The 140,427-nt window shown below is 51.2% G+C and overlaps 3 protein-coding genes, 2 long non-coding RNA genes and 1 pseudogene across 14 annotated transcripts in view; 4 read left to right on the plus strand and 2 right to left on the minus strand.

Moving 5' to 3' along the window:
* Positions 1-4,723, plus strand: part of LOC125163007 (uncharacterized) — a 58,987-nt gene extending 54,264 nt beyond the window's left edge. Inside the window, exons 3-4 of the long non-coding RNA XR_007151231.1 lie at positions 2,502-2,583; positions 3,759-4,723. This is a non-coding gene — a long non-coding RNA (uncharacterized LOC125163007). The remainder of the gene's footprint in view (positions 1-2,501; positions 2,584-3,758) is intronic.
* A 2,736-nt stretch (positions 4,724-7,459) lies between these two features.
* On the plus strand, positions 7,460-20,436 carry LOC125163057 (uncharacterized). The gene is made up of 3 exons (XR_007151263.1): positions 7,460-7,625; positions 14,131-14,257; positions 19,215-20,436. It is a non-coding gene; the product is annotated as an uncharacterized LOC125163057 (long non-coding RNA).
* On the minus strand, positions 18,057-18,841 carry LOC125163056 (28S ribosomal protein S15, mitochondrial-like; annotated as a pseudogene).
* Positions 20,437-26,048: 5,612 nt separating the features above from the next.
* Positions 26,049-26,512, minus strand: LOC125162124 (ubiquitin-like protein FUBI). The gene is given in 1 exon segment (XM_047852723.1): positions 26,049-26,512. A coding segment is annotated over 1 exon segment (435 nt). The 5' UTR covers positions 26,484-26,512.
* Positions 26,513-56,975: 30,463 nt separating this feature from the next.
* ELMO2 (engulfment and cell motility 2) lies at positions 56,976-96,220 on the plus strand. Its single transcript, XM_047853034.1, has 21 exons — positions 56,976-57,058; positions 68,534-68,661; positions 68,955-68,995; positions 69,393-69,465; positions 69,804-69,854; positions 73,337-73,518; positions 75,046-75,145; positions 76,209-76,360; positions 78,844-78,922; positions 82,030-82,080; positions 86,371-86,493; positions 86,850-86,984; positions 87,570-87,674; positions 87,752-87,860; positions 88,298-88,434; positions 89,734-89,897; positions 89,984-90,096; positions 90,259-90,366; positions 91,124-91,206; positions 93,011-93,088; positions 94,648-96,220. Exons 2-21 carry the CDS (start codon positions 68,584-68,586, stop codon positions 94,846-94,848), a joined length of 2,163 nt encoding a protein of 720 aa, XP_047708990.1. The 5' UTR covers positions 56,976-57,058; positions 68,534-68,583; the 3' UTR covers positions 94,849-96,220.
* A 1,934-nt stretch (positions 96,221-98,154) lies between these two features.
* On the plus strand, positions 98,155-111,617 carry SLC35C2 (solute carrier family 35 member C2). Of its 10 annotated transcripts, none has more exons than XM_047852927.1 (11): positions 98,156-98,300; positions 102,678-102,828; positions 103,258-103,630; positions 104,211-104,361; positions 105,175-105,238; positions 105,946-106,018; positions 106,508-106,676; positions 106,761-106,844; positions 109,247-109,422; positions 110,549-110,678; positions 111,043-111,617. In XM_047852927.1, the coding sequence occupies exons 3-11, from the start codon at positions 103,511-103,513 to the stop codon at positions 111,174-111,176; spliced, it is 1,101 nt and encodes a 366-aa protein (XP_047708883.1). In that variant the 5' UTR covers positions 98,156-98,300; positions 102,678-102,828; positions 103,258-103,510; the 3' UTR covers positions 111,177-111,617. The 10 variants fall into 10 exon arrangements, with proteins under 10 accessions (XP_047708888.1, XP_047708883.1, XP_047708890.1 ...); XM_047852929.1 differs by lacking the exon at positions 98,156-98,300 and adding an exon at positions 99,128-99,152; XM_047852928.1 differs by lacking the exon at positions 98,156-98,300 and adding an exon at positions 99,687-101,554.
* The last annotated feature ends 28,810 nt before the right edge of the window (positions 111,618-140,427 follow it).

A 140,427-nucleotide genomic window follows, 5' to 3' on the forward strand; every position in this document is an offset into this window, starting at 1 on the left:
TCTTTTATATTTTCTCAAGGTACTTGGTGGCTTCCTGTTAAAATGTCAAATTAAGAGTCGATACAAAATGTATGTCTTATAATGTGTCTGTACTAGAGACATAAGCTTGTCTTCTCCTCCCACTGCCCCTAGTTTCCTAACATGATTTCTTGACTGCCTCATTTGTCCCCTCCTCCCACAGTGCCCGACTTGGAAATTCTACCTGCTCTCAATTCTTATGAGCTCTTGGGTACCTGCTCTTCTAAGAAGCCAGAGGCAACCGTTTGACTATCACATTTATATCATACATATACGTCTGATAGGAAATACTACAATTTTTCTCAAGTCTTGGCTTTTTTCCCAGGGCTTTTTTGTTTGTTTGTTCCAGATGAAATTTAGATGTGTTCTGTTAAGTACAATAACAAAGAAAGAACAAAACAATGGAAGGAAGGAAGGAAGGAAGGAAGGAAGGAAGGAAGGAAGGAAAGAAAGGGAAAGAAAGAAAGAAAGAAAGAAAGAAAGAAAGAAAGAAAGAAAGAAAGAAAGAAAAGGAAAACTGCATCACTCAAGTTATTGAGATTTTGACTGGACTTTTATCAAAGAATGTTGAGCTTTCCCATCTAGGAAAACAATATGTGTCTTTACAATACAATATGTGTCACATCGTTAATGTCACATGGTAGAAGGTAATAGTTTCTTTTGTGTAATTCTGCCAAATTCTTGGGGTTTTTTTATTTGAGTATAGTTGACACACAATGCTATATTAGTTTGAAGTGTACAACATAGTGATTCCACAGGTTAGCACATTATGCTATGCTAACCACAAGTGTAGCTAAATTCTTATTAACCTAGTGCTAGATACTGAATGCCTCTGTCAATGGATCTCACTTCCTATTACTATCATTGGCATAAGAGATACAATTGATATAAGAGTATATTGACCTTCACACCATCTTAATCATGGGATCAAAGGTGATATTACCAAAACTGGAACAAACTAACATCATGTACATGAAACTGATCTGATGTGACTTACCAGGAACATAACATCCCTTATGTAGAATTTCTGCCAAGAAATGTATAACCTGAATCTAATTGTGAGGAAACAAACCCAAATGAAGGCATATTCTTCAAAACAACTGGTCTGTCTGCTTGAAAACTGACAGTGCCATGAAAGACCGAGGAAGACTGAGGAACTGCCCAGGAGTCTGGGCAGTGTGACAAATGGATCTAATGAATGATTCTGAATTGGATCCTGGATCAGGAAAAAAAAATGTTAGGCGATTATTGAGACAGTGGGTAACATGTGAATATGGTCTACATATTAGGTAACATTTCAGTGTTCAATTCCTTGGATTTGATCTTTGGTATTACATAAACGAATGCCCTTGTTCTTAGGAAATATAGGCTAAAGTTTTAGGGGTGACAGTTCACGTTTGCAACTTACTCTCAAATAGTGAGGAGGATGAGAACAGAGAAATTGAAAGTACAAATGTCAACAATTGGTGAATCTAAGTAAATGGTTTCTAGGTGTTCATGCAGAATGAATCACTCCTGCAATCTTCCTGTAAGTTTGAAATTTTTCCAAATAAAAAGGTTAAAAGGGCCAGAAAATTATTAACCGCACGTTTAATGAAAAGATCAAACTACCACATTGAACTCTTAGGGTCCTGTTTTAGCAAAGGTATCGCCTAACATGGTCGTCTCTGGGAAGGGAGATTATGAGGGCTGTCCTTGATCAAATCTTCCTTTGACTTTTAGTGTATCTGCCGTTTTATCTAAAATTTTAGTGCATTTTGAAATCTCTTTTTTAATTTTCTTAATGTTTATCTACCTTTGAGAGAGAGAGAGAGACAGAGGGAGAGAGGGAGCACAAGCGGCGGGGGGGGGGGGGGGGGGGGGGAGGGAGACACAGAATCCAAAACAAGCTCCAGGCTCTGAGCTGTCAGCACAGAGCCCGACGCGGGGCTGGAACCCATGAACCATGAGATCATGACCTGAGCCGAAGTCAGACGTTTAACCAACTGAGCCACCCAGGCGCCCCTGAAATCTCATTTTGAGCGGAGGTGGTGTTGCATTCCTGGGGGGGGAGGGGGGGGGAAGACTTGCTGGTGGTGGGCATCAATCTTTTGCTATATTGCTGGGCTTTATTTTCTAGAACTTTAGTTAAATTCTTGTTTTCATGTGTGCAGTTGACATACTCAAGGTACATTTCTCAAGGTAACTTTGAGTCTAAGGGGACCCTGGTTGTAGGCGGAGCCGGGTTCAGATGCCTAATCCAGGGGGTTATGGAGGAACCAGGGCTCTAAACAAGAGTAAAGATGATTTTGGACAAATAACCCAACTCACCCAATAGGCAAGGGCACTTCTGACATTCCCTGAGGGGGCGCAGAGACTTATGGGAAACGGCGTCCCGAATTTGATGGATGACCGGGAGCAGAGCCCAGGGAAAGGAGTCCCTCGCAGCTCCTTCTGCGCATGTGCAGCTCTTCCTCCTTGTTGGCCCGCTCTCTCGTCTCCAGGTTCGCAGCGCAGGTAATCGACAAGCCTCCCGGTCGACGCGCTGGTCCGTGACCGAGTCCTGCGGGAGAATGCGCACCCCAGGTGAGAACCTAGTTTGGAGGGTTGCTTTGCCGGGTGTGGGATAGGTCTGTGCCCACTCGTGGTGGAAGCGAAAACTTGGGCGAATCCCACGCGGCCCGAGACCCTAACGAAAACCAGAGACAAAGTAGTTTGGCTGCAGACCCGCAGGTTCCACGACAAGGATAAGGGCGCGGGTTTCTTGGTCAGAATGAAGTGCTCTGAGAAAAGGCATCTGAATGTTAAAGAGCTGTTTCCAGAAGCTCTTTGAATTTGCCCGTGCCCTGGTCACGTATTCATTAGCGGGTCAAATCCAGGACAGCAGCGGGGATGAAAGTGAATTCTTGTATTTATTATATGCCTGCAAGCTAAGGGCAGGTGGCGGGTCTGCATTATAGCAGACTGATACAGGAGCCTCAGTTTGAACTCAGACGAGTTTAAATTCTAGCTCGGCCACTGAGTCTCCGTGGGCAACATGATGAGCCTCTAAGACTCAGTTTCCCCATCCTAAAATGAACTCATTCCTAAAACCTGCCTCAATGTTGCTCTGTGTATTGAATAAGAGAGCACCTGTAAAGCACTCATCATGGGTCCTCACTGAGTAACTGGGAAATGTTAATTACCTTTATCACCGTTCTTTTCATTAAGAATATTATTTATTTCCAAAGACCCCCTGTAAATTTGGTATTAATCCCATTTTAACCGAGAAGAAAACCAAGGCTCTGGAGGTGAAGCCTCATGGACAGTAACTGAGGGAGTTGGGATGCACATCTCAGTTTTATTTCTAAATCCCATGCCGGGGTTCATCCAGCAGCACATCCTTTACAGCACTTAGCAGAGTGGCAAGCCCCCAAGCACCACGAGGAACAACCTGGAGTGGATGGACCAGGCTGACGTCTCTAGAGTTCTTGGAGATTTCTTGGCATCTGTTCAGAACCCTCGGGTTACCGTGTAATGGAGGCTTCTAGACGTCAAGGGGCTTCAAGCCCCTTGAGGGCTTGTTAAAACCCAAGAGCTGTCTGGGCCCCACCTCCAGCGTCTCTGGTTCAGAAGGGCCCCCAAATCGGCATTTCTATCAAGTTCCCCAGTGATGCTAATACTGCTGGCCTGGGAGCCACGAAAGTTGTACGGGGGTGGTGAAGGCCAAGAGAGAGTTGGGACCTGGGCTGGAGATTATTATTTGAATTTACCCCCTCCAGCCAGGTTCCTATTTCCTTGGATCACACAGCTCTTGTGAGGAAAGAAGGTGGGGCCACCAGGAGCAGGACTCCCACCTGGGAGGGGAGATCCCCATCCTACCCGGATACAGCTCACCTCCGATGCGGGGGCACAGATCCCAGGAACAAGCACGTTCTATCTTGACTTCCTCTGGGGCAATTCCTGATCCTTCCGCCCTGAAGAGCATCACCACACCAGACGTTGTCGAGAGCCATCAATCGGTGAAGATGTGAGCCGACTTTCAAAAGAGAGAGGTCAGCTGAGCTGAGGGTGCTGGGCAAGAGGCAGGCTCCCTGGGATGAGGAAATCCTGTGGATGGTTGGTGAGGGTGTGGTCTGGGAGGAAGGCGGGGGAGACACTCTCTCCACTCCTCCCAGAGACTCCTCCCCGCAATTTTTATTCTCCAGTCCCTCTTCTGGGATCTACACAGCCCACAGACCCCGGCCATCACCTCATCTGGAATTTAGAGATATGCTACCCACCCCTCATTCCTGCCTTTGTAGGAGTACAGAAAGGGGGTCTTCAGGAGTTCTATAATCCTGCCTTATTTTAGAAGTGAACAGTATGAACTCTGAGCGAGTCATTAGCATAGGGTTAAGTTCAAGGTTTCTGGAGACTACCAGGGTTCAAAGCGTGGCTCTACCCTGTTACTTTCACTTCTTTCCCTCAATTTCCTCATCTGTAAACTGGGAGTAATAACACTACCTACATTCTGCTTTATTTTAAGGAATAAATGAGGTAATATATGTGAAGGACTTAGAATAGTGCCTGTTACACAGGAAGAACTACCCAAGTATTTTCAGTATCATCAATATTATTATAATCTCAGTTTACATGATTTGTTAGTCCCAGCACCTAAAGGAGCATTGGGGCCCCCTGACTCCCAAGTCCCATCCTGTCGACTGTGTCTCAGTTAAAGCAAAATTAGTTTCTTAACAAAAAATCCTTTGGAGGGGCACCTGGGTGGCTCAGTCAGTTGAGCGTCCAACTCTTGATTTAGGCTCAAGTCGTGAACTCACGGTTGTGGGATCCAGCCCCATGTGCCGCTGAGCATGGAACCTGCTTGGGATTCTCTCCCTCTCGGCCCCTCCCCACCCACGTGCATGCTCTCTCTCTCTCATTAAATAAATACACATTAAAAAAAAATCCTTTGGAGACACTGAAACCAAAGGAGAATAAATCCCTTTTAGAAAAAATGGGCCCCCTTGAAGCACACCTGTCCCTCTTGTCAGAGGTTCCTATTAATTCTTTAACTTGAAGGAGTTGAAAATACAAGTAGGAGAGTAAATGAGCAGATCTCTGTCAGGTTTTTGTTGTTTGCTGCGTCCTTTTTTACACTTTTTCTGGTGGAAATATTCAAGACATACGGAAAAAAAGTGTAATGACTCCCATATATTTGTCACAGCTTCAGCCATTATCAACATATGATCATTCTGTTTCATCTGTCCCTGCCCCAGTCACATACATGTACGTGTTCTCCCTTCCACTTTCTGTGACCAGATTACTGTAAAGAGGGTCCCAGACAGCAAAGACTTCAGAATGTACCATGTTTAATAATGGCCAGAGACACGGCTGTCATCCTTGCTAAGATTTGTTTAACCCGGTCTTTGTCTGGTTTTATATTTGTCTGTTATAAATCAAAGAAAGCTGTAAGAAACCAATTGTAAGAAACCAATAAGATAAAAATATTTACTGTCCCCGGTGAAAAGTATGCTTCTCTTGCCTCCCCGCGGTTACACCAGGGTCACGAGAGTCCCCTCGGCACACCTGCCCCTCTGAAGGGTCAGAGACTTTCTCCCACCACGTGGCTGTTTGCCAGCTACGACGTGTGGATTTCTAGGCAAGTGCTATGAGGACTGTCAGGACCGACCGCTTTTCTCGTGATTTCTCTGCTGCTTCCGCTTCCTCCAGCTCTGCCCCCACACTTCTTGAAACTTTTCCTGGAGCAGGAGAAAATGAACACATCCCAGGTGAGTCGTTTACTTATTACTCAAAATTTTCAAAGAAATCTAAGAATTAATTTTACATGTTTAGTAACCGTGCTTTCTTTCTTTTTTAATGGGGTTTTGAGAGAGAGATCATGCGAGCGAGTTGGGGAGGGGCAGAGAGACAGAAGAGAGAGAATCCCAAGCACGCTCCACACTGTCGGCACAGAGCCTGATGCAGGACTCAATCCTACAACCATGAGATCATGACCCGAGCCAAAATCAAGAGTTGGATGCTTAACCAACTGAGCCACCCAGGCGCCCCAATAATTATTGCAATTCTAGTATACGTTTTCTTGTTATTTTTGTGGTCCCAAGTTTGAAGATAAAGAGATGAAGTTATAATAGTTATAATGTTATCTGTAATTTAGGATGGCTTATAATATTCCAGTCACTGTTGGGGCATCAGGGTGGCTCAGTCAGTTGAGCATCCAACTCTCGGTTTCAGCTCAGGTCATGATCTCACAGGTTCATAGTTTCAAGCCCCACATCGGGCTCTGTACTGACAGTGTGGAGCCTGCTTAGGTTTTTCTCTCTCTCCCTCTCTCTCTGCCCCTCCCAGGCTCACACATTCTCTCTTTCAGAATAAATAAATAAACATGAAAAAAAATTAATAAAAAAAATATTCCAGTCTCTATTAAATTCCTTACCTGGCTTGGCTCTTGGAATTACAACAACAACATTAAAAGGTAGGTACTTTTATTATGCCCTTTTTACTGAAAGTATAAATAAAAGATTTAAGTGCCTGTAGCTGGTATGGTTCTAAGGATACATCATTAGAAATTTGGCCAGATAGGGGGCAGCTGGCTGACTCAGTTGGTGGAAGATGCACCTCTTGATCTCAGGGTCGTGAGTTCAAGCCCCACATTGGGTGTAGCGATTACTAAAAATAAAAGGAATTTGGCTAGATAGATCAAATTTGTCCTAGAGCCCAAATCCACAAGGTTTCCACCCATTCTGGGGAGGAAGATGCACCTCTTGATCTCAGGGTCGTGAGTTCAAGCCCCACATTGGGTGTAGCGATGACTAAAAATAAATAAAAGGAATTTGGCTAGATAGATCAAGTTTATCCTAGAGCCCAAATCCACAAGCTTTCCACCCATTCCGGGGAGGAAGGTACCATCTGTTTCCATCCCACCCTGTCCAAAAACTTGGAATGGGACATGTCTTAGGCGTGGCATTGCCAGATAAGACACGGGGCACGTAAAGGGACACACTTATACTAAAGTAAAGTATGCATGGGATATACTTATACTAAAAATCTATTTGGTGTTTAACTGGGTGCCCTGTGTTTTTATTTACTAAATCTGGGAACGATACTTCGGTAGAAAGAGGGTGTGACGTACCCTTTGCTGACCCTTAGCTCTGACAGTCCTAGCCCATCCAGAGGACCAGTCAGTCTCTATTTTCAGTGGCTGATTTTATCACCATATTCCAGGTGGCCTGTTGCTGGACGGGACCAGCCTGCCTCAGTTTCTCCGTCAATCACTGTGGCTGTCCCTCTCCCAAAGTTTCAAGAATTCTTGGGCTTCACACCCACAATGTGTAGCCTTGTCCAAAGATGAAAATTTTGCCTACTTACACTTTATAGATATTTTTTAAAGTTTCTTTTTGAGTATCTTTTTTAAAAAAAAAAATTTTTTTTTAACATGTATTTTTCAGAGAGAGAGACAGTGTGAGTGAGGGAGGCACAGAATCCGAAGCAGGCTCCAGGCTCTGAGCTGTCAGCACAGAGGCTGACGCGAGGCTCGAACCCATGAACCATGAGATCAAGACCCGAGCCGAAGTCGGTCGATTAACTGACTGAGCCACCCGGGAACCCCTCCTTTTGGGTAATCACCTGCCTCTTCCCTTGCACAGTCGGTAAGTCTCCCTCACTTCGCTGGCTTCATCAGGAAGCGGTTCTTCCTGCCTGTTCTTCTGTCTGTTCACCACACTGTCCCAGTAGTTGTCTTCCTTCTCCGACTGCTGAGTCCTCATGGAAGGCTCTGGAGTGTTTTGCACATCGGCTGTGTGGTGATACGCCTGCTGAGTCTGAATATGCGAAAGTACCTTTATTCTGCCCTGTTACATGAGTGACCGGCTACAGAACCGGGGTTCGGACTCCCTTCTCCTTCAGGGTGTTCTGGGAAAGCAGGGTCTCCCTTACCTCCCAGCGTCTGGACAGGCTGAGAAGTCATGTACCAGTTTGGTCCTCACTCCCGTGCAGGCGACCCATTCTGTTCTTTCTTGCAAGTTTTTCTTTCTCTGGGGGGGGGGGGGGGGTTTGAATTCTTTCACCAGGATGCCCACTTGCCGGCCGGATGGTTCCTGCCCGTGAAGACCCGCGTGCACCCGGACACTTTCAGTGGTTTGGGGGTTATTTCCCTCCCTTCCTCCTCTTCGCTCTCGCCACCCAGACCTCCTGCGAGGCTGTGGGCGCCTCTCCCCTGCGGTCCATCTGGGCTCCTTTACTTTTCTGTCACCTTTTCCATTTTCCTGGGCTTTTGTTCTGTGCGTTGAAAGATCAGCTCATTTTTGTCACCCGTGCCATTTTGTTTTCAAGCCTTCTTTAGAGAGTTTTAGGGTTGGCTTCCCCCCGCCCCAAGTGGACACCAAAATACTTACTATCTGGGGAGGCGCCTGGGTGGCTCAGTCGGTTCAGTAAGTGTCTGACTCTTGGTTTCAGCCCAGGTCATGATCTCAAGGTTTCATGAGTTCGAGCCCTGTGTGGAGCTCTGTGCTGACCGTGCAGAGCCTACTTGGGATTCTCTCTATCTCTCTCTCTCTCTCTCTCTCTCTTTCTCTCTCTCTCTCTCTCTGCTCCTCCCCTGTTCATGCTGTCTCTGTCTAAATAAATAAATCTTAAAAAAAGATATATTCACTATCTGGGTCCCCCCCCCCCTTTTTTTTTGCCCATAGTCCACTTTTCTCCTTTTTTTTAAATTTAAATTCAAGTTGGTTAACATATAGTGTAATAATAATTTCAGAAATAGAATTTAGCGATTCCTTACTTACATAGTGCTCATCCCAGCAAATGGCCTCCTTAAAGCCCCTCATCCATTTAGCCCACCCCCCATCTCCCCTCCAGCAACCCTAAGTTTGTTCTCAGTATTTAAGAGTCTCTTATGGTTTGTCTCCCTCTCTGTTTTTATACAATTTTTGCTTCCCTTCTCCTATGTTCATCTGTTTTGTATCTTAAATTCCACCTATGAGCGAAGTCATATAATGTTTGTCTATCTGACTGACTTATTTCACTTAGCATGATACACTCTAGTTCCATCCACGTTGTTGCAAATGGCAAGATTTCATTCTTTTTGATTGCTGAGTAATATTCCATTGTATATATACACCACTTCTTCCTTATCCCTTCACCAGTCGGTGGACATTTGGGCTCTTTCCATACTCTGGCTATTGCCAATAGTGCTTCTATAAACATTGGGGTGCACGTGCCCCTTCAAAACAGCACTCCTGTATCCTTAGGATAAACACCTAGTAGCAATTGCTGGGTCATAAGGTTGATCTATTTTTGGTTTTTTGATGAACCTCCATACTGTTTTCCAGAGGGGCTGCACCAGTTTGCATCCCTACTGGCGTACAAAAGGGCTCCTCTTTCTTCCCATCCTCGCCAATGCCTATTGTTGCCTGGGTTGTTAATTTTAGCCATTCTGACAGGTGTGAGGTGGTATCTCATTGTGGTTTTGATTTGTATTTCCCTGATGATGAGTGATGTTGAGCATTTTTTCATGTGTCGGTTGGCCATCTGGATGTCTTCTTTGGAGAAGTGTCTATTCATGTCTTTGGCCCATTTATTCACTGGATTATTTGTTTTTTGGGTGTTGAGTTTGATAAGTTCTTTATAGATTTTGGATCCTAACCCTTTATCTGATATGTCGTTTGCAAATATCTTCTCCCATTCTGTCGGTTGCCTTTTAGTTTTGCTGATTGTTTCCTTCGTTGTGCAGAAGCTTTTTATTTTGATGAGGTCCCGGTAGTTCATTTTTGCTTTTGTTTCCCTTGCCTCCGGAGACATGTTGAGTAAGAAGTTGCTGGGGCTGAGGTCAAAGAGGTTTTTGCCTGCTTTCTTCTCTGTGATTTTGATGGCTTCCTGTCTCATGTTTAGGTCTTTCATCCATTTTGAGTTTATTTTTGTGTATGGTGTAAGAAAGTGGTCCAGGTTCATTTTTCTGCAGTTTCTATCCAGTTTTCCCAGCACCATTTGCTGAAGAGACCGTCTTTATTCCATTGGATATTCTTTCCTTCTTTGTCAAAGATTAGTTGGCCATACGTTTGTGGGTCCATTTCTGGGTTCTCTATTCTGTTCCATTGATCTGAGTGTCTGTTTTGTGCCAATACCATACTGTCTTGATGATTACAGCTTTGTAGTATAGCTTGAAGTCCGGAATTGTGATGCCTCCCGCTTTGGTTTTCTTTTCCAAGATTCCTTTGGCTATTAGGGGTCTTTTCTGGTTCCATACAAAGTTTAGGATTGTTTGTTCTAGCTCTGTGAAGAATGCTGCTGTTATTTTGATGGGATTGCATTGAATATGTAGATGGCTTTGGGCAGTATCGACATTTTAACAATATTTGTTCTTCCTATCCATGAGCATGGAATGTTTTTTTCCGCCTTTTTGGGCCTTCTCCAATTTCTTTCATAAGCTTTCTATCATTTTCAGTGTATAGATTTTTTCACCGGTTTGGTTAGGTTTATTCCTAGGTATTCCTTGGAATACCTTTCTGCTGCTCGATTATTGGTGTATAGAAATGCAAGCAATCAACTTTTCTCATTTTATGGAAGTAAGACTCTTACATCAATCCAGGGATACCAATTTGAAGTCTTAAAAATATTTGTCTTCAATATCTAAATTGATTTTGTTTCCCTACACTTCAATCTATTCATCTTGGTGCTTATTTTTTAAGATGTTGGTTTCTATTTACAGAAAATAAATAATTTGTTAAGCAGTTTTACTTGTGAATGCTTATTTTTCCAATGGTTGTTTTTACTCCCGCATCTGGGCCCTTTTTAGTTTTCTGTGTAAATGGAAAGGCAAAAACTTCATTAGATCCAGGCAGCTGATGTGTGTTCACTCGGCAACACAGGAGTCTGTGTCTTTGGCGAGCTTTTCCCTTGAATGAAAGGGCAGACTTGGGGGCCTTTCATGTGGATTGTTGGGAGATGTGTACAGACAGGCCTCTCTGTAGGCTCAATAGAGGGGGACAGAGCTCGAGGGGACCCTCCCTTCCCCTGCCAAAGCCGGTAGTGCCTTACCTGATGGCAGACCACGTTGGTCTGTTTCCCTAGAGTTGCCTTAAAAGAAAGGCTGTGGCCAGCTCAGGGCCCTCCGCATAGTACTTGCTTCCCTCTTGGTTTCAAAGTTCATGCAGACTCCTGGAGGTGGTTCTCCTACCTTTTACAGGAAACACAATCCTGAGCGTCAACCCTTAGGCAACCCCTCGGGGTGTAAGAACAACCCAGAAGTGTGGCTGCCTTTTCTCAAAGCCCCGACTCACTCTCCTGGTTCTTCAGCCCGGAGCCCACGTCCTGCTGTGGCCGGTTCTGAGTTGGGAGATCCCGCCTGGCTCTGGACAGAACCGAAGACTCTTGCACATTCCGTGTTTGTATTAGGGGGTTGAGCACACCGCCTCCAGTACGTGCCTCCTACTCTGTATCTTACAGAAGCCAGTCAGAATTTGTCACTTGCCGACAGCCCCCTTCCCTGTACTCCTCTGCTCTGATAATGTATTGGTGTTTTTATGTCTCTCCCTGCTATGGTTTTGGAGGCAGAAGAGAGAAATCTGGAGATGAATCCAGCCCATCTTGTGGTGTTGAAAGCATCACTTATTCTTGAAATTGTCACCGCCGGTGGCTTCATTCATTTGATGGCTGTTTAGTGAGCACCACTGTGGACCTCCTCTGCTCTAGATGCTGCAGATACTGGGCACCTGGGGGGCTCAGTTGGTGAAGCGTCTGACTCTTGATTCCTTTGGCTCGGGTCATGATCTCACGTTTTGTGGGTTCGAGCCCCGCGTCGGGCTCCATGCTGGCAGTGTGGAGTCTACTTCAACTGCCAACCCGACCTCTCCACCCGTATGTGTCACAGACGCCTTACACAGAACATGTCCAAGATCTACCCCTCTCTCTGTCTCTCTCCTGAGTGGTTAGTTTCTTTTTTTTTTTTTTCTTCTTTTTTTTTTTTCTTTTTTTTTTTAATTTTTTTCAACGTTTATTTATTTTTGGGACAGAGAGAGACAGAGCATGAACGGGGGAGGGGCAGAGAGAGAGGGAGACACAGAATCGGAAACAGGCTCCAGGCTCTGAGCCATCAGCCCAGAGCCTGACGCGGGGCTCGAACTCCCGGACCGCGAGATCGTGACCTGGCTGAAGTCGGACGCTTAACCGACTGTGCCACCCAGGCGCCCCTGAGTGGTTAGTTTCGTATATGCCACCAGCATTGACCCAGCTGCTCTTGGATATAACCTCGGAGTAAGTAGTGTTCCATTTCCCTGCTTTCCCTAACCAATCGCTGATCAATTCCATTTAGAATCTGCTGTACTTGTTTTTTATTATTAATTTTTTTTCACTTTTATTTATTTTTGAGAGACAGAGACCGAGCATGAGTGGGGGAGGAGCAGAAAGAGAGGGAGGCACAGAAGGAGAAGCAGGCTCCAGGCTCCACGCTGTCAGCACGGAGCCCCACGTGGGGCTCAAACTCACGTGCAGTGAGATCATAACCTGAGCTGAAGTTGGACACTTAACAGACTGAGCCACCCAGGTGCCCCTCCACTGCACTTTTTTTCCCATATCTTTTTTTTCATTTTTCTAATCTTTATTTTTGAGAGAGAGAGAGAGAGACAGAGTGCAAGTGGGGGAGGGGCAGAGAGAGAGGGAGACACAGAATCCAAAGCAGACTCCAGGCTCTGAGTAGTCAGCACAGCACAGAGCCTGACGTAGGGCTTGAACCCCACAAACTTCGAGTTCATGACCTGGGCCGAAGCTAGACGCTTAACCCGCTGAGCCACCCAGGCACCCCAGAATCTGCTGCACTTGTAAATGCCCCTGTTACTACATTAAAATCTTCTCTTATACTAGTTATTACTTGGCTCTCTGACTTCCCTTTAAAATAAGCTTTCTCAACCTCAACGCTATCGGTATTTGGGGCCAGATAATCCTTTGTTGTAGAGGCTGTCCTGGGCATCACAGAACATTCCACAGCATCCCTGGACTCCCCCCACTATATACCAGAAGCACCTTTTCCTCAGCTGGGACAATGACAAGTGTCTCCAGACATTGCCAGGTGCCCCCCCAGCAGGCAAAATCATGTCGGTTGAGAAACCGCTGCTTTCACACACTCCCCCGCTCTGCTCCTAGGGCGTTGCTTTCCAAATATGAATCTGATCATGTTACTTATATATATATATATATATATATATATATATATATATATATATATCCCCATTGTCCACGGAAGTCATCCCCAAAGCCAGGTGTCCACTCCGGAAAACTGCATGAGACAATCAAGTAGTGTATGGTATGCAAAGAAAGTATTAGAATACCCTTTTGTGTGTCTTTCGTGTCTACAAAAATTAAGAAAGGAAGCTTTCCCTTTGGTGGGTAGCTGGAGAGTCATAGAGGTACATCATTTATAAGTTAATGCACCGAGGGAGGCTTAGGAACTCTTACTGGCGGGGTTGATAAATACCTGGAGGCCAGCGGTCTCCAGGAGAAAGCCCAAAATTTCTCTGTGTCTGACCACTAAGTACCTCTACTGCTCTGAGTCTCATCAAAGCCCCCAGCCTTATCCTGTCACACTGCACTGCTTACAGCTCTCTTAATTTAATGTTTTTAACGTTTCTACACCTTTGCTTAGCTGTTGCCCATATCCACATGAAACTCACATTGATTGGTGTGCAACCAAATATTGATCTCCTTGATGAACATAACCTGAGAAAACAAGGAGATTGAACACCCCTCCCTTTGTGATTTCACTCCACCTTATATACACATTTTTTCGCGGCCCCCATAATTTATTATTGTGCATGTATGTGTTTTGTAGAAAGTCTCCTCGATGGTCTTTAAAAGGGACTTTAAAAGGGACCAGTGTCTCCTTTGCCTTACCATCCTCTACAACTAGAACAGTTCTAGGCATATAAAGGGACTCCCATTTTTATCATTTTATGAATTAATAAGTAAGTGGAGAGACAGAGTATTTCTATTATGATGTCTTTCTCCCACAAAGCATAACATGAAGGAAGGTTAATGGCTGACATCCTTTGTAATGTTTTATGGTAAATTCTTAACATTGAACACAGTAGGGATTCATTCCCACGCGTATTTCCCACATTGTCTGGTCTTGAGCACTTCACAGAGAGCAGGATTGGTCTGTTACAGGGATCAGTGTTGTTCGAAGATGTATCTGTGGACTTCACCAGGAAGGAGTGGCGGCTGCTGGACCCGGCCCAAAGGCTCCTGTGCAGGGATGTGATGCTGGAGAACTACGAGCACCTGGTGTCCCTGGGTAAGCGCAGCTCCCCGCTCAACTACCAACGGCATCCATTTCCTATCTTAGGAACCAAATCATTGTAGGATGTAGCGAGTATCAGACTTGAGATGTGGGATTTAAAGACCCTTTTCGGGACTTGAAAGTATGTTGTATCCTCGCCTCCCTGGTGCAGAGGTCTCCTTTGATGAAGGCTCTGTCATCATACAGCTTCTAAAGCTTCTCTCTTCTGATTCTTCAAAGGGCCTGAACCTTAAGCAACTTTGCCAAGCCCCATGTCATTTCCCACAACAGGGCGCTGTGTCACCAAAGCTGAGCTGATATTCAAGTTGGAGCAAGGAGAAGAGCCATGGGTACCAAGGAGGGAACTCCCAAGTCAGAGCCCCCCAGGCGAGTTAACGAAGGTAGACAGAAGGCAGCTGGTGGACATTGGATCCCAAATGGCCAGTTCAGGGTATTTTTCAAAGTGTTTTAGAAATCTCTTTTATTTTTTTTAAGTTTATATGTTTCTTTTGAGAGAGAGAGCAAGTGGGGTAGGGGCAGAGAGGGGAGAGAGAGAATCCCAAGCAGGCTCCACACTGTCAGCACAGAGCCCAATGTGGGGCTCAAACCTGCCAACCGTGAGATCATGACCTGAGCTGAAATCAAGAGTTGGACACTTAGCCAACTGAACTACCCAGGTGCCCCAGAAATTTCTTTTATAGGCTTCTAGAAGTGACTAAAGGCAGATGATCACCATGCCTTAGATATCAAACCTCCAAATAGCACTCTCATGAGTAAATGCTCTTCATGTCCTGTTTTACTTTTACATACAGAGAGATTGGCTGGGTTTTCGTAGAACCCAATTGCTGCCTTCCTCACCCAAGACCTTCATTTCCCTGTCTTTCTGTTCAGCAATGGCCATTCACCTTCCCTTCTGTGCCAAACACTCTGTAAATATACAGTTGTTGGTGCACTCTTATGTTCAACAGATATTCATTTTTTTTCATGTTTATTTATTTATTCTGAGGCTGGGAGAGAGAGGGAATCCCAAGCAGGCTCCACACTGTCAGCACACAGCCCAATGCGGGGCTTGATCTCATGAACCATGAGATCATGACCTGAGCCAAAATCAAGAGTCAGATGCTTAACCGACTGAGCCACCCAGGCGCCCCTCAACAAATATTTATTAAGCACCTGTTGTGCACCAGTCACACTCCAAGCAGAGGGGGTACAAAGTCTCTACTCCTATCAGTAGACCCAATTAGCAAATTGGCAAATTTAGCAAAAACTTGGCAATTAGCAAAAAATATATATATATATACATATACACACATATATATGCATATATGTGTATGTGTATATACATATACATATATATGTATATATATGTGTGTATATATATGCATATATATGTATATGTATACCAAAAATTGGCAATTAGCAAAAAATATATATATACATATATATGTATATATAGGCATATATATGTGTATATATATATGCATATATATGTATATATATTTTTTTTGCTAATTGCCAATTTTTGGTGTATATATACACATATATATATACATACATATGTGTATATATACATATATGGGTATATATGTGTATATATATATGTATATATATATACAAAAAATTGGCAATTAGCAAAAATTGTATATATTACAATTAGCAAAAATGTATATTGCTAAAAATATTAGCAAAAAATTTTATATTGTATATTGTATTGTAATTGTATATATTACAATTAGCAAAAATGTGTATTGCTAAAAAATTAGCAAAAAATGTATATATGTATATATACACACATATATGTATATATACATATTTACATGTATACATATATACATTTATATGTATATATATATCTATATATATATATGTCTGGTAGTGATCAGCAGTATGAAAAACTGCAATCAGATGAAGGGCATTGGGACTGACATGGAGTGCTGTTCTGGAAAGGAAGTCGGGGAAGGCCTCTTTGCAAAGGTGGACATTGGTCAGGAACAGTAGAATACAGTTTCAAACAGGATGGAGTAAGCCACAGGTTATCTGAGAGATTTCCAGATTGAGGGAGCAGCAGGTACAAAAGCCTCTGAGATGCGAGTCTCCTGGGTGTAATCAGGGAACAGCAAGCAGTCAGTGGGACCAGAGCGGGGTCAGAAGAAAGTCTCAGCTCATGTCAGAGAGTCAGCAGGAGCAAAGCTTTCTGGTCCTCATAAGACTGACTTGTACTCCGAGTGAGACATTAGAGAGGGGGTCAAGGACTGCACCTGTAAGCACTACGTTTGGAGGTCAGGAAGGCACGCGGCTCTAGCAAGGGAGACTGAGAAGCACCCAGTATGGAGGGAAGAGAACCGAGAAGACAGTGGTGTCCCAGAAGCCACATGAACAAAGGGTTTTGAGAAGGAAGGAGTGAGTTCCAGCATTGCAGGTGGATGCGTGAAGTCAGAATCGCCTCCTCTTTTCCTGCAAGTTATTCAAAGGCCACAAGGAAAATAAGAGCAACGTGTCAGCCCCATTTTTGTTAGTGGTTGGAGGCGGCTGAAATCCCAAAGTGAAAGCAACGGAAATCAGGCTTGGTCACGGAAGTAGAAGTCGAAAAGAACACCATACAAACCAGCCGTGGAAAATAGTGTCAGAACACATTGTGCAGATAGTACTTACTTGCAAACCTTGCCGTAAATGGAACTTGAAGTGATGAGATTCTTGTTTAAAAAAGCAATTGGATGGTAGCATTGCCCTGAAGGATGTATAGGTTCTGAGTAGAGCGAAGGATAGACCGTGTGCTACCCGAGTAAGAACACGAGAGTGGGTTTGTATCTAGAGATTTCCAGTTCACAGAATTAAATGCCCTGGTCCGATATGATCTGACAGGACTGGGCTGGTCACTCAAAATTGTATTGTGATTTTGGGTATAAGAACCTAGCGTAAACTCTAGGTATAAAAATCCAATATCAAATTTTCCTTGCTCACGTATTGGCTTCTATTTGTTTTATCTGCTACGGAAAAGTCATATATTTTTAGGCATACCGTGGATTTTATTGCATAAAATGATAATAGCAGAGGATAATAATAATCACCCATAGCTAAAAAAAATTTTTAAGACAAAGATTAATAAAGGTCCTTGGACCGAGTTGGATAGCCAGCTGCTTGAGTTTTCACAGAAAAGAGAAATCAGAGAGGAAGAAAACATGATATAAAGTGGAATTAAAAATTAGTATTGTGACAGGACACAATGGGTTGGCAGAGTAAATCAGCAGATCGAAAGAGGGAAAAGTAGAGGTGTCAGTCAGGACAGATAACTGGTGACCAATTCTGATAGAATCAAATGAAGCCCCACCAACCAGAATGCAGAGGTGAATGGCTGGTTCTCGCCTATATTTTAACACTCTCTTTGGACGTTGTTTCACCATATCACAGCTCTGTGAAGAGATGGGGATGAACTATAAGACTGACCTTTAGACCCAAGGAACTTAGTAATTTCATAGGTTTAATTGGGAGTTGGTGTACAGAATGGGAAAGAGGAGGAAGAGATTGGGAACATGGAGAATGGAGTAAGGATTCCACTGCAGGTGTTAAAATATGGGCGCGGGGAGGATATGGCTCTAGTCTCTGACCTGCTGTAAACCTGATCTGGGCTCTGGTACTCCTTCTTACCACCCCCCCCAGTCTCTTTTGTCTCCCTCCTCACTGTTCCTTGTCTTTGCCCGTTCTCTGAATATCCTCCCTCCTTGTTTTCCTGACCATCCTTTTTGCTCAGTTCACCATTCCTTATGTCTTATTTCAAGCCCTCTAGCCATTCTTTTTGACAGAACTCTAATATGATTTATTGGTTTTCTTTGATTGCCTCTGGTCCAGCTTTGGAAGGGCTTTCTGGGCTCTTCTGGCCTTCTGGGCTGCCGCTGCTGCAGGTTTTAAGGCCCTTTTTTGCTTCTTCAGCCTTTGTACTTCCCGGAAATCCCGAATGCACAGAGGCTTCTTGGTCACCCAGCGGTGGTGGGCTTCCCAGTGGAACGGAGGGGGAAAGGTATATTCCGTCCCCAGGTCCTTGCATACCTTCTCAAAGGCACATGGCTGGTCTTATGGAGGTCGGTCTTGTGAGTATCTTGCTCCTCTGGTGGATGCTCATCAGCAGACAGCGCTTGTGCGTCTCGTCCTTTCGGTGGCTCCGCGTGTGTGCTTCGTAATTGCAGATCTTGACGGTCAAGGCGACAATTCGAGCCTCCAGGAAGCTGCTACTCTCAGGGTTTGCCACAATCTTCTTCATCAACTGATCTTGCTTGACTTTTAGTTTCTCCTTCTGGTTGGCCATTTCCAAAGACAAGAGTCTTCTGACAACATCATCAAACTTCTCAGTTCCAGGAATGTTCTGGTAGTCTTTGAGCAGTTGTGGAAGGGGGTGGGTGGGTCATCTTCTTGGCTGGGCTGGACTGGTTTCTGGGTGGCATATCCACAAGCAGCCAGGAGGGTGACACCCCCAGGAGGGGAGGGAAGGCCCCACTGGTGGCGGGGAGGCCTGGTGCACCCACCGCCCGGCAGCCCACGGACTGGAGCCTGGGCTGCTGCCTGGGTCTGAAGCGACCTCAGCGCGCTCCACACCGTTCTCAGCATGCTAACCTGTGACCCCGAGGGGCCAGCACCACAGCCACCTTCCCTTTTGCGGCACAGATTGTGTTACAAGGACGTCGCCATGCTGGCTCAGCCTGTCCATTCTGACAGCATATTCGTAACAAACCAAAGTCACTTGTATTAATTTTCAGCTTTCTCTCCTCTTTCTACTTTTCCTACCACAATGTGTTTTTGTCTTTGTTATCATGCTACCAAACCAAAAGAGTAGAATAAATATTTGCTCAGGATTTCTTTCATCCCAGAAGACTATGTCTAAAAACTTAAGAATCAACTGTACATAGTCCACTTGTGCACATGCCGTATCTCAAGAAATGTGTGAAGATTTATAATGTGTATCAATTTTTCATATTTCTAGAACGCCAGAAAGCCAACAACATGAAAGAAAGAAGCCAAGAAAAGGTAGGTAAATACTTGAGGCAAGCTTTATTCTTCAACAGCAGAATATTGACTATGGAGAGAGGCAAGATGTTGAGAGAAGCATTTAATATGTCCACAAATCCAGTGCCCTCAAGAAAAATATCCCATAAATGTGACTCCTCTGGAACAAGCTTGAAAAGTGTTTCAGGATTAATTATTATTAATAGAAACCAGATAAGAAAAAAGCCTAATGATCTCAATGGATGTGGATTCCTTGATATGGTACATGAGAAGACTCACCCAGGGAACAAGCCCTGTGAAAATGATCAAAAGAAATCCCACAGACATAATGAGGAGTTTATACAACATCAGAAGAATTCTGTTTTGAAGAAGATTCTTGAATATAATAAGTGTGGGAAAGCCTTTCACAAAAAGGCGGCCTTTGTTACACGTAAGAGAGCTCACAAAGGAGAGAAATCCTCTGAAGGTAATGAATGCAGACAAGCCATCACCCAAAAGTTAAAGCTCAATGCTCATCCAAGAACCCTTAGGGAAAGAAAATCGCATGAATCAATAAAAACAGGAAATCTTCATGCATGAAGTCAAAACATGCACATCAGAGAGCTCACCTAGGGAAGAAATACTATGATTGTAATAAACTAGAGAAATCCTTTAGCAGGAAGTCCAAACTAACTCAACATCAGAGAGGGTACGGAGGTGGAAAACCCAAGGAGTATAATGAAAGTGAGGAAACCTTGTGGAAGTCATACCACATTCAAAGTGAGAGATCTCTTGGAAAGAAAATCTATGACGGTGATAAATGTGGGAAATCCTTCCACGCAAAGCCATGCCTCACTCAACATCAGAGAACTCATACAACAGAAAAACTTAGTGAGGGTAATGATAGTGAGAGCACTGTAAAGAAGGAGTCACACCTCCCTCTAAATCAGAGAATTAACACAAGAGAGAACAGCTTTAAAGGTAAAAAATGTGAGAAGTCCTCCTGTGAGAAGCCAAAACTCACTCAACGTCAGAGCGCTCACAAGGGAAAGAAAGCCTATGACTGTAATAGATGTAGGAAAAGTTTCGTAAGAAAACAGACCTTGCTCAACCTCAGAGCACACACACAGGAAAAAAGGCCCTTTGAGTGTAATGAGTGTGGGAAGTCCTTCTTTGTGAAGTCCAACCTCACTGAACATCAGAGAACTCACACAGGAGAGAAGCCTTATGATGTAATGAATGTGGGAAGTCCTTCTGCCAGAAGTCAGCCCTCACAGTGCATCAGAGAACTCACACAGGAGAGAAACCATACAAATGTAATGAATGTGGGAAAACCTTCTGTGTGAAATCAAACCTTACTCGGCATCAAAGGACCCACACAGGAGAGAAACCCTACAAATGCCCTGAATGTGGGAAAACCTTCCATGACAAATCAGCCCTCGCGAAACATCAGAGAATTCACACGGGGGAGAAAACCCTATGAATGTAATGAATGTAGGAAAACCTTCGGCCAGAGGTCAGCCCTCACCGAACGTCAGAGAAAAACACACAAGAAGAAAACCCCCATCAACGCTGCCTGCGTGCGGAAGCCTGTGTCTACAAGTCAGACTCGTTGAACGTCAGCAAAATCACAGGGCTGAAAAGCTAAGATGTCAACACGTGTAGGAAAGTCTGCATCAGTCGGTTATAGCTTATTGGAACTAGAGGATTCATATGGGAGTGAAACCTCATGAATGCTTTGAACATGTGAAATCTTTCGACAAATATTCAAGGAAATTGAGGGGAAATGTATCAGTTTAAGGAAGATGGATAAAAATGTTCTTGCGGAAGTATTAACCAGAAGTCCTTTTTCAGATGTGATACCAAACTTATTATAGAAAAGAGAACAGAAGATATTCTGTTAATAGATTGTGAAGCGTGGAGCTTTTCTAAAAGCGTAAATAATTTAAGTCATTGATGCAACAGCCTGAAATGTATGTGTGAAGACTGAGGCATTTTGGACTATAAGCATATAGTACATGAGTGTGCCATGCGACATGGTCGATTTGTGTGCAGGAACCCACCGCTGTTCCCGAATCTCAACAGTAGAGCACATAGAAACTAAGTGGAAATGGAGCCATCCCCTAACCTGTGACCCAACAATTCCACTTCTGGAGACGTACCCGAAAACAATAGTTCTCAACTGCGCCTCCCAAAGGGGTATTTGGAAACACTGGGATGGCTTGGCTGTCACTGTGACAGGGTGCTACAGGCAGTTAGCGTGTGGGAGGGCCGCAGATCCCAAACGTCCTACAATGTGTCAGGAAAAGGACAGGAAGAAGAGGTTCATCCATGAAGACGTGGCTCCATCACAGAACAACGCTGCCCTGGAGAAACTCTTGCACAGCTGCAGCCACAGACGTGTACAAGAATGTTCACCGCATCACTGCAATAATTTTTTTAATAACAGTTTTTAAAAAAACGGAAAGTAAAAAATGCCCGTTAGTGACAGACTAGATAAATAGATGTTGGTGATGGTCATACCATGGAGATAATATATAACAATGAAAATGAATTAATGAGTTAGACACCTCGAGATTATTATACCTTAAAGCAATAATGTTGAATGGAAAAATATATATATAGCTATCATGTTACTGCATTTCAAAAACAAAGTTCAAAACACAAAGAATTCACGGGTGCCTGGATGGCTCAGTCAGTTGAGTGTCTGAGTTCAGCTCAGGTCATGATCTCACAGTTTGTGGGTTTGAGCCCCACATCGGGCTCTGTGCTGACAGCTCAGAGCCTGGAGCCTGCTTCGGATTCTGTGTCTCCCTCTCTCTCTGCCCCTCCCCTGCCCATGCTCTGTTTCTCTCTTTCTCAAAAATAAACTTTAAATTTTTTTAAAAAAAGAATGCAGGAGTACATTGTTTGGGAATACAGATAGATAGATCTTTGTGTAAATATACACATAGAAATATATATGTGAGCCATAAAACTACAAAGGAAAGAAAGTGGATGATTAACAAAATCTAGGATAGCTATTACACTTGTGGAGGAAAAAGGGACTTACATTTACAGACAGAGAAAGCTTCATGTTTCTTAAAGGGGTCACGAGTATACAGGTGTTGCTTTTAATATGCTGTATCATATCTATGCATACATAACTATTTCTGTTTATAGACTTTGGTTTTCAAGAAACAGGCTTCAAGATCATTGCATTAGAATGTTAACAAAAGTGGTGTTTTGGCATAAGGATCATAGTTAAGATATTTTTCATTCATCTATTTTTCTATATCCAAAATTTCCATAATGACTTTTTCTTTTAAAAAAAAGTGTTTCCTTATTTATTTTGAGAGAGAGAACAGGGAAGGGGTAGAGACAGAGAGAGAGAGACAGAGAATCTCAAACAGGCTCTGCACTGTCAGCGTGGCTCCCAATACAGGCCTCAAATTCATGAACTGTGAGATCGTGACCTAAGCCAAAGTCAGACATTTAACCAACTGAGCCACTCAGGGGCCCCGATCCAAATATGCTCTTAACCTTTAAGTTCTTCAGCGTCTCATCAAAAATGATCTCATAGGGAAGTGGCCATTGATATGTATATATATCCAGGTTATGCTGCTTTTCTGTCTTAAACTAATGTTTTGTTTTTTAAACTAATGTTTTTAACCCTCCGTAACGTGAGGATCCACAGGAAGGTCTGGAAAGAGCAGAGAAGGGAATGGGCTTTCAAACGTGTGTCTTTTTGACTGATGGCGCTCCCTTGGTTGTCCTTTCTAGTAAGAAACTTTTTGAGATGCGTGTTTTGACTTCATTTGGAATGACGGACAGGGCCCTGAGGGTGGGCACCTTGACTTCTAATCTTGGCATGGCCTCCAGCCCAATTTTATTAATCTTTAAAACAAAGAGCAGATTGAGACAACTTTATTGTCTTCGTCTGTTTGGACTGCTATAATAGTCCCACAGACTGAGGGTCTAATAAAGAACAGAAATTTATTTCTCCTAGTGCTGGTGGCTGGGAAGTCTGAGACCACGGCAGGGTCTGCTGAGGGCTCACTTCCTGGTGCACTGTCGCTTCACATGGTGGGAGGGGTGAGAGAGCTCTGTAGGGTCTCTTATAAGGGCAGTAATCCCATTAAAAGAGCTCGACCTCATGACCTAAGCACTTCTCGAAGCCTCCACCTCCTAACACCATCACAGCTGGGCGGTTAGAATTTCAATATACGAATTTTGGAGGGATACAAACAGGCCATGAGAGCTATTATGTGCTTCCAGTATTGTAATTCTGAACTTTGCATGTCAATGTACAGAGCAATCCGCACATCCTTAGAGGCCAAAGGTGATGATCTGGAAAGAACAAAGAAAGCATGGAATGTGCATGTCCTCAGCTGAGCCCGATGATGCCCTCCTACCTAGATCGTACCCTTGCAGACACCCAGTAATAGTCTTTTTCTGGTAGAATCTTTTCCTGCCAGTCCCCCAGTTCAGTTCACCTCCTTTTTTTTTTTTTTTAATGTTTATTTATTTAGTTTTGAGAGAGAGAGAGAGAGCACACATAGGAGGGGCAGAGAGAGAGGGAGGCAGCAAATCCCAAGCAGACTCTGCACTGTCAGTGCAGAGCCTGATGTGGGGCTTGAACTCACAAACTGCGAGATCATGACCTGCGCTGAAATCAAGAGTCGGAGGCTTAAACGACTGAGCCACCCAGGCGCCCCTCGGTTCACCTCTCTGGAAGTTGCCCCAAGCCTTCCATTGTCACTCAGTCCTGACAGTCTCTGCAGGGGGTAACACTGCAAATTTTGCATGCTCAGAATAGGAAGACCAAGAATTATATCTGACCTGGCTTCCTGTCTGAGGCCCTCCTGCCTCTTCCCAGAGCCTTGGTAAGAAGTCTCGTTTCAGTGTGGGTCCCCTTACTAGAATTATTCCTTGAGCCTCCTCCTAACACACAAGAGCTGGTGTATTTACAGGGAGTCAGCATCTGGGCCCCAAGCACAAATTCACTTCAAATGGAACGTCCACCCCGGGGACCGGTGTCTATCTCTGATGGCACCCACTGCCCCCTGGAATCCCAAACCTGGCTTCTGGTAAACTCAAAACGGGGCCACTAAGAGAACTAGCAGTCTAGAGAGTCCAGGAGCCATCCTGAAGCCCCAGACATTCAATTTGGCCTCAAACTCTGAAGAAACACCAAGAAATTCAAGGACTAGAAGGCAGGAGTCAATTTTAATTCAACGTGTGTTTCCTGGAGTCACTTGAGGGCATTTTTATTGGGCTGAGTGCTCTGAAGAATTCAAAGATGATCGAAGTCCAAGTCTGGGTTTTAAGCAGCGTGGTATATTGGGAAAACGTGAAATTTGAAGTAAAGTTGTTCTAGGATTTGATCCCAGAGCCTCCACTAGATTGGAGGACTTACTTCACTTCTCTGCGCATCAGTTTATTTGTTAAAATAAGAACGGCACCAGCTGTAGAGTAGAGTTCGTGGAGCTGCTTAATTAGAAGAACCTAGCGAAGTGCCCGTAGTGAGTGGTGGTGGTGGTGGTGATGGCTTTTAATAGGATTTTGTTATGCAACAAGCAATGAAGCGAGTATGTATATGCCATTTTGTGTTTAATCTTTAAAACAGGCGTACGGGCGGGGGTGGGGGGCGCCTGGGTGGCTCAGTCGGTTGAGCATCTGACTTCAGCCCACGTTATGATCTCGCAGTCTGTGAATCCAAGCCCCGCGTCGGGCTCTGTGCTGACAGCTCAGAGCCTGGAGCCTGCTTCGGATTCCGTGTCTCCCTCTCTCTGCCCCTGCCCCACTTTCACTCTCTCTGTGTCGCTCAAAAATCAACATTAAAAATTATTTTAAGATAAATAAAACAGGCTTATGAAGTAAGTTCTCTTTCCAAGACTATTTTAGAGACGAGGAAAACAAGCATTATAAATGTCACTTAAAATTGCTGGTATTATAGGGAAGCCAAGACCCTGGAGTTGAACCCAGGTCTCTCTGGCTCCAATGTTATTGCCTTTGTTTTATATGAATTTGCACTATTGTTGCTTTTTTCAGATCAGCACATAATATTCATTCTCTTCCTTGATGCTCTCAAGAAACTTTTTTTTTAATGTTTATTTTTGAGAGAGAGAGAGAGAGAGAGAGAGAGAGAGAGACAGAGCATAAGCAGGGGAGTGGCAGAGAGAGAGACACAGAATCTGAAGCAGGCTCCAGGCTCTGAGCCGTCAGCACAGAGCCTGACATGGGGCTCGAACTCATGAACTGCGAGATCATGACCTGAGCTGCAGCTGGACACTTAACCAACTGAGCCACCCAGGCACCTCTCAAGGAAATCACTTCTTAGAGTACCAGCCTGTATGTTGGCTAGGCCACACTTGCAAAAGCACAGTTTCCAGAATCTTCTTGTGCCCTTTGATTCATGTCCTGGGCTCCTGCCCAGCACCCTGCTCAAGAGAAGAAACAAATGCAAACCTAGCCCATTCCACCCTTGCTCACTCTCTAACTCAAAAACACTATAGATAGATAAAAATAGAATTCTGAAAAGTTCCCAGTAACACAAGAAGACAGGAAGAAGAAAATAGAGAAAAATGAAGAACAGTGATAATAGAAATAAACAAAAAACCAAATGGCAGACTTAAGCTCTAACTTGTCAATTATTACATTAAATATAAGTGGTCTAAACACCTCAACTAAAAGATTGACAGTGCAAATTAAAAAACATGCCCCTGTCTACAGGAAACTCACCTGAAATAAAATTATATAGGCTAGTTAAAAGTAAAGGATGGGAAAAGATATACCATACAAACATGCATTGAAAAAGTGGCTATATATATATATTTTTTTTTTGACTGGACTAAGTGGTTTTACTGGGGAAAGCCAAGATTATAACGAATTTAAGAGTTGGCATGGTGCCCTTCTTCTTGCCAAAGGTGGGCACAACATTGGCAAAGTAATGGTTGTATTACCTCTGCCTCTTGGTTCAGCCTGTCTTCTTTTTCTCCTGTTTGGCCACCTTGGGAGTCTGCCCTCTTACTTTCCCAGCACGGGCCAGGGAATGATGGATTTTACCTCCAAGCATGGAGCTGGCTACTTCCAGGGTGTTCAGAGCCTCCACTCCAAACTGACCTAGGGTAGCCTCATCCTCTAGGGGTGTGCCTGCCAGGAGCACAACTTGATCTTCTGGAGCGATGCCCTCCAGAGGGACTACATGAGCCTTGATCTGGGCAACAGTCTCCTCACCAGTCACCTCGAGGGTGTGTAGCTCCTGGGTACAGACAAAGAGCTGCATGTCAGCAACTGAACTGTGGCCACTGGAGCTGCAACCAAGAAGACAGAGTCGAGAAAGAGCCAAAAGTGGTTACATTAATATCAAATAAAGTTAAACATCTAAGAAAAAAGTTACCAGAGACACAAAGAGACATTACATGATAATAAAAGTAAACACAGCAATCCTAATGTGTATGTACCAAAACAACAATAACCAGATCTGCCAAATATGTAAAGCAGAAATGGATGGAACTAAAAGGAGAAAGAAACAAATCCACAATTAATAGTTGGAGACATCAACACCCCGTCTTAATAATTGATAGAAAGAGACAGAAAATTATCAAAGATATATAATTCAGGGGTGCCTGGCTGGCTCAGTCGGTTGAGTGTCCCGCTCTTAATTTTGGCTCAGGTCATGATCTCACGATTCGTGGGTTTGAGCCCCATGTAGGGCTCTGTGTTGACAGTGTGGAGTCTGCTTGGGATTCTCTCTCTCCCTCTCTCTTTACCCCTCCCCACTCATGCGCTCTCTCTCCCTCTCAAAATAAACATTTTTTAAAAAGATATAGAATTTGGGGCGCCTGGGCAGCTCAGTCGGTTGAGCATCCAACTTTGGCTGAGGTCATGATCTTGTAGCTCGTGAGTGTGAGCCCCGTGTGGGGCTCTGTGCTGACAGCTCAGAGCCGGGAGCCTGCTTCAGATTCTGTGTCTCCCTCTCTCTCTGCCCCAACCCACTCACATTCTGTCTCTGTCTCTCTCAAAAATAAATAAACATTAAAAAAAATTTTTTTTAAGATACAGAATTTAATTAACACCGTCAAACAACAGGATCTACTTGACAGTGGACCATAATATAAACCTCAAATTTTTAAAATCATATAGGCTGTTTTCTCTGACCACAGTGGAATCAAATCAACAGAAAAAATTTAACATGAACTTCTCCTAACACTTGGTAACTAAGCAGCACACTTCTAAATAATCCACAAATCAAAGAGGAAGTCTCAAGAGAATTAATAGAAGTACATTGAACTAAATGAAAATGAAAATACGATACACCAAAATATTTGGGATGTACTAAAAACATTTTAAAAGAGAAACATAGGGGGGCCTGGCTAGCTCAGTCCGAGGAGCAAGCAACTCTTGATCTCGGGAGTTGTGAGTTGGAGCCCCATGTTGGGTGCAGAGATTACTTAAACAAATAAAATGTAAAAAAAAAAAAAAAAAAAAAAACAATAAATAAAAGAGAGACATAATCTAAGATCACAATCCAAGAATCTGGAAAAAGAAGAACAAAATAAACCCAAAGCAAGCAAGGAAAGAAATAATAGGAGATACCAATGACACTGAAAACAGAAAAATAATAGGAAAAAAAAGCAACAAAGGTAAGAGTTGGTTCTTTAAAAATGGATAAAATTGATGTCTGTAGAAAGATTGATACAGAAAAAGAGAGAAGACACAAGTTACCAGTATCAGTAATGAAATGTGATATCATGACAGACCCTACAGACATCAAACTAATAGAGCAATCAATGAACAGCTTTATACCCATAAATGTGACAACTTAACCCACTCTGAAAAAAAAAGAAAAAAAAAACCTACAAACCACCACAACTCACGCAATATGAAATAGAATTAAAGAGATTGAATTTGTAATATAAAACCTCCCCAAAAGGGGGTGCCTGGGTGGCTCAGTTGTTTGAGCTTCTGACTCTTGATTTTGGCTCAGAGGGTTGTAGAATGGAGCCCAGTGTCGAGGTGTGCATTTAAGTGTGGAGTCTGCTTAGGATTCTCTCCTCTCCCTCTGCCTCTCCCCAGCTCAAACTCACTCTTTCTCTAAAAATGAAGTGAGGGGCGCCTGGGTGGCGCAGTCGGTTAAGCGTCCTACTTCAGCTCAGGTCATGATCTCGCGGTCCGTGAGTTCGAGCCCCACGTCGGGCTCTGGGCTGATGGCTCAGAGCCTGGAGCCTGCTTCCGATTCTGTGTCTCCCTCTCTCTCTGCCCCTCCCCCGTTCATGCTTTGTCTCTCTCTGTGTCAAAAATAAATAAACGTTAAAAAATTTTTTTAAAAAAATAAAAATGAAGTGAAATAATGAAATGAAATGAAATGAAATGAAATGAAATGAAATGAAATATAAAAATTCCCCAAAAGGAAATCTCCAGGCCCAAATGATTTCACCAGAGAATCCTACCATGTGTTTAAGGAAGAACTGACACCAATTCTATACACTTTATTCCAGAAAACCAAAGAAAAGAAAACACTTCCCAGTTTAGTTTGTGAAGCTAATATTCACTGATGCCAAAACCAAAAAATAAAAATATATACAATACAAAAAAATTACAGACCAATATTCCTTTGGCTATAAGCACACTAGTCCTTAACAAAATAATAGTAAATAGAATTATTCATTAATTATATGAAAAGACATGTGAATATATGAAAGAATTATATACCATGGGGTTTATTGCAAGGATGCAAGGCTGGTTTAATATTCAAAATCCATCAGTGTAATCCATTATCTTAATAAACTAAGAAAAATCACATTGTATTGACCAATGAAGGAAAATTACTTGACAAAAAGTATTTTAAATTCATGACAAAAACTCTCAAAAAAAATAAGAATAGTTGGTAGCTTGGTAAAGAGCATCTAATAAAACCCACAGCCAGTGTTGAGACTTAATAGTGAAAGACTGGATGCTTCCCTCCCAAGATCAGGAACAAGGCAAGGATATCTGCTCTCACCACCCTTATTCAACACAGTGCTGGAAGTTCTAGCCTGTCTAATAAGGCAACAAAAGGCAATTTAAAAACACAGATCAGAAAAGAAGGAATTAAAACTGTCCTTATTTGCAGATGACATGATTGTCTAAGTAGAAGACCCAAGGAATCTTCCAGAAAAGAAAAGGAAAGGAAAAGAAACCCTCCTAGGACTAGTGAGTTCAGGAAGGTCACAGGATATAAGGTAAACATATGAAATTCAATACTCCACCAATGAACACATGGCCACCAAAATTTAAAATACAATACCATTTTAAGTTGCTCCCCCCAAAAATATATGGTTAGGTGTAAATCTAACGAAACGTGCGGAACTTGCATGCTGAAAAGTACAAACCGCTAATCAAAGATGATCTAAATAAAAAAAATGGATAAACATACCTTGTTCATGGATTGGAAAACTCAACCACAGTAAAGATGTCAATTCTCCCCATACTGATACATATGTTTAATGCAGTTGCTATTAAAATCCTAACAGGAGGGGTGCCTGGGTGGCCCAGTCAGTTAACCGACCACCTCCGGCTCAGGTCATGATCTCTCAGTTCATGAGTTCAAGCCCCTGTGTCAGGTTCTGGGCTGACAGCTCAGAGCCTGGAGCAGATTCTGTGTCTCCCTCTCTCTCTGTCTCTCCCCTGCTTTTGCTTGGTGTGTGTGTCTCTCTCTCAAAAATAAATAGACATTTTTTTAATTAAAAAAATCCTAACAGGTTTTTTTTGTAGATATGGGCAAGATTATTCTAAAGTTTATATGGAAAGAGAAAGGAATGAGAAGAGCTAAAACAATTTTGAAAAAGAATAATAAAATGGAAGACTGCCTACTGACAATTTATGATAAAGCTAGGATAATCAAGACGGTGTGATATCAGTGAACAGATAGACGCATAGATCAATGGAACAAAATGGAGAACCCAGAAACAGACCCATACAAATATCCCCAATTGATTTTTTATAAACGTGCAAAAGCAATGAAGGAAGAGGAGACTTTTGACCAATTAGACATCTATAGATGAAGAAATAAACCTCAACTTCCAAAGGAGGAGAGTATGGGCTTTAGATCAGGCAAACCTGACTTTTAATTCTAGTTTTGCTCCTTACCACTGAGTGATTATGACTCATTAAACCTCACTAAACCTCGAACCCAAGCCTAGAGCTCATCAACGACATCTTACGGATACTGAAAAAATAGCAGGTGAATGAATGGGCTCCATTTAATTTACTGGGGGATGTTCCCGGAATGGCCAGCAGAGGGCTCTAATCGCACACGAAAGACCATAACTTCCTGAAAGCTTGTCTGCCTTGCAAATCCCCCCTTGGCATTTCAGGTACCCATTTTCATAAACCCACATTAATGCACAGTGCTGGGGAAACATCTTTCACAGCTATGTGTGTCACTGTGTTTCTTTCAAAGAATCAAATCGATAATTGCAATTATACCTCCTTTTCCTTGCTTACTTTAATTATTTTCATACAGGAATAGGCATGCATACTCCACGGGAACAATATTGCCCCCAAGGGGGTGAAAATTGGTTCTTGGGTCCAACCCAAAATCTCAGATATTGTAATGGCTTGTGGCCTTCAAAGGACCATAGTACATAAACAGATATACAGTATATCTATGGTATTAAAATTTCATGGGGAAGGGGACAATTAGGGGAAAAAATATCTAAAAAGGGCTTTTCGGGGCGGAGGGGAGCTGTAACTTAAAAAATAAAGGTTGAGAAACACTGCAATAAGGAAAGATGAATCAAGAGAACGCCCCATCATTGGCCCACATCTGAAGTTAGGACAATCCAGGGGCTCCTGGGTGGCTGTTGGTTGAGCATACGACTCTTGATTTCCGCTCAGGTCATGATCTCATGGTTCATGGGTTCAAGCCCTATGTCTGGCTCAGCACTGGCAGCCCAAAGCCTGCTTGGAATTCTCCCTCTCTCCCTTTCTCTCTCTCTCTCCCTCTCTCTCTCTCTCTCTCTCTCCCTCTGCCCCTCCCTGCTTGCTCTCGCTCTCTCTGTCTCTGATTAACCTTTTTTTTAAAAAAATGAAGTTAGGGCAGTCCTTTCTCCTAGAACTTGGGGTAGGCCACGATCCTGTCCAATATCAAGAGCTCCTAACTAAAGATCTTGTTATTGTTCAGAAGGCACTCCTCCAGGGAAAATTTAAATTCCATTATAATCATTCCCGAAAGTTTCTCCTGTACCACCCTACTCCCCCCCCCTTTCAGGTCCACTCCATCCCGAAATAACCATCGATCTGCTATGTGTTGCACACTCTTTTTTGCTTCTTTCACTCAGCGTAATTATTTTGAGATTCCTCCATGTTGTTGGGTATATTTTAAAAATTTTTTTAAATGTTTTCTTTATTTTTGAGAGAGAGAGAGAGAGAGAGAGAGACAGAGCGTGAGTGGGGAAAGGGCAGAGAGAGGGGGGGAGACACAGAATCCGAAACAGGCTCTGCATGGTCAGCACAGAGCCCGACGCAGGTTCAGACTCACGAACCATGAGATCATGACCTGAGCCGAAGTCGGACACTTAACTGCCTGAGCCACACAGGCGCCCCGAGTATATTCATAGTCCATTTCTTTTTACTGCTGAGTACTATTCCATTGCGATGCTGTATCACAATTTGTTCATTCGCTCACTTGTTCGTGGATGTTTGGTTTGTGTCCCGTTCAAGGCTGTCGTGAATAAAGGTGTGCGTATTCACGTCCAAGTCTTTGTGTAGGTCATGGGTTTTCATGGCTCTTGAGTAAATACCTAGGAGAGTGCTACTGGCCTGTATGACAGGTGTGCCTTTAACTTGGCAACAAAGGGACTGATTAAAGTCTCTCTGCCCAGGCTATGGGACCCCTTTGCCACTCCTCTGGGAGAAGCCACCTTGTCTAATTCAAAAGGAGTCTTTCCTGGGAAGCCTCACGTGATCCCTGATAGCCACACCCTCGGAGAGCAGCAAGTTGACTACTGCTCTCACTACAGCAAGGTGATTTTCTGGAACCTCCCTCCAGAGGAGAGAAAACACACCTACACCCGTATCATCACTGGTGTGGCAAAGTACATCTGCTACAGCACAAAAATGTGGGGCGCCCGGGTGGCTCAGTCGGGTAGGCGGCCAGTTCTTGGTTTCCGCTCAGGTCAGGATCTCACGGTTTGTGGGTTCAAGGCCCGCGTTGGGCTCCGTGCTGACAGCACAGAACCAGCTTGGGATTCTCTCTCTCTCTCCTCTCTCTCTGCCCCCCCCCCCCCGCCTCAAAACAAGTAAAACTAAACTTGGAAAATTGGTGGAAAACATAGAAAAATGCAAAGATTAAAAGGCTTGCAACACCACCAGTGAGAGGTAAGAATGGCCCACAGCCCACTAAACGTGGACTGTTCTAGTCTTTTCCTAAACATAGTGTACATAGAAATGTATGACCCTGTGTCTCTTCTCCACTGAGATACATCTTTCACAACTTAACCAGGTAGTTAATCACCCCTTTAAAAAGCCACCGTCCCTCACTCAGTTTCCAGACCTGAGCCAGTGTTGGGATCCCAAACACATGGACTGAAGCAAAGACCGGATCCTCAGAAGGACCCTGTAAAACCATGACAGATAACAACATGCCGGGGGAAGGGGGAATATGCAAGCATTTTAAAAAAACCCATCACACAGGGTCTGCACTGGCATTTATGCCCAGGAACCCATGCGAGATTAGTGTAGAAATGAATATACTTTATTCCTGCTGTTTTAATTCAGCCTTACTACTTATTTTTCTATGTTATTTCTCTCCTTTTTCATGTGTTTGCTGGCTTGATAACACGGCCATTGATTATCTTTTTTTCTCTTAGATTTTAGTGTTCGATACTTTTCCATTCCGACAGCAGTTACCTTCCCCTTTTCACATTTAGAGTAAAATACATAATCGCAATTATATAATCTTCCATTATATGAAAAAATACCATCTATTTCCCACTTATAATACTTTTAAGATGACCCACTTATAACACTTTTAAATCTCCATGCTCCCAACCCCTGTAGAGATTTAAATGCTTTTATTCTATAACATTGCAGCTCAGGCAACAACGGATGTTGGTGAGGATTTGGAGAAAGAGGACCCTTTTGGCACCGCTGGTGGGAATGCAGGGTGGTGCAGCCACTCTGGAAAGCAGTATGGAGGTTCCTCAAAAAACTAAAAATAGAACTACCCTACGACCCAGCAATTGCACGACTAGCCATTTATCCAAGGGATACAGGTGTGCTCTTTTGAAGGGACACATGCACCCCCATGTTTATAGCAGCACTATCAACAGTAGCCAAAGTATGGAAAGAGCCCAAATGTCCATCGATGGATGAATGGATAAAGAAGATATGGTGTATATATACAATGGAGTATTACTCGGCAATCAAAAAGAATAAAATCTTGCCATTTGCAACTACGTGGATGGAACTGGAGGGTATTAGGCTAAGTGAAATTAGTCAGAGAAAGACAAAAATCCTATGACTTCACTCATATGAGGACTTTAAGAGACAAAACAGATGAACATAAGAAAACGGAAATAAAAATAATATAAAAGCAGGGAGGGGGACAAGACAGAAGAGACTCATAAATATGGAGAACAAACTGAGGGTTACTGGAGGGGTTGTGGGAGGGGGGATGGGCTGAATGGGTCAGGGGCACTAAGGAATCTACTCCTGAAATCATTGTTACACTATATGCTACCTAATTTGGATGTAAATTTTAAAAAAGAAAAAAGAAAATTAAAGAAAATAAAAGCAAAAAGATATTATGAAATAGTAAATACATTAAAAATTTCAAAAAAAATAAATGCTTTTATTCTCCATCTGCCCCTCCCCCAAACATGGGGGGGTGGTTTACAGAGGGGGGGAGGTCCTCTAGGTACTATTATTAATCTTTCATTTTCTCTCAAAACCCTGCAGATTATCGTTTGCTTTCAGTGTTGCAGGAAAGAAGTCCAATGCCTGCCTCATTGGTTTTCTTTGTAAGTTGCTTATTTTCTCTTTCTGGAAGCTGGGAGGCTTTTTTTTTTTTTAATTTTTAATGTTTATTTACTTTTTTAGAGAGAGAGAGAGACAGACAGTGCGTGAGCAGGGGAGGGGCAGAGAGAGAGGAAGACACAGAATCCAAAGCAGGCTCCAAGCTGTCAGTACAGAGCCAGACGCGAGGCTCGAACCTGAGGTGAAGTCAGACGCTTAACCGACTGAGCCACCCAGGCGCCCCTGGAAGCTGGGAAGTTTTGTATTTATGTTTGGCCTTCAGTCGGCTTTTCGGGACATGCCTAAAGGTGAGCTTTATTTTTTTTTCTAAGTTCTGTTTGGAATTCAAATCTTCAGATCAAGTATTTATTGGAAAACTTTCAAGGAAAATTCCCTCCTTTATGCTCTTTAATTATTGCCTTTAATTTTTGCTTTATGCTCTTTAATTATTGCTCGTTAATTATTTTCCATTTCCTCCATCTTATGAATTTCCATTATACCGATAATAATGATTCCAGTATCTGAGTATTTGGTTGCCTGCGTTGTCCCCTCAACCCTCTTCCGTTTCACCTTACGATTGCCATCTCTTTGAATCTTCGATTTGTGTGCTGTCTTATTTCTCCATTGATATTTATTCCATGTCAGGCTCCAACAGACCGTCCCTCCTCAGACTCCTCTCCCGAGGTGTTTAGTCTGGACGTGAGAGTGTCCTTCCGCCCAGAATGCGCGTTATGTCAGTGAGTGTACTTCCCCGTGTTTGGGTGTTGCTTTCGTCGTTGATTTCTGTTCAGGGGGCCTTCTCTCTCCTCCAGGAGGTCTGTGCCTGCTGTTCTCTGTGATGTTCTAGTTCTTTCTCTTGCTCACTTCTAGGTCCCCATCTGGTATGTTGGTATTTTCCTTTGCTGGCTCATCGGGGCACATGGTCAGCTGCTGGGGATCTTCGGCAGGATCAGTCCCTCGAGTTGTGGATGGCCCAGTGGTTTTGGCCCTTCTGTCACTGGCCCTCCAGCTGGCAAGCCATGGTTCCCAGAAGGACGTCCTCTGCTCTCCAGTCTCCTCATTTTCCTGGGGAAGAGGGAATTCAGCACGTTGTTTACACCCTCGCAGCTTTGTTTGTTTGTTTGTTTGTTTGTTTTTTAAGTAGGCTCCATGCCCAACATGGGGCTTGAACTCACAACCCTGAGATCAAGAGACTGGGCCAGCCAGTCACCCCTCCCCCACGGCCTCTTAAGTGCCCCAGAGCAGTGATCCCAAAGCACCCTTGTGTGGGCCGGTGCAGCCTCTTCCTCAGGATACACTTGGACTTCTATAGATCAAATGTTCCCAGATTTCACCAGTTTCCTTCTGACCGTGACTCCTGGGCTCTGTGCTTCTGGTCCCCAGGCCCTCACTGGACCCGGAAGCGGAAAGTTTCTCTGCCAGCTCCCTTCCTCTGGACTGGAGAGAAAAGCAAGGTCTTGTGTCCACCCTAAACCTCACAGGCTTCTTGCCTCAAAGAATGTTCTGTAGCTAGTTTTAAGCTGAAGGATGATGGCAGCAAGGATGTATTCAAGAACCATCTCCCTGGAATGCCTAGAGGAAAATTCACTACATTCCAAAATACTACAGGCCATTTCACAGACCACAGTGCAATAAAACCAGAAATCATTAACCAAAAAACCCCGAAAAACTTCACCAACAAAACCCTAATAGACTCAAATATCAAACTTCACTCTTTTTAACTGTCTACTGGGTTAAAGAGAAAATCAAGACAGAAATTATAAATCACTTCTAATGAATGACAATGAGAGCGGAAAATATAAACCTCCGTGAGATGTGACCAAAGGAGAATTCGAAGGAAGACATACAGATTCATAGAACGGTATTAGAAAAACAAACAGAAGATTAAAAATAATGCAGAGCCCCCAGGGGTAGTCCGTGCACTACGTATGCAAGTCTAATTTTGCTTCCACTGAGATGCCTATTAAAAATAGAGTCAAGAGGGGCGCCTGGGTGGCTTGGTCGGTTAAGCGGCCGACTTCGGCTCAGGTCATGATCTCGCGGTCCGTGAGTTCGAGCCCCGCGTCGGGCTCTGTGCTGACCGCTCAGAGCCTGGAGCCTGCTTCCAGTTCTGTGTCTCCCTCTCTCTCTGCTCCTCCCCTGTTCATGCTCTGTCTCTCTCTGTCTCAAAAATAAATAAACGTTAAAAAAAATTAAAAAAAAAATAGAGTCGAGAGATTTTATTTCCACCTTTATATTTTGTAGAATTTCAAATCCCCCAGAAGAGCAGAAGAACACTACAACGAACATCTCTGGATGTACCCCTGGTTACGATTTTGCCACACTAGCTTGCCATCTCTCTCTGTCTCTCTTGTTATACGTGGATGCACATTTTTTTTTTCTGATTCATCGACAATAGTTACCAGGATTATGACCCCTCCCTCTTCCGCACGCATCCCAGGAGAAGAGAGAAAATGTCCTCTTGTCATCGCTGGCCTTCTTGGGAGAAGGACTCTGGAGCGGGGATTCGCCTGCGGAGCGCTCTGGGGCTGGACGTCCGCGAGAGGGAAGGAAGGTCTGGGCGGAGTGAGGACGTGGGGTGTCACGTAGATTCAACAAAAGCATGTGCAAGCCCCTCGAGGAGCTTTGAAGCTTCTTCAGAGTTAGTCCTGAGTTGCCGTGAGAGGAGCTGGGTCCTTCTATACTGCCCTGCCAACCAGTGATGGGACACGGGCTGCCCTGGGAAAGGGCATGACCTTGGATGAGGCAGTTCCCTTCAGCCCGGGGATCGCCCTGAAGACAGCCAGCAACTGAAGACTGCTTCCAGCAGCTGTGGGAGTAAGTCCTTCCCTCCTGTGGCCAAGTGCCACTTCATTTCGGTTCCAGGAGCTCCTCCTCCAGGACGCCAAGGGGCGTCTTTCCTGGAGGACACTGACAAGGGGAAGGTTAAAGGGGCAAAGTACAACCCCGGCCAATGCAGCTGGGCTCAGGGCCGCGCTGATGCTCTTGCTCTGCCCATGTGTTCGGGATCCAGAAGCTGGCTTTGATCTGCAAAGAAAAAAGGCCAGTGTAGCAACATTCATACCAGACAAGTTGGTATGAATTAAAATTCCCCGAGGCGCCTAGGGGTGCCTGGGTGGCTCAGTCAGTTAAGCGTCCGACTTGGGCTCGGGTCACGATCTCGGGGTCTGTGAGTTCGAGCCCCGCGTCGGGCTCTGTGCTGACAGCTCCGAGCCTGGAGCCTGCTTCCAGTTCTGTGTCTCCCTCTCTGTCTCCTTCTCCTCTGCTCATGCTCTCTCTCTCTCTCTTTCAAAAATAAATAAAAACATTTTTTAAAATTAATTAAATAAATAAATTTAAATAAAATAAGTCAATAAATTTCCCAGGGCGCCTGGGTGACCCAGCCAGTTGAGCGTCCGAATTCAGGTCAGGTCATGATCTCGTGGTTCGTGGGTTCGAGCCCCGCGTCGGGCTAGAGGCTGACAGTTTGGAGCCTGGAGCCTGCTTCTGATTCTGTGTCTCCCTCTCTCTCTGCCCCTCCCCAGTTCATTCTCTCTGTCTCTCTCTCTCTCTCTCAAAAATAAATAAACGTTGAAAAACATCAAATTAAAAAATAAAATGCAGACTCTGATTCAGTAGTTCTGGGGCGGGGCCCGGGATTCTGCATTTCTAACAAGCTCCCAGGTGATGCCGAGGCTGCTAATCCCATCCCCCACACACATAATTTAAGTACACCCTCACCCAAAGCAATTAGCCTGGTAGAATGGTGGGGTGGCCTGTGCAAGGTCAGTTAAGGCACCAGCTCAGCTACCACACCCGTCGGGGGTGGGACGCTGTCCTCCGGAATATGGCGTAGGCACTGAGCCAATGGCCGATGTATGGCTGGCGTGGTGTCCCCAGGAACAAACGAGCAGGGAGGGAGGCTTCGCCTCCCACCACCTCCTGGCAATGTTGGCGTCTTCATGCAAAAAAACGGAGTAGGAAGCGAAGAATGAAATGAGTCTGCTGGCGGGGCTGGTCCACCTGCCGCACAGGGAACTAAACCAACTGCTACCCGGTGGGACTGAGCCTATGCCTGGCGCGCAGGGCATCACGGGGCATCTCTCGGGGCTTCCAGGACATTCCAGGTGATTGTAACAACCGCAGTTAGACAAAGGCAAGGCGAGGGAGGAAGGGCTGGGTCACCCCAGCGGGCCAGTAGCACCTGCCAGTTGAAGTGAGGGCCACGGGGCAGGAAAATCTGGAACAGGTGGCAGAGGAGGAAGAGGACGACTATGGGTCACCACCCTGGAATGAGCTACCACTGCAGACACCGGACATTGGCTTGCGAACCCTCTTCCAGACTGTTTAGGAGCTGCCACAGGCTTCCCCCTTGAAGGACTGGCCGAAGGCATCTTATTCTTACATGTGCGACAGATATTACAGGAGGGCGAAAGGGAATCTGACTGGTGCAAGGGCCGGAATGTGTCAGACTCGGTTTATGCACCACCACGGATCTCCGGCCTTCTCCCTGCAACCACCCTGCACACTCACCTCACCCCTCAGCCGCTCACCTTGATTCCCAGCTGGAGGGGCTCTACAGGGAACGGGGGCGGGCGATTGCCTGATCCTGAAGCCTGATGGCGGCCTCTGCCATTGATGACACTACAGGTCAAGGAGCCCCACGGCAGTGCTGACCGAAAGGGAGAGACCGACCACGACATGAACTGTTTGGATTGGTCCCAGGGGCTCCCGGGGCGGGGATAGGAAGGAGCCGGTGGACAAATTCTGCTCACCTTCTCCTCCAGCGGGGTGTTCCAAGTCGGAGTAGTTCACGCAACTAGCTATGCTAGTTACAAAACTCTCAGCAAGGCCCCGGCTCACTCTGGCTCTCCTCCTCCCTGACTCACTTTCTCCCTCAGCCTGGTTTCCTCCAGGAAGTGTTACCAGGTAAACTTTTGCCGAGGGCTCTGCGTTCTGGGGAGCCCAGGCTGAGACAGCGTGGTCCTTGAGAAATAGACAAAGAACAAGAAAACAAACTGAAAAAAAAAAAAATTAAGAGAGAATTCTTGAAGACAGAAGATGCTATTTTAGGAATCGTGGAGGGGTGGGGGGGATCAAAATGGCTTTCTTTGAGGAAAACAATCCCAGTATATCAGCAGTCAAGTTTCCGTGTTGTCAGGGATACAAGCCGATTCTGATGATTAAGCAGCAAGCAAGTTTGTTAAAGAGATAATGAGCAGCTCACGCTATTGTTATGAGGGCTGAAAAGCCAGACTCAAGGTCAAGTAATGCCCCCAACTGTTCTGTATGATGATGAAAAACTGCCATTCTTGTCACCGCCCCTCCCCCATGCCAGGACCTTGACCTTGGAACCACTGCGGGCACTACCTCCTGCAAAGCCCATTGCCTATGCCACCTGGGCCTACGGAAAAGACAATTCCATGCAGAACTTGAACCCCCCCCCCCCCCCCGGAGCTAGCGCACTTAGTCATCCCACAAAGGCCCAGTGCCCACATCCTAACGATGAGGGAGGCTGGGAACTGGAGTTCCGATCCAAGCCTGGAGGGACAGGACTCCCGATTGTGAATCTCTCCAAATCTAAGAGCGTTGTTCCAAAGATGGTGGGAAGACGGATGTCTACCAGAAGCAATAAAACGGATACACCCCTCGTGAGGCAGATCAGAAATAAGTAAAACAGACAAAAACATGTTTAAGAAATAGTTCTGGAGGGGCCCCTGGCTGGCCCAGTGAGTAAAGCATCCCACTCAGGGTTGTGAGTTCAAGCCCCACATTGGGCATGGAGCCTACTTTTAAAAAAAGAGAAAGAGAGTTCTGGCAAACGGATTATGTGGAATAGTGCTGTCCGATAGAAATATAATAGAAGCTGTGTAGGTAATTAACTTTTTTCTAGCAGCCACATGAAAAAGAGTTAAAAAAGAAATATGTGAAGTTAGGGGCTCAGGTCACGATCTCAGGGTTCATGAGTTTGAGCCCCTCATCAGGCTCCCTGCTGACAGTGCGGAGTCTGCTTGGGATTCTCTCTCTGCCTCTCTCTCTCTCTCTCTCTTTCTCAAAATAAACAAATATACTTTAAAGAAAAAAGCATATTTAAGAAATATGTGAAATTAATTTTAATACTTAATCCAACATATAATCAATATAACAGTTAGTAATGAGACATTTTATATTCTTCTTTTTTCACACTAAGACTTGGAAATTGGTGTATATTTTAAACTTACACTTCATTTCAGTTGGACTGGTCATATTTCAAGTGCCCAAAAGGTTCATGTGGCTCGTGGCTGTATTAGATAGCACAGAGATAGTAGAGATAAAATCAGAACTCTATTTCACACATCATTTAAAGAAAAGCAAATTCCAAGTGAACTAAGGATGTAAATCTAAAAAATAAAATGATTAAAATCTTAGAAGAAAACGTCCAACGCTATACCTAGCTAGCTAGCATTTGTGAGATCTTTCTAGCCATCTGCAATGCAGGTGGCAGATAAGGGGTTCCTGTCTATATCCACAAGGAGCTTTGGCAAATCAGTATCAGAATAAAAATGGTCAGAAGTTCTCACAGAACAAACCCAAATGGTGAATAAACCTAAGAAGATATTCAGCTTCCCTGGGAGTCAGGAAAATACACATTAAATAATGAGACATTGCTTTACTCACATCAGACTAGCAAATCGGGAGCATGGTAACACCTACTGGAGGCTGGGAAGGGACCCTCCTCACCACATCACGGTGGCTATGACCTTGTTGGAGAGCAGTCTGGCAACATCTATCAAAATAAAACAACTCCGCATATTCTTTGACCAGCAATCCCATGCCTGGGAATCCACGCCAGGGAAATAAAAGCACCAGAATATGTGGAGAGAACGGACGTTCCCATCCACAGTGACCATGAGTATAGGCAGAGGAATGGCTGAATAAAGTGTGATACATTTGTATCATGGCAGGTTACGCAACCACTAGAAAAGAATCTCTTGACTCAAGGGAATTACCATCTTCCACCTCTGCAAGATGCAGAGACATGCATGACCTGTGGTTCCGTTTCTGTAAGCGATCGGGAGAGAAATCTACACAGACATGTATATTTACATCTGATTTCATGAGCATGAAGAGAGGGTTAGAAGGATATAATCGCCCTGCTAGCAAGGTTACCTGGGAGGAGGAGGAGAAGCAGGTGGTACAGATAAAAACACGGGAAGGCAGGAAAGAAAAATATGAGAACAGAGAAAAGGCGCGGGGGGTGATGGGGCGGGGAGGTTAAAAGGAAAAAAACTATCAAGGAAGGACAATTTCTGGGGCGCCTGGGTGGCGCAGTCGGTTAAGCGTCCGACTTCAGCCAGGTCACGATCTCGCGGTCCGTGAGTTCGAGCCCCGCGTCGGGCTCTGGGCTGATGGCTCAGAGCCTGGAGACTGTTTCCGATTCTGTGTCTCCCTCTCTCTCTGCCCCTCCCCCGTTCATGCTCTGTCTCTCTCTGTCCCAAAAATAAATAAACATTGAAAAAAAATTTTAAAAAAAAAAAAAAAGGAAGGACAATTTCTGTGAAGTTATCATGTGTGTTTGAAAAGGGCAAACATGTATCTCCACATAAATGTGTTCGATAAAGCTCGTGAACCATGGCATTCAAATCTTCCATGTGATTTACTTACTGTTTCGACTGCTTGTTCTGCAGATTTCTAACCGTTTCCCACCGAGCTGTGGACTGGTGGTTTCTCCTCGGGATTCTATCAGTGTTAGCATTTGACATTTCAATCCTATGTCACTAGACGCGTACAAGCACAAGGGCTAACCTTATTGGTAGATTGAATATTTATCAATATATATTTCAGTCTAGGGACGCCTGGGTGGCTCAGTCGGCTGGGCGACCGACTTCGGCTCAGGTCACGATCTCAATGGTCTGTGAGTTCGAGCCCCGCGTCGGGCTCTGTGCTTACAGCTCGGAGCCTGGAGCCTGCTTCGGATTCTGGTTCTCCCTCTCTCTCTGCCCCTAACCCACTCATGCTCTCTATCTCAGAAATAAATAAACATTTTTTTTAATTTAAATATATATATAGGTCTTTTCAAATAACACTGATCGTGGTTGTGTGAAATCCATTTTGCCTAATGCTGTTGTTGTCCACTTGCTTTCCTCTCCCCGGCTTCCCTGGGACAACTTTTCCCGCTCAGTATTTCCAGTGTTTCTGTGCTATCCTGCTTTTGCTGTCTCTAATAAAACAGCATACGGTTTGACTTTTTTTTTTTATTCTAGAGTATCTGTCCTCTCACAGTGAGTTTCATATATTATTGATGGATTTGTATGTTTCTACCAATTTATTAACCTGGTGTTTTCTACTATATATGCTGTGTTCCTGTTTCTTTTTCGTCTCTGCTTTTCAGTTAGTGGATAGCATTTATTTGCTGCCCATTACCCTTTCTTCTAATGACTTAGAAGGTATAGGGGCACCTGGCTGGTTCAGTTGGTACAGCATTGGTTCTGGATCTCAGGGTCGTGAGTTCAAGCCCAACGTTGGGTGTGGAGATTACTTAAATAAATAAACTTTAGGGGCACTTGCATGGCTCAGTTGGTTAAGCACATGACTCTTGATTTGGGCTCAGGTCACGATCTCACACTTGGTGGGTTCGAGCCCCACATTGGGCTCTGTGCTGACATCTTAGAGCCTGCTTGGGATGCTCTCTCTCTCTCTGCCCCTCCCCCACACTCATCTCTCTCTCTCTCTCTCTCTCTCTCTCTCTCTCTCTCAAAATAAATAAACATTAAAAATATAATAATAATTGGGGCGCCTGGGTGACTCAGTCGGTTAAGCGTACGACTTCGGCTCAGGTCATGATCTCACAGTTTGTGGGTTCGAGCCGCGCGTCAGGCTCTGTGCTGATAACTCAGAGCCTGGAGCCTCTTCAGATTCTGTGTCTCCTTCTCTCTCTGCCCCTCCCCCACTCACACTCTATCTCTCTCTGCCTCTCAAAAATAAATAGATGTAAAAAAAATTTTTTAATACAATAGTAAAAAACTTAAGAAAGTATATATTCTGTTCCTATTATCTTTATTTTTGACACGAATCATTAAGCCTATTAATTAATATCTGTATCTTCCTACCGAATACAATGAGGATCTTAGCATGCTTTTACTTTTCTCTCCTACCTCCTTCCCAGTCTTCATGCCTCCCCATCCTGGGTTGTCATCTCAGATTTTAGTTAGTTGTTGTAAGTAAAGATTTTTATGTAGTCTGACATTTTGCTGTTTTGTTTTGTTTTGCTTTTTGCTTGCCTGTGCTTTGTATATCCCACATTTTCTTCTTGGATCCACTTTCTCTCCGTTGGAATATAACTCCTACACCGGTGGGTTCTCAAGCAGAGGCCGGTACCACACCCCTTCCCAACATGGGGTGTTTTGTACTGTCACCGTGGCTAAGGAGCAGTTCCACTGGCATTTGATGGATGGTGGCCACAGGGACACCAAGGACACTGTCGGGAGCTTGTGGATCAGGCTTATGCGATGAAGAATCGTTCCACCCCAAATGCCAACAGGACCCTGCGGAGGAATGCTGTGACTATGAGTTGTAAACATTTTTCGTCCATCGGTGTCTTAAAATGATCGGTGATGCCCCCACATTTGCCTGATAGATTAGCTGAGTAAACACTCCTCAACGCTCCTAAACTCACACGTATTCCACCAGAGAACTTTGAAGACATCATTGGGCTGTTGACTTGCTCACAAAGTTGCAAAGGAGGAGGACTAAGGTCAACCTTATCCTCATCCCCTTCTGGATCATTTGTTTCACTCCGGAAACATTCAGCGTTTCCTTTTCATCCTTAGGGTCCTGAGATTTCAGGATGGTGTACTTAGATGTAAGTCTTTCCATATTCTTCCTGTAAATATTCACTAGATCCTCTCGACACAAGAGCTCATGTGTCTCTTAAGTTCTAAGAAGAAGTCTTGAATTATTACGTTGCTTCAGGGACTTTCCTTCTTCTGTTTCCTTCTCTCGTTCTGTAACTCACATGAAGCAGACAATGCGACATTTGCGATACCCTTCACGCCTCCGTGCTTGTTTCCACTTTCCATCTGTTTATTCCTTGGCACTGCATTCTGGGAGAATGCCTTGGCTCAGCCTTCTGGTTCACTACTTCACTCTCTAAATCCATTTTGCTCTTCAATCCATCTATCAAGATTTTATCCTTAAAAGAATTATTACTTTTAGCGACATCTGGGTGGCTCAGTTGGTTGAGCATCCGACTCTCGATTTTGGCTCAGGTCATGATCCCAGGGTCATGGGATTGAGCCCCATGCCAGGCTGCACGCCCAGCATGGAGCCTACTTAAGATTCTCTCTCACAGCGCCTGGATGGCTCAGTCCATTAGGTGTCCGACTTGATTTCGGCTCAGGTCATGATCTCACAGTTCATGAGTTCGAGCCCCACATCAGGCTCTGTGCTGACAGTGCAGAGCCTGCTTGGGATACTCCCTCCCTCTCCCTCTCTCTCTGCCCCTACCCTGCTCGCTCGCTCACTCTCGCTCGCTCTCTCTCAAAAATAAATAAGGTTAAAAAAAAAAAAAGATTCCCTCTCTGCCCCTCCCCCACTCTCACTCTCTCTAAAACAAAAATGAATAAAAGAATTATTGTTTGTATTTTAAGAAGAATCAAACTTTTTTGATTCATAAAGCTGTTGTATTCTTTTTGAATACTTTTTTTGGGGGCGCCCGGGTGGCTCAGTCGGTTGGGCATCTGACTTCGGCTCAGGTCATGATCTCGCGGTCCGTGAGTTCGAGCCCCGTGTCGGGCTCTGTGCTGACAGCTCAGAGCCTGGAGCCTGTTTCGGATTCTGTGTCTCCCTCTCTCTCTGACCCTTCCCCGTTCATGCTGTCTCTCCCTGTCTCAAAAATAAATAAACGTTAAAAAAATTTTTTTTTGAATACTTTTTTTTTTAAAGTAAACTCAACCCCCAACGTGGGGCTCGAACTCATGACCCCACATCAAGAATCACATGCTGTACCGACTAAGCCAGCCAGGCATCCCTTGTTGTACGCTTTAAAAAAAATTGATGCAACAGGCTCTTTCATTTGCCCAAGATATTAATGATCCTTATTCTGTAATCTGGTCCTATTTGCTCTCCTAACTCAGTCCCATCATCTGTGAAACAGGAATAATAATTCCTACCACCGAGTTTCATGGTGATTATTAGAATTAACATAAAACGATGCCTGGCACGTAGTGCATTAAATACCGAGTTGATGAATAGACAAAGCAAAATAATAAATGCAAAAGAAGTAACTGATCGTTATCCTCATTGATAGTATCCGCGGAGACAATGACATCCAAGATCCTACCCTCTTAGTTTTGACTCTGTCATAACACCACCGCCCCTCCCACCCCCAGATCCGGGGCATGGACTGCTTCCTCACTTTGCTGAGGCACGCATTTGAACCGTAAGCTGCAAGGCTGGTGAGTGGGAGTGGGAATGTGTCCAGCATCTGTCTCCCAAAATGGCTCTATGCTTCTCTTTAACGTATGAAGTCAGCAAACCCTCACCACCGCCCTGAAAGGCAGATGTCGCCATCCCAGTTTCACAGGATGAGAAACCTCGAGAAAGTACAGGCAGTGGGCCACGAGGCAGTGGTTTAGGACTCTGTGCTAGGCAGTCAGAGTTCTTACCGACTCAAGAAAGGGACTCTCGGAGCCTCAGCTCATTCGTCTGTAAAATGGGCCTGACTGTCTTTTTTGCCAACTCTGCTGGAATTCTACTCATCACTCGGCCTTCGAGGTCAGTACCAACACAGTGTGGTCACTTCCGAGGATCCGAACCATTCAGGCTGAACGCCGCCACATTCTCCCGCTTCCTCTGGGCCTCCACTCACCTAAGGCATCGCACTCTGCCGGGGGTCAGCCAGCTGCCCGTGCTTCTGCCCCGCACCAGACAGCGAGCAACTAGAAAGAAGTACAGAAGGCCACAATGATGCGATTTCCCCAAATCTTAGAGCCCGGGCTGCCCTCTGATGACTACATGAGATAAATCAGAGGCCAGATTGGCGAGATGAGTGGCCATTGACCTAGGGGGCAAGTTAAAGGCCAGCTCCAGTAGTGACGTGTTGCTGGGGCCGTAGGAAACCATCCCTCTTTTCCTAGGCGTGTGCGGGCTTTTCAATATTTACACACACACACCCCTTTTGTCTTCCTGCCTCGGCCTTTGTATCCACAAGCCATTCTCAACACAGTCTGATCACAGCGACCCATGGGATCTTCCTTCAAAATTCAAGTCAACTCTCTCCTTTACTCCGCCCTCGTGGTGCCTGCGGTTCACGGTCCCTCTCCATGCCTCCTCACAAGATTTTCAGGATCAAGCGATTCCCGACGGAGAAACAAAGGCAGAATGGTCCCATTCCCCAGTGGATTTGGACGCAGACTGGTAAGAAAATCAGGTTCAAGTCCAAGAGGAGGCATTGAAGGAGAACCCGGCTGGGCCTATGAGGGATCGCCCGTGAGATAGCACTGTGTTCATGCTGCATGAAGGTCACGCGCTGCTGTCCTGTTGCTCTGTGGACATCACTACCCCAACAATAGCCAAGGTTTGTAATGTTTATTAATTTGAGAGAGAGAGGCAGAGGGAAGGGCAGAGAGAGAGAGGGAGAGAGAGAATCTCAAGCAGGTTCTGCACTCTCAGCCCAGAGCCCGATGTGGGGCTCGATCTCACGCACCGTGAGATCATGACCTGAACCGAAATCGAGAGTTGGACGCTTAACCCACTGAGTCTCCCGGGTGGCCCCAATAGACGTGTTTTATGGGGAGATTATTTTTCTCGGTTTCTATGCTTCTGCAGCAGTAGGTTGGTTTGGTAATAAATACGTGAGACTTTTTGTTTGAAAAAACATCAAATCAGACAGTGCTATTCCCCTGCTTACAAGCCTCTAATACGTTCCCACTGCACGTAGAACAAAACCTAGAGTCTTCACAGCAGAGATGACAGGCCTGCATTAGCTAGCTTCTTCGTACCCTCCTCTTCCCTTATCTTTGATGATCCAACCACCCAGTCCAAGTCAAGATCTTCCCCACAGACGAATTCTCGGGCAGGGAGGTCTTCCTACAGCATATATGAGCCTCTCCACACAGTTTCCTCCCAGGCCAGAGCTCCAAGGCCAGGGCCTCTGGCAAGAGTGGGCCCTTCGTTTCTTCTATGATGGCTGCCTCAGTTTCTCAACAAACGGGCAGCTGCTCTGGACAAACCAGGTCAGGTCAGTAAAACTTAGGAAGGAGTCTACCGGAGCCAAGGAAATACCGACCGGGAATGGGGCCCCCACCCCTCCTGGGGCTCTGAGCTCTAGGAGTGGGCTTACAGTTGGAGGCGGAGGGGTGAAGGCAAGGGACAGTGTGGCAGAGGGACTCTGGTCAACAAGGCTACCCCACTCTTACACACACACACACACACACACAGACACACACACACAGTGGTTGGCCTTTAATCACAACCCCATTGACTGAATGCCTACCGTGAGCTAGAAGCTGGAACTTAACTTATTTTAACCCTTGCGACTCCCTCACCAGCCTCATGAGTCAGTTTCTACCATCATCGCTGTTTTACACATGAAGATAAGGACTTTCAGAGAGGTCGGGCCAGTTGCCTCAGGACCCACAGTAAGGACAGCACTCTTCAGCCAGCATAGTCATACCTGTTGTCCGAGTGTTGAAATTCTTCCATATTCGTTGGTACACAGGAGCTGCCTCACCCCCCTGAGCGTTTTCCCAGCAGCAGCTGAGTGGCCAGCAGCCCTGACCTCTCCCTCCACCCCTAACCTCTTCACCTCCCTACATTCCAGTAACTTTTCAGTCCGGGACACAGGAGGTGGGGGGGGGGGGGGCAGAGAAATTCCCCGAGGAATCTTCTCCAGGAGCTGTCTGTTCAGATCTGTCAGTCCTGAACTCATTCCTCAATGGCTGCTAAGTAGTTTACACTTATCGTTCAGGATTCTCTGCTTCTGCTGTAACCAAGATGCTGGGGAAGCAGATCCAAGGAGCCACGTTTATCCCTGGCTGGGGGCTTATCTCCCATCTACACAGATGGAGTGTTTGCAAGACCAGTCACCCAGAAGAATCTACTTCCCCCACCCGCCTCCGCTGGGGTCCAGAAGGAGCAGACTTACCACTAAATCCTAGTATGTCTGCCATTTTCTAAGAAATTATTGAGCCATTGCTGTGTGTCTGCTCTGCGTAAGGTTCATTTTTTTTTAACGTTTATTTATTTTTGAGACAGAGAGAGACAGAGCATGAACGGGGGAGGGGCAGAGAGAGAGGGAGACACAGAATCGGAAGCAGGCTCCAGGCTCCGAGCCATCAGCCCAGAGCCCGACGCGGGGCTCGAACTCACGGACCGTGAGATCGTGACCTGAGCTGAAGTCGGACGCTTAACTGACTGAGGCACCCAGGCGCCCCAGGTTCATTTTTTTTTAACCAGGAGAAAACCTAACTTAATAGTGTAAGTACAGGGAATCCACACAGACTTGGAAACTCTAAGGACATTCAGGCAACATGATACTTATATGAGCTAAGGAGAGGGGTAGGGGTCTGAGGATACAAAGGGCAGAAAGGCCGTTAGCAGGAAGGTGAATGGAGATGTTTGGAAAACACTCGGTGCCCTATTATGCAGAGAAGTTCCTTAGGCGAATAGAAGCTCTGTTAATAGCTCTCTTCCCGGTAAAGCAGGCAGTTGCTGGAGAGGTAAAGAGCTTCCTCTGAATCTGCTAGGTTCCGATTGCTTTTAACTCAAAATAATGTCCCTGCCAAAGTGGCCCATCTTGGGGCAGCCCGCCCTTGGCCCCTACAGTTCCCTCCTCTAAAACTTCCTTGAAATTCCATGCATTAAAAATTGATCTTGTAAATCGTTCTGTCTCACGGAACCTGACAAATCGGTCAGTTCAGTTAAACTCATTTCAGGAGGTGGCGAAGCAGATGCGTTTTCAGAGTTGGGCTCATGGTTCAAGAAATCAGACACTAGACAAGAGGCGTTTCTACCGAAAGACAAGAAAAACGATGGTTAATGATTCGGTCGGGACAGAAGTCAGTTTGGGGGTTCTGAGGATAGCCAGGGAACCTTTCTAGAGGTCAACTTGAAGCATCTTCAGAGAGAGTGAGAGGCGGCTGCAGCGTTCTGACGGATTTTCCTGGTTTGTGGTTCAAATGTTTCTGGCACACACAGCGACAGGCCTGAAGACCGTCTCTATATGAGCTGCTGCGGTGATTTCCCTGAAGTTTACACGAGGCCCCTTACATCTAGTTTGCAAGGCTTGCGGGGGAGGGGCAGTTTTTGTTCTCAGATGAATCCACTCTTCTGGCTGTTTGTCACATTTCCCAAGGATCTCTCTGCGGTCCGGGACCAATGGTGTCTGATGAGGCTTCGGAGCGGTGGTGGGGGTCCGGAGCCAATAGCCAACCAAGAACTCTTGAGACATCTTGGATGCAAAAAGGTGACTTTATTAAAGCACGGGGACAGGACCCGTGGGCAGGAAGAGCTGCCCTGGGGTGGTGAGGAGTGACTGGTTTTATACTATGGAGTAGAGGCAAGAGGAAGGTTTCCAAAAGGACTTTCATATGTTAAAGACGACTCAAAGGACCCGGGAGGCCTAGCTACCGCCAAGGGAAGGTTATTTTTCCCTCTAGCAAGGCATTAACATTAAGACAGCAGGGGTCCTGGAGAAGTGTTAGACTCTGTATTTGCCTCAAGTGTTTGTCAGTGGGCTGCAGGTTATAAAGAAATTTGAGTTTATTTACATTTTCTTCTTGCCTTTGTTCCCCACCCCAGTATGGAGGGGAAGGTGATGTTAGGGCTCCAGGAAACAGTCTCTGGGTTTCTGGAGGTTAGGCTAGTGACAAGATTGCCTTTTTTCTTGTGATTCACGAAGACGTTTGTGAACCGATGGAGACTCTTGTCCTGCATGACTGTGATCTCTCCGTCGGTTAACCATTTGCTTTCTCCTTTTCTTAGCTTTCGGGGAGCCAGGAGTGCCTGGGGAATGTCACAGGAATCCCGCCCAAGGGGAGGAGGGGGGTTGCAGGGTCTCAGCTTGCTGTATGCTCCCCCATCAGTGCCCGTTGAGTTAAAGTATCCTGCTGACTACACCAACTGTTCGGGAGGAAGAATTTCCTCTGCCCTTCAAAGCCCTTCTGGCTGGACTTAGAATCAAATTAATACGAGGCAGATTAATAGGAGAAAATCAGATTTAATAGTATAAGTACAGGGAATCCAGACATGGAAATTCCTGAGTAAGGCTCTTTACAAGGGGCTTTTGCCAGGGGGTGCCCCAGACATAAGGAATGGCCAGTTAGTGGTTTCCAGAGCGTGGGCACGAAGCTTAGAGTCTACTCGTTCAAGTCCCAGATCCTCCACTTAATAGCCACATTATAAATGACTTACCCTCTCTGTGCTTCAGGCTTCTGTGGTGAAAAATGGGAGTGAAAACAATAATTTCTACTTCAGAGGATTGGGGTGATGGTTCAATTAGATGTAGTATGTAAAGTCCCAGGAGTAAATAAAATTAATGTAAAATCTATAAAACAGTGCCTGCCCACGACTCTGTTATATTGGTAAGTAGTAGCTATTATTTTTATATACTGGGTGTGCTAGACATTTCTCAATCTCATTGAATATGCTTCCCAATGACCTCCTGCCCCACCACACACACACACACACACACACACACACACACACACACACAGCTTTAGATGTTGAAGATGACTTCCTACGCCAGCAGGGGGCGCTGGCCTCACACAAGCGGCTGGAGCCCTCTCCCGCTGGGGCTGACACCTGACCGCTCGCCCCAGTCTCCAAGACACCCTCCGGTCTCTTCATTTCCACTCACAAAAATACACGATAAGACCCAGTTCCTGGAAGAATGATCTGTGCAAATTAAGTTATCGTGAGTTATGTGAACCCCCAACCTGCAAGAGCCAAGGCTAGACTGGCTGTCTGCCTCCTGCCCTTTGCTTCCCACTTAAAAATCCAAGTCACCATGAATTGTCGTAATGATACTTTATTCGTCTGCTTTAGTCATTTTTCTTCTCTTCCTATCTGAGGCAGCGAGTTGTCTTAAGGGAGATAGCACAATGTTGCAGGAAAGACTCAGGCCTTGAAATTAGACAGAACGGATTTGAATACTGGCTTCACCACTTCATCAAACAACCCCCGGCAAATATCCCCACCTCTCTGGGCCTCAGTTTCCCCCTCTGCAGAATAGAGGTAGCAATACATGTACCTCATAGGAATGAGAGGAGCAAGTGAGATAAATCATATAGAGATCTTATCTCATAGGTATCCAGGCTTCATAATTACTTGAGACACAGAACAAATTACAGAATGAAATGCCCACATACTATATTGTTCTCAGGGGGTCGTATAAAGGGAAGGACATGGGCTTTGAAGTCGGACTGACTTAGGTACCAAACGAGCTGTGTGGCCTTAACAAGGTTCTTTGCACCGCTAAATCTCAGTCTTCCTCATCTGTACAATGGGCACTCGGACACTCCACAGAAAGCTGATAGCTTTGAATGAGATCATATATATGTAACAGTCCCCCACATAAGACACAGACCCACAGTAAACACTGGCTCTCTTTCTTTAAGCAGATAAACATAGGTTTTGACATTTATGAGCCACCATGTCAGAAAACCTTCCAGTATGGTTGCGGGGACTGTATATAACAGGAGTCACATTCGTAGAGACCCTCCAATTACCCATGGCTTGTTTTTCTTTGTTTATTCAGCGCTGCAATAAAGAAAATATGGGCCACGGATTGTGTGCCACATAAGTTCCAGGTGCTGGGGATCCAGCTAGGAACAAGGCAGTCACCATTCCTGCTCAGGCAACTTACGACTAAGGCAGAGGTCAGACAACACAACAGTAGTGATGTTGAGTACCTTGAAGGAAATTAGAGCAGGTTAAGGGAACGGAGCGGGGTTGGTGGGGGGTACATTCAAGAAGATGGGGTGGTCAGGGAAGATCTGGCCTAGGAGGTTTTAGAGCAGACCTGGATAAAGTGAAGTCAGCACGTGACGATCAGGGGGAAGAGCACTCCGGGAGAGGGAACAGCGCGTGCAAAGGCACAGAGGCGAGAAGAAACTGTGTGTTTAAGGAACGGGCGATCAGGCTGTAAGACGGGGAGACTGGCCATAGAGCAAAGTCAAAGCAGTTCAGTGGGGAAGCCCCCACCAGTCTAAAGATGGGCCACCTTACAGCTTAGGCAGATGCTGGGGGGCACGACAGGGCACCGATGGTGCAGGGGAGACGACGGGATACCTGCAGACGCAAAATCTGTGAGTGAGAAGAGACGCCATCTGGGGGCACCTGCAGGGTAGGCCTTATGGGGGTCAGAGAAGGTGACTTTATGGTAACAGGACAGAAGGCGGGGCTCTCCGGTGCTCAGGCAGATAGGCCGGTGGATTTGGCAGCGAGAAAATGTGAGTTTTCTCCTTATTGGTTCTTTCCTTCTTTTTTTGTTTTGTTAGAGACGCAAGTGTGTCATCAGCCACGAGTGAGGAGCTGAAGGCAGAAGAGAGAAGGAAGACACGAGAGAGCCTCTGGGGGAGGGGGACCGGGCAGGCCATGGAAGTACAGGGCTGTGGGGTTACCCCACAGTGGGGAGGACCCACCTGGGCCACAGAGGGTCTCTACTTCTCTCTGGCCCCGTCAGTTGCTGGGGGGCACAGGTGAGGGACAGGTGGTGAGCCGAGTTTCAGCAGAGTTGGGATTTTCCAGATGAGTCAACGGAGAGAGAAGGGAGCACGGGAGAGGAGCGTGAACACAGGGACTCACTGTATGGAGACCAGAGCCCTAAGCTGGGAAGTGAGGCCGCCGAGGGGATGCCAGACTCCCCGAATGTGGACGGTGTGTGGATTAGAGAGCTGGGGGGTTTCGATACCCTCCAGTTTCAGACGTGGTTTCAGAAGAACTGAAAACATTATAGATAATTCACTCACACAATAAATACATATCGAAGGCCTACTACAGTTTTTAAAACTACCTACAATTTGGGGCCCCTGGGGGGGCTCAGTTGGTTAAGGGTGCGACTCTTGATTTCAGCTCAGGTCATGATCTTGCAGTTTGTGGGGTCGAGCCCTGCATCAGGGCTCTGCTTGGGATCCTCTCTCTCCCTCTCTCTCTGCTCTTCCCCTGCTCATGTTCATGCTCTATTTAATTATTTTGAGAGAGAGAGAGAAAGGGACTGAAAAATTAAAAAAAAAAAACTACCTACAATTTACTGAGCACTTATTATGTCGGGCACTGTGCCAAGTTTTGTTCATTTACTGCATCTCATTTAATTCTCAGGACAGCCCATGAAGGACAGTGCTGTTCTTTTTTTTTTTTTAATTTTTTTAAATGTTTTATTTATTTTTGACACAGGGAGAGACAGAGCATGAACAGGGGAGGGTCAGAGAGAGGGAGACACAGAATCCGAAACAGGCTCCAGGCTCTGAGCTGTCAGCCCAGAGCCCGACGCGGGGCTCGAACTCACGGACCGTGAGATCATGACCTGAGCTGAAGTCGGCTGCTTAACCGACTGAGCCACCCAGGCGCCCCAAGGACAGTGCTGTTCTTATCCCCACTGTACAAATGGGGAGACCGAGCTCACAGAGATCGAGTAATTGACACAAGAACACCGAGCTGGTAAGTAACAGAGAGCTCTGTCTGGTTACAAGGCACAGGCCTCTTAACGACTATGCTCTAGCATGGGCCAGATACTGTGTTGGGTTTATGTAATCATGACATTCAGCTTCAGGTTCTTCTCCTACTTGATCCCATCCTGTAAACAGGCACCTGGCCTCAGCCGCCCAGGGGTAGCAGCTGGGGTGGAGGTGGAGGAATGGGGAATTCTTCCCTTGGTGGGGCCATCAGTCAGGGTGCCTGCCCTCCTTAGCTAAGGGGAGAGGACACGTTACTGAGCTCAGCCAACTGGACTCTGGCACCAGGGACTTTGATTCTTTTTTTTTTTTTTTAATGTTTATTTATTTTTGAGAGAGAGAAAGAGAGGGAGGAGGAGGGGCAGAGAGAGAGGGAGAAACAGAATCCAAAGCAGGCTCCGGGCTCTGTGCTGACAGCACAGATCTCAACGCGGGGCTCGAACCCACGACCCCGGATCTTGATCTGAGCCGAAGTCGGACACTTAACTGACTGAGCCATCCAGGTGCCCCTGAGAGACTGATTGTGATCAGACAAAGATCTGTTCTAGAAAGGGGCGGGCCGGAGGGGGTGGGGAAGGACGGGGCTAATGCATTTTGACTACCTCAACACCCACAGCATCTCCAGTCTCTGTCTTTTCCCCACCTGGCTCTCGGCTTCCTGTCACTCCTGTGAGTTAGCCACCAGCCTGCCCATAAACTCCTTTTCTGCCGAAGTTAGCCAGGTTGGTTCCTGAAACTTGCAATCAAAGAAGCTGCACTGGCATATCAGGAGAAAAGGACAAAGTAGTATAAAGCTAAAACGGGTGACACATTCCTCGGATAAATGTGACCTGAACAGGGCCAGAACTAGGGCAAGGCAGGTGAGGCACCAGGGCACAAGATTAAGGAGGTGTCGCCCCAGCCCATGTAAGTGCAGGGCTCGCTCTACTAGATGCCCCTTTCCCCCCACTCCCCAAAAGTTAATGGCCTATGGAGAGCAAAGATTAATTCGCTTTCACATCAGAGTATGAAGTGACGAGGAAGTATTCCCCATCAGCAGGTAGCTTTCTGCTCCAAGTGCTCCTTTGGGGACACTGGCACCTTCGGTGTTGTGGTGCTGTCATCCCCCAGCACATCATCATCATGACAAGGTCAAGGCTGGGTCCAGCTGGCGAGAAGGACAAAGTGCAGGGAGGAGGCAGGCCTACTGAGTAAAGGCCTTGCCTGAAGTTTCACCCGCCAATTCCTTAGACAAGAACTTAGTAACCCAGATGTCCTTAACTGCGAGTGGGGCTGAGCAGTGAAGTTTAGCTGGGCAGCCACATGACTGCAGAAGGCAGGGAGAAGGGTTTGGCAGATAGCTGGTCAGCCACGACAGCCACTGCCCACATGGAGACCATGTCTCTTTAATAATCAAGGGTGCTGAGTGTAAGCCCCCTGGGGAGCTGGGGGAGGGAGAGGTATTCAGGGGCTGGAATAAATGCGGAAGGCAGGGAGGAGTAGGAGAATGTTCCTCAGGAGGAGAACTACAGGCGTTACCTTTCCCCAGAGCCCAGGGAAGTAAAGGTAAACACGGCTTGCCACCTTGCCATGGGGCAGGAAGGAGGTCTGCTACCCACCTTGAACCCTCGTGGACTCTCATCATGGACTTGTCATCATCACAAGGTCAAGTAATGGAATCTGACAGTGCAGCGTGGTAGACAGCGGATGGGATTCGGAGTGAGGAAAGCTGGATCCGGCTTCCGGTTCCCGTGTTGACCTTGGGCAAATCCTTAACCATGCCAACCTTATATCCGCCTCTGTAAAATGATGGAGATGACGTCATCAACAACAGTAACAATAAATAATAACAGTAACACTAAGCAGTAACAGTATGAATAATAACAAAGTTGTGGTGAGGGATCCCACAAAGCAATGGTCCATAAAAGACTCTGATACCCAGCAAAGTGACACAGACCAGGGGTGAGCAAACTGTGGCCACAGGTCACCACCTAGAAAAGTTGACTAGTCGTCAGAGACCGTATGGCCCAGTATTTACTATCTGGACCTTTGTGGAAAGTTCCAAGAGGATCTCTGCGGGGACTGTATTGATGTCAGCTCGCACTAAGTTTCCACTTCCCTGAGCACCAGTTTATTCACCAGTAAAATAAAACTAACAAAGTTACCTTCAGTTCCAAGCTGTTTCTGCAATCAAAGGAAACAACTTATGTAAAACTGCTTTGCAGATTGTCAGGTGCCATATAAATGGTAGTCACTAATTTCATGCTTTCTGAGTAGTATCGATTCCATTATTTAGTCTCTGCTGCGCATCTGTGAAACGGACATCAAAATACCTGCTTCTCAGGATTGTTGCAAGGATCTGTGAGGCAAGATGGTTAAACCATAAGCTTTAGGATCAAACCAGCACAGTCTGGCGTCTTGCTTGTCCGGTCACTAGCTGTATGATCTCTGGCCCTCTGGCAACCTCAATTTTCTCATCTGAAAGGAAGGGAGCGGCATAATACCTTACATCAGGGTTGTATAAAGGGAGATAGCCCAGCGAGGTCTTGGCTGGGTGCCCGGCCTTGCTCTGATCCGCAGGTACGGTGACAAATGCCACCTCCCACGGGTCCCCACTGATCCTACAGCAGAGCTGTACCCCTCTGCCTCTGCTCAGCGCCCACGGTCAGCCCCGGGTACCGGTATAATTAGCTCCATCTCGGTGGTGAGCAGCCACGGCTTCTCACAGCCTCTGACACGACTGTCACCTCCCACTCAGTTATCTCCACCGTTGAGTGTGCATTACATGCCCGCTGGGCATGGGGCTGAGTGCCACCAGAGGACAGCTCAGCCCTCACAATCTCCGAGTTGTCACAAGGAACCAAAACCTTTTCCTTCGCTCTCAGGCTGTGCCAAAAGAAAAGTTTGGGGGAGAAAATGCCACCTCTTGGATCTGCTGAGGAATCGCGTTCCTCCTGACCCCACAGCCAGCGGGGTGGGCGATGAGGGTGGGGAGAAAGGAAGCCTGTTTCTTTAAGGGGCCTCTGCTAGTGGGGCGGGGACTTCCCCCGGCAGCTGGGCCCGCCCCCTCTTGAGTGACAGGGAAACAACCCAATTACAGAAAGAGACTTCAGCGTGACGGCGGAGCGGAGCAATAGGAGCCCGGGCTGGCTCTCGGGGGCGGGATCCCGGGAAGGCCGAGCGGGCGGAGGCTGGTGGAGCGGCGGAGGCGAGACCCCGGCGCGGGAGCTGGGCCTAGGTCGGCGCCCTGGTGAGTGCGGGGCGCGCCGGGCGCCGGGGCGCGGCGGGCCGCGGAGACGGGCCTGGCCCGAGGGACGCGGGGCGGAGAGGCTGGGCCGGGAAGGGGGCCGGAGGCTGCGGCCTGCATCTGCCTCGGGGACCGAGGGGCAGAGGGGCTGGAGGGCGGGCCCGGGCTGGAGCGCGCAGGTTCCGCAGGGGGTCGCGGCCCTGCGGGGGCCGCCGGGCCGCAGATTTGCGACCGACAGGGGCGTCGGGTGGGGAAGAAAGAGGGCCGGGCCTTGAGGAGCGTGGGGAGGAGGAGGGTGGGAGGATGGAGCCTGCGGGCGCGGCGAGCAGATGGGGGAGGGACGGGATGGGAGAACGCTCGCTGGGAGCCCGGGGAGTGTGTGGGGCTGGGTGGCCCTCGTCTGCAGTCCTGGAGTCTCTCTTGACATCGCCGCCTCCGAAGCACACGCTGCTCGTCCCCCCTCCGCCCCGTCGAGCCGGCCGGCTCTGCAGCCACCAGTCCACCTACTTCTCTCCGCCGCTCCCCCTCTGTTCAGGCGTCTGTCGCCTCCTACCTGAACTGTGGCATTGTCCTACCTGAGGTGCCCCCACGCGCTCTGGCTGCTCTGCTGTGGGCCTTGCACCGTGGCCAGTGGGATGTTTGAAGGTGCACATCAGATCAGGACACTGCTGCGGAAAACTGGCCAGTTGCCCACCTCTTGCAGGATCGGCCCCAGATCCTCGTCCAAGCCCCAGAGATCTGGCCCTTCCGACCTCTCCCTCCCGTTCAGTACTCTTCACACGGCCCTTTTCCTATTCCTTCTACATACCAGGCCCTGGAGGGGCGGGGTGGGGGGGGGGGGTGGTCCTTGTCCTTAGTCTTTTTTCTGCCTGGGCTTCTCTTCTCGGCCTGGCTTAGTCCAGTAAACTCTCCTCCGTCCTCTAAACCTGGACTCAAGTATCACTTCCTCGGGTCGCATCCCTGGGCTCTGACTCCTCCTCCAGGCAAATTCCCCACTTTTGTCACCCTGTGCACTTCTCCTTCATGACACTCGAACAGTTGCAGTTTTCCTTTTATTTGTGAAAGTATTAATGTCTGTCCCTCCCATCCAGATAGTAAGGTCCAGAAGGCTGTGTCTGGTTTTGCTCCTTGTGTCTCCCGCATCTTGCACAAGGACCAGGCACCGTAAATATTTATTAAATCAGGGAGTGGAGGACTTGGCTTTGACAGGAGGGAGGGGGCGTGAATCACGGTACCTGCCGGCCTGTCAGGGGGAGAAAGAAGCCAACGTTGGCATACTTCCTGTGTGGCGAGCTCTGTGCTAGAGTCATGTTCGACGTCCAACAGAAATATAAAGCCACTGAGTGGCTCAGTCGGTTAAGCTTCCGACTTCACCTCCGCTCATGATCTCGCGGTTCGTGAGTTTTTGTGAGTTCGAGCCCCGCGTCGGGCTTTGTGCTGACAGCTCAGAGCCTGGAGCCTGCTTCAGATTCTGGGTCTCCCTCTCTCTCTCTCTGCCCCTCCCCCGCTGGCATTCCGTCTCTCTCTCCCTCTCAGAAAGAAAGAAACATTAAGAAAAGAAGAAAAAAATACGATGTAGTGCATGTAATTTAATTTTTTTAGTAGCCACATTAAAAATGAGTAAAAAGAAACAGGCGAAATTAATTTTTAGAACACATTTTACTTAACATATTCCAAAATAATACTATTTTGACACAAAACCAATATAAAAACACTATTAATGAAATAGTTCACATTTTTGCGGGTGTGCTAAGTCTTTGAAACCTGGTGTGTGTTTTCTGCCTGTGGCCAGTCCATTTCAGTTTGTGGAAACCACGTTTCCAGGGCTCAGGGTACACAGTACCTGAGCAGTACTGTGGTAGGAACTGCCATATTGGGCTGTGCAGTTCTAGAAGCTTCGCCTACCTGTGGCATTTAATCCCGTTTACTTTCTTCTAAGGTAATTATTGTCTGCATTTTACTAATAAAAATCGTGCGGCTCCTAAAAGTTACGTTGCCTACTGGTGATCATGCTAGAGTTTGTGAGCGGAGGAGGAAAGATAAGGACCAGTACCCCGTCTGGAGTCTGGAGTCTGGTCTTTCTATACCCTGTGCTGCCTGTAGGAGGTGCCATGCAAATTTGGGGGTGCAGGGAGTGGGGACGAAACTTGAGAACAGTGGCACCTGTGGGTAGATTGCCTATTCTGTCTGGTTTCATGCACAGTAGTGTGCCGGCATGCATCGGTGCCCCCTGTCTGGGTGGCTCAGGGACAAGCCTCTTTGATGCAGTTGGAGGAAAAGCGTGCAAGACAAGTCCTTCTTGGACCTAGTCACTGTACCTCAGCACAGTGGACACCAACTCGGCCCGGTCCCCGGAGCTGGGTAGAAAATGTTTGCACCCTGCAACATTTCAGAGGTGCTGGGAGCACCACGCTCGGGTTAACAGTGTGGCTGTTCCGGTCCACAGTTGCTCACTGAGTGAGGTTTCCCTTCTTGTGAGGCCAGCGCTGTCCTAGGGCAGCAGAAGTCACCGCCTTCGTCTTCAGGATGCTTACTGTGGAAAGACGAGGCCAGATCACAGGGTGATTGATTAGATGATATGCACGACATATCATGATTGCACGATGATAGGCAGTGAAGAGCGAGGGAGAATCAGTGGTTGTGCAGGGCCCGAAAAGTTGCCGCCGAGGCCAAGCTGCGTCACGTGCTTAAAAGTGTTGAATTTGAGTTCCTTTAGGTGGGTGGGTGCTTTGCAGTCTGCCACAGTGCCTGCGTAGACGCTGTGTGGCTTATTTCCTCATCTGCCCGGCTGGTCAAGGCGTTTGAACCTGTCACCCCACTGGGCATCCTGGTTTAACGTGAGTCACCAGGAAAGGTTCGTTGAGCACCTGTTATGTGCCAGGCCTTGCACTGGCCCCTGCTTTGGAAGCGACTAAAAAACTCTCCAAGGTGCTTCTTCTAGAAGAAAGGAGTATGGAACACCTGCAGCAGTGGCGCTTTGCCTTTTGTATTGATTCTCCTCCCCGATTTGCCTTCACCCGTGTTGTCATTTTGTCATCAATGTCCTGCAGCCTGGCAGGTCGGGCTGCTTCGTGCTGGGGAACGCGGTTAACGCATTTTTGTAACTTCTTCAAGTTCACACAGTTGGGATTCTGCTTACTCCTATCGGGTATTATGCTCAAAATGATTCACGTAGATCATCCCACTTAATATTCACACCCACTTTGTAGAGTAGGGTTGATTTTAACCCCCATTTTACAGATACAGAAACTGCTGGAGGGGGATCCAAACCCAAGTCTGTCCCACTCCAGAACATAAGCTCCTAAGCACTACGTGACACCACGTCACTAGCAGGTCACGGTGGAAAGAGGCCTCAAAAACATCTAGCCTGACCCCCTCACGTAGATCAGGACAAGAGGCCTAGAGAGGCCCGTGCTCGTCGCCAATCTGGGCAGTCAGCTCTCCTGCCCTGCAGGGGGTGGAACCTAACCCAGACATGGGGGGGCCGAGACCTTCTTTTGTCCCCAACTGGTGGTGCGGCCTTGCCAGCTTCTCCGGACCTCAGTTCTCCTATTTATAAAATGAGAGGGCTTGGCCTGATTTTACAAGACGAACAATGCTGTGTTGTTATGGTGGGTATTGAAGGAGTCGGGCCCATAGCCCGGGATTTCAGCCATAACCCGGGACTCTTCACAGCTCACCACACCCCCTCCCTGCACAAGCTCTGCCGCCCTGTTGCGACCACAGTGGTCTGTTGAGGGGAAACAGTCCATATTTTCCATCTCGGTGTCTTGTTTCCAAAAACCAAGGTAAGTGGTCTGCAAACGCTGACCCCCTTCTAAATCCGTCGACGATTATGGTTAGGGATTTATAAAGTTCTAGGCAATGAATAGTCCTCCGTCATTAGTGTTTTTATTCTCTTTTGAAAGGCAGTTAGGTGTCGGGGCATCCCGGAGGGTATTTTTAGTGTGGAAGTCTGCAGGCCCAGCTGTGTGCTGGGCATTGTGCTGAAAACTTTGGGGAAGAGAAGGCGGGGGGGGGGGGGGGGGGGTGGACGCGGGCCGGATGAGTCCTGCTCTCGGGTGGCTAACGGTCTAGTTGGCCGTGGCTCCTGACCCTGACCGCCCTTGGGAACACTTGGGTGGGGAGGGGGAGTCGGTGGCGTGGGCTGGGCATTGATGGTGCACAGCCGGGGTTGAGAACCACTGGCCTGGAGTCTGCTTCTCAGACTTGAACGTGCATGCGAACCACCTGGGGGTCTTCTTGTTAGAAGGCAGATTCCGACCGAGTGGGTGACTGTCCGTTACCGCAGGCTCCCAGACGACTGTGCTGCTGCTGCTGGAGTGCAGCTCACACTTGAGTAGCAAGAGAAGAGGCTGCACATAGAGAATTGCAAGTCACTGGGATTGCGGAGGGTTGTGTAAGAGACTGGGAGCGCCGGTGAGGATGCGGTGAATTCTGCTTGAGGTGAGAAGACTAGGAAAGCCACGCAGAGGAGTCGTTGTGTGAGGCGGGCCTTGAAGGATGAACGGAAGTTTGCCACTTGGATGAGGTGGAGGGAATAATAGCTCGAGTGAGAGCACAGGTTCAGGAGAACATGATGTTTGAGGGAGCAGGATGGTCTGGTGTGATATACTAGCATGATGACGGTGCGATGACAGTTCTGGCCTGAAGAGCCACGTGGACCCAGAGTGAGCCAAGTGCTCTGCTAAGGAGTTTAAACTCCGCTCTGTAAGCATAGGAACGCTGCACAGTGATTCTCCGCGGGGTTAGAGGAGACCCAGGTGATTCTTAGGGTAGGTGTTAGGAAGAAGAAACCCAGACAGGTACCCAGTTCCCATACCCTTACTCACTGCACTTTGGCTGCAGGTTAGTGGCTTTTGGGTGAGTCTGGTGTCCCGCAAATTTCTACAAAAAGAAAGGCCAGGGGCGCCTGGGTGGCCCAGTCGGTTTAGCATCCGGCCAGCTCTTGATTTCGGCTCAGGTCGTGATCCCAGGTTCGTGAGATCGAAGCCCCGCATCGGGCTCTGTGCTGACAGCGCTGAGCCTGCTTGGGCTTCTCTCTCTCTCCTTCTCTCTCTGCCCCTCCCCTGCCTGCCCTTCCCCACTTCGAATAAATAAACTTAAAAAAAAAAAAACACAAAAAGTCAGCTGCTGTCGGCATGACGGTCCTTCTCAGTGTTTCTAGCAGTGAGCAGTGCATGGCAGAACTTGAATCTCTGCCAACCCAATTCCCCCCTTCTGCACCTCAGAGCTCATCCTCATTCAGTGGCCCGAACTAAGGGAAGTTGAGTCACTTCTCAGATGAGAAGATTTCAGAAGGAGAAGCCTCTAGTGAGATTGTGGTTTTGATTAGAAAGAGGGTGTGACCTCCCGTTCCCTTCCTGGTGTGGCCGACTCTGTTGCAGGAAACGTAAACCAGACTCACCCATGTCGCCCCCACTGAATCAAAAGCAAAAGAAGAGAACAAAAAAGCACATGTCAGTCCTTATCCTTAAAAGAACTGGGGGCAGCAGGGGGCGGGGGGGGGGGGCGTCACTGCCTGGGCCATCATTGACAACGCTCCACGGGGGCCCTTGGTAACAATGTTGATTTTGTAAACACACCTTCCAGAAGCCGCTTAGGGAATGCTCCATTGGAGACACCGAAGCTACGATTTTTCTCCTTTCCCCAGCTTTGCCTTTGAAACCCGGTGCTTTCATTCTCCTGTGTTAAACAGATTTCTCTTCCTCCGATCAGTGTGTGCGTCTCTCATCTCTCCCGTTCTGTGGCATTTTGAGTTTTTCCAAGCCGGCTTTACATCTGTAACACTTCAAAGGGGATGGGAGGTGAGGGCTGGCAGGGTTGTTTCATCCGGAAGAGGTGTTATCACTCCTTTGCCCCCCCTGGGCCTGGATGTGAACTGCAGCTCCCTTATCCTGGCTGTTTGGTGTTGAGCTCTGGAGCACTGCTGAGCGGCCGAGCAAGAGGCTATTTATAACCCCGAGAGTTTTGCAATGTTACTGAATCGCTTCGACCTAATTTCCACTTCCTTTCTAAAATGAAAATGAGAAGAGTAGGCAAGCCAGCACTGAGAGAGTTCCCCACAAGGAGACCCTTCGTCCGGGAATGTGCTCCGGACCATTTACTGCCCCTACTCTCCTGTCTCCTGGTGCCTCCAACAGAGAGGGAAGCCAGGGGGGTCATTCGCCCCTGTCTTGTCGGTAGCGTCAGGGGCGCCAAATCTGGTTTTCCGGTGAGACACGTTCTCACGTTAGAGATGACGGCAAAACTCTCAACACTGGAACTACTGTGCAGTTGGAAGGTGGTAGGATGCGGAGGGAATGCCAGACAAGCAGCACAGTTCTGGCCAGTCCCTCTCCGTTCAGAGGCAGGCCTGGTTCGTAGGAGCTGAGGAGGTCAGAGCCGACGGATCTGTGCAGACACTGGTCCTTTCTGAACCGTATCGGTATGCCGGGTGCCGTGCCAGGTTGAAGAGCTACAGGGTGTACCTGCCCCGGGGGAGGAGCTAGTGAGGAAGAGAGACACGTAAATACACAACTATTGTAATAGTATGAACAAGAACCACAATAAGAATACCTGTAACGGAGCAGGACGAGAGCCTTCGTTGAGGTCTGGAGAGAATGCCGTGAGAACAGAGTGGCCCCCTCCAATCTCATTTTGCTAGGGAAAAGTGGGGAAATGTTAGAGAGGAAGTGACATGTGAGCTGGGCTTTGATGTTTGTATAGGAGCTCTTTTGACCGTCCATGGAAGGGGGAGGACATGCAAGGGTACAGAAGAAACGAGGGGCACCTGGGCGGCTCAGTCGGTGGAGCGTCCGACTTCGGCTCGGGTCACGATCTCGCGGTTCGTGAGTTTGAGCCCCGGGTCAGGCTCTGGGCCGACGACTCAGAGCCCGGAGCCTGCTTCGGATTCTGTGTCTCCCTCTCTCTCTGCCCCTCCCCCGTTCATGCTCTGTCTCTCTCTGTCTCAAAAATAAATAAAACATTAAAAAAAAAATTTTTTTTTAAAAGAAAACAAATGAAAGAACGTGGCCTGCCTCACAGAAATACCAAGTATGCTGGGAAGATCTGGCTAGATTATGAAGAACCGAATGCCACACGAGGAGGTGTCGATCTCCTTCTCCAGACAGTGGAGAACCGTTACCTGTTGGAATAGTGAGCTCTTGCTATACAAGTCTCTCAGCCTCAGTGTGCTTAGGCTACAGGTACAGCAAAACCAGAATTCTCCAGACACCTGCTGTGGGCCACGTACAGCACTGCCTGCTTTTCACATGGCCTTCAAACAGCACCAGACTACCTGGAATCTAATTATTAAGGTTAGCCGTGTCACATTGAGCATGGTACTTAATTTCACGGTGCCTCTATTGTCTCTTAAATGGGGATAATAATACGCCACACAGGGTGGCTTTGTGGATTAAATGAATTAATACAGGGAAAGCCCTCAGAATACTACTTTGCACGTGCAGTTGTTAGCTAACGTCATCAGCATCAAAGAAGTACGATTTAGAGGGAAAAGAACTAACTTTGAAGTCCTAAGACTCAGCCGTGAGATCCAATTCTAATACGATTTCTCTCTTTTTGGGGAGGGCAGGGAGGCGTGGGAAGGAGCTGTGTGGAAGACAAGCTTCTCAACCGGTCTGAACTCCACTTGCCTCATCTGGGTAAAGTAGGGATGATTTACAGGGTTCTTTGAGCATCAGCTGTAGAAATGCCATAGAACTGAGTGATCGGCTATAAAGAGGCTGTCTACCTATTAACTGTTACATACAACTGTCACATACATGTCACCGTATCACTGGTCTTTTTTAAACACACCAGACTTACCTAAGTGGGTTTCACTCTTCATTAATTCAGCCAGTGTTAATTGAGGGCCTGCTCAGTGCCATTATCTGTTTTTGGTTTTGTTTTTTTAAGTTTCTTTACTTATTTTGAGAGAGACAGAGAGTGAGTGGGGGAGGGCCGACAGAGATGGGGAGAAGGAGAACCCCAAGCAGGCTCTGGGCTGTCGGCATAGAGCCCAACGTAGGGCACAAAGTCAGGAACCGTGAGATCACGACCTGAGCCAAAGTCAGATGCTTAACCGACTGAGCCACCCAGGTGCCCCTCAGTGCCGTTATCTTAAGCCTGTCATGCTGCTATCTGTTTGGGCCTCCATTTAGAGTTCCTTCCAAGCTTGGGGTCTGACTTAGCCTTAGGCTTTTTCATTGCAATGAACAGAAAAGCAGTCCAGTGCCATTGAAAGGAGTTTGTTTGGCAGGATCCAGGGGAATTTCAGGCACCCCGGGTGTAGGAGTTGGAGCCGTGGAATCTGGGAAATCCTCAGGCTTTTTTCATCTCTTTTTGGGACTTTGTGGTTTCTAGTTTGTGGCCTCTGCTTAGCTACTGCACATTTCCGGATTCTTCCTGCAGAACAGCTTCCTCTGAAAGCTCTTGGTTTTTGCTTCGTGGTATCTTTGACTTGCTGGTGGCTTTGGCTTGGCAGGGTACCTGCTGTGAGGCTCACTGCAACATTTCTGATCCAGGGCCCGTTGTGATCCAACTTCCTTAACCCGTGTCTTTAAATTTAAGAGAAAGAACTGGATTGGTGCAGCTGAGGCTGAGTGTTCCCCTCGGTCCCATTAGCTGGGGCACCGGTGGGGAGGGTGTCATTCAATATGAACGGACCGCCTGCACTTGGTGAGAAAGGGCAGGGTTGCTGAGAACTATCTCCAAAGACAGTATCCAGAAAGGAGTTCTAATAGATACTGGTTGTTTCTTAGCAACACATTGAACTAAGGGCGTAGTTTCTTTGGGTGAGGACTTTGAAGTGGGCAGTCTTCATTTGGGTTTGTAAGTTCTACTTTAGAATCATGGAGTTTTACACTCAGGAGGCACTTTACACGTGGTTTGGTTCAACACTCACATCTCACAGTAGAGACTTGGGTGAAAGGGACGCCTACACATCCCCTCCCCCCACAGCACTTAGGGACAGGACTGTGACTAGGTCCTGAGTCCGTTGGATCCAAATCTAGTTCCTTCTTCTGCAGCAAAATCATCCCAGCCCAATGATCTTGCTGCACCTGCACTGCCTCCTTATTTTAAAGAGAAGAACTGAACTAAGTAATAAATGGTCTAAGAAAGCCATACTGTTCAGTTCCATGTGTTTACAGTACAAAAACAGGCAGCACTCATGTATGGCAAGAGAAGCCAGAAAGGAGTTGCCTCCTGGAGGGCTGGAAGGTGGGGGATTGATTAGGAGGAGGTAGGAGGGAATTTTCTAGGGTGATGAAAATGTTTCAAGTCTTGTTTTGGGCAGTGGTTATAGAGAGATGTGTGTTTTTTTTTTTAACTTTTTAAAACGTTTATTTATTTTTGAGAGAGAGAGACAGAGTGCAAGCAGGGGAGGGGCAGACACACACACACATACACACACACACACACACACACACACGCAGACTCTGAAGCAGTCTCCAGGTTCTGAGCTGTCCGCACAGAGCCCGACGCAGGGCTCGAACTCACAGACTGCGAGATCATGACTGAGCCAAAGTCATATGCTTAACCGACTGAGCCACCCAGGCGCCCCGAGATGCGTGTGTTTCTATTATATATACTTATATATATATATACATGCATATACATGAGCTCTGCCTTTCACGTATATAAATATACATGATATATAAATTATATTTCAGTTTTAAAAAATGATCTCACAACTGTATAGTCATACCTCCTAATTCTGGCACATTTACCACTAAGGATGGGGATACCTGCCCCAGGCACCCCGAGATTCATGGTACCGCCCCTGCTGTGCTGTGTCACTGGAGCAGAGCTTCTCAGCCAGGAGCTATTCTAATGGGAACAGTTGCCAGAGGCTCATTGTGTATCTAGGCCCATAAACATTGCATGTGGAAAGTTCTGCTTAGAGCTGAGAAGCTTTAGGGGCCATCAGGCCGGCCCCCTGCAACCCCTTCGGGCTTGATTTCGTTCCGGCGAACCGAAATTCGGGCTCGCTTAGCGGGGAGGGAAGAGCACTGGCCAAAGCCAGCCCCAGGTTCTGTCTCCTTTACTACTTACGGGCTGGTGGAACTGAGGCAGTTTCACCAGCCTCTGAGCGCCAGTTGCGTCCTCTTCAGACAGGAGTAGTGATCTGATTCCGCCTACTTCCTGAGGCTGCTGGGAGGGCTCAGCAAAACCGGTGGAAGCGCTTTGAAAACCATCTCTCTGTTGCCATGTCCTGAAAATGCTGGCATTTTCGACAGTTGACTTCTGGAGCAGCCCGCCCCGATCAGGACATTGGTCGTGGAAGCTTCCCTCTTTCTGAGACTCGTGGGTGTGTAGGGGAAGGAACTGTGACCCCTTTCACCAAAGGAGTGTGTGCTTCCCAGGCTGAGAGAACTGACATCTGTGCCGGGGCCTAGCAGTTGACAGCATAAGTGAATAACAGCTTAGCAGCAGCTAGCATGTTCCGGGAGGGCCGGGCGGTCTTCGTTAGCGAAGCATGAATTGTGGAGAGAGGCTGAGCCCGGTGGATGCAGGAGGAAGGTTTTTTTCGTTAAGCGAGAGAGAGGCCCGTCCTGAACCTGTAGGTGAGGAATGTAAATATACGTGGAAATAACCCATCAGTCGAGTGACTTCCCTTCATCAGACCTTGGAGAGAAAATGCTTTAACTACTGCTTGGAGCACCACTAAGCTGGCAGTTGCCTAGGATACCGGTCACATGGGCCCATCTTCCAGACCTGTTCAGAATGATTCGTTTTCCTTCATTTTGGAGGCACATGGGGGGGGGGGGGGGGCGGGGGTCAGAGGTACTTCCGGAGCCTCGTCCTCCTAGAGACGGGCCCTTGTGTGAGGCTGTCCTCACCGCCCCACACTTGGGCTCTCAGCAGCCCTTGCCCTTGGCAGTAGGGACTAAAATAGCATTTCCTGTCCCAGTTCTCTTCCCCGTTTTCTGAACTCTGCGTCATCCCACACAGAGGAGGCTCCACACTGTGTCCTTTGAGGGGGGGAGGAGTGGCAGCAGGAACTAGAGACGAGGCGAGGGAGTGTGTGGCCGGGCCGTGCCGACACCGGGGGTCTTCCTAGGACGGCTGCAGACAGAAGGGCTGGCTCCGCTCAGCTAACCACTCGACCGAGAACAGGCTCCGTCTATTCTTACCTGTCTCAGAGCCTCAGAGCCTCTCCCTCTCGAGGTCCCAAGGCCGGCATTTTGCAGTAAATTCATCCTCCTAACACACAGTCCTCCTGACCCTTAGACCAAAGTGTCACACCGGCAGATCTTGCTACCGGCTGATCTGCAGTTGACGGATAGGCTTTGTCCCGTTTCTACTTGCTGATTTAATCTAAAGAGACAGAAAGCCCAAGGAGAGGTTACGGTGTGACATAGAAAAATTCCAACCAAGTAGTTCGGTGTGTCACTTTGGACACTGTCTGTCTTCTGATTCTCCCGAATATCTAAGGAGTGGAAAACGAAGGCAAGCTCTCTGACTCTTTCCTTCTTTCTGATTCTTTGTCTCCAGGCGGCTGTGTTTGTGTGTGTTTCTTGGAGAAACAGGGCCCATTGGGAACAATGCCACCACCATCAGACATTGTCAAAGTAGCCATTGAGTGGCCAGGTGCTAATGCTCAGCTCCTTGAAATCGACCAGGTAAGCTCCTGAAATGAGAAGCAGAGATGCGGGGAGCAGGATCTGGGAAGTGCATGGCAGAGGGTGTCTTCGGGGGTGGGGGCCGTTGGCATCAGGAGTGAGAACCAGCAACACGAACGTCAAGGCCTGTCCCGCCCTGCCCTGTGGAAGGTTGGTCCCGGCTTGGGAGAGGCTTCCTCTCCGGGAGGCAGTCCACACGAAGGCCCAGGTTGATCCTTCTTAGCAGCCCCTCATCAGAACCTTGGCGTGAATAGCATGTGGTTGCTGGTGAAAGATCTCTCTCTCTCTTTCAGAAACGGCCTCTGGCATCCATCATCAAGGAAGTTTGTGACGGGTGAGTAGGAACACTGCCAGACCTTGAGAGGAGTCTCCAGTTAGCTGCGTCCCCGGATTGGGGCTTTTGTGGATCATTGTGTTACAAAGGAAGTAGCTGAGGAGGATGTCCCTAAGAGCTCCCCTAAATCTTTTTCCCTCCTTTAAGCCCAAGAATGTCCTGCCCGAGGTCCTGGCGGGGTGCGAGGCCCGCCCCGAATTGCGCACACCACCTTTGCGCGGTGCCCATCTTTATGCAAGTTGCTTTTTCAGCATCTCCGCCTGAACCCGTGGGATCCCCCCATCCTCCAAACAGGCCGCCCAAGCCCTTGAGCGGCTGGGCTGGAAATGAACACGTGCAGCCTCTAGCCAGGCCTGGAGGGAGGGCCCAGTGTCTGTACTGTGTGTTTCTTACACAGGTGGTCCTTGCCAAACCCGGAGTATTACACCCTCCGTTATGCAGACGGCCCCCAGCTCTACATCACGGAGCAGGTCAGTGCCGAAGCAGCAAGTCAGGCCTCACTCGGAAGCGAGCCACCCAGGGAGGTGGCACTGTCGGCCTGGCCGACCTGCAGGCAGCTTCTGTTTATTGGGGACGCACCAGCCCCTGCTTCCTCTAGTGGCTGGAAAACCATGGCTTCTACATCCTGAGGGCTCGGGGCACACGGAGGGGGTGTGGGTTCTCGGGCAAGAAGCACGCGGAAGGAGGCCTGACCAAAGAGGCTCAGTTACGACTACTTTAAAATGACAGCAAGTTCTCGTTGATTCAGCTGGCTTGCACAATTTTAATATTTTATCTCAGCTACTCTTTTTTCCTCTTTGCTACCCAGACGCGCAGTGATATTAAGAATGGGACCATCTTACAGCTGGCTATCTCCCCGGTAGGTATTCGGCTCTCCTCGGGGACGTTTATTTAACACGTTAGATGATCACCCACCTTAGGCCAGACTCTTTTCCAGCAACCAAGACTACAGAGCTTAAAAAGTCAACCTTTGAGGGGCGCTTGGCTGGCTCAGTCAGTGGAGCAGCCGACTCTTAATCTCAGGGTTGTGAGTTCAAGCCCACTATTGGGTGGATATTACTTAAAAAAAAAAAAAAAAAAGTCCATCTTTGCTTTCACAGCCTTGTTGGGAGTAAACAACCAAAGGCCTCTCTTAAACATCTTGACAGAAAGTTGCTTAGGGAGCTGTGGGGGACTCAGAAAGGGACCGCCTGGCTCAGCGTAAGGATTCCCAGAAAACCTTCCCAGAGAAGGGGGAGGCTTAGCGCAGATGTTGAAGGATAAGCAAGAATCAGCTGAAGAAAGAAGAAAATGAAAAGTATCCCGAGCAGAGAGATGTGCTTTGGGGAAGGCGGGGCTGCTGGGTGGCAGAGGGCCCGCAGCAGCCAGGGGAGAGCCAGACCTGGAAGGGTCCCGGATGGCAGGGGTCTCAGATGGCCTACTCATGGGTTTGGACTTTATGCAGAAAGGGAACGTGGGGACATTGAAAGACTTTCAGCAGGAAGGTACATTGTGTTTAGATTTATATTTTAGGAAGATCACTTTAGTGACAGTGTGAAAGATGGGCTAAAAAAGGAAGGTTGGTGGTAGGAGGAATCTTTAAGAAGCTAATGAGCCCGTGAAGGCAAGTGACAGTGGAGACGGAAGGACGGGCATGAGAAATATTTAGAGGTGAACCAGGGGCTGTGGTGACATCCCGGATATGGAAGGAAAAGGGAGAATTTGAGGTGACTCCCCGATTCCTGCCAGAGTGGCCCTTAAAGGCAACCAAGGGAGCAACCAGAAGGGCAGAGAGAAAACCAGGAGCAGGAAGTGGCTTAGGAGCTGAGGGCAGGGAGTGTCGGGACAGAGGAAGGTATGGTCTGCAGTGAGCAGAGAGCAAGAAAACCGGGAACAGAAAAGCCGTTTGTTGATCTGGGAAGCCCATTGGTCCCTGGTGGCCTCTGCGAAGACAGTTTTGGTGGGGTGATGGGTGACAGACAGACTGCAGTGGCAGCAGAGTGAGGTCCATGACTTTACCGCGCTGTCAGGAAGCTCGGTCATAAGAGGAAGTAGACACAGAGGGCAAGAACTCGGGGATGTGGAGCCCAAAAGAGAATGCTGTTGAAAAGGGAGTAAGACAGGGGCGCTGGGTGGCTCAGTTGGTTAAGCGTCCGACCTCAGCTCAGGTCATGATCTCACGGTTTGTGGCTTTGAGCCCCGCATCGGGCTCTGTGCTGACAGCTCGGAGCCTGGAACCTGCTTCAGATTCTGTGTCTCCCTCCGTCTCTGCCCCTCCCCCACTCGTGCTCTGTCTCTGTCTTAAAAATAAATGAACATTAAAAAAAAACAAAACCCCTTCTTAAAGGGGTAAAACATTCATGTGTTTCAAAAATCAAAAAGTTTGACAGAGATGCAGTGAAAGGTCTCCCTCCCTGCCCTGTCCCTCATCTGCCTAGTTCCCCGCCTCCTCCACCCTTTACAGTTGCTAACTGCTGGTGCAATTTTTTTTGTGTCTTCGAGAATAAGCTAAGATGGGAGAGGAAGGTCGATGGTGCAAACGGACCGGGACCTTACTGGGTCAGGACAGGAGGAATCCAAAGCCCAGGTGGAGGGATTTTCGACTGCTCAGTCCCCAAGGAGGACAGTCAGGCATGGGGGTCGCTTAGGTGGAGAAGGGCTGCCAGAAAATTAAGGGCACGATGACACGTGTTTTCTTGGTGAGGGACGAGACTGGTCCATCTGCGCGGAAAAGTGATGCGGAGTAGTAACAGCTAACGGTTCCGGAATGCCGGCATTCTGCTGAACGCTTTACATACGTGCTATCATTTAACCTTGACAGACACCCGATGAGATGGGTACTCCTGGCAGCCCCATTTTGCAGATGGGCAAACTGGGGCTTAGGTTAAACGACTTGCCGCTTGTCACACAGATAAAAATGTGGCGGAGATGCCTCTCAAACCCAGGGCTCTCTGACTCCCTGCCAGTATTCTCACCAGCACGTTCTCCTGCTCCCCCGCCCCCCCTTCCCGAACTCTTCTCATCTTAAGGACTTCATTTCCCCCCTTAGCTCTGCTAGCTTAACGTGACAGCCCGGGAGTTGCTTTCGCAGACGTGCTGAAGCGTTTTACAGACCTCCTGCGCAGACTAGTTGACTTTCTCGGGAGTACATCTCTCTGGAGCAGGAGGCAGCGGCCCAGAAACGCTGTCTCAGGAGGAACGTTAACATTTGGAGTTGGAAGTTTCTAAGTGTGATGCAGACCAGTGTTCTTCAAATTGTTCTATCCTGTGACCTTTTCTCGTGGCGTCCGCCTTCTCCGCTATGGAGAGTGTGGAGGATTTCTGTGTCCTTGAGAGCCCTGTGCTGCTCTAGGGCCGTCTTTGTAAGAATAAAAGAGGAAAGGCAGAGGGGAGAGAGGTGAACCGGCCTGACTCTTTGCCAGCAGCAGGAGCCGGGCTGCGGTCACTTGCTTAGCACTGTAAAGACCCCAAGAGCATTTTGCTCTCCAGGCTCTTCCATTCCAGCTGAGAATATGAATTAGCACACAAAAAATCAAGAATGATGAATCGGTCACTTGCAAGGCACTGACTATAAAGCTAGTAGTTCAGCAAGAGGAAGGACCAGCGAACACTGGGGAAGGGCTTATGGCCGAAGCTTGTAGAAAGGAGGCAAGCAACCTGCTGGGAAAAGTTGGTGGGCTAGGAGAAAGCTTAGTCACCAGCCATCACCTTGAAAAAGCTATTTTGAAAGCTTCCAGCTCCTTGATACTCTTAAAGTTTCCCCAGGACTGTCAGTTTTGAAGAACAATGATACGGACTTACAGAGAAGGTTAAAAAAAAAAAAAAAAATTGTCAGGCTTACCACATTTTCAGATTGAAAGGGACCTTAAAGGGGATCATCAGATTAAATCCTCCATCAATGCAAGAATCCCTTGTGTGGCATCTTGGCCAGCCGGTTGTCCAGATTCTCCTTGATTGCTTTTGGTGACTGAGAGCTCGTTACATCAAGAGACAACGTCGTCTACTGGCTGACGGCTTAAATTAATAGAAAACTTCCCTCTGTTGAGCCAATATCTGTTTCTCTGTCTGCCAGAGGTGGCGACTGTTGTCTCCTCAGTGTCTCTTGTAGTCCTTCAGTGGGAAGTTTTTGTAATCCATAGACCAGAATGCTACAGAAGGGATACCCGTAACTACAGATCGGTCTTGGCATACTGGTAATTTCCTGATTGATCCAATAAGCGTGTAGTAAGCAACTCCTAGACAGTGTCAACAACAGGGTCTGCCTCGGGCTGGATGGCCACAGAAAGGCCTTCATGAGCTACTCACAGAGCGGTAACCTGCCGCGAGGACCAGATGGCACACATCTTGTCTCTGGTCTCGTAGTCCCGGGCTGCACGCCAGCTGATGGAGAGGACCCAGTCGTCCAACATGGAGGCCCGGCTGGATGCCATGAAGGAGCTGGCCAAGCTCTCTGCCGACGTGACCTTCGCCACCGAGTTCATCAACATGGACGGCATCGTGGTGCTGACGCGGCTTGTGGAGAGTGGAACCAAGCTCTTGTCCCAGTGAGTATTACTGGGCTCTTGCTCGGGATTTCAGAGACTCTACGCTCGGCGGGGCGTCCTTCCCTCGTCTCCACCGAGCCTCTTGAACTTACTGGGCACCTTGTGTGTGCAGAGCAGCGTGCCAAGCACTAGGGTCTGCGCAGAGGAATGCAGCGTCACGGTCCTCAGTCTCGTAGTCTAGCTGGGCTCTCACAGATGCCGTGAAGGAGCGAGAACAGGGGCTTCAGGAGTCAGGAAGAGAGAAGTCGGTTCACGACAAACCTGTTAATTTATGGAAAATGATTGGCCTGGGGGAGGCTAGTGAGCAGACTGTCCATTATTGACCAGAACGGGGGTCTGTTCGTAATCACCCCCTGCTTCCTCTCTCCCCTTTCCAGTCACCTCCCCACTTACACACACGGGCACACACACAGGCCTTCCTCTGTGTTCGCCATCTCCCCGCCACCCATTGTCACGGGGAGACGAAGCTCCGCAATTTTCCATCTCCCTGCTAGGATGGGAGTGGTGGGGAACTGCGCCGTGAGCAGCAGTGAACGAACAGGTGTTTAGTTAGCCGTCTAGGCCTGTGGTGCCTCAGCTGGCAGAGAGGGAGTCAGAAATCTTTCAGCCGATGGATCAGCTATTGAAATTTTCAGCCAAACCAAGCAGCTAATCATGGGTGTTTGTCTTAAGTCTCCGATTTTGCAGCTGCACTGAAATCCTGAAGCCTTCCGCTGCCATCAGCGCTGGCCCAGGACTTCCGCAGCCTGCCGGGAGTACGGCATTTGGCTGCCCTTGGTTTCCTCCTCTTTAAAACGGAGATGCTGCTTCCACTGCCGTCTTGTCACGAGGAATTAATGGGTCCGAACGTGCCTCGCCGTTGGGAACAGCGTTCGTTAAATCGAGAGCACCGTGCAGATGTATAAAGGGTTGTGTGTAGAAAGAGGAGGGACACAGGAGAGGAGACATTGTAATCCCCGTCCTCCTCCAGCACTGCGGTAAGGGCTTCGCATACCTTGTCAGCTTGCCCTCGCCACAGCCCTGTGATGTTAACGCTGTGAGACCAATGCAGTTTTACAGAGGAGGAATTTCAAGCTTGGAAACGTAAAATGTGCACAGTTAGTAAATAGTTGACCCGGATTGAACCCATGTCTGAAGTTTGTACTCCCTGTCCTGCACTCTGCCCCCCCTTGGCCCTGGACATGGGCTGTGGGCTCCCTTGGGTACCCCCGCCAAGTGTTGGGGTTGACAAAGGTCTGATAGCTTTCTCGGGTTGGGAAGCGGATGAGTGATTGTGTTTCCCTGAGATGAGGCAGTACGGGGAAGGAGAGCCTGACCCGCGGCGGCCCTTCCCAGAGACAGATGGACACCTGGACAGAACCTGCTGCACGCCTGCCGAGGCACGCATGCAGGCACTCGCAGCCACACCACCTGACCCCTGGTGTGGTGCTGACGCCGGGATCCGTCCCCGTTGCGGCTGCCGTCACACCTGTGTTCCCTGGTTCTGAATCTTTGTATTATTTTGTGTGTGTGTTGTTGATGTCTCAGCTACAGTGAGATGCTGGCATTCACCTTGACCGCCTTCTTAGAGCTCATGGACCATGGCATTGTCTCCTGGGACATGGTTTCCATCACCTTCATCAAGCAGGTGAGGCCTCCGGCTTTCCGTCTTCCCCGCCCCCCTCGGTGGCTGCTGGTCCTCTAGGTTCACGGAGAGATGCCGGTGAGATCGCCGTGCTCCTGGCGGTCGGCTCTCTATCCCCGAGGCCCGTTTTTTTTTATCCTCACGCTCGGGCCTTCCTGGGGCTCCTGAGAGAATTCCTTCATTGCCCTCGAAGATGGAAACGGGCTCCCAGAACTGGAGGTGGCCAAAGCGGGACGGGGTTGTCAGTGAGACCTGGGACGACACCAGCCGGTCAGCCAGTGCAAGCCCGGCGTCTCTGACCTGCTCCCTGCGCGCTCCCTTCTCTTTGGAGACACATGTTCATGTCGTCCGCCTTGTATGTCAGTCTGCCTTCTGCCGGCGGGTCTGCAAGGCAACCTGCTCGGGTTGTCAGATCGACCTGGGTGCCTGGGAGGGCACACTTTGGCTTTCCTTTGTTCTGTAGGGAGGGGCAGCGTCACTTCCAAAAAGTGAACTAAAACCAATGAGTAATGTATCTGCTGACCTAGAATCACACCTGTCGCTGGCTTGGGACATTGGGAATTTCCCGATGCCGGAGATAGTTGGGCAAAAGTGAAACGGGCACGTGTCGAGGACATTATAATGGAGGTTGAGAATAACGGGGAGTGATGAGCTTACAAGACCTTGCGGGCTTCCTGCCTCTTGAGCCTCTGCCGGCCTGTGTGTGTGTAGGGGCACGGTGTGTGTGTCAGGAGAAGGGCCCATGGCGATAAAAGGAGTTCCCGATTTCAGTAAGATCCTGTGCTTTCTCCACTCAGCTTTCCCATGCCTGAACCCTCATTTTGAAAACAAAGGATCGAGCCCTTAGATTTTGAGGAAACACAGTTGACTGGAAGCTGTTGTTTGAACTTGAATTGTCCATGCCTAGGGACCATAAACCAGACACCGCTGTCCACATGGGGACAGTGGCCCGGTATGGATGGCATTCCAGGAAGGAGAGCCTTCGTGGGCTAACCTCAGAGACTCGAGTCGCCCGGCACGCTTGGGCCCCGGGCTCCCTGGCTGATCTGGCCCTCGCTGGCTGTAGATTGCAGGGTACGTGAGCCAGCCCATGGTGGACGTGTCAATCCTTCAGAGGTCCCTGGCCATCCTGGAGAGCATGGTCTTGAACAGCCAGAGCCTGTACCAGAAGATAGCAGAGGAAATCACCGTGGGACAGCTCATCTCTCACCTCCAGGTGTGAGTAAGAGACCCCGCCCCGGCCCCCTTCTCGCCTCTTGTTCTCCGTAGGTCTCCCAGCCCTACCCCTTTGCCTGTGTTCCAAACCCCCCGGCCTGCTTGTTCACTCATCCGTCAGCACTTTCACACTCTGGGAACGCTCCCGGGATCGGGCCCCGATCGTGTCACGCTCCTGCCGCAATCCTCCGCGGCGCCCCCTGTCCCTCAGGCTGAAGGGAAGTTTTCCCCGCCTCCCTGCACCGCCGCGTCCCAGACAGAATTAGATGCTCTCTCCTCTTTGGGCCAAATAGTCTGTGTTTGCACCTATGAGAATTATATAGAAAATCCCCTGTTTTTGTTATCTGCCTCCCATTTTAAACTTTGAGCTCTCTGGGAAGAGGGACCAGTCATTTTGGGATCCCTTGCTTTGGTTTAAGGAGAAGTCAGTTAATATTTGAGAATGAACACTTAGCAAACTAGCAGTATGCTGTGTGTGTGGGGCCGGGGGGAGGGTAGCAAAAACTGTTGTATAGGACACGAGTTCGGGCTTTCCATTCAGATCCCGGCTCCACTGTGTCCTAACTAGGTCCCTGCCTTCCACATGTCACCTTGTCCCATCTGGTCTCCGTTTCCTCAGGTCCAGGCTGGGGTTCACCCTCTCCATTACTCAGACTTGTGAGGCTCAAAGGGGTTAGAAGGTCTAGCGTAGTGGCCAGCGTAGGATGGGTATATAATTCAGGAGTTTTTTGTTCTTGTTTGTTTTTGAAGCAGCTTATCCCATTCCAGGCCATTTTGTCAAATGGTAAAACCAGAAGACAGATGAGCCCTTTGGAGCCCTGTTCCTCTCCTCCCCATTCTTTGTACTTCACTTTAACCCTATTTAAGGGGGCTGGACTCCCCAAAACGAGGTGGTGATACTGTTGACTCCTTTGTTCCCTTTTAGCCTTTTGGCCGACAGAACGACCTGTCAGGCCCGGGGAAGCCAGAGCTCCCAGCTTTGCTTATTCATAGCAGCCTTGTCTTCATTCAGCTGTGCTCCCAACCTGTACCCACCCCACCCTCCCGCCAACAGCCCCGATTTCTCCTTGTCACTTCTAAGGAATTCTTCAGTCTCTGTTTTCATACCCCAAAGCCAAAAGGTTGTTTGAAGTGAAGGGAACATTATAAACTCCAGATGGAGAGTTCTGATTTTCCTGACGTCAGACTTACCTGTTTCTTTGTTTCTGAATCAGGAATGACCCAGTTGTGTACCCAAGGATGATAGAGGACAGTGGCATTTCTTAGGGGTCAGTCCGTGAATATTTTCAGCCCGTAGCTACTACCAGAAATTATGTCCTCTGCTGTTGGGGCTGAGAGATACTTAGTGCCCTCCGTGAGACCTCCAGGATGCCCCCACCCACCCACCCCACCTGAGCAGGAAGTCTGTTAGCCCGTCGAAGAAGAGAGCCACGGAATGCATCCCCAGTGCGGCCCTTGGAGACATTTTGCCAAGCGCTTGGATTATAAGATTCCAGAGAACGGTTGTCTTTAATTCATTCGTATTAAAATGAAATAAGTTTAGGGGCGCCTGGGCGGCTCAGCTGGTTGAGCGTCCGACTTGGTTTTGGCTCAGATCATGATCCCAGGGTCATGGGATTGGGCCGTGCGTTGGGCTCTGTGCGAACGTGGAGCCTGCTTAAGAGTCTCTCTCTCCCTCTGCCCCTCCCCGGCTCGTGCGCACCCTCTCTCTCTCTCCCCCCAAAATAAAAAATAGACAAAATGAAATAAATGTGTAGTTGAAGACTTTGAAAATGGGGAGGAGCACAAAGAGTCAGTCCTTTTCCCATTTTCCCACCTGCAGACATAACTACTGTTCACGTTAAATTAACTGCCCTGCTCGTCTTTTTTTCTGTGTATGTTTTTGTTAACAAAACTGGGAGCTTACTACACATACCGTGTGTACCTTGACGTTCTTATGAAATAATATCTCTTGAACGTTTCCCCATGTTAAAGAGTCTTGGTGGTTCTAAATCTTTTTTGCATGCCATATGCCTTTGAAAATTCAGTAACAGTTATAGACTCTCACCTCCTTGGAGAAAATAACACATAGTCAACCAACCGCATGGAATAATTTCTGCACCATTTCTAGGGTTTACAGACACTCCAGACTCATCCCCGAGTCCCAGGTGAAGAACCTTCCCGACGTGATTTTTATTGATGACTTAACGGCTTGAATGTGTATAAACAGAGTTGTGACTGTGAACATTTGGATTATTTACCATTCTTTCTTTTTTTTAACAGTACTTGAATGAAACACTTTGCCCAACTCTCTGATTCCTGTCTTTGGATAAATTGCTATTAGTGGAGTGGCCGGGTCACAGAGTATGCCCACTTTCGAGGCTTTTGAGGCGTCACCCCAGACGATTATTTGATGACCATCTACAAGCGACTGCTGTAAACGCCCCACGGGGCTCTCGCTGGTCCGTCTTCTAATGTCCCTCTGCCTTCTTTCTCCACCGGCACAGCTCCAACCAGGAGATTCAGACCTACGCCATTGCACTGATTAACGCGCTTTTCCTGAAGGCTCCTGAGGACAAGCGACAGGTCTGTGGCTGTCTTTTCAAGCTTTTCAGCTGGGCTCTTCCAGGAGAGGAGTTGTCACCCACCTACCCTTTGCTGCACGGAGAGCAGAAATGCAGCCATTTCCCCCAAGAGTCCCTTGCTCCTGTCCCTGTGTGTCAGGCCCCCTAGTTCCAGGGAAGAACTAGAAGGGGACCCCGCGGGTCTCGCGTCAGAGCAGGGGCCTGCAAACTTTCTCCTCTAAAGGGCCCGAGAGTAAATATTTCTTGCTCTGTGGGCCGATGGATGGTCTGTGTGGCAGCTGTCCCACTTTGTCATCATAGCCAAAGTAGCCTCAGACAATAGGAAAGCAAATGGGTGTGGTGTCTTCCAGAAAGACCTTAGATACACAACTAGGGGACAAGCCCAGTTTGGTCTTAGTTGCTGACCCTGGCTTAGAGGGTCAAGAAGAAGGGGGAGGAGACCTTCCAGGCATCACTGTCAAGTCCACGGAGACCCTTACTTAAGGAAGCAAGGCGGGGGGGCGGGAGCGGGGGGACTTCGCACAAAGTTTCACGTATGAAGGCCTCTGGCCCAGATTCTAAGCTGCTTTCTTCCCCTGCTCGTTAGCGGTGTGACATGATGCAAATCACTCTGCTTCTCTGAACCCCAGTTTCCTCATCTGTAACCTGGGAGCGGCAACATCTGCCCCGTTGACTTCACGGGGATGTGAGGAGAAGAAACAAGACCCCCGTCTTACAAGTGAGGAAACCAGGAATCAGCTGGGCGGGGAACGAGCACCGACCTGAGTCCAGGGCCCTGAGGCTGGGTGCTCTTCTGGGCCGGGCAGGTGCTTTAACCTCTGGGTCTCCGTTGCTCTTTCTGTAAACGAAAGGGCCAGATTAAGTGATCGCTAAGGGCCCTTCTGACACTGGCACTCTAAATACAGCTGGTAAAAGCCCAAGTGGTGTATACAAGACTTTAAAATTCTCCGTCAACACCACGGGCTCTGTAAAGTTGAAATCCACGTGGGTTCAGGCACTGAGCTCCTGGTGGGTTCCAGTGGGAGGAGCCGGAGCGTCCATGGTTCCGTCTGTCCTCGTCTTTCTCGGATGGCTTTGCTCTGTTAATCTCTTCCTTCCTAGTCCAGTTTTGAATGTGAGCTCATTCTCCCATCTGCTTCTCTCTGTGCTTTTTGCTTTCTGCCGGCAGGACAAGCACCTTAACCCTCTAGACCTACCTGTCACTGTAAGTAGTGCTGCTTCGTGGAAGGGGCCCCAGCCCTCTTCCAGGTGGGGAGGTCAGAGCTGGGCAAGAACCTCACGTTCTGGTGCAGGTGCTCAGGAAACCGTGAGACCCAGGGTTCTGGGTGCTGTAGATCCCGTTCGTCAGAACACTCCGGGAAGTGCTGGAGATTAGCGTCACGTGCAGGAGTGAGGGGATGTCCGCCCTAGGGAATGCTGCCCAGTCTTCCCTTTGTAACCTGCCTTTCTGTGAGTTTGTGGGTCAGCCCGGGGAGATCAGATTCGGAAATAGCCTGAGACTTTCGCCGAGATGATCCCATGGACGTGTCGCCTTCCAGCTTGGTACAGCAGAGAGTGGAGATAAATCCACGTCGCCCTGGATACGTCCTAGACCGTAGGAATCTGACAGGGCTTAAGACAGTTGACAGAAGGGAACTTGCCGGCTCGCTTCTTGGCTAGAGGGAGCTTTAGAGGTCGGCTGTACGAGGCTGAGAATGAGCGCTTTGCCCCAGCACCGCAGAGGAGCTTTGGGTGTGAGGCCGTTAGATTCTGGGAGCAGACCACTGCCACTTACCCGCTTTGTGAGTTGTCCACAGCAAGGCCGAATCTCAAGCCGACCTCCTCTAGCCACCAGAGAAGCTTCTAGGCCACCTTCTCCTCTGCCAGCCAGCGTGTGTGCTCAGGGGAAGCAAAGTACAGCTTAATGTCCCTGGCAGCGTCGGCCGTTTGGAATGTGGCTAGAAATGGAGAAGCGAGAGCAAAAGGCCTTTCAGCTCCGAGAAAAATGAGACCCTCACGGACACCGCTCCGTGGGAGAGGCGTGACAGCTCCCTCAGGCCCAGTGATTCAGAATTATCCATAAAATTAAATTAAGGCAGCAGTTTAGAAAGTGAAGTCATACTAATTAATGTGCTAAGAAGTGATGGCCGAGATTGGAAGGAGGAGACAGAAGAATTATGAAGAGCTGTCAGAAAGATTAAAAGCACAGTAAGCTGGGACCATTTTTGTTTAGGGGGAAAGAGCGGCACATTCGAGAGCTGCTTGGGCTATTACGGAGTCACAACACGCTGTTCTTTTTGTTGAGCCCAGTCCTTGGCAGTGATTAAATTATAATCGCTGCAGTCCCTTCAAAAATAAAGAAACGTATATATTTTCAGAGGATTTGCTTAAGAACGGTCCCAGTAAGGTCCTGAAAGGACCCTTAAGGCTTCGCTCCCCGGAAGACTCATTTATGGAGGGTACTTTATTTCCCAAGCGTGCCAAATAAATAAAGTGTTACTGTCAGAATCTGAACCAAATATAATAAAAAAGGTGACCCTATTATGAGAAATTACCCAAAAGCACCAGCACGCTCTTCTCCAAAGCAGTCAGAAGTGAGTCACAGACTACTCACTGTTCCAGAGCATCCGCTCCCCGGCTCCACCAGCTGGTGCGGCGCTGGGGGGCCCGAGGGGGGCGCTGGGACCGAAGCCCTTTCCTCAGCTTGGAGGAGCCCCATCCGGCCGGTGGTGGGTGTCTGCCTGGAACGGTGCATGGGAACCATCACGCTGCTCTGTGCTCCGTACGCATTGTCCATTGCCCGGCATCCTCGTAACACAAGTGTCTTGTCCTGAAACAGTCTTTGTTCCTCTTTGAAGACGATGTGGTTGATTGTGCCATTGGGGAGGGACACCCTGTGTGGCTCCGTTTGCATTCCCAGAGGGAAAAAAAAAACACAAGGGAATTTTTTCAGAGTATAAAAGATGTTGGGTGGGTCCATGGATTCTTTCCATTTGCCCACTTTTTATTCAAAAGGAAAAAAAAATTTAAGAGAAAAAGCCGCAGAGCTCCGATGCCACTTTCCTCTCGATAGTTGTCACAGCTGGGCGCGTGCCATCGTGCCTTACATTTGCTTGTTTTTCTCAATAGGATATGGCCAACGCATTTGCACAGAAGCACCTTCGCTCCATAATCCTGAATGTAAGTTCCCACAACAAGCTGTGTTTTGTTACTAGTGATAGCAAGTATTACTGTTACTGTGATGGTGTCATTAGTGAAATTACTATCGAGTGGGATGGCACTCGGGGAACCAACGGGTAGGTGCGAATAAGCCCCTGTTAAGCTGGGAAGCTTTTTCTTATAATCCTCTGCAAGCGGAGTTGTCTCTAGGAGGCTGTCCCGCCAGGAATTACAGAGCCTCTAAGGAGGTCCTAAGGCCAGCCAGCTACACGGTTTGTTGCCCTGCAATTCCAAATTTTTTTCCAGAAGGAATGTATCAAAATAGGCCCCAAAGAGGAAAGGGATTCTTTCAGCTAACATCCATCAGACCTGAGTCGTGTGGGGCACCGCTAGGGATGAACGAGACAGTGTGGTGTGTTTGCTCCCAGAGATCTTCCGGTCCAGTAGGGATGGTGCTCTAGCAGTGTGTGGCCAGTGGTTCCTTGGAGCTCCATGGTCTGGGGATTTCAGGAGGAGGAGCACCGCCTGCCTTGCAGGAGGTGTCAGGAAGCCTCTGGAGGAATGGCGTCCTGAGGCTGAGGCTCCATCATTCGTCCAGGAAGGAAAGGAAATCCAGCCAGGAGTGGCTGGAATTGGCTGGAACCTAGAAGGACTGTGCCATGGGGTAGAGGGTGGGGCAAGGAGCAGACACGTGGAGAGCGAGCAAAGACCGGATCGAGTAGGGCCTTAGTCTTTTTCCCAAGCCGAGTTGAAGGGTTTAATTGGGATGGTGACATAACCAGGCTGGCATTTAGAAACCTCACACTAGCAGGTGTGTATGTTTCGTGGGGGTATGTGAGGGAGGAGAGTAGAGGGGGAGGTGGTGAGGAGGGAGGCATCTGGAAAGAGGGCTGACTCCCTGTTCCCACGCAGGGATGTGGGTGAGAGAGAGCTGGCTGGGGGGTGGGGGTGGGAACTGGGGAAGTGAGCCGAGGATCTGGGTGCAAGGGAGGCCATTTTATCAGTTGTCAAAACCAAGGGAAAACCAGACCACAGTGAAGGGAATAAAATGAGAAATCAGAAGTCAGGTGTGAAAGGCTTGATAATTCTGAGCGTGAACTTCAGAGTCCCCAGCCCCCACTCTACCATTAAGCAATCTGTGATCTTGAGCACTTCACTTAACTTCGATTTACTTTGATTTGCTCACCTGGATGTGAGGCCTGAACGAGCTCATATATATATATACAGCTCTTAGCAGGGTGCCTGGCACTTGGTGAGCACCCCGCTCACAGCGGGTTCTCTTACCCGTGAACAGGATCCAAAGGTGAGAGAATTCAAGAAGTGAGCTCTGAGCACTTGCAAAGTTGAGCGATCGGCTGCTCTGAACAGCCCGCCAGACTTCACCTTGCAGAACCAGCTCCTGCCTGCTGGCCGTTTCCCTGGTCGTGGCCCCACCGCCACGGAGGGACTCGGGCAGGAGGGACGACGCTCCGGCCCGCTGCCTGCGAGGGATGCGGCGTGCACGGGTCCCACGCATGCTTGTCCACATTCCTGAGCAGCTGTGTTGGACGCCATCCTCTGCATGCGTGGGAGTGAGGGTCGCCTTCTGACGGAAATTTAATGAATCTCGAGGCTTGTTAATTACCAGAGTAGGATTAGTTCAGCTCATTTCTGGACAAACCTTGGGACAAGCGAAGATTCCACTATAGAAGACAATTCAGGGTCAAGACTCAGGACTTCAGTGGTTCTCTACAAAACAGTTAATGCGTGCTCACTGAAGTCCAAGGAGCTCACTGAGTCAGGCCAGAGAGCGTAAGCCTCAATTTACTCAGCAGTCAAATAAGACTCCAGGTAAAAGCTCTGAAACTGACTCCTCAGACTGGGGCTGTACTTGCGTAAGCCCGTTGCTGGCTGGAGCGATTACCTTCCTGCTGTGATGTCTCTAAGTTTGAGAAAGGGGGATTAAAGTGAATGAGAACCGTATCACATTATCTTTAGCCTCTTCTCAAAGTGGTTTTATGAATTATGGAGAGAGGAGAGGAGGAAGGAAGACGGAGAGCCGGGTAGGGTAGGGAGGAATTGGAGCGGCAGAGGGAGGGGGCACAGAGAAGGGAAGAGGCTCGGAGAGGGGCAAAACAAGACGTGAGGAGGGGACCAAGGGGACCCTGCGCGATGAGACACTGGCGGGGGTGGGCGGGTAGCTAAAGTTGGAGAAGGAGGAGCGGCAGTCAGTTTGGGATGGAGGTGAGCACTGAGCCTGAGCCGAGAGCCCGGGAGCTGGAGACAGCCGCAGACAGCCCCTGCTCGGAGGAGGTGGGGGCCTCGGCACTCGCTCCAGTGAGAGGTCAGGAGCAGCGCCATCCGCAGAACCTTGCGCAGCATGAACGTGCCGTCCGGAATGGTGGCCACTAGCCGCGTGTGGCTACTGAGCCCCGGCAACGTGTCTAGTTGTGACTGGGGAGCCAAATTTGTCATTTTCTAAAATTTCAGTTAAAACACCCACACGTGGCTTGTGGCTGCTGCGTTGAGCTGGGCAGATCTAGAGGAATGAAGAGCACCCGGGAGTCACATGCCGGGGAGAGGAAGTCTAGAGCAGTGCCGTCACGTAGAAATGACAGAGCCACTGATTTCGTTTTAAATGCTGTAGTCGCAGCATTAAAAAAGGAATACGGGAAGTCAATTTCAACGGTAGATTCGGTTTAACCCAATATATCCAAAATACTATGCGTTCAACGTGTAATCGATAGAAAACGACTAATGAAATATTTTTTTTCTTTTTTCACGCTAAGGCGCTGAGATCTAGCGTACATTTTACATTCACAGCACATCTCAGTTTGGACCAGCCGTGTTTCCAGTGTTCAATGGACATCACAGGCCTAAGACATTGATCTCGAGCCAGAGTAGGCTCTCGAGTTACGGAACTCTAGAGCAGTGCTGTCTGCTAGGACTTTCTGTGCTAACGGCACTGTTTTATATCTAATCTTCTCATTGGGTGGTAGCCACTAGCCACATATACCTGTCGAGCTTAAAATGGGGCTGGTGTGACCAAAGACCGGAATTTTTACCTCAAATTAATTTTAACTGACGGAAACACACGTGATGGAAACACATGTCCAATATGTACCATATTGGACAGCAGAGCTCCAGACACATAGAGCTAGACTGAGTGAGAGAACATAGAGGACACAGAGGTAGCGTGTGGGGGGAACTGGGCAAGAGTCTCATTTGGGTGAGGAGAGACCAAGAACAACTGGATTCAAGATGGCAGGTAAGACAGAGAAGGAGCGAGAAATACAGGGAGCGAGTGAGAAAGGGCAGCCATTGGGAGAGTGAGAGCCGGACCGTAGGAGACAAGAACGTCGAGAGGCATTGGTCAACCCAAGGGACACAGGGAGAGGTACCATGCAAGAAAAAGGTGGGGCATGAGGAAAGGAGAAGTGGGGTGGGTGTCAGATGGACGAAGGGAGGTAGTGATGGACTGAGAGGGCATGGTGGAGGTCATGGGAAGAGAGGGGACAGGACAGAACACAGGGGATACAGGGAGGAGGGTATATAGAGAATGACAGGAGAGAAGGTGGTGGGAGTGTTGGGCGTAGACAAGGAGCATTGGGTGCCCTCCTTGTGGAGCTGTCTCTGTACCATTTGAAGAAAACGACCTTTCCTAAAGCCTGTACTTGGTGGAGGCCATCCACACCATTGTGTTTTTCTAAAGAAAGACAGAGTGGAGTCCTCTACACGCTGTCTCTCATCTTGGATTGAGTGCCCAGCTGGGGGAAAGTCCCACTGCTGAGCCCTCTTTCATAATCTTTTTTTAAATAAGGTTTAACATACTTATTTTGAGAGAGGGAGAGAGCATGTCTGTGTGAGTGGGGGAGGGGCAGAGAGAGAATCCCATGCAGGCTCCGCACTGTCAGCGCGGAGCCCTGCAAAGGGCTTAAATTCACAAACTGTGAGATCATGCCCTGAGCTGAAACCGGGAGTCAGAAGCTTAACCGACTGAGCCACCCAGGCGCCCCGACCTGCATCGTAATCTTAGCCGGGTAGCCTCCCTCATCTTTGGCGTGGCTGGGTACAGCCTCCACCCTTGGTTCCACTTTCCCAGCCCAGGGGAATGCAGAGAAAGAGACTGTGCCCTTTGGGCCTGCAGTGAATCATCTCACCCTGAATCAAGCCCTTTCATGCTCCATCCCTTCCAGAACACGAAGTCTCAAAGTTCTGAGTGTAAGAGGGAAACCCTGTTCCCTGCCCAGCATACTTTCTTTTTCAGCAGCATGACTCTCCTGCAGAAGAAAATCAGTTCAGCCCTCTGCCCCCTGCCTTTACTTTTTACAGCACGTGATCCGAGGGAACCGCCCAATCAAAACTGAGATGGCCCATCAGCTGTATGTCCTGCAAGTCCTGACCTTTAACCTTCTGGAAGAAAGGATGATGACCAAGATGGACCCCAATGACCAGGTAAGTGCTCAGTGGGACAGAGCTCTCCTGGCTTAAATCACGTATTGTTTGATATGGTACATTCCACCATTAGGCCATGCATTGAGCACCTACTGTGTGCCAGGGACGGTGTTTGATTGTGTCTGCAGAAATGGCTTGTGTTGCCCTGGGAAACCTGGCTCTGCCTCCCTGCGATCGCTTCCCTCTGGGTGACTCTCTGGGCCAAGCCCACCTCTGTTCTGCCAAGGTAGAGGTGATGCCTTCTCGGGGATTGATTGGGGCCAGAGTTCCGTGCAGAAAAGTCCAACCTGCTCTTTCTTTTCCTTGCTTCCCTGGGTTAGCTGATTCACCTGCTGACTGTCTGTTTGACTTCTCAGGCTCAAAGAGACATTATATTTGAACTGAGGAGGATCGCATTTGATGCTGAGTCTGACCCTAGCAACGTCCCCGGGAGTGGGACTGAAAAACGCAAAGCCATGTACACCAAGGACTACAAAATGCTGGGGTTTACAGTAAGTTTCCCAAAGCACGGATCTTGGTAGGCCTTCTCCCCTGATAGGAGGTCAGAGGGCCCACCGTCACAGAGCCCTGAGAAGCCCCCCTTCATAATGGAGGTCCTGGAACAGATGACATGGAGAGGCTGGTGGGGGCGGGGGGCTAATACTTGGTTTGCCTTGGTGACGGCAGATTACACATTTCTGTGCAGCATCTGGCCCCGTGGAACGAATCTCTCTGTTGGAGGGCCCAGGAGGTCAGTCACGTAGACAAAGAGAGGACCTCTCACCGCAGCAGCTAGGTTCTTTGAAATGCAAGAGTGGCTATTTTGTGATTGGACACAAAGCCTGAGGATGAAGTTCATTCAATTAAATACTCACTGTGCACCTGCCTCCTCGGGGCATGGCGTGCTGGGCTCTAGGGAGACGGGATGAGTCTGCACAGTCAGGGTCAGGAGCTCCCAGTCTCGTAGAGATGGCGGGAAGGAAGGAGGTGAGCACAAGAGCTAGCGTCATTGAGGGGAGGGCAGTAGGGCTTCCCCGCCAGTGGCTCTGCACATGTGAGGCTACCGAGTCTCAAATTGGGTTTCTTTATTTCCCCAGAACCACATCAACCCAGCGATGGACTTTACCCAGACTCCTCCTGGAATGCTGGCCTTGGACAACATGCTGTACTTGGCTAAAGTCCATCAGGACACCTACATCCGGGTAAAGGCTGGGGGCCAGCTGGCTCAGCCCTGCTACATCTCTTGCCTCCCTAATCCCCCCTCCCTCTGTCCTCATAGATCGTCTTGGAGAACAGCAGCCGAGAGGACAAACACGAGTGCCCCTTCGGCCGCAGCGCCATTGAGCTCACCAAGATGCTCTGTGAGATCCTGCAGGTTGGGGAACTGCGTAAGTCCCTGCCGCTTCACTCGTCTATCAGACGTTCCAAACTCAGGAGCCTTGGGGGACACGAGGTTACAAGGTCAGGGGTCAACGGGACTGGACAATTACTGTGCGTAGTTCTGGTAATCGGTGTGTGAGCTGTGATCCGTCCTATCCTCGTCTAAGGGAATCATGGCTGCTGCCTTGTTTGAGCGGGTAATTTGAAGGTGTTCGGAGCTACACCAGCATTCGTTTGCCCCTGTGCGTGAGGCTGGCTGAGCCTCTGAGAGGGCAGCGCCAGACCAAGAAAGCGTCCTGGCGAAGGAAGTCGAGAAAGGCCCGTCTCACACTCTTCATTCGCCCTGGCCTTGCTCTGTTTTGTTCCTTGGGGCCTCGGTGCACGCGATCCAACATTTCTGAGTGCGAGGACCCAGCTCCACCCTCCTGTTTCTCATCCTCTGTAGCAAACGAGGGCCGCAACGACTACCACCCGATGTTCTTTACCCATGACCGGGCGTTTGAGGAGCTGTTTGGGATCTGCATCCAGCTGTTGAACAAGACCTGGAAGGAGATGAGGGCGACAGCCGAGGACTTTAACAAGGTCAGTGTCCCAGAGCTCTGATGCCCACGGGCTGAGGTGGGCGCGTGACGGTCTGTGACCCCCTGAGCTGGGAAACCGGCTTGGTCGGCGGCACCGGGTCCCGAGACGGAGCACAAGAGCACCTCGGGTCCCTCCGCTTGTGCTTCTGCGATAGCCTGGAGCCGGGACCTGCCCCTCAGTGCCCTGGGCCCCTCATTGACCCAGTGGAGCCAGGCCGTGCCCCGCCCATCTTCCATGGAGGACAGCAAGCCAAGCCTGACAGTAATCGCCGTGGTCTGCCAAACACCCACTATGGGCAGGCACTGGTGTGGCTCTGTAGGCGGGAAACATTGGCGAGAGTGGGGGCGGACCTCCGTGGTGAGCGTGGTCTGGCTACCCGCTCGGTACCGACTCCCGGGGCACATCACGTACCCGCTCTCTGTCGCGCACCGCTGGGCCCTCCGAAGTTAGAATAATCTAGAAACTTCTCATCTCATTGTAAAAAACTTTCAAAGTATAAAGAGGAGAACATTCTCTGTAATCGCACCACCCAGCGACGACCATTCCCCTGTTTCTCTCTCGTCTTCTTTTCCCCTATAGACTCAGCCCCGCTGAGTGCAGAGCTGCTGGTTGTGCGGTGTGATGGCCCTTTTTTTCTTTACCTGTTGTTTTAGGGAAATACCCCATCTTTTGAACCCACCTCAGTGTGCCGGCGCTGTGTGTCCATATAGCATCCATATGGCGCCTCCGGGCAGCATATACCCGAAAATGTGTCTTCCTTTCTCATGTTTTAAAGATGAGTAGGGGGGCGCCTGGGTGGCTCAGTCGGTTAAGCGTCCAACTTCGGCTCAGGTCATGATCTCGCGGTCCGTGAGTTCGAGCCCCGCATCGGGCTCTGTGCTGACAGCTCAGAGCCTGGAGCCTGCTTCGGCTTCTGTGTCTCCCTCTCTCTCTGACCCTCCCCTGTTCATGCTCTGTCTCTCTCTGTCTCAAAAATAAATAAACGTTAAAAAAAATAAAAGATGAGTGGGGGTGGGGGCCCGCGGACCGTAAGCAACTTGCTCCAGGAACAGATTAAGAGATGGGGTCAGGATCTCAGCCCATTTCTCTCCAACTTCAAAACCTGTGCATTTGTCACCATGAGGCACTTGTCCTAAGGGGCCATCTAAGAAGGTGTGCCTTAGAGAGCCAGTACTCCTGTTCACCCAGCGGGTGTCTGTAGGGCCTCCGGGGCGGGGGCAGAGCCGTGGGGCCCAGAACCGGCCTGGCCCCTCACCGGAGGGGCCCAGGCAGACGCCATCCTCCTTTCTTCCCTTCCAGGTCATGCAGGTGGTTCGAGAGCAGATCACTCGAGCTTTGCCCTCCAAACCCAGCTCCTTGGATCAGTTCAAGAGCAAACTGCGTAGCCTGAGCTACTCTGAGATCCTGCGGCTGCGCCAGTCCGAGCGGATGAGTCAGGACGACTTCCAGTCCCCGCCGATCGTGTAAGTGCTGCCGGCTGGGCTGGGGGGAGGCGCCACCAGCCGTGCCGTCCCGTGACCTCCCCTCGCTCCGGTGCGTGTCCACCCAGGGAGCTGAGGGAGAAGATCCAGCCCGAGATCCTTGAGCTGATCAAGCAGCAGCGCCTGAACCGTCTCTGTGAGGGCAGCAGCTTCCGGAAGATTGGGAACCGCCGAAGGCAAGGTGAGGGGGCCTGGGCCCCTGGGCCGGTCCTTACCGCTCAGAGTCAGTGCCCTGGGGAGAGAGCCTGCCGGACAGGGGACAGGTCGTCGTTTTGCCCTCCATGTGCCCAGGTCCTTCCCGGACCTGTCTTTGGTCACTCGTTTGTCTTCCCGTGTGTTGCAGAACGTTTCTGGTACTGCCGCTTGGCCCTGAACCACAAGGTCCTGCACTATGGTGACTTGGACGACAACCCTCAAGGGGAGGTGACATTTGAGTCCCTGCAGGAGAAAAGTAGGTTCGCTTCTCTGTTGACGTGTCATAGTAGCTGGACTCCATGTCAGGAGACCTGCATTTTAGTCCCGGCCGTTTCAGGCCGATTATCTGGTGTTGGGCCGCTTGTCTCTCTGGCCTCCTCTGTCAGAGGTCATCTCTACCTGGCCTACCTCACAGGGCTGTTTGGAGAATTCCGTGAGATTCTGATGTGAATGGGCTTTGTAGACTGTCAAGGGTGATACAGGACTGTGTTGAAAGGCGGTGTTGACGAGCCGAAGCTCAGAAGCCAGATTGCTGCGTTCAAATCCTAGCTTTGCCGTTAATTCTCATTAACTGCAAGTTAATTCTCACCTCTGCCTTGGTTTCTTGTGCAAAATGGGAATAATAGGCACATTTCCTTTGTAAGGGGATTGAGTGAGTCATGTAAGTAAATCGCTTACAACATTGGCTGTCACGTAGTAAGTGAGCACAGCTATTTGCTCGTGGCATTGTTCTCTTAACCGCTATGCTATGCTGTGGAGGGGGCGTGAGCCTCTGAGGCCCCAGACCTTCGGGGAGACCATCCCAAAGCCCTGAACCGACCCCCAGTCAGATCTGACACAGCCCAGCCAGCCATGGCCCACGGGAAGGGACCACGGAGGAGGAAGCAACACAAGGCTGTTCTCTCTGAGCTGATCAAGCTCTGTGGTCCGGGGGCTGGGGCTTCCCCTCCAGCACTGACGCAGAGACCCATTTACAGCATAAATCTTCCGGACTAACTCTCTTCATTTACCAGTTCCTGTTGCAGACATTAAGGCCATTGTCACCGGGAAAGATTGCCCACACATGAAAGAGAAGAGCGCTCTGAAGCAGAACAAGGTGAGTGGAACGGGTGCCCTGGCAGAGTCACCGTCACTGTGACGCCTGGAGAGTGCAGTCGGCGGTGGCCGCTGTCCGAGCGCACGCTCTTCCGTCCGCTCTCTCCCGCTAAGTTGTTCCTTCAGGTCTTGTTAGGAACAGAACAAGAATAGGCAGAACCCCCGCGTACGCATCACCCGGCCTCAACAACCTTGGCAGGTCCCAGCTATCCACTTACTATGCTACTTTGAAGAAAATCTCAAGTTATGCTGTCGTTTCCTGTTCAATGTGTAGAATGGATCTGTAAATTATAAGGGCTCTTACCATAGTCACCATACCATGATCACACCTAAAAAGAAAGAAAAAGTTGTTATTTAATATCAGATACCCTACAGATGTTTGCGCCGTCTTGTGAATAGCGTAATTTCTCTGTATAAAAGCACACAAACGGTGTGTGCACACATATGCACACTCACACCGTTCTGTTCACTAAATCAGAATCCAAACAGGGTCTGCACATTGTGATTATTCTTTTAAGTTCCTTGATTACCAAGTTCCCCCCTAGCTTTTCCATGTTCGTTTCACTCTTGGCAGTTTATCAGTGGAAGAAACCGGGTTGCTTGTTTGGTAGCTTCTCCGAGTCTGAAATTTGCTGATTGTCTCCCCATGGTATAGTTTAACTTGTCCCTCCGTCCCAGATCTGGACGTTGGTGGAGAGACCTCGGGGGAGGCTTGATCCAGTTCAGGTTTGACCCTTTTTTTTTTGGCAAGACTGCTTCCTAGGTGGCATTATGTTCTATCAAGAGACACACAATGCGCGATGGTCTCTCTTTTTGTGATGTTAGCAGACTGTTAATGCCGAGTGCCTCAATCCACTGGCCAATTAATATTTGCAAACTAACAGTGTTCCAATGCAGTTGTTCCTTTTCATTTATGAGCTGAACTGCTTCTCTAAAGAGAAACTTACCATCATCTACTCTTGGTTTCCCAGTGGTCCACTTTATATAAGAAAGGATAAGCGCCTGATTCTTTCCTTTCATAAAAGTACCCACTTTTAAAACAATGAGTTGGTTCTCTGGTATCATCCAACAGTGACCAACTTTGCGTATGTGTTTTGTGGATGTGTTCCTGTGAACTCTTAGACTTAAGCAGATGATATTTGTTCCACTCCATTACAGTTATGTTGTCGATGCTTCAATTCCCCCATCTTTGGCCACAATTTGTTACCATTATGGTGGTTTTAAACCGTTAAGACTTGGGGTGCCTGGGGGGCTCAGTCGGTTAAGCGTCCGACTCCGGCTCAGGTCGTGATCTCGTGGTTCATGAGTTTGAGCCTCACGTCAGACTCTGTGCTGACAGCTCAGAGCCTAGAGCCTGCTTCAGATTCTGTGTCTTCCTCTCTCTGCCCCTCCCCTGCTCACGGTCTCTCTCTCTCTCTCTCTCCCTTTCTCCCTCCCTCTTAAAAATAAAAAACATTGAAAAAAAACGTAAAAAAATCAAGATTAAAAAAAACTGTAAAGACTTTCAGTTTGATCACCAACACGTGTAACTGAAGGTGATCTCCAGTCATGGACTCTGACATTCAGGGGTTCTGAGTGTTGGGAAATGACTTTTCTCCATTGTTAGAAGCATCCACATCTTAGGTGTGACTCAGGCGGGGAGTCTTCAGCCACACTTGGGCACGTGCCCTGGGGCCTGACGATACCACATCTGGATCAGCACGTTCAGTGATGGGGCCAAGTGACTAGGACTTTGGCCACGATCTTGACGTGCTAAGCCCAGGCCATCCCATTGCTCCACGTAACTGAAACCCTTTCTCCTTCAGGAGGTGTTGGAGTTGGCCTTCTCCATCCTGTATGACCCCGATGAGACCTTAAACTTCATCGCGCCTAACAAGTATGAGGTAAGCAGTGTGCAGCCACTTTGGACAGCCGAGCCCTCTCTGTCTCTTCAGTTGCAGGAGAGGAGTGGGCAGAACAGGGACATCCCCCTAAAGGCAGGGGACCCCAGCATGTCACGAAGGCTTTTTGGCACCGACATCTGCCAGGCTGGGGTCCATCCATCTGTGCTGGGCTCCCCAGGTTGCTCTTTAGCGACAGTCGTGAGTTGTCATTAGAAAGACAGGGTCACCAGGGGCTAACTTAACCTGTCTGGACTAGGAAAATTCTCCCCGTTTTCAATCTCTGCATGGCCACCTTCCCAAGCGAACCTGACAGATTCTCCCTCGTCAGGGCTGCTGGGCACATGCGATAGTGGGTCTGGCCTGGGCTCTGAGCCGGGATGGCCCCGGTCCTGCTGACGCGGGGCTCGCGGTTCTGCCCACGGCCCCAGAAGATACTGCATGCGCAGCGAGTGACTGGGGTTGAGCCCTGCGTGTCTACTGAGCTCCGGGGGCATCAGAGGGAACTGGAGGTGGGGCTTCTGGAAGAGGAGATGCTTAGGCAGGCCCTGAGCTGCCAGTGGAGTTCTGCTGGGAAGAAAGGAAGAAGTAGCAGGTGGGGAGACAGGTGAGCTAAGGCATAGAAAAAGACCTGACAAGTGGAGTTAGAGAGGGACGGGCCGAGAATTCTCTATTATTCCTGCTTATGCTGAGACCCTCAAGTTCAGTTTCTCTAGCCTTATTTTAACATTTGTTGACTGGACTTTTTTTTTTTTTTTAATTTACTTTTTTTGAAACAGAATTGAGATCCTACAGTGATTCCTTCTGTATCCTGCTTTTTTCACCTAATATGTATTGCCCCCGCCATTGCTAATTTCATGGTAGTTTCAGGTAGCTGACGCCCCAGTACTCAGGTCTCGTTTTGCTGTATCCATTCGTTGCGTTTGTAGAAATCATATTTCGGGGCACCTGGCTGGCTCAGTCAGAGGAGCATACGACTCTTGATCTTGGGGTCATGGGTTTGAGCCCCACATGGGGTATAGAGATTACTTACAGAAGTAAAACTTTTTTTTAAAAAATCATGTTTCAAGGGCACCAGAGTGGCTCAGTCGGTTAAGTGCCTGACTCTTGGTGTGGGCTCAGGTCATGACCTCACGGTTCGTGAGTTTTAGCCCCACATCAGGCTCAGCACTGACAGTGCAGAGCCTGCTTGGGATTCTTTCTCTCTCTCTCTCTCTCTCTCTCTCTGCCCCTCCCACACTCTTTCTCTCTCTCAAAGTAAATAAATAAATTTTTAAAACTTCTAAAACAATTCTATTTCAAAAAATAAAATAAAAACAAATCATATTTCAGATTATCTCAGGAAGCTTAAGCGTAAACCCCTCATAAAAGCCAAAAGGTGTCCTTGGGAAAGTGAACGATTACCTCCCGATTTGTCTTTGCTATTATCCCGAATCGGTTTTGCCGACACACTAAGTCGTGCCAGAAGAGACCATTATGAGTCCTCTCAGCAAAGGGACCTTGGCAGGACCTCCTGCTGACCAGGGGCCACCATGTGACGTTTTGCAACTTGCCCCCCACAGTACTGCATCTGGATCGATGGCCTCAGTGCCCTTCTGGGGAAGGACATGTCCAGTGAGCTGACCAAGAGTGACCTGGACACCTTGCTGAGCATGGAAATGAAGCTACGGCTCCTGGACCTGGAGAACATCCAGATTCCCGAAGCCCCACCACCAGTGCCCAAGGAGCCCAGCAGCTATGACTTTGTCTATCACTACGGCTGAGCCTGGAGCCAGACTCCGTGTACCCAGGAAGGGATTTTGGGCCCAGGAGAAACACCTACAGTCTGGTGCCTTGTCTTTTGCTTGTACAGAATCTGTAGTGACCATGGTGGCCAGTAAACGCCAGCCATTCCTCAAACTCACCTCGGACCATCCAGAGCTTCCTCTGGGTCCCTGCCCACTCTAAGTCACGAGGGCGGGGGTGCTCTGCCCCCCCGTCACCATGGAGCCTGGGATCAGAGGGTGAGCATGAACAGCAGACGCTCTTGCCTTCCCGGCCAGGGACTGCTTGCGCTGGAGTTAACAAGAGTCACTCACTCACCTTTTCTTCCTGAGCCTGCTCTCCAGTTGGCTGGATCCCCTTGTGGGCAAGAGCTGGCCCAGGAAAGGCTGCTCCGCAGAAGAGAGAAGTTCTGGGCGTGTTGAGAGCCTCAGAGAGACTGCCTTTGGGTGACCCGTGCCTGTGTCTCAGATCCAAGTGGAGGCCTTGTCCTTTGCTTGGTAGATGCCTTGCCCTTGCTCTCGTCGCCTTCGTGAGGGCTCACTCCGGCCTCATTCAGTGCCAACGAGCTGCTGCTACTGAGGCTCGGCTCTAACATCTCTGGTCTCCGGAGCCACCAGATCTCTCTTGCCCACACAGTTGTCTGGGCAGAGGGAAAGTTCTCCCTACAAGCTCTCGGTCTCTCATCCTGGCAAGTCAAAGACGTGCGAGCTAAGTCCTGTCCTCTAGTCTCAAAGAACTCTGCAGGGAGAGCCCAGATGAGGCCTGGGCTGAGGCTGGTGAGGCCACTAGAGTCCACTCCCGCCACCCCCCCCCCCCGCCCCCCAATTTTCATTTTTTCCTTCCTCGGAGAGAGATCTCCCACCTAACCTGAATTGCGGCCCTCCACTTGGCTTTCCTTTGGCCTCCCCGACCTCAGGAAGTTTGGCCTTCCCTTCCCCCTGCTCCCAGTGTTGTGGTTTCTGCCATTGGCCATGATTTCAGGGAGCTAGCTGAGGCCACAGCTGTGCCAATGGGGCTTCCCTGGTGCTGCGGCACCTATAAACCACATGCCCAGCCTCTCCCCTTGGACACGTGAACACGGTGGCATTCAGTATTGGTAGCCTGGCATGATAGGTACTGCCCCATGAAGAGTGTACTATATATTTTCTTTACTATAGGCCATACTTATACAGACGTGTATATATATTTATATAAGATCTCCCTATCCTAGGATGCAATGTTGGAGGGAAAATAAAATTGGAGGCTCCCCCTAAAAAAAAAAAAAAAACAAAAAAAAAAAAACCACTTCCCATTGTGAGCCAAGAGAGTGACCCAAGAGCAGCCAGGAGCTTCCTGTCGGTAACCATGTTTTCAATAAATACTCTTTCATGTACAAACTGCGGTACCTATTAACAGCCGTGTCTCTGTACTTGCCGTCCGCCCAAGGGAGCTCTCACCTTCACAAGCCTTCATTTCATTGTGTCTGGGAGACTTGGAGAGCTCCAGCTGGAGCCCCCAGCCAGCTTCCAAGGCCCCCCCCCCCCTTCAACCACTCCGCCCTCCCCGTGCGTGTGCATGCGCGCACGCACGCACACACACACATGCTTCCACAGTTAAGGATGCTCACAGATTGTTGCACCAGGACAAAGTGTTTTCTGCCCAGGCTTGCTGGGCACAGCAGGGAAAGGCATACTGTATACCCCCGTGAACATATCCTCCCTCTTCTCCCTGCCAGGGACACAGCCAGGGAACAGCTCAAATTCTTGTGACTTACAAAGAAGACACGTTCTTCACCCTGTGTGTTGCCGGTGCTTAGTGCCCAGCCCTCCAGCTGGTGTTGGAGGCTGTTGCTCCAAAACTCAGCCTTGGTAGCTGGGAGGCCTGAATGAGGGTGGTGATGAAAATAGATCCTCTCTCTCCCCTCGAGAAGGAGGCGAGGATGAGCTCTTTCAAAAGGCATAGAAAGTGCATGCGGTGCAGGCCTTTAGAACTAACTACAGCCAAGACCTTGGGCAGTGATGGGTGCCACTGTGGGTGCTTGGAACCAGTGCCTGCGTGATGCCAGCTGGCGGTGGCTGGGAGTGGCAGCGGTTTGCAGAACGCGCTGCTCGAACCCAGGTCTTGAGCCTTCTTTTCAGAGGGGCCAGGGAAGTCACACACCGGGATCCGCGTTTGCAGCCAGTGTTAAAAGAGAGCCGAGGAGGCACTGGGAAGGGAGGACAAAAAGTCCTAAACTGGGCCTCAGTCTGCAACCCTAGCCTGCCCTGACCTCCTAAGGGTTCTTGCCTCTGCCTCTTCTCATCCATCCTGCAAGATGAGTGAGATCTGAACTCCTTAGCTGGCGTTTTTGAGACCACTGCAACCTGCCCCTTAGCTACTTTTCCAACCATAGCTTTGGTTAAGTCTCCTTATAAGCAACTGGGCTACAGCCAGGCTCCAGTCTTCCCCTCTCCTCCTATTTCCTGTGCCCAGGACATTCCCCACCCCTCCTACTCAACCTGTGGAAATTGAGGTAATTCTTAGAAAGTTTCAGGCAGGGGAGATGCCTGGGTGGCTCAGTCGGCTGAGCTCTTGATTTCAGCTCCGGTCACGATCTCATGGTTTGTGGGTTCGAACTCCACCTCAGGAGGCACCTGACAGCACTGAGGCTGCTTGGGATTTCCCCTCTCTCTCTCAAAATAAATAAACATTAAAAAAAAGTTTCAGGGGTGCCTGGGAGGCTCAATCCGTTAAGCATCTGACTGGATTTGGGCTAAGGTCATGATCTCGCAGTTTGTGGGTTGGAGCCCTGCATCCCGTCCGCACTGGCAGTGTGGAGCCTGCTTGGGATTCGTTCTCTGTGCCTCTCTCTGCCCCTCTGCAGGTTGCTCTCTCTCTAAGTAAACTTAAAAAAATTTTTTTTAAGTTTCAGGCACACAAAATGTTTCATAAATGTTTATTATTTATCATCTCCCATGGATCTTCTAAGTCCTAAATTTTAATGCCCCTGAGTTATCACTCCCCAGCTGACGAGTTCTCAGAAGAAAAAGCCCATGAGAGATTTATCTTCGTGGTTCCATGGCTGCCTGGCACAGCACCGGGCTGGAATAAGGTAAATTAATCTGTTCAATAGACGTAAACAGGACGCTATTTTCTGGCTGCCCCCGGTGCGCATGGCTCCCCAGCAGGCACTGACTGGTGTCCAGAGCGAGGCCGATTATTGGGCGGCGGAGACGCAAGCGACCACACCACGAAGGGCTGCTCGGAGCCGGGATCGAGGGCAAGCGCGGCGGACAATGCTGGAGGCCCCACCCCCGGAGCCCCGCCCCGCCCCGCCCCGCCCCGCCCCGCCCCGCCCCGCCCCGCCGGCGGCCGGCAGCCGGCGGTCGGTCCCGCCCCTCGGCGGCTTCTGGCGGAAGTTCACACCCTTCGCGGCGGCGCTCGGCCTCGCACTTCCGGCGGGGGGATCCGGACCGTAGCTCCCGGGACCGAGGTAAGTGGGCGCGCGGCGGGGCCCGCGCGCGCTCCCGAGGGCGGGGCCGGCCGGCCCGGGCCGGGGAGTGGGGTCTCGGCCGGGCTCTGCGCGGCGCAGCGCGCTCCGGCTTCTGTCCCTTCCGGGTCGCAGTGTCGGCGCCGTGGAGGGGGCGAGGCCTCCACGCGCCCTGCCCGGCCGCCCGCCGCGCGTTTCCCGGCGCTGCCTGCGCCCCGCGCGACGTCCCGGGGCCGGAGCCAGGCGGGAACTGCGCGGACGCGGCCCGGGCCGCCGAGAGGCCTCAGCCCGCGGCGGGGTGGGAGTGCGGGGCGCGCAGTAAACACGTGGGCAAACAGGGCAACGTCAGGTGGTGGGAGGTGCCGGGAGCCCGAGTCGCGGACCCTTGAGGAGGGTTCGGCCGAGCAAAGGTCTAGGGAGGAGGGAACGGCGAGTGCAAAGAACGACATGGGCGGGATGGGTTTGGCGAGCGGCCAGGGGCCAGCGTGGCGGCGGCCGCGGCACCGGGACAGACGCCGGCAGAGGCCAGATGGTGGGAGGCCTTCCCCCGCGGGCCCGCTCGGGGGTTGGGATTCGCCCTGGGAGGGCGTGGCGTGCTTTCTGTGTTTTAAGCCTTCGTCCCTGCTGCCCTGCCTCGTGGACTCCAGGCTGTCAGGAGGAGGAAGCGAGGACACTAGTTAGGGGACTGCTGCAGCCGCTAGGTGAGAAATCAGTGTGGCTGAGGCTGCCGGCCCCCACCGAGGCGAAGGCAGCTGGGCCACAGGGATATGAGAGCAGGAACGGACAGGATAAGGTTTGAGGAAGGAGGGAAAGAGTGGGCAAGGATGAGCTCATCGTCGATTTGGGGGCTTGCACGTAAGTAACCAGGTTTGTTATGCTGGCATTCACTGATGGTATAGGTTGGGGGCACCTTCAGTTTGAGGTATCTTGAGTGGAACTACCAAGGAGACTGTTAGATATACCAGCCTGGGCGCTGGCAAAAGAGGGTAGGGCAAATGAAAAGGATTTAGAAATCACTGGAATGTCCATCAGATGGGATGAGATGACCCAAGAATGAAGAGAAGAGAAGCCAGGGTCCAGTGCTCAGGCGGCCAACTTTTACAGGTTGGTTGATGAGAAGGAGCCAGCGAAGAAGGCAGGGAGTTCGGAAAAGGAGTCCAAGAAAGGAAGAAAAAACAGGACAGTGTGGTGTGGCAGCCAAGAGGTTTTCCGCGGAGGAGGAGGTGGTCAGTTGTGTAAGGTGCTGAGGGAAGCAGAGACTTGATCCTCGGAGGGGCAGCCAGGAGGAGGGGGTGGTGACTCGGAGCAGTGGGGACAACAGACTGGGAAGGAGTAGGGATGGCAGGACACGGGGCCCTGGGGGAGTTTGTTGTAAAGGAGCCAGGAGGGGGTGCAAGCGGCTGCTGCCACAAACCAGCATCCAGTTTTGGACTCGATGCTCTTGACTCCTCTCCCAAGGGGCAGATGAGTTTATCCTCTGTCGTGGATACACTGTTGTGGAAACTGAGGTCCAGCGTTCAGGTAATTCAGAGGCCACCAGGTAGTAAAGGAGCCAAGACTGGATCCCAGGTCTTTCTCACTCCAAGCCCACACTTGTAAGCGCTAAACTGCACTGCCCAGGTTACAGCCACACAGAGTGAGGGGGGCCAGGTGCTACGGTGCCCTCCCCTGAGCGGGCTGCTGCTCCCAGCCAGGCTGCCCCCTGGGGAAAAGTAAGGCCGACATAGAATTCCTTTCTTGGCAAATGTGATTTGAAAAAGAGCATTTGCCCCTTTCAGGCTGGTTTCCCTTATCCTAAAAGAAAGGCAGGGATCTTACCAGTTACCTATCTCTGTCTCCAGGGCTGGGTATACAGTGGCACTTGATAAATGCACATTGAGTAAGTGGCCAGATGAGTTCCAAGAGCCCTTCCGGCTGCAGTCTGATCTTGTGTTTGGGGTTAGGTGGCTCATGATAAGAGAATGAGTGTTGTTAACTTGGAGACCGGGCTGGGGTAGTCATGGGGACTTTTTGGAGGTGGAGGACCTGGACTGGTGAAGGCAGGGTAGGCCCTGAACAGGGCGGGGAGGCGGGGTGCACAGATCGCAGCGTTGGAATGGGAACTGCACCAAAAGCAGAAGATGCAAGAAGTTGACTCACGGAAATGTGTCGACTGCCCTGGCTTGGGAGCCGTGGGTGGGGAACCCTGGGGAGCGAGTGCTAGAGGATATAACGCAGTGTGGTTGCCTGTGCGGTGTAAGCAGGCATGTTCTCAGCAGGGAGCGGTTTTGCCCCCCATGGCCTCTGGCCCCGTCTGGAGACATTTTTGGTTGTCACAGCTGAGGATGAGGGGCCGTTATGGGCACCTAGTAGATGGAGACCAGGAACGTTCCTAGACATCCCACAGGGCACAGAGCATGATCTGGCCCCACCTGTCCGTAATGCCAAGATTGAGAAACCTAGGTATAGGGAAAGCGTGTGGGCCTTAAGACCCGTTAGGTGTAGGTTTGGTGCCCGTGTGCCCCACTCCCCAGCTGGGCAGGCAGGAGCCTGACCTGCAGGAGATGTGGGGAGAAGTGGAGGAGACTGCGCATCGTGTGGTGGGGGGAGAGGATGGCGGCCCGGAGGGCAGTGGCGGAGGACAGGAGATGTGACCAGATCGGGGATGTTTTTGAAGCCTGAGGTGACAGTACTTGCCGATGGCACGTGGGCCGAAGGAGAGAGGAATCAGGCTGGGGGCGAGATTTGTGGCCTGAGCCCCTAGGTGGACGGAGGTGTCACTGGCTGCGGTGGGAGGAGGGGCAGGTTTGGACGCCTGCTGGGAAACAGGAGTCCGTGCTGGGCAGGCTAGGGGTGGGTGCCGGACACTAGGCATCCAGGTGCGGACAGACAGTCGGCCACTGGCTATTCCTCTGGAGTTGACGACGAGGTCAGAGGGAGGGCTACACGCTGGGGAGATGTCAGCTTATTGCTAATAAAAGGTAATCGGCAATAAAATGTGTTTCGATGTGTAAGTTCCCGAGTCCAAGGATGCTAGAAGCCGCGAGGAAGCAGCCCATGCTTTCACCACCCCACAGAACCCCCGGGAACGCGGTAGCTCCTGTGCTCAGTGCCCCAGCCACGTTTGAGCGTGACAGCTCAAACACCACGTGTGCCATTGCTGTGGATGTCGTGGTTTCTCCAAACCGTTTATCAAAAGCAGTGCCGTCTCCTCGGTGTACGTGGCAAACGAATTTCAGTGCATTGTGGAACCACGGAAAGACTGCTCTGTGTCACATGTAAGACAGTTGGGGTCTGGGGACACCTGGCTGGCTCAGTCAGTGCAGCATGCAACCCTGGATCTTGGGGTCATGAGTTGGAGCCCCACGTTGGGGGTAGAATTTACTTAAAAGCGCGCACGCGCGCACACACACACACACACACACACACAGTTGGGTTCTAGATTCAGGTAATTTTAAGTAAGTCTTCTACCCTACAAAGGATCCAGAGTGAGTCTTAGTTATGTGGACTGTCTTCCCCCCTCCTCCACCCCCCACTAAAAGCTAGGAGGGTTCTGGGGCGCCTGACTGGCTCTTGGTTTCGGCTCAGGTCATGATCTTACGGTTCATGAGTTGGAGCCCCACGTCAGACTCTGTGCTGACAATGGATCCTGCTTGGGATTCTCTCTCTCTCCCTCTCTCTCTCTCTCTGCTCCTCCCCTGCTCACATGCCCTCTCTATCAATATAAATAAATAAACTTGAAAAAAAAAAAGCTAGGAGAATTCCCCCAAAATACCACCGGCAGGTTCCAAAGCTCCCCTGGAGAGAACAGCAGCCCGGGGGGGGGGGGGTATCCTCTGGGCAAAACCTTGTGCTGGCTCCCACCTCGCCTTGGGGGAGGGGAAACAATAACCCGGCTTCCCTGTCCAGAATTGAATGCACTTCCTCCTTTCGGAAAGGGCTGGGGGTGGGGAAAGTAGATGTCTGAGCAGATGGTTCTAGGAAGGCTTGAAGAAGGTGGCGGCACTGGAGCAGGTTGGGAACCTCTCTGAGGAGGAGATGGGGACCGGAGGGACGCACAGATGAAGCAACGGGCGGGATAGCTCGGGACCTGGGTCCGTCCGGTGTCCGCAGAGCCCACATGCTCTGGACACTCACTAGAGTCGCCTGCATCGATAGGCTGGGAGCGGTGAGGTTTGGCAAGAGCCTCAGGCGGGCACGGCGACTAGGGGAGTGCTTGTTAGAGGCTGGGGGCAGGGAGGTATTGGTTTCCTGATCCATTTTTAACGCCTCAAAGACCAGATCAGCCCCCAGAGAACCAAGTGCCCGGTGTCTTGCGCTGAGTCATCGAACCGTATGGACAACTCACGATGTGCCCAGTGGGCATAAGACTAAGGGGCACGGTGGTCCCTGTCTTCACAGAACTCACAGCCTCCCAGGGGACAGAGACGTCACTCAGATGACCACGCCCCGCACAAGGGCACTGAAGGAAAAGTAGGGGGCCGTGAGAGCAGCCCCATCACGGGGTAGCCCCCAAGGAAGTGACATTTGAGCTGAAGTTGACTAGGACCAGGTGAGACAGGAATGGAGAAGGGTGGCAGGTCCATTCCTTCAGGTGGTAGGAAAGAGCCTGTGTGTTTGGGGAGCTGAGGTGGCCGGTGGGATGGGGACAGAGCCCAGCAGGGACAGATCAGGCCGTCTTAGCGGACAGAAAGGCTTTTGGTCTTTATCATAAGAGCACTGGGAGCCACTGAAGGGCCGACGTCTGATCTGACATGATCAGATTTACGTTCTTAAAAGGTCACTTTGGTGGCAATTCACGGAGAACGGCTCGAGGCGACAGAGCTGACGTGATTGGAGCTCCCGTGAGCGCCTGTGCTGGGCTTGGGCCCCTTCCTGCTCCTGCTGAGTCCACTCTGGCCTGCCCCCTGTGGGCAGGGGTGGGGTGGGGTGGGGTGGGGTGGACCGGTCAGACAGCCCTCTTTCCTTTCCATTCTTCTAGTCTCTGCCCTGGGGACGTGTGAGCCCTGCGTCCACTTAATCATGGAGAGGGTTGGCCTGGGCCACCAGCCCCTTAGGTGAGGACTCTGCCTGGGGCTCCGTGGACGATTCTGAATCATGGAGGCAAAGAGGACTCTTCCGGCCAGGAGACCTTCCTGTTGAAAGTTGTGGCCCAGCTTGGCCGGCCCTTCCTGCCGGCTGTCTTCGGGAGAGGCTCCCACCGACCCAGAGCTAGGGGGTTGCGGCTTTCCCGGATGGGGAGGTGGGCCTTCGACGTGGCCTTTGTGTGGAAGGCGGTGTTGACTCTGGGGCTGGTCCTCCTCTATTACTGCTTCTCCATCGGCATCACCTTCTACAACAAATGGCTCACCAAGGTAATGGGGTCCTTGCCGGGCAGGGGGCTGGGTGGCAGGGGACTGTGGCCGTGGCTACAGCGACCCCTAATGTTTAGCAACAGGACAGCACAGGCTTCAGCCAGTCAGACTGGAAGCCAGTCACGCTGGTGATGGGACCGGGCCCTAGAGCCCCACCGTGCCAAGGCTTCCCCTCAAACGGGCGGAGGGAGGGGAAACCGGGAAAGGGGGAGGACTGAGGATGCTTGGGGGCACTAGGGAGGTTTAAGGAGGCAGCTGCTCACCGGCCAGTGGAGAAGTGTTTCGGGGTTTTCATGACCGGTGCAGCTGAGCCGGCCGCACAGGCCCTTCCTGGGGAGGGGCCTCAGCAGGAGGCCGAGGGCGGTGGGGACGGCGCCGTGCCCGCCACCTGCTCTCTGTGTGACTTCTGAAATTGGAACCACACGTCTCTTGTCTCCAGTGATTATAACGTGGGTGAAAGCCCCTGGGCTGCTGCAGACCCTCGGGAGCCACCCGGTTGGCGTCGCTGCCACCGGACGGGGGGACGGGCTGCGGGCAGGCTGTAACCCGTGCTGGGCGGTCTGTGCTTTGGGCTCCGTAGAGCTTCCACTTCCCCCTCTTCATGACGATGCTGCACCTGGCCGTGATCTTCCTGTTCTCTGCCCTGTCCAGGGCGCTGGTTCAGTGCTCCAGCCACAGGGCCCGCGTGGTGCTGAGCTGGACGGACTACCTCAGGAGAGTAGCTCCCACAGGTACAGGCCTGCCTGGGGCCGGGGCAGAGGAGGGCACTTGGAAAGCCACAGGCCAAGAACACAAGGGCTTGGTGTCTCGGAGCTTAGGCCCTCCCGCTCCTCTCTTCCTGCCTCCCCCCCCAGCCCAGCCCTGCTTCTGCCTCTTATGCACTCCGCAGCCCCCCGCCTCCCACATACACACAGTGCTCGCACTCTCGTGCACATGGAGGCAGCAATGGCCTTGTCGTTGTCTGGCCCTTCGATGTGTATGCTGAGCCGACACCTGCCCTGGAGACGGCAGTGAGCAGAGTCCCGTCCCTGTCCTGGCGGTAGTGGGATGATGAGGGGTGCCTGGGAGCCCAGAGGCACCAGCCCAGGCCCAGGGGGAGGCTTCCCAGAGCTTGGGCTACAGAGGCCGAGGCTTCAGTGCGTGTGCGGGTCTGAAAGGGAACCGAAAGCGTCTCTGGACGCCGAGACTCAGCGCTGGTGAGGGGAAGTGGGAGAAATGAGGGGGTGGCAGGGACAGACCCTGGAGGACCCGGGCCTCCAGGACGAGTGTGCCTCTATCCTGAGGGAGGGGACATTCACACATTCGCCGTGTTTAGCCACTGGGAACTCCCCAGTCCTAAAGCTGGAGCGGAACCCCCTGCGTTTTGTGGCCAGGAGTTGACCCTTCAGCTGCTGTGAGAGGAAGGCCCGAGGGCCCCAGAGAAAGCCGGGGTGTTCAGGGCAAAGCAGGGAGCGCTCGGGGGCCTCTCGGAGGTGTCTGAACAGCCGGCGCTCGCGTGCCGGCCTGCCCTGGCTGCATGTCCGGGGGCGCCCCTGTCTCCACAGCACTGGCAACAGCGCTTGACGTGGGCTTGTCCAACTGGAGCTTCCTCTACATCACCGTCTCGCTGTGAGTACCGGCCACACCCCGCCACCTCCGTCCAGCCTTTCACGCGCACCCTGCCGGCGGGCCAGCGCCGTACCCCTCTCTGGGACCGGCCCTTGATCTCCGCTCCTTCCTGACACCCAGCGGCTCTCTGGGAAGCTGACAGCCCCTGCGGTAAACTTGGCTCGCAGGGGTGCTGTGCCTGCCTGCCCGGCGGCCCCGGGGGGAGCCAGGGACTCAGAGTGGTGACCGTATGCAGGGGAGAGAGGGCACTGACCGGTGTGTGGTGCCTGTGGCTGCGCAGAAGGGCAGGTGTGACCGTCCTCTCTCATCTCTGACTCTGCACTTCAGGGAGCACAGCCTTTGCCTTCTTTTTCTCCTCTCCTCCTTCCTTCCTTATCCCGGTCTCCACGGAGGAGCAGGTATAATAGGACTCAGTGAGCTCAGCGTCCAACCCGCGGCCTTTTCTCTCTGGCGGTAGCAAGAGTCCTCTTAGGCCGAGATTTCTTCTGATTAAAGGTCACGTCATCAGTCCAGATGACTCAGGCTGCCTTCCTGTGGTCTTCTGTACCCAGATTGCCCGGCTGCCCTGAGCAGAGCCAGCTGCCCTCAGGGAAATCAGAGGTCCCCCGGCCTCCCACCTTTTCCAGCAGTGTCCGTGGGCTCCTCTCCTGGTGGCGGGTCTGAGCCCTGAGCCCTGGCGGTGCATCGTGGGTACTTTGTCCTTGCAGGTACACGATGACCAAGTCCTCCGCTGTCCTCTTCATCCTGATCTTCTCGCTGATCTTCAAGCTGGAGGAGCTGGTGAGGCCTCAGCTCCCCTGGTCCCTCCTACCCCCACAGATGCTAAGAATAAAAGGGAGGACTGGGTAGCAGCTAATCACTGTATGTGACAGAGGAAACGAGCCCAGGTGGCAGTAACTCCTGTCACTGAGGAAGGACCTAGGACAGGCCACTGCTGATAATACTTAGCAACTGGCGTGGCAGGTGGAATGACCAAAAGAATGACCAAAGGAGAAAGGGTTCAAGGTCAGGGACCAGGCACAGCTGGCCCTTTGCTATAACCAAAGGAAAGCGCTAAAGAAGTTTAGATCAAGGAGGGATGCAGGGTACATGTCTACTGAACGTCAGCCGTGCCTACATTGATGGGAAGTTGCTGGCCGGGACCCCCAAGGTCGAGGGGGAGAAGGGTTTCCTGCCTCGGGGTCAGCCAACATGGCTACCGAGCCTAAGCTCCAGGTTTGAGGAACTCAAGAGCCCACAGTTAGTTGCCACTGCTCCTCATCCTAATAGCGCGCAGCGCTGGTCCTGGTGGTCCTCCTCATCGCCGGGGGCCTCTTCATGTTCACCTACAAGTCCACACAGTTCAACGTGGAGGGCTTTGCCTTGGTGCTGGGGGCCTCGTTCATCGGCGGCATCCGCTGGACCCTAACCCAGATGCTCCTGCAGAAGGCCGAACTTGGTGAGAGAGGGGCCTGGGGGCACCGGGCAGGGTGGGGGCAGGCCAGGCCAGGCCTGGCAGCTCACCCGTGTCCCCATTCTGCAGGGCTCCAGAACCCCATTGACACCATGTTCCACCTGCAGCCACTCATGTTTCTGGGGCTCTTCCCTCTCTTTGCCATATTTGAAGGTAGGTTCGGTCATCCATCTTGGCGGCCCCTCGGTACAACAGATCCCCGGTCCCTGCTCTGAGCCCAGCCCTGTGGTAGCTGCAGAGTTTACAGACATCAGAGGTGTAGTCCGTCCCTTGGTAGTGCCTGGTTCAAGGGCCAGACAGACATTAAACCGGATGGCTGGAATCCAGCATGATAAATGCTTACACAGAAAGTGTGTATGAAAGACAGCAGATGATGATGACAATGGATGCGGACAGGTGTGCCAGGCTCTTCTGATCATTTTAAACATACTAACTCATACGCCCCAAAACCCCACATGGCCGTACTATCATTATGCCCATCGCGCAAGTTAAAGAAACAAGTGGGGAGAAGATAACCTTGCCCAAGGTCCTGTGGTTCATAAACAAGCCAGCATTTGGTTCCAGCAGCTGGCTTCCAAGTCCTTCGTGTTAACCATGATGTGTTCTGTCTCTTAGAAGGAACGGAAGGCCATGAATTATTTCAGGATGCTAGGGTGGAAAGCCAAGTCAGAAAGGCTTACCAGGCAACGTATTTTGGAGGCTGGATGGGACTTTGACAGGCCGTTGGTGGCGGAACAGTAGGTTGGGACAGGGGGAGTGTGCCGGACTTTGTGCGGCCAGCCCTTGTACGGGAGTCTGGGCCGGTGAGCAGTCCCGCCCACCATTGCCTCCCGGAGAGGGGAGAGGCGAGAGGCGAGGCGAGGCAGGGAGAATGGTCTAGGCTGGCAGTGCACTCCATGTCCTTCCTTCCTCCCATGTTTTTTTTTTTTTTTTTTTTTTTTTTTAAAGTTTATTTATTTTTGGGACAGAGAGAGACAGAGCATGAACGGGGGAGGGGCAGAGAGAGAGGGAGACACAGAATCGGAAACAGGCTCCAGGCTCTGAGCCATCAGCCCAGAGCCTGACGCGGGGCTCGAACTCCCGGACCGCGAGATCGTGACCTGGCTGAAGTCGGACGCTTAACCGACTGCGCCACCCAGGCGCCCCCCTCCCATGTTTTAAGATTAGTCTTTGTCGCCTGTCTGTTTCTCCTTCCTCCCAGAGTCCTTTCTGTCCTCAGGGTCATTTCAGAGCATTCTGTCCCACATCCATTTCAGTTTCAAGCAGTGAAGCGTCTCAAACCTCTCTGAGAAAATTATTCTGCAGCCCCGTTGTCCAGGAAACTTCTGCAGCCTCGTTTTTCTCCTTTTTAATGTCTCCCCCCCCCCCCCATTCCTTGTGCCCCCCTTGCCCACAGCCGCCGCCTCCTGTCCTGGCTGTTTACACTGCTCCCAGTCTCCGCAGACCCTCATCCGAAAGCCCTGATAGTCGTCACTTAGCAAAGCTGCGTGGATTTAGCTCCTTTAATCTTTTCTGGTAAATTAATCCCCCAAGCGCCTTCATTACTTATGTTGCTCTTTCCCGAATTCCCTTCAATTTGCCAACGCCTTTGCGGTACTGCTGAGCCCAGCACCAGACAAGATGTCCTACATCGTGAGGCTGTTTGCCTGGGAGGGACCATCACTCTGCATTTCTTTGGTGCTTCCCTCCAAAAGTCTCCCAAGTGCCTGGCCACCCTCCATCCCCGCCGCCCCCCCCCCCCCACCCCCAAGTGTCTCTGCTGTGCCTAGCTCGGGCCGTTCTTGTGCAGACAGACCTGCAAAATCACTCTCTCAGAGGGTTGGTGTTGGAGGGCTGGGAATCCTCTGGAAGTCGAGCAAACTTTGGTGTGTGGGTGCCCATGCGGGTGTCTTTAGAATGCTTTGTCCTATATTTGCGTGTATGTGTATACTTTCTGAGAACTGTTTGTCACATTCTACTTTCTGAGAAACGCTGGGCTTGTCGAAATGCTCTCATTTTATCACTGGGGAAACTGGTCCTGAAAGAGGACACATCTCAACCTAGTGCCACAGCTGGGTGATAGCAAGACCGGGATTAAAGCGGGGAAGGTTTGTGAGGATAAGACTCGTCCCTGTTGGTAGGTGGCCCAGGGCATTGACAGTCCTCACGGGGTGGGCTGCCCGCCTCCTCTCTTAACCACAGCAGCAAGGGCCACATGAAGTCACCCTCCTTCCCAAAGACAGGTACATACCGTGGGAAGGACAGGTGTTTCCGGCCGATGTTCTGTGAAGTGCCGTGCTCTCTACCTGAGCCCAGTGGCTCGGAAGCCCTCCACGTGGCTCCCTGTGAGACTCTCTGGGAACCATCACTGCTTCCCCGGCCCCCCAAGTGTCAGGCCATCTGCCGCAGGGTTCTCTTCCCTGCCTGTCCTGTCCTCTGGGCCTCGGCCAGTCTGCAGGTGCTCAGGGGGCGTGGCTGCAACAGTGCTGGCTCTTCTGCTCGCCGGGCAGGGTGAGGCCACCCAGGCAGGCTCACCCAGGACGCGGCCTCCCGCTGTCTCCCCCCTCTCCTTTCAGGTCTCCATTTGTCCACGTCTGAGAAAATCTTCCGTTTCCAGGACACAGGGCTGCTCCTGCGGGTACTAGGGAGCCTCTTCCTTGGCGGGATTCTCGCCTTCGGTTTGGGCTTCTCCGAGTTCCTCCTGGTCTCCAGAACCTCCAGCCTCACTCTCTCCATTGCTGGCATTTTTAAGGTACAGACTTGGGGATGGCCCTGGTCCTGTCTTAGAGTGCAGCCCCCACGCTCAGTCGCAGCTTCGGTCCCAGCTCCCGTGCCCCAGGGCCCTGCAGAGGAGACGGAAGTGCCTCGTTAGGGTGCTGTGTGCCGTGCTCCTGTCTGTAACTCCCATCGTGGCCGCAGCTCTGGGGGGTAAGGGCGGTCATCCCCGTTCCACAGGTGGGCTGATCTACCCACAGATACCCAGCCAGTGTGTGGCCGAGCTGGGATTCGGACCACCAGGCCTGGGACACATTCTCATTTTACCGTGAATGCCGACTCTGGCTGCCTGGCCGTGGCCTGCAGTTGGGTTGAGAAGCCCCATCCAGACTCATGGGGAGAGAGTTTGGTGATTGATTGGTGATGCCTGCCGTGGTCAGAGTAAGGGACAGTGCTAGGCATGAGTGCCCTGTGTTTGCCTGTCTTGCCTTTACTGCTGCCTGGCCACACGCATGCCTCTGCTCTCAGCTTCCCCCTCCCCTGCCGCCTCTCACCCCACCCTGCTCAGGGCCGTGGGGCGGTGCAGTTTCACCTTGACTAAGCAGACACAGGTGCTGGACTAGTGCTGCCCAAACCCAGAACCGTAAGTCTCCCCAAGGGGCTTAGACGAGGCGTGAGCTGTGGTTCTCAGAATGAGCCGTCCCACCAGCCCCATTTGCAGCCACTATGTATGACAGCCACCACGTGAAGAGCCCTGTGGCCAGCGTGTGTCCCGCGGAGCCCTGTGACACTGCATTCTCCTGTGGCGTTGTTGGGCTGTCCATCCGCAGGTGTGGCCGCCCTTTATTCCTGCAGACAGGGCTGTGGGCCAGGCGCTCTGCTCCCAGCCCTGAGTTTGGTTTGCCCCCCTCGTAACCCTGACGCGACAACTATGCAAACATCTGCTTTGTCGAATCTTAGCGGCGCGAAGGGAGGAAAGCCCTGCGGGCAGGCCTGATCTTCTGGGCGCAGGGAAGCCTCTTTTTTGCCCAGCTGGCCAGCCCGCCCAGGCCCCTGGGCAGGTCAGGCTCTCCCCTGTGGTGGTGGCCTTGCCGTCCACCTTCCTGGCAAAGGGGCCACCTCCTCCTCCTGATCACTTGCCCTTCCCGCCTGTCTGCCCTCAGGAGGTCTGCACTCTGCTGCTGGCAGCTCACCTGCTGGGGGACCAGATCAGCCTCCTGAACTGGCTGGGCTTCGCCCTCTGCCTCTCGGGCATATCCCTGCACGTTGCTCTCAAAGCCCTGCACTCCAGAGGTAAACCGGAGCCCCTTCCCGAGGCCTCTTTTCTGAAGGTGTTCTCCTCGTGACTCAGTCCCTCTGCTCTCCCCTCGACCCGGCCCTGGGTCCCCAGCCACCCAGCCAGGAAGAGGCAGGTGGCCCTCGGCATGCCCACAGGCGGTTCCAGCCCGGTGGCGGTCCGCACGCTCAGCCGCCTCTGCGTCAGCCGCCCCTCCGCCAGGGAGTAAGCCCGGCGATCCTGCCACCATCACTCCAAGAAGACAGGCGGTGTCCTGGGAGCGGGCGGGGAGTGGGTGGGGGCCTAGGCGACTCAACACCCCCATCGGGGCACGCCGAGGAAAGCACGAGTGGTCTGCAGCTGGCTTCTCTCTGTCTCCAGGTGATGGGGGCCCTAAGCCCTCGAAGGGGCTGGGCTCCCACCCCGACCTGGAGCTGCTGCTCCGGAGCGGGCAGCCAGAGGAGGACGACAATGAGGAGGAAGAGGCGTACTTCGTGGCCCAGGGGCAGCAGTGACCAGCCGGGAGACCAGCTTGGAGGCAGGCCTCTCCCCACCCTCACACCTCACAGCAGCTCGGGGACCCAGGGGGCCCTTCGCGGCAGCTGGGGAGCAGCGGGCCAGGCCTCTCCCAGGCCGGGCCTTGGGGAGCGCGCGACCGCCTGGCGGGGCTCGCTCGGGGAGCTGAGGAGACTGCGGGGTGCGCGTCGGGCCAGAGCAGGGCCGAGGCCGTGCTGGAGGCCCAGCGGGACGAGGGAATGGGCGGTCCTCGGCCACTTGCCAGGCTCTGGCGGCCAAGGTGGTGCTTTCCGGGGCACAGCGGGTTTCTTGGGGCACTGGGTTTAGACTGCGGAGCACTTGGGAAGGGGAGAAGGAGAGGCTGGAGCCTCATCACCTGGACAGTGTCTTTTCTCAGAGAGCAGATCTATTTATAGTTTGGAAATAAAGGATTTACGGTCCGCCGGCCACTTCGTGTTGCCTGGAGGCATGGGGGCAGGAGGGGGTGGCGGGGGCCTCACTCTCATTCCTGGCTGGGGCTTCTGCAGATGACTGGGCAGACTCCAGGCTTCCCTGCATCTCTTGGGTTCCTCTGGGCCCCTGGGCCCTCTCTTGGGGCCCCAGCACACCTGCAGGCAGGAAAAAAATGTATAGAGTGGTGTTCTGGGGCGTGTAGTGCTTTCATAGCCTGGATTTGAATCCTGACTGTCACTAGCTCTGTGACCTTCAGCGAATTACTTAAACTCTCTGTACCACAGTGTTTTAACCCATGCAATGGGAAGAATTATTTCAGAGTTATTCAGAAGATTGAGTCCGAATTGGTAACAGATGTTACGTGTTTGTTTTGAGGATGCTTTCAACAGCCGTGGAACCGAGACCCCAAATGAGTGATGGAACGAAGATTCACCGCCAGGTCTGTATGCCAAGTCTGTGCCCGCGGAACGTAGCTGGAGTGGCCTCCGAGCCTCCGGGACCTGAGCTTCCTGCTCCCCCTACCTTGGACCAGTCAGGCCAGGCCGCCCCTCTACGCTGCGGCCTTCATAAAATGGGGAGGACGGGGCGAGATCCTGGCTCTGATGTGCAAGGGTTCCGAAGCCTGGGCTGCTCCTGGGAGCCGGCTCCTCCCCCACCGCCCCCACCCCCCCAGCCCCTCGTGGGGACAAGTACTTCCAGGCAGAAGTGTTTTCAGGCACTCACAGCAGGTGGCGCCATTGCACCACGCGGTGACTCGGCACCACCCCGCCTGCCTCCGCTCTCCAAATCCAGGCTGGGGTCCTTGGAAGAGGACTGTGGTGTCTGTGGGTGGGGACCAGGATAGGGCTTGTTAATGAGTTGTTCTCATCACATTGAAGTGACAGAAGCTTCCTCGGTTAAGCCTAGGGAAACATCGATACTTTAGAAGCAGGTCCGCGAACTTTCTGTAAAGGGCCTCATAGTCCCTATCACAGCTACTCAGGTCTGCCATTGTAGCCGGAAAGCAGACAGGGACACCAGACAGGGACACCGGAGCAAGAGGGTGTGGCTGCGTTCCAGCAAAACCCTACAAAAACGGGATTCAGCTTGTGGCCTCTGGCTTGCCAACCCCTGCTGTAGAAAAACCCTTAAGAATGATTGAGACCCACCTTCTGGTTGTACAGCAAAGGAAACTGAGGCTTAGGAGGGGCAGTGACTAGCCTGAGGTCCTCAGAGCCTCCAGGCTCCAGAGGAACTAGAACAAGATTTTTTTAAATGTTTTATTTTTGAGAGACCAAGCGCAAACGGGGGTGGGGAGAGGAGAGGCAGGGAGAGGGAGAGGGAGACACAGAATCTGAAGCAGGCTCCGGGCTCTGAGCTGTCAGCACACGCGGGGCTTGAACTCTTGAACTGCAAGATCGTGACCTGACCCGAAGTCAGACCTCAACCAACCGAGCCACCCAGGCGTGCCGGAACTAGAACGACAGCTGCCTCCAGCAGGGCAGCACGATGCAGACACGCTTCCTCTGGAAACGAGGGGGACAACACCAAGAGCTCCCCTGAGGTGGTGCCTTATCTGTGTCTGCACCTCTGCCCCCCTCGGATTCTACAAGCTCAGAGGCCAGGATTAAAGGCGACAGTGTTCCACACCGGATGACGGATGACTGGGGAGAGCCAGCAGAGAGGAGGGGCTGGGGGCCTCCCACCGCTGCTGGAGAGAGCCTGCCACAGCCCCACCGGCTCAGGTGGATGAGAGCTTCCTGTCTGCTCCCCCTCCGTCCCCCTCTCCCCACGCAGGGAGTAAGCACCCGCTGTCTGGTGCGGTAATTACAGGGTGCCTGCATATTGGGTTCAATGACAGCCCCTCACTTAGCAGCAATTACCAGCTGAGCCTAGAGGAGGGCTCTCCCCCCCCCCCCCCCCCCGGCCCTGGCCCACGAGGCCAGACCTCGTCCACTCTGCTTTGAGCCCTAGAAGCACCCATGCTAGCTGCAGCCAATGCATCTCAGGGCTGCAGCGTCGCCATGGCAACTCGGTGCTCGAACAGGTTGAGGGAAGCTGAGGATGTGACTTGTCTCTCCAAGGCTGTGGCGTCTGTCCCCATGCAGCCTCCGACTCCTGAGCTTCTGCGGAGGAGGGAGGGAGGAAGGAGGGCTGACCCGCAGGTTCAAGTTTTAAGTGCTTACATGCCCACCGTCTCTCCCCAGAGCCTGCGGTGGAAGGAAGGTTAATGCCCCCGATACGTGAAGATGTCTGCAGTTGGGGTTCATGGTGGGGATGAGAGCCAGCTGGGTTTGCCTGTGGGAGACACCTGCCCTGCCTGGGCTCGGGGGCCGCCTTCGTTTCTTTCGGCTCCTTTCCGCTGAGAGAAGCCTGAAAATCCCAGTGGCCTGAGAGTGGAGTCCTCTGGGCACCAAGAGAATTGTCTTTGTGGTGGTGGCCACAGCTTTCTGCCTCACTGAGTAATGTTGGACTGAGAGGGGTCCCCAGCTTGCAATCCAAAGGACACGGTTGGGACTCACAGATCATCCATGTGGGTCAGCCACACTCGGCGAGCGCTGGCCGCGTGCCGGGTGCTGTGCCGGACTTGGACTAGGGATGTGTGTCCTTGGAGAGAGAGCAAATGGGGCCACCCTTCCTCCCGGTCCCGGGGGAGCTTTGAGACAGGGGACGAGGGAACTGGGGAGGAGAACAGAATGCACCTACACTGGGCACCCTCCGGGCCTCTCGTATAGGCCCTTTGTCCCCAACAGCCCAGTGCAGTAGGGACCGATTGTACCTATTTCATAGCTGTGGGAAGGAAGCTGGTGGAGGTTTTAGCACCACGGTGACTAAAAGCAGCCTCGCCCCCCCCCCCACCCCCGACTTGGATTTTTATCTCCTCGCAGCCCTGTGATGAGGCGTGTGTCTCAGGCACGTTGCTGATCCCCTCTGAGCCGGTCTCCTCGTCTGTTAAGAATAATAATCCATATCTCTTAATGAAGCTCTTACACAGATGAAACAGAGTCCATAAGTAAGGCAGTTAGCACGGTGCTGGGCACATCCTAGTGACCACTTAGCACCCGTCGGCGTCGAGGGTGTACCATACTTGCCGGGTGACGAAACAAGGGAGAGGAGTCAGTATGGAAGCCCCCGGCCCCTCGAGGTCACCATCCTTCCTACAACGCCTGGCGCAGTGGAGGTACTTAATAGATATTTGTTCTGTGAAGGAATTTCCAATAGTGGAAACCGAAGGGGATTTTCCAGGTTCTGGAGACCTCGGTGTAGCTTCTAAATGATTCCCCTGCAAGAACACGCTGCCCTCCCCCAACCGGCACCACGCATCCCTGCTGGCCTCCAGCCTCCCAGCCGTTCCCGGGGGCGTTCACCCCAACCACAGAGCCTGACATCCTCCAGGCCCCTTTGCCCCCGCTTTGTAGCAACCAATTAGCCTGACTTCTGTTCCCATGGTTATTTACGGCTTCGTTGGCAACTAGTACATTTCCCAGAAACAGGCCCACAGCTCTGGTCCCACTGGCATCCTGCTGGCAGGGCCGTCTGTCCCTTTCTCCTGGGTGTCCTGAGAACTCTCTCTCTGGGACAACAGGAAGACAGAGCAGAGAACCAGGAGAAAATGCACTAAGATGTATCCTGTACATGTTTCTGGAGCATCCACGGTGCACCCCGGCCGGTGAGAGCTGCGGGAGACGCAGAAGTCACGAAGACACTGACACTGTCCTCAGACAACTTCCCCAGCGCTTTTTAATCCACTGGGTTCCCTGGGAAGTAGACTCAGAGCTGGAGATTGGTGTGTAGGATGTTGTTTAGAAAGTGCTCTTGGGAAAAACACCTGCAGAAGGGAGGAGCAGGACGAAGGTCTGGGCAGAAGCAGCCCAGCTTTGAAGCAGTCCGGACAGAGAGTTCTGGGGAGGGAATAACCCTGTGGACTTAGCTCACGTGGGCGTGAGAGGTTCGGGCCTTTGCAGGTCCACATTGATCTGTCACTGGAACAGTGACACAGTGGGCCTACCCCTGGTAAAAGGCATGACTTCGGGTGAGGCAGTTTTCTTCCAATCAGCACGGTCTCCAAAGAGGGCTGGCTATCTTCCAGCCACGACCCCAGCCCCAGCAGCTGGGGAATCAGTCTTTCAATCCCAAAGAGGGATCTGAGCAGCACTGCACAGCACCTGCCACATCGGGGTCCACAGCCCAACTTCAGTGACGACCAGAAATCTTTGAAGAGGGAGGCTGCAAGGCATGTATGTGCATATGTGCGTTTTTCTGGGGGAGTGACCCTGACCCCCAAAAGACAAGAGCCACTAGTCTCAGGAGAGCCAGGTTTATCCATAACTTCAAAACAACATAATCAGAGATGCAAACTATAGCTACTCAATAAATATGAATGAGTGGATGGGTGAATGGATGGGTGGATGGATGGGTGGGTGGATGGATGGGTGGGCAGGTGGGTGGATGGATGCCTGGGTGGATGCCTGGATGGGTGGGTGGGTGGATGGATGGATGGGTGGATGGATGGGTGGATGGATGCATGGGTGGATGGATGCATGGGTGGATGGGTGAGTGTGTATGTGGGTGGATGGATGGATTCCATAATAGAATGTATGGGAAGGACAAAGGGGAGCAACCAATTCTGCCTGGAGCAGGAGGAGAGTAAAGATTCTCGGGGGAAGCTGACCCTTTTGAAGACTAAAGCCTTGAAGATTAAATAGGAATTGCCCCCCAGACAAGGAGTAAGGCATACCAGGCAGGGAGGAGAGCTGATTCAAAGACACAAGAAAAATGTGAGTGACTTCCTTCACACCTGCAGTCCACCCCTGGGAGGTCAGTGTCATCGGCCACCCCGTTTTCCAGATGACAAACAGGCTCAGAGAGCCCAAGTGACTTGCCCAAGGTCACTTGCTAGCTCCCCATCACAGCAAGGAGCCGTCTCCACTGGGATTCATACCTCCCAAGTCCCGCTCCGGAGGGGATGCTGGCATCCCCTGGTGAGGGGCGTCCAGGATGGCAGAGAGACTGGCTCGGGGGTCAGGCTCCCGCTGGCAATATTTTGCTCTGGGAGGAATCCCCCACTGAGCCAAAGCCTCCCGTCCTGTTCCAGGGCTGCCCCATGAATTAAACATGCCCCCGTGGTTAACTCGGTAATGCTTTTATTAATAGTTAATTACTCAACGCGCACTGGGGAAATGAGAGTCGCTCAGGCCTCGTAAATTAAGGCAGTGATCTTGTGAAGGAAGCCAATAGGAGTTCATTACCCGGCCCCTCCCGCCGCCGCCCCTCCGGGCTTGCCACTTAGCGGTGCTAAACGAGCCATGCGGGCTGGGCGGGGGCCGGGCTTTCTTGGGGAGGAGGTGGGAAGCGGAGGGGGACCTCCCTTCTGCCGCTGTCCTGTCCGCGGGGGAACGGCCGCGGGGGCGGAGGTGTCAGCCCGGATGTGGCGCCCTGCCTGGTCACTGCTGGGACTCCCGGGGCCAGGCCAGGCAAGGCCACCTGACCCAGGTGGGGGCTCCTTCGCTCAGCCCGGGCGGCCGCCCCGCAGCCGCCCTCCCCCACTGCGGCCTGGTTCATTTCACGAGTGTCCAGACTTCTAGGTTTTTGTCGTGGCTGAAGCCAATTTCCCGTCCTGCTTCTGCGGCTGAGCTGGATACGGGGCTTGTTCTAACCCGGTCTGGCTCTTCTAAATTTAACTTTGTCCCACAGTTTCGTTTCCCAGGCGACGGAGCCCCTCTGTTTCTCTTCTTGGGAGACTGGAGCCCGCACCTGCCCTGCACCTACTAAGTGCCAGGACCTGGCCCTGTGGTTTATCTTCAGGAGCTCTCACGTGTAGCCGTGACTTTGGGCCAGAGGCTCCGCCTCCCCGGGTCTCCAGCTCTTCATCTGAAAATGGAGAGAATACCTGTGTCAGGAGTCACTGGATGATTAAATGAGGGAATATGTGTGAGCAGGCTGCCTCCCGCAGGGAAGCCTCTCCCTGATTGGCAGCTACTATCTTTTCCCCACTGCACTGCATCTTACAGATAAGCCAGGGGTGGGGGGCTAAATACGCTCTCTGGCTTGCCTTAGGACCTCGAATCCAGAACTCCTCGACGCCGAAGCTCACCACTTTCCTTCCAGAAGGAAAGCAGGGAGCCAGTCGCCCCTCCCGAAGAGCCCATTGGCCACGTCCCAGGAGCCAGAGGAAGATCTGCCCATCTGTCTCCCCAGATCACAGAGCCTCACCAAGGCCGTCTGGGGTGGGACAGAGGAGCGCAGGCTCTGAACTTGAGCCCGCCCAAGTCCAAATCCTGCCATATCCGCCAGCTGTCATGTCAGCCCCTGGAGCCTCAGTTCCCACTTCCGATAAAGTGGGTTCATGGTAACATCCACCTCCTTGCACGGCCCTACGGAGCTGTGTTTTTTAAGTGTGTAGCCCCCAGTAGCCTTCTTTCAGGACTCCCTGCCACCTGGATTTCTGTGTAACCTGGGGAGGCCAAAAACCTCCCCCGCTGGGTTGTTGGAGGCCCCACAGAGATAATGGGCCTCAGTCCCACGCCACCAGCAGGAAAATGTAAAGTAGGTGAGCTGCTGGTGTTAATGGTCAAAGTCCCACAAAGGCAGGGATTTTAGGAGAGCCTCTGGAGGCTAAACACTGCCCTGCGTGGACACAGTGACCTCTGGCCTGACGAGGACTCTCCTGGGTGAGGTGATGCAGAAGGTTGGGGACAGATCGCCTCCCAACACCCACGCTGCCGCCCGCCGCTTTGCAGGCGGCAATCAGCCTCTGCAGTGACCCCCAAACTGTCAGAGCCACATGCAGGCAAAGAGTCTGGGGCGGGAGATTGAAGCCTCCCCCGGTTAGGGAGCACAAGCCACTGAGGAGTGCGGCTCCAGGTTCATATATAATATGTAGCGTCAGATTTAAATGTCACTGCTGCAGGCGGCTGACCCGGGTTCCCACACAATGGGCCGCCAGGGGCGCCTACGCTGCCTCTTCATCTTCCTGGCGGTAGCTGACCAAAGGGAGGGGGATTTGGTTTCTTAAAAAACTAAACAGTTGTTGAGCACTCTGGCGTTGCCTGGGCAACAGCCGAGGGGGAGAGAGAGAAGCATCTTATTGTTTAAAGTTATTCTTGCTCGATTTCAAAGGGCTGCTCAGAAAAAGACCGCATTCTCCAAGCAGCCTGGCTGGTCCTCTCTCCCCCCTGCTCGGCTCCTGCCCCTCCTCAGCCCCAGCCCTCGCTTCCCAGCCAGAGGTCACAGCCGTGCTGGACATCAGGGCCCCAGAGACAAGTTCCCTCCTGTACTCGGGGCATTCACGCCCAGGCCCAGAGGTGCGAGGTGAAGAATAAGCACACCGACAACACACGGGCAATGAAGGTGGGTGTTTCCCCAGCCATGGGCCACTTTTCCGGCCATCCCTGACCTGGGCATAAGGACATAAGTGTGGCTCAGTGACTTTAGGGGTCAGCTCACAGAAGTGCCTGAACTTGGGGGCGCCTGGGTGGCTCAGTCGGTTGGGCAACCAACTTCGGCTCAGGTCATGATCTCGCAGTTGGTGGGTTTGAGCCCCGCGTCGGGCTCTGTGCTGACAGCTCCGAGCCTGGAGCCTGCTTCGGAATCTGTGTCTGTCTCTCTCTCTACCCTTCACCTGCTCATGCTCTGTGTCTCTCTGTCTCTCAATAATAAATGTTAAAGAAAGAAGAAGAGGGGGAGGAGGAAGAAGAAGGAGAAGAAGGGCCTGAACTTGGAAGGGAGGGGGTCTCGGCCATCCATCTAAGTTCCGCAGGTAGGCATCTTCGTTTTCAAGCCCGGACAGGGACAAGATAAAGGTGCCTGTGCCAGGTCATTGCCTGGGGGGCCATGGCTGAGTGCCCCCCCCCAGGACCATTCAAGACCCTGCCAAGTAGCATCCTGCAGCCCGCTGCCCCTTGTGGGACACGATATTGGAATTGTCTGCTCCTCTCTCTTCCCCACGAGACTGTCAACCCCCCGTCAGCAGGGTAGCATCTGTTCATCTCTGTGTATTCTCGTAAGTGCCTCAAATCCTTTCAGGAGCAAAGCAAATTCCGAAAATCCAGATGAGATGTGCGTATATTTTTTAATTTTAGAATGTTTAGATAGCACAAACGCAGGATGCGAAATTCAGAGGGTTCAAAAGGAATACATATCCCTGTCTTCTGGTGCCCAGTCCCCCTCTGTGGGGACAGACATGGTTTCCAGCCTCTGGTGCATCCTCCCACAGATATTCTGCTCGTGTAGGAGCAACCGGGCATCAAATAAAATATGTTATTCGCATCTCTATCTCCTGGGTCTAGCACAGGGCCTGGTACACGGTAGATGCTTGATAAAAGTTTGTCAGGGCCGCCTGGGTGGCTCAGTGGGTGGAGCGTCCGACTTCGGCTCCGGTTATGATCTCGCGGCTCTTGAGTTCAAGCCCCGCGTCGGGCTCTGTGCTGACAGCTCGGAGCCTGGAGCCTGCTGCGGATTCTGTGTCTCCCTCTCTCTCTCTCCCCCGCCCCTGCTCATACTTGGTCTCTCTCTCAAAAGTAAATAAACATTAAAAAAAAAAAAGCAGTTTGTCAGATACACGGATGCACAGACAAACAGAAGGGTGGATGGACGGATGGATGAATGGATGGATAGGTTGATATAAAAGTGGATGGATAAATAGAAAGGTGGGAGGTGGGTGAACAGATGCAGCTCTTGTACGGTTAGTTCTCTTTTCTCCCAGATGTCTGGACTCCCCAGTCAGAAGTTCCTTGAGAGAAAGCTGGCAGACCCAGCATCAGACATGCTAAGCCCGAGGGGCTTGTGTTATTCAGATGGACACATCCAATGGGCAGTTGGGTTGGGGTCATATCAGGTGGGAATTTTATCCTACTGCTAGTAACAGAGATGCAACGACAGTGGCTTGAATCCACAAAGGTTTGATCTTTCTCAAGATGAGTTTTGATAGAGGTCCAGCCCCCAAGGACATCGGAGTTGAGGTTATTGTCATGTCCTTGACATTTCCCTCACAGTCTCTAAAAAGCTATTGGGGGAAGGGGCTCTGGCCATCATGTCCCTGTTCCTGGGAGGAAGAAAGAGGAAGAAGAGGGGCCAAAGGCTGAGTGCACCTCCTATGAAAGCCTGTTCCTGGAGGCCACACCCCGTGACTTCCTATCACCTCGTTGTGGCACCTCCCAGCTGGAAGGAGGCGGAGACCTGTGGTGGGCACATCGCTCTCCCAGATCATGCTGGGGATCTGTTAGTAGGAAAGGAGGGGGAACTGGGTAAGAGTAGATTGCTAGCCGGCTCTGCCACATGGTGGAGAATCAGAAGGTTCTGGGGTAGAGGTTTGAAGCCACAGGAAGGCACGGCCCAGGGGGCGGGGGGTGAGCAGACGCTGAAGCACAGAGGTGTGAAAGCTCCGGGCTCTCTCAGTCTAAGTCCTGTCGGCTCTTGCCTCAAAATATCTCCCGGATGGGACCGCCTCTCCCATCCCTGCCCTGGTCCAAGCGGCCACCCTCGGTCCCCTGGAAGACTGCAGGGGCCTCGCACTTAGTCTCCTGCTCCCCTCTGGCTCACTGCTCAGTGCTCCCTTCTCTGCTCAACCTCCAAAGTGGCCCCCTGCTCCATCAATTGGAATGCGGTCCTCTGCTCAGCACCCTGCAGTGGCTTCCCCGCTAAGAACGAAGCCTCAAGGCTTACCAAGGCCTCATCAAGCCCTCGCTTGATGTGGCCCCTTCCCTCCCCATCCTCTACCCTGGTGGTCACTTTGCTCCAGCCACGCCGGCCTCCTGGCCCCTCCCCACTCAAAGCCCCTAGACTTGCTGTTCCCTCGGCCCAGAATGAATTTCGCTCAGAACTTTTGTGTGGCAGTGTCTCTGCCTCCTTCAGGTCACCGCCCGAATATCACCTCCCCCGAGAGGCCCTCCTGACCCTTCCACCCCCGGCTCCGCTCCTCTGCATTCTTCTTTCCCCCGGGAGCCCCCCCCATCTGGGACCCTGAAGCCTTTGGCATCCGGTGAAGCCTAGACGCCCCCTTCCCAGAATAACGTTTTTCGATGTATAACTAACTTGCCTACTGTCCGTTTCTCCCAGGAGGGCAAAGGCTTTATCTATTCCGGTCTCTGCCGCGTCTTCAGTACCTAGAACACTGCCGAGGCACCCAAGTGATCAATAAGCGTTTTTAAAAATAAATGAGCAAGCAAAGGATGAGGCTGGAGAGACAGGGAGGCCGGAGTCCAGATACAAGGAGCCTTGAACGCCACGCTCGGGAACGCGGCTTTGACTGGCGGTGACGGCGTCACCCTGGCAGGGGAGCTGGGCCCCGGGGAGAGGAACAGGCTGGCTGAGCCTGCCTTCCGGAGGCCGCCTTCTGAGGGAGGCTCAGGTGTAAACAGCTCCGCATCAATCCGGAATGTCAGTCCTCACTCCCTCGTCTCCTCTTCTGGCCTCCCTGTATATTAAACAGAGACCTTGGAGACGCTGGGCCAAAGCCCTGCCATCATTCTTCAGTGTTTGCAACCATGATGGTGTGCCAAGTGACAAGGACAGGGCCCACGGGGAGGCAGGCACAGGGATGGGTGGGGAAGGAGAGGCCCAGAGGCTCACAGCTTGCCTGGTGGGGGGGACCCCACTGGTAGCTGCTGCAGGGGACCTGATGTGACAGACACCGGGGCAAGGAGGAGACGGGACACTCCTCCCAGACCGGGGTCCCCTATTCAAGGCTATGGATTGCACCACAGCCCGAAAATAGGGGGAAACAGCAAAGTTCTGGAATCAGACCAGCGTTGGCCATCTGTTCCCCAGTCGCATGTGCTTGAACAGATCACAGAAACACTCCAGGCCTCAGTCTCCACACCTCTAAAATGGGGGTGAGGGAGGACTCCGTGGGAAGAATCAGGGATCCAAAGCAGCAGCTCAGCACCAGGCACATGTAGACGCCCAACAAACAGTGGCCCTTGTCGCTGCCAACATGTAGCCAATGACGGGACAGTGGGACCAACAGTCCATCTACCACTAACATTTCTTCATAACCCATTTCATCTCCCTGCCCAAAAAAGGGAGAGGGAAGGTTAAGGTGGTGACATAGGAGCCAATAAGTCGGGAGTGGAGAGAAAAAAAACAGGGCTGGAGTCAGACAGAGACAGGTTCAAATCCAGCTGGGGACCTTGGGTAAGCCGCGTCACCTCTCCGATCATCAGTTTTCTCACTCATCAAACATGGATAAGACCGTCTTCTCGAAGTGCTGTGAGGAGCCCTGGACAAGAAGGATGTGTGACAGGCTCCAGGGACAGGGCCTGACTCAACGAGGGCCCTCAGTCAACAGAGCCCTTGAGTGCTTGTCACATCCCAGCCCCGGGCCAGGAGACAGACCACGGCCACCGTCCCTGCTTTCGTCACACAGGTCGTACTTTGGAAATCGCCCCCGCACACCCGGCTTGACCCAGCACCTCAGGATGAACAGGACTGAGGGGTCGATCCACATTTGACAGACAGGGAGATCAGACGGCCAGGGACACCCAAAAACAATCTGCTCAAAGGTCACACAGCCAGTAGGGTTAAGGGTGGGCGGGGGGGGGGGAAAGCCAGGTGTCTCAGCGCCCATGTCTCAGACCAGCTGCTCGGATATCTACTCACTCAACAGTATCCCCCGAGCTAGGCCTCAGACGCGACTTCTGCCCCCAAGGAACGTGGAGCCTGATGGACTCAGGGCTCAGAGTCAGGACTCAGTCCATGCTACACCGATGAGAAGGAAAACCCACACCTGCTCATGGGTGACAAGTCAGAGCGTGCCCTGAGTCCGGTCACGGCTCCATGTGTCCACCCTGGGCAGTGGGACAGAAGAATGGCATTGAAGGGAAGAGTTCTCTGTCCCTCGGAATGACTCATCCATAAGCCCAGAGACAGAAACTAGGATCCCTGCATGAAAAAGAACACTAAAATAAAGAGTTCCATGGTCAAATGCATTCAGTAAAAGCCATACCTTCTCCTGGCCTCTCTGAGAGCCACGCTGCTTTTAGAGCATACTGCAGCCTCTCTGGAAAGTTCTGCAGAAAAGAAACCTTATTTCACCCAATGCTTCCCAAATGTGCTTGACCATGAGAACTTTTTTTCTTTTCTCTTTTTTTAGTTGTTTTTTCACGTTTGTTTATTATTGAGAGACGGAGAGAGACAGAGCATGAGCAGGGGAGGGACAGAGAGAGAGCGAGGGACAGAGAGAGAGGGAGGGACAGAGAGAGAGGGAGGCACAGAATCTGAAGCAGGCTCCAGGCTCCGAGCTGTCAGCACAGAGCCTGATGCGGGGCTTGAACCCATGAACCAGATCATGACCTGAGCCAAAGTCGGACGCTTAACCGACTGAGCCACCCAGGAGCCCCTCTTTTTTTTTTTTTTAAATGTTGATTTATTTTTGAGAGAGAGACTGCACGAACGTACATGAGCAGGGGAGGGGCAGAGAGGGAGGGAGACAGGATCCCAAGTGGCCCTGGGCCCATTAGGCCCAGCAGAGAGCCTGATGCCGGGCTCGAACTCACTAGAACATAAACTGTGAGACCATGATCTGAGCCGAAGTTGGACGCTTAACCCGACTGAGCCACACAGGTGCCCCGAGAACCTTTTTCTCGAGCCACTCTACTGTTCCGGAATTTGCTAGAATGCTGGAAAGAACAGCGTCTAGAGCCAGTGACACGGGTTGGAGGCCCAGCCTTAGATGTGATTAGAGCTTCATAAACTGTCGAAACATTGTAACGCAGAGCAGGGAGGGTGATTTGCCCAAGGTCACTCACCATCTGACCTAGAACCCCGATCTCCACACGACTGGTGACATGGGAGGTGCCACTGAGGCATACGCTGTCTTGCTTCCCCTCTGCCCGGCATAGTCCTGACAGCCCGCTGGGTGGGTGTTACTTCAGGTCTGTTAGTCCGTATAATGCCTTTGTGCAGATCACACAAAGGGACCCGCTTCCCCTCCTGAGTCGACAAAATTCCATGTCAGGGCGCATGGATTGATAAAGCGTTACCCGGGCTGCGTTTCAGTCCCCGTTTGCCCCCTTGGCCAAGTATCCTTGTGCAGGATACAACCTGTACAACTGTATATGGCCACCCTGGTTAGCCGCTTTTTGCTCCTTCCTCCTCCCTCCTTCCACCCTCTTTCCCTTCATGTGAGCCCTCCCCTCAGGGTGCCAGGTTGAGGCTGCACTTCCCAAGCCCCAAAGCGGCATCGGCCAAAGGTGCTGACTCAGCAAACTTTAATTTATCTCACAGGCCAGGGGTGCGCATGAAGCAATTAGTGAAATAATGGTTATGTCGCACTAAAAATTATTTATAGAGTCACCGCGCACACAGCTGTGATTAAATTAGACAAGCGGGGGGACAGCATCCGAGGCCCAGGCTCCAGCCGGCTGGGGCTGACGTCGGGGCCACTCCTCCTGTCCACTCGCCCCCTGCCAGTCAGGTGGGCCAACCATGACCCAGGCAGGGATGCGGAGGGTCTGCGTAGGCAGGGGCTCGGCAAGCCCGTCGCCGTTGACCTAAGCTGCCGGGACCCTCGAGCATAAACAGGTCCGATTTCACACATTTGAGGCTTAGCTGTAGCTAACTAAGGCTCTTTCAAAAGGACCCTCGATAAGTAAATGGAGGTGGTCCAGGCGCGTTAGAAAAGAATGTCCTCGGGGTGCCTAGGTGGCTCAGTCGGTTAAGCGTCCGACTTCAGCCAGGTCATGATCTCGCGGTCCATGAGTTCGAGCCCCACGTCAGGCTCTGGGCTGATGGCTCAGAACCTGGAGCCTGTTTCCGATTCTGTGTCTCCCTCTCTCTCTGCCCCTCCCCCGTTCATGCTCTGTCTCTCTCTGTCCCAAAAATAAATAAACGTTGAAAAAAAATTAAAAAAAAGAAAAGAAAAGAAAAGAATGTCCTCGGACCCCATGGGCTTTGCGTGGACCCCAGCCTGGGCCCCGGAGAGCCTAGAGCCAAGCTGGAAACCACAGATCTATCCAGATGTGTCCTTTTGCGGGGGGCAAAACTGAGGGCTGGAGATTCTCTCTTTCTGGTTGCCCTGGTGGGTGTCAGGAGACCTTCGTTCCAGCCCTGGGTCCCGGGGGAGCCCTCTACCCCAACTTGGACCTCCGTGTAGCCCCTGCGAGTTAGTGTTGGACAGGGGGCTTCCACAGGAGGGAATAGATATGTATTGAGCGCCTACTGCACACCGGGCACTGTCTATATTTATATTCCTTGTTTTGTGCATGTGTATGCATATTCTTATTCACTTCCTCGAAACATTCCCGGGAGGTAAGTATTCTCGTTCCCACTTTACAGAGACAGAATCTGAGGTTCAGAGAGGTGGGACGTTTGCCCACAGCCACACAGCCAGGGAGGGCAGAGCCGTTTTCTAAAGGCCCATCAGATGCCAGGGATGGAGCGCTGAGGTGCTCTGAGTGTTTGGGGGTGTCTTCTGGGTGCCCGGCGGTGTGCCGGATGGGACACTGAAGCACGACAACAGGGCTTCCTTTACACCGGACACAGAGCCAGACGCGGGGCGTGCATCGTTTCATTTCGTCGGCAGCCCCGCGTGCACATGGGGAGACCAAGTTGCGGAGGGCTCCGTGAATGGCGCCTGAGCCCGCAGCCCGTCAGGGTCTGTGCTGGTCCGCAGGTCTCCATCTCTGGCCGTGACGCAGGCAGACCCCCCCGTGTTGGAGCCGCAGATTCTGCAGAAAGGCCAGAGCTCCCCGTGTGACCCTAGGAGTCCCCCAGGGAGCTGAGGGTGTCAGCGGCCCTGAGGGATGACGGCTGGGACAGGGAGGGCGGGGTGCGGTCAGGAGGCCCTCCTGGCTCCCAGCCCGACCCCTCCGCCACCCCCGGACCCGCATCCCTGGCACTTCCATCCCCCCCCCCCTCCCAGCTAACGAGGTTTGGGACCATTTCACGCGAGTTCTCTCCCCAGTCATCCTGTAGTGGCCCATTCCGGGCCTCCCTCCAGACGAGCTCCTGGAGGCTGGGAGGAGTGGTTGACCGAGCAGGGCCTGCAGAGTTCCAGGCTCACGGGCTCCCAGCCTGCCTTGTCCTCCTCCTCCGTCCCAGCACTTCCCCTGGGCTTCCCCCATCAGCTCGCCCTCTCCCTCCGAGCAGGTGCCCTCTGTGCCATCACGGTGCCCTGGCCAGCAGGGCCAGCTGAGCCCAGTGGCAGGCCCTCCCAGCTCTCCACAAACCTCATCCCTGGGGTCCCAAAGGAGGAGGGCAGCGAACTGAGAGGGGATGACTCCGCTGCCCCCATCTCTCAGTAGGTCCTCCCCTCCTGCTCCCCAGGAGGAAGCTTCGACCCCACAGAGCGCACGGTCCTCCTCGCTGCCCCCTGCCGCTGCCCACTATGGCTCCTTATCCCAGTCAGGGCTGGCCTCTGGGGTTCTCCGGGCTGCACACAGGTCCAGTCCCCTCTCCTGGGTCTGTCCTGAGTCCCACTGCTGTCTCCGGCCACTTAGCATGCAGCACTGGTTGTGCGGGCTGCGGCAACCAAATGAGATTAGCTTGCCTGCTAAAGCAAGTCCCCACTCGCCACCACCCACGGCCCTGCGCAGCGCCGGCTGTTCTGGCGAGCCTCCCACGGCCGGGTGGGCCCAGCGCGGGCCCTGCCACCTCTCCCCGCATCGAACTCCAGGCCAGGGTGCGGCAGGTGGAAAGAGGAGGAAAGATCCTGCCCAGCCTCGTAGCCCCTCCACCCTTCCCCCAACAGACCTTCTGGAGTCAGCAGGAAGTGTTGGGGGGGGGGGGGTGGCGAGCAGAGGAGACCAACAGGATTGAGGATCCTTGCCTGCTTTGTATCCCTTGGCGAATCCTCCTGCATCAAACCCGGGGAGGAGCACACGCCCTGCCTCTTCCTCTCCCGTTCATCGCCCCGGGGACCCGGACCGGTGGCGATCCCCCCACCTCCGCTGCCCAGGGCCACTGGGCATCAAACGAGAAGGTCCGCGCCAGCCCTGGGGTGGTGGCCGGGGAAGGGGAGGCCCGCGCAGCCCCAGTCTGGTCATAGGCCCGGCCCCGTGTCTGCCCCAGGGGCCTGTGAAGATTCTCAGCAAGTCTGAGGTCCCAGTCAAGCCCCCGGAGAGGTGAGAGATGCTTCTGAGGACAGGACCTGGGTGGGGGTGTCTCATAAAGGGGTGAGGATGGGCAGGGCCTCCCCCGGGGCTCTCCCGGCTACAGGTGCAGCGGCTTCTGGGACTGGGCTCCAGGCCGGCTTCTCCCTGACAGCTTCTCTCCTGGTTCTCATCTCTCCTGGCCCTCTACCCCGCAGGCTACCTGCCCAGCCAGCAGTGACATGCTCCTGAGGCTGCTCACACGGTCCTGAGCCACTCTGGGGCGTCGTGCCTGGCGGGGGCCGGCCGGGCTGCTCCCTGTAAGGTCTGAGATTGGCACCTGCTGGCCAAGGACGGCACGTCCCTGTCACTTCCTCCATCCGCCCGGCCAGTCCCGACGGATCGGGCTGAGTTAGAAGGGGGCCCGGTATGAAGGAGGGGGTCCTCCTGTCCTTGCCTGGAGGGGAAAGGCCCCCACGAACCCCCCACCCACCCAGCATGCCGTGTCCCTTCCCTCTCCTGCCCAACACCCCTCACCCCCAGCAACTCAGGCGCCCACTCAGGCCCTGCCCGCTTTCACTCGCCCTTCGCTTTCTACGCGCCATCTGTGTAACCTTAGGCGAATCATCGAGTCTCTCTGAGCCTCCCTTTCCCCATCTACAAAATGGGAATGATCCCTACTTAAGCCAAGGGCTGCTGTGTGCGCCCGTGTAAATCGCAGAGTGACCTCAGGGATTTTCCTTATCGGTGACTGAACGTCGCGGTTCCTCCTGGGTTTGCTGGCCTCCTGGGTCTCCACAGGCCTTCGCCCCTCATCGTGGTTCATCTGGAGCAGATCCGGGCTCTTCTGGCCTCCGGCCCTGGCAGAGGGAGGGAGCCTCACGGTGAGGGTGACCCCTCCTTGTTCATTCCCCCACCGGCCCCTGCACCCCGCTGGCCGGGTTGGTGCCTTCTCCTCCGTGCTGGCTCTTATCCAGCCCCCACCTTGGCGCCTCTGCAGGGCCCTGAGCAGGGCCCTGATGGCCAGAGCAGAACCCTGGGCTGGAGCCCACGGGTGCTTGGAAGCAGCCCCAGTGAGTTCCTGGCACAGCCAGGCTGCAGGTGGTGGGGAACGGGCCTCGGGTGGCCGGGGGCAGCCAGCTGTGTAATCAGGCAGGCTCTCACCACGTCCAGGTCCAGCCGAGGCAGGAGGTGGGCAGGGTGGGGGCCGAGGTGAGCAGAGGGAGGCTGCGGTCCCACCTGCCTCCAGCTCCCCAGGCAGGCCAACCGGGAGTACCCCAAGGGGGCCCGGTGCTCCAGGAATCTCAGCAGGGAGCTGGGACCCAGCGTATAACCCTCTACGTAGCCCCCGTGAGGCTCAGACCAGACCAGCCCCCAAGACGGATGGAAAATCAGAAGCTAAATGCTGCTGCCTCCCCACCTGAGCTGGTCCCAGCTTCCCCATCCCAAGCCAGCGTCCCCATCTATGCCTGGAAGTCTAAGACCCTCTCACTCACTGGCCCCTGGCCTCCAACCAGTCAGGAGCCCCTTCCCTCTGTCCCTGCTCCCCCAACTCCCCTCCACGTTGACACCCATCACCAGGGCAGAGCGGGGATGGACAGCGGCGAGCCCAGCAGGAGGAGGACCCTGGCCCAGGATCACGTGGCCCCAGACCTTTCCCCACTCGACCCACCCTCTCCAAACACACGCGCACACATGCGCTCACACACCTTCTTTTGGATCATTCAGAACGTGTTGGTGAATCTCAAATTCACATCTTGTTAGCTCCAAAAACATCTTAATCCAACCCCCCCATTGATGGGGGCGGGGGGATACCAAGGCTCAGGGCAGGAATGGACTTGTCCAAAGTCACATGACAAGGTAATCCTTATAAACCCAGCCAGTCCTTCCCCCCCCCCCCCCCCCGAGGGGGACTTCCCCGGAGAGCCCCTACTGGCCTCCAGACTCTCTTCCCAGACTTTCCAAGTTCTCCTGGCCTTCCTGCTCACCTGGGCCTCCCAGATCTGGCCAATTGCAGGGCCCCAAAGTTAATAAATCAAGGTGACTTTGGGGACAAGAATCGGCCTCTTTCTCCCTTGTCCCTCCCATTTGCATAATCCTGGCTGGCAATATGATAATGATGTTTGTTAAAGACAGAGCACAATAAATTAATACCGTTAAGTTGTTGCTGCAAAATGCAAAGCAGGTAATTTACTGCCAGCAAGGAACGGAGCCTTTAAACTGTAATGGATTAACTTTCCCAGCAGCAAATGTGTCCCCCGAGGGAGGGGGTGGGGGAGGCAGGGGCGGGGCTGGGTTGATGGTAGGGGGGGACCTGCCCGCTGCCCAGGGTGTGGGACTGAGGTATCCAGGCCCCAATCAGATGTCTCCACTGGATGTCACCCCCTTCCCCATTGTACAGAAGGGGAAACTGAGTCCTGAGTGGGGCAGGGAGCTGTAGAAACGTACAGCGAGACGGTGGTGGTGACCTGGGACCTCCCGGGACAGCCAGATGCTTCACCGGTGCACCCACTCTGCGATCCTCAGAAGGAGCCCTTGTCGCAGACCCTTCTTTCTTGATGGTGACTAGAGTGGTCCCACCAGCCCTGTCCCAACCCCACAGGTGACTGAGCCCCCAGCCCCAGAGTCAGTCCTAGCCCAGGCCCTGGGCTCCTCCCAGGGGTCCAAGTCTACACCAGGGCAAGGAGGGAAGGATCTGGTTCAGTTAGGGTCCAGGGGAGGGGGAAAGGGAGGGGTATACCCGGAACTGAGTGCCAGACCCTGACACAGTCCCCCCCCCCGCCCCCTCCCCCCGCAGCTTCCCCAAAACAGGGTCCTCAGGTCCTGGGGCAGGAGGCGGTTGAGGAAAGAGGAGGGGAGGAGGGTCAGGAGGGGAGAGGGAGGGGGGGAAGCAGCGGGAAGGTGGGCGGTCAGGTGGGACTGTAGACAGTGGGAGAGGCCTGCCTTGGACATCAGCCGTCACCAGCCCCTCAGCTCCGCGGTCCCCAGGAGAATTGCCGCAGCCCCAGCTTAGGGCGGGCCGCCGGGCGGGTCTCTGGGACCCCAGCAGAATTCTAATTTCTCATTTATCTCTGCAGCTTCTCCAGCTATATTAAAGGGGCGATGCTCTGCAGTCGGCTCCCAGGCTAATTGGATTTGGGCCTCCGCTCACTCCTGGGCAAGGGAGGGGGCTGAGGGGCTGGGCCAGCCCTGACTGGGGGAGGGGGTGCTGGAGATGCGGCCCGGGGCGGGGCTCGGGGGCGGGGGGGAGGGAGGGCTGTGATCCTGGAGTCCAGAGCCCTGGTCACAGTCCTGACTGCCATGTGTCCTTGAACAAGGCTCGGCCCCTCTCTAGACCCTCACATTCCCTCATGACTTCCTAGGTGTCAGGCACCTTTCCAAGCGCTGTGCACGACAGCACCCCTCTCTACCCCCCGCCACGGCTCAGTGCAGCGAGCATTATGTTCCACTGGACAGATGAGTAAACTGAGGCATTCAGAAGCTTCAGGGTCCAGATGGCATCTCCAGTGAGTCTTTCAAAGAGCCTGGAGTCCCATTTTTCAAAGCCTAGTTACACTCAAGACTTGGGGGTGGCGGGCGGGGGAGGGGGAAGCTCCCTGTGCCCATTTTGAGGATGGGGAAACTGAACTCTGGCCCACAACTGCTTTTTTTTTTTTTTTTAAGTAATTTCTTTATTTTTGAGGGTGGGTAGGGGTAGAGAGAGAGAATCGCAAGCAGTTTCCGCACTATCAGCGCAGAGCCTGACGTGGGGCTCGATGTCCCAAACCCGCGAGGTCATGACCTGAGCCGAAGACGGATACCCAGCTGACTGAGCCACCTAGGCGCCCCACGGCTGCTTTTCTTTAGGATTATGTTACTTTCAGGAAGGTTCCCTTCCATTGCCTCCCGCCCCAGGGTCCACACACAGGCTGAGCTGGAGGGAGGGCCTCACCTCCTGAGCGCAGACTCTTTCCCAAATGACCCCGAAGGCAAATTATACGCATCTACAGGTCGGGAATGCAGGGACACAGAGGACCGAGGGCCTAACTCCGCCAGAGCCTGTTTCCTGCCAGAACCAGGCAGGCCCGTCACACGTGTTGCTTCCCTTTCACTGTCACAACAGCCTCATGAGCCATGAGGCATGGCTCCCGCGACCATTTTGTAGACAAAGAAACTGGGGCTCCCGTGAAACGCTTTGTGCAAAGTTTGGTTGGCCTGGGATTCCAACGGAGGTTTGTCTGAATCCAGAACCTTCCAGAGCACTTAACGGCATGCTCTTCTGCGCGAGGACCGTCAGGTCCTGGCACCAGGATAGTAGACTGTGCAGAAGCAGAGCGGAAGGAGCTCCGGGCTGGGAACCAGGGGACCTGGGTTTAAATCTCTACTTGGCCCCAGACTCACTGTGCAAAACTTGATTTCTCTGAGCTCAAGGGCAAAATGGAGATACTAATAGTCCCTGTCTCATGGGGCAATTGCACGACAGGGACTATACACGAGGCGCGATCTCAGTGCCTGACACTTAGTAGGTGATCCACCAAGGCCAGCTACCGTGCTCGTGGACGAATTCGCACCAGCCTCCGGGACTGCTGGAGCAGCAGAGGGGAAGAGCTTTGCCCGCCCCACCGTCTCCGAGCTTGTTAGAGCTGGAAGCTCTTTCGGATAGGGAAACTGAGGCCCAGGCTTGCAACAAGTCAGTGGCAGAGTCAGGACTCAGCCCCGACTCTCCTGGCAGCCTCCCCCCTCGAGCCGGGGTGGTGGTTCTCCTTCCAGTCTCCTTTTGCCCCGTGTGTCCGCATCCGTCTGTCCAGGCGTCCCTCCCTAGGAGGCCAGCTGGCTGGCTGACCCCCGCAGCCCTCTGTAGTCCAGCCGCTGGCAGGAACCAGCTTGAATAAATGCAAAGAGACCCCCCTCTGGAGGCTGCTCCTCCAGTGGCCCCTGTCCAAATGTTAATTTTGCCAGGCCCTTGATAAATCTTCCTGTCGTCTCCGTCCACCTGAGGCGTAGATTTCATCTTATTGAGAGGTGACACTTCTCCCCTTTGGTATCGGCTGTCAATTTCAGGCCGCACTGGGAGTGGCGATCAGTGAACAACCAGGACTTGCTCCCCGCCTCGTCCTCCACCCGTTGCTCCTCTTAAACCTTTGGGGCCAGCCCACTTGAGACATCACCACCTGCCCTTCCCAAAGAGGTGTTGGGCCCCTACCCCTATCCCTCACTCTGGGGGTGGAGGGGGTTGTAAATACTCTGAGGTGTGAGGTCTACACTGGCTCCCAGAATTCCTTGGGGGAGTTAAGCTTCAGTTGCCCTCTGTGCTAATGGGCTGGATCATGCACCCCTCACTGGCTGTCTCTCTTTCCCCCTCAGTTCTCCGCCCCCCTGCTGCTGCTTCCCAGGACGACATCCCAAATAGACCACTTGCCCTCGAATCCTTTGCATCGGGTCTCCGTTTACAGAAACCCCAATTAAGACGCACCAACAGTTTTTAGCAGCTCAAGACGTACTGTGCTCTAATCAGCAATGGAGACACAGTAGAGATCCGACATTTATCAAATGCCTACTATGTGGTAGGACTGTGTGCTTCGTGCTCCTAGATCAATTTCTCATTCAAGCTGTCAGACATCTCTGGGGGGTCTTGTCCCACTTTTACAGATGAGGAAAGAGACGCTCAGAGAGGTGCAGTGATTTGCCCAAGGACACACAGCGAGCAACTGAGTCAATATCCAAACTCAGGCAGCACACCCCCTTAGCCACTCCACTCTACCTCCTCTATGTAGAAGCATGAAATGGAGCCAGGATCCACCTCTAGGTGTGAATAACAGCTTGGTTGGGAGAATTCCTTCTGAGGGCTTACTGTGGGGCAGCTTTCTGCAAGGTGCTAAGGACACTGCAATCAAAAGATGCGGTTACTTCTTTAAAGGCGGCTGGAGCGCCTGGGTGGCTCAGTCGGTTGAGCGTCTGACTTCGGCTCAGGTCATGATCTCGCGGTCCGTGAGTTCGAGCCCCGCGTCGGGCTCTGTGCTGATAGCTCAAAGCCTGGAGCCTGTTTCGGATTCTGTCTCCCTCTTTCTCTGACCCTCCCCTGTTCATGCTCTCTCTCTCTCTCTGTCTCAAAAATAAATAAAATGTTAAAAAAATTTTTTTTTAAATAAAAAAATAAAAAGAAAATAAAGGGGGCTGGAGATCCGACGGGGGCGATAGATGCAGGAAAGACTGTATAGCTGGGACCTGCCCCCAAACGCACTCAGCATCTTCCCTGCAACGTCCTCTTCTTTGAATCTTGAGACATTTGTGCTGGGATGCAGGCAAGAGATGGTCTATTTCAACACCATTATTTTATGGATGAGGCAACTGAGGCCCAAGAGAGACGGGGACTCACCCAAAAGTTGTATACTACAGGGCCAGGGCTCCCGTCTCTCAATCCTGCTGAGCATCACCCAGGCCCCTGCTCTGTGCCTTTGTCTTGCCCTGCAATTCCTCAAGAAAGCCAGAGGATCCATGGGACTTACAAGTAATTCTCAAAACTCAGAAGCCTCAAAGTTAAAAAAAAAAAAAAAAAAAAAAGATTTTACTACATAAAATGTTTACATTTCTGTGCAACCAAAAAAAAAAAAAAAATAGATGTATAGACTTAGGGGAAAATATTTGCATATAGCGGGTAAAAGGTTAATAGCCTCAATATACAAAGAGCTTTTACCAATCAAGAAGACAAAAATAAACAACCAGGGGCAAAAAATAAACAAAAGATCTGAGCAGGGGACGCCAGTCTAAGGAGCTGATGCTAGAGCCTGGGACTTCTGAGGACCCGGAGGGTGGTAAAACTGTTATTACTTGTTAAATAAATGCTTATTCATTATTAAAAGATCCATTTGTAGTGTGGGTCACACATTACCGCTTGTTAAACCGTTAAAGTGCTAGGAGTCCTCCCAGATGCCTTAATTTACAGTTACAGTCGCAGAAGAAGGTGGCCAGATGCCAGAGCCATGGCCCTGTGGTGGGACCCAATCCCTGCCCCTTCCCTCAGCCCTGTGCCTATGGTTCCTCACTCCCAAGCAAAGTGGCCTTGGAGCAGCCAAGTTGTCCCTACCGCCTGGATAGGGCAGACCAAGGAGAACCATGGCTGGGGAGTCAGGATGCCTAGGCTCAGTTCCTGGCCCTTCCCTTGTCTCTGTGACCTCTACCTCCATCTCTGGGCCTCAGTTTTCCCGTCTGTAAAATGGGTGGGTTCACACCAATGATATCAGAGGCGACTCCAGTGCTTAAGAGCTAGCATTCAGCGGGGGTGGGGGAGCTGGTGAGTGGTAGGGGGAGATCTGGCACCTTCCATGTTCCCTGCCCCCACCTCTGTGCAGCCGGGCAGCTGCTGACGTAATGAACTTGAACTCAATTCAAGAGCCCTTTGAAGCAACTAGGACAAAGACCCCACTTTACAGGTGAAAAGACAGAGGCCCGGAGAAGAGCTGGGACGGCATTAAGTCACCCAGGCTGGCCAGGACAGAAGCCAGGACGCTGCATGCCTCCTTTCTCTCCCTGAAAGGGAAACAGACACCCGAGGCAGCTGCCGAGCCCATATTGTGCAGTTTCCCTGTTCTCTGCCTCCTTGCCCTCATCTCCCAGTCTCCCTCTCCTCCTCCTCGATTCCGTGGGGCTCCCTCCCACTCAGGGCCATAAGCACCTTGCAGCTGAAGCGTCTGGTCAGGCCAGCAGCGTCCTCCCAGCCGGGCAGACCCCCTCCGCCTCTGCTCCGAAGACAAGCCCCGGCCCTGAGTGACCGCTCGGGGTCTACGCTGCGTGCGTGTGGCTGGCCACACGATCTTTCAGGTTAAGCACCGGCCTCTTCGAGAAGTCCCCAGGACAGGCACCTAAGTACCACCGAACATCTGCTGTTCCACCACGTGCTTTATACCCTCTGTCTTCACGACTCTCTTCTGCGTGCCCGGTACTGGCAGTGAGGAGATCTGGGTCCGGGGCCAGATTTGCCACTTACTGAGTGACTCCGGGCAAGCCGTGTAACCTCTCTGGGTTTTTCAGCGAACAGCACGGCTGTGGGGAAACACTTAGGTAATAAACAAAAGGTATTAGCGCAGCGCCTGGGGCATAGGCGGTGGTCAGCAAAGAGTAGCTGCTGTCATTACCTAAAAAATGAGATCCGTAACGTCTACCTGAGGGTTCTTGGGAGGGAGTACCGACCCAATATGTCTAAAGCATATGGTGAAAAGCGGGGGCTCATTTAGGACCACGCCGGGGCGAGACCAAAATGGCAGCGGTGACTCAGACAAGGGCATTCAGCCCCTGCACAGGCAAGGGGTCCACCTGGTGGCTCCCAGCGCTCACCAGGGAGATGGCCACCTTGTCGGCTCCCACCTGGGGCTGGCCCCAGGTCCGGCCAGTCTTGGGATCTGATCCAAACTGGGGATGCCGGCATCAGGGGTGGGTGGGAGCCTGGAGCCCGGGAAGATGTACATGATCAATACTAAGCCAATCTCTTACAAGATTACCCTGGCCTCTGGTATCCAGTTGTAAAGAAAATCACTCAGCACGCTAGGGAGATGTGAAAAATGCCACGGATTACAGTCTGGGATGTTCCGAGTGAGAGTAAGTGAGTCCGGGATTGTTTCCTGCAGTAAATAATTCATCCACTTTAAATTTCGTTTTTTCTTGCCAACGCCTTCCCTCCCTCCCTCCGTCTCACTGCCTCTCCCGCCAGCTCCCTCTCAAGCCTGATCTCTCCAAGGCTCCCACCCCCACCTCTGTCCAGGGCACCCCCGCAGCCAGCAAGGAGCGTCATACAAATGTTTTGAGTCTGTTAATGACACTAATCGCCTTTCACTGCTAATTAGTAACACTGCCAAGAAAAACTTCTTTGTTACCAAGGCAGAGGACCACCCAGGCAGGAGAGCCACCGGGAGAAGCTGTCGCTCTACTGGGGAGCTGGGGGGAGCCGGGAGTGGACTATGGAACCAAGAAGGTTCAGTGTGCCGGACCGAGGGTGGTCTGGCCAGGGAGAATTCCTACCATGGAGGACCCTGTCCTCTGCCTCATCTGCTACATCATTCAAAGGTGACAGCTTGACAGGGGGTGGGGGCTGGGACCAAGCCAGAAGACGGGGAAAGAGATCTGGCCGGTGACAGCCTCTTGACCCCCAATATAGTCACTTCAGGGTTCTGAGTCAAAAGCATGGAGCAACTCCAACCTAAGAGTCAATTCTGAGACCGAGGGCTCAGAAGTAGCCGGTGACGGGCACCTATGTGGAGTCTCTTTGCACGCCAGCAGCTGGGTCTGATGACCGCTCAACGAGCAGACTCTGGGGAGGTGCTGGGCACCCAAAGACACATCACGTTCTGCCCCGATCTCCAGAAACTCATAGCTTGGTATAAGATGAATGACAGCTGACATTTGTTGAGCATCTCCTATGTGCCTGGCACTACGGCACTATTCTAACAACTTACGCACATTTACGGGTTCCTCCCAAGAGCCCCGCGAGGTAGGTACTTTTTTGGTTTAAGGTTTGCTTCTTCCTTCCTTTCTTTCTTTCTTTCTGTATTTATTTATTTGTGAGAGAGAGAGAGAGAGAGAGAGAGAGACAGTGTGAGCAGGGAGGGGCAGAGAGAGAGGGAGACACAGAATCCGAAGCAGGCTCCAGGCTCTGAGCTGTCAGCCCAGAGCCCGATGCGGGGCTCAAACTCATGAATGGTGAGATCATGACCTGAGCCGATGTCGGATGCCCAACTGACTGAGGCAGGGCCCCACATTTTCAAATTCTTTGATAAGGACTCTTCTTATCCCCCATTTTACAGATGAGAAATCTGAGGCACAGAAAGATCAAGTAATATGTCCATAGTCGCAAGAAGACAGGACCTCAGGGCGCCTGGGTGGCTCAGTCGGTTAGGCGACCGACTTCGGCTCAGGTCATGATCTCACGGTTCGTGGGTTCAAGCCCCCCGTCAGGCTCTGTGCTGACAGCTCAGAGCCTGGAGCCTGCTTGGGATTCTGGGTCTCCCTCTCTCTCTGCCCCTCCCCTGCTCGTGCCCCTCCCCTGCTCTCTCTCTCTGTCTCAAAAATAACATTAAAAAATTGAAAAAAAAAAAAAGAAGAAGGCCGAGCCAGGCTGTAAACTCAGGGAGCCTGGATCCAAAGCTCACCAGCTTTAACCACAAAACCTTTAACAGAGACGTGGAAGGGCGGTTTCACTTCAGCGTGAGCCATGCGAGAACCGGGTACGTTTGTGGGCCCCAGGGGCACAGAGAAAGCATGTCATGTAGTCTTGGGTAAGCAGCAAAGGCTTCCAGGAGGAGGTGGGGTCTGAGAGAGCCTTGAGGACTGCATAGGAGTTGGTTCAGGGGGTCGGAAGGAAGTCCAAAAGGATAGGGCATTGTGAGCAAAGCACAGGGGTGAGAAAGGGCAGAATTCAGGGGGTGTAGTGATGTTTGAGGGTAAGCAGTGGGGTGGCCGAAGACGACGGTGAGAGACCAAGCTGGGGAGGCAGGAGGAGGGGGACGTCGTGGACCGGCAGAACAGCACAGAGGGCCCGCCTGAGGAAGCTCCCTCTGGCTCTCAGGCTATCACTACGGGTTGAATGCAGACTTGGGAGATTGGTGATAGGCCGGGAAAGGGCTGGCCGGGGATCCGGCTCAGGGCACGGGTGTTGGGACTAGACAGGAGGAAGCAAATTCGGTGACCGATTTGGAGGGGGGGGGGGGGGGTAAGAGTGGACAGAGACGGAAGTGGAGGGAGGAGAAGAGAGCCGGTGGAGTCCAAGGGGTGAGGCCCAGCAGACTCCAGGCAGACTGGAGGCAGGCGCCTTTCTCCCAGGCGCTGGGGCGCTGCCCGGCCCCCTCGAGGTGGGGGTGCGACCTGCTGATTGTACCCCAGCTCGGCCCGTAGGGGCCCGGCCGCCTGGAGCTGATAAGGGCAGAAGCGCCCAAGCCCCCATGCCAACTATACCCCAAATCCACGCCCAGTCCCAGCTTCACTCCGTGGGTAAAGCCCAGCTGGGGAGATCCTGTTATGCCACGAAGTCCTCCCATGCAGCGTTGAAGGTTCCAGTTGTACCCCCGCCTTTTTAGGGCAGCTTTCTGGGGTTCCAGCAGGCAGAACAAATTCTTCCCTCTTCTCCGGTCCCGGAGAACTTTGTACCTTTGCACAGCTCTGAGGATACTGGACTGGGGTGGTTTGTTTGTTTGTTTGTTTGTTTTAGGCTTTTGTTTTGTTTTCTTTCTCAGGCTGTCTGCTGCATGAGTCTGGGAGCTCCTGGAGGGGCAGGACGACAAGAGATCCTCTCGTGTGTTTGTGCTTTTGCAAACGAGGCTCATTTTCGGTAAGTGCATTCTGTAAGTATGTCTCCTGCTCTGGACTGTGAGTGGTCTGGAAGTAGGGGTCTCTCTTGTCTTTATGATTTTATTTCATTTCATTTTATTATCATAAAGTAACACTGACCTTTTTTTGGCGTTCAGCTCTATAAATTTCAGCACGTGTATAGATTCGTGTGACCAGCATCCGAATGCACTTTGAGTTCACAGAAATGCTGTTGCGCTATAGATCCCTATCAGCTTCTTCTTTCACTTCGTGTTTTATTTTTTTTTTTAATGCTTATTTGTGCATACACAAGCAGGGGAGGGGGAAAGAGAGAGGGAGACAGAATCCCAAGCAGGCTCTGAGCTGGCAGCACAGAGCTGAACGCGGGGCTCGATCTCACGAACCGTGAGATCATGACCTGGGCCGAAACCAAGTCTGATGCTTAACTGACTGAGCCCCCCGGGCGCCCCTATTTTGTGTTTTAATGACCCATCCAGGTCTGGTGCTGTACTCGCGTCTGTTGCACTAACAGCCACACAGACCTCCACAGTGTGTCCCCACATCTTCCTGCCCACGCCGCCAGGGAGGTCACCCGGGCTGCCTCCAACTTCCCTGACCACAGACAACTTTGGGATGAGCAGCCCCAGACTGGATGCTCGTGGGCATGCCAAGAATTTCCCTGGGATTTATACTCAGGAGCAGAATCCTTGGGGCTGAGGGTCAGTGTATAATTAATGGCCTCCAAAATCCTGCATCGCTCGAGTCACTCCAAAGGGTGTCCCAGCCCATCTTGGGAGATGACAGGCCGTGTAGAGCCAGCGTGCACCAATAAGGCTGTTCCAGGGGTTAAAATGTCGACCCCCTTCCACTCTGGTAGGTGAAGGACTGCTCCCCGGTCTTCTGAGTCTCGCAAAGTCTCAGCCCCCCTCCTTAACCCTCCAGCTCCTCCTGGGGCTCCTGGCTTTTCCCAGGACCCAGCAAGTCACGGGTCATACCTGTTCCAGTTCCTGATGTCCACTCCCGACTGTTACATGTTTTGAATAGCACTTATTTCTTTAAGATTTTCTTTTTAAGTAATGTCTACACCCAAGGTGTGGATTGGATTTACAACCCCAAGATCGAGAGTCACATGCTCCCCCGACTGAGCCAGCCAGGCGCCCCTGAGTATCACTCTTATCCATAACCCTGTGTAAGGAAAGAGCTAAAGAAGGGCCCAGAGGTTGAAGTTCAAGTCCTCGCCAGCCAGTCTCCGACACGCCCCCTCTCCCTGCTGGATTCCCACAACCTCATGGCTTGCCATTCTGCCTGGAAAATCTGCTTGCAGAACCCTCACGGCCACCCTGAGAGCTAGGAGTGGTTCTGCCCATTTGACAGATGAAGAAGCTGAGGCCCAGAGAGTGGGAGTGGCTTGCCCAAGGTCATAGTGAGTTGAGGCGGGGGAGCAGAGCTGGGACTCCAGAGCATTCGGAGACAGGCTCCAGGGCACTTCTGCCCTGAGGGGGTCTCCACCCACGCCATA

This window comes from Prionailurus viverrinus, chromosome A3, assembly GCF_022837055.1.
Source record: "Prionailurus viverrinus isolate Anna chromosome A3, UM_Priviv_1.0, whole genome shotgun sequence".
In the NCBI taxonomy this organism is placed as follows: domain Eukaryota; kingdom Metazoa; phylum Chordata; class Mammalia; order Carnivora; family Felidae; genus Prionailurus; species Prionailurus viverrinus.

What these genes read in the sequence shown, in the direction of transcription:
- ELMO2 (XM_047853034.1), top strand. Translation starts at nt 68,584, where the DNA reads ATGCCACCACCATCAGACATTGTCAAAGTAGCCATTGAGTGGCCAGGT. An exon ending in AGCTCCTTGAAATCGACCAG is followed by an intron (nt 68,662 to 68,954) that starts GTAAGCTCCTGA and finishes TCTCTCTTTCAG; the next exon opens with AAACGGCCTCTGGCATCCAT. An exon ending in TTCCAGTCCCCGCCGATCGT is followed by an intron (nt 89,898 to 89,983) that starts GTAAGTGCTGCC and finishes GTGTCCACCCAG; the next exon opens with GGAGCTGAGGGAGAAGATCC.
- SLC35C2 (XM_047852927.1), top strand. Translation starts at nt 103,511, where the DNA reads ATGGGGAGGTGGGCCTTCGACGTGGCCTTTGTGTGGAAGGCGGTGTTG. An exon ending in ACAACAAATGGCTCACCAAG is followed by an intron (nt 103,631 to 104,210) that starts GTAATGGGGTCC and finishes TGGGCTCCGTAG; the next exon opens with AGCTTCCACTTCCCCCTCTT. An exon ending in TCTCTTTGCCATATTTGAAG is followed by an intron (nt 106,845 to 109,246) that starts GTAGGTTCGGTC and finishes CTCTCCTTTCAG; the next exon opens with GTCTCCATTTGTCCACGTCT.